Here is a 144179-nt window from a genome sequence, read left to right as displayed (position 1 = left end):
ACTGTACTAGTCCCATCCACATCCAACGGCTTCACGGCGGCAGGGTAGATGGCTTTAGTTCTTTGGGTCTGCCCCAGGGGAGTCCGTGGCGGCAGTCTGATGTCATGAGCTGTGACGTTAGTCACTGGGACAGCGATGCGTGACCAGGTTCCCTTCTGTAAACATACAATGTTTTCATCCACCTTCAGGCCCTCTGGCCACTTTGGGTTCACATTAGGCTCAAAGAGGACGTTCTGGTCTGCTTGGAGGGGCCCTGCTCTAACACCACACTTAACAGTCTTTGTCTGGCCCGCCGGAATAATCATGCTTTCTCGGCCCACTTTAACCATCCCCTCACCTTCCATATCATCTCGGCTCTTTATCAGCTTCACGAGGACTTCAGCCTTCTTGTAGTCAACCGCGAACGCAATGCTTAGTGCCTTTGTGATTACACTTGATGGCTGTCCAGCTCCAGACTCTAACAGGTGTTCAATTACATTGTAACCGATGATCGGTTCTTCTGCGGTGCCCTGGTGTGTGGTTACTAGTATTGGCACAGTGAGTTCCATTGGTGGGGTCTGAGTGGTGCTATTCGGTGCTAACTGGACAGTCACTTCCACCCATCCAGAGAAAGGAATGGTTGTCTGGTTTGCTGCTTTACCAGTAAGGGTGCCAGGGCCAAGGATCTCTTCTGTGCTTCTCACCTTGGTGTGTGGGAGATGTTTTCTCCTCCATTCTTCACTGATTAGGCAGACCTGCGACCCGGTATCCCACAATGCCTGTGTGGCTACACCATCAATGTAACAGTTTATCATGTATTTCTTTCCAATTAGGTTCAGCAGCTGTGACTGGCGTTTTGAGGAGATATGATTCACTGTGGGTGCTTGCTGTTCCCGCCCTGCCTCGTCTCGCTGTCGGGCAGACACTCTGGCTTCTAGTAGCTGAATACTGTCGTCGATGAGCTTGCTGGTGACAGTACAGCTAGATGTGTCTACCTGCTCCGATTTTTCAGGCCTCTGAGCTCTACACCCTCTTGAAAGATGGCCACTCTGTCCGCATTTGAAACAGTGGTTGCACTGGTCGCGCCTTTCACTGTCTTGACAGGCTTTGCATCCGCGCTTCCTCACAGGCTGCTGCTGACGAGAAGGTCTTTGGCCAGAGGAGTGGTTCATGGCTTTTCTCATCTGTTCCATTTCTCCTTTCAGCTGTTGGATTATCTCGTAGAACGCAGACTCCTTTTGGTTCCCTGCCTGTGTCTTAAGGGCTTTCACACTCGCGGATGTTGATGGCGACGACTCCTGACCCCCGACCACTGCAGCTTCCGCTCCTAGATACTGATGTGCCTCAGCTCGCACTTCCCGCACTCTGGTTTCCTTACTGTGGGAGCTCTTCTTGAATTTCCGCTGTCTCTCTGACTCGAAACTTGCGGCCTCTATCATCTTAACAATGAGAACATCATCAGTAGTTGCTTGATCATCGAGATAGCTCTTGAGCTGATATTTTACCTGGTCATTCACTAGCCCAGTTCCCACAGCTCTTAGGAACTTCTTCTGTATCAGTTCAGGGCTGTATTGTTCATCAGAGCCAGGCTCTCTCGCTGCTGCTAAGAGTCTCTCTTTACATGCTATGGCTCGGAACAGGAAGTTCTGTGGTGACTCCTGACTGTCCTGTGTGATGTTGATTAGTCGGTGATATAGGTCCACAGAGCTATCCTCTTTGAAATGGCCTTTCAGAATGGTCCTCAGCTGAGGGAGGGTGAGTTCGGTTTTGATCTCTAACAAGTCACGGAGAGTCAGCCCAGGGCTGATGGCTCGGATTACAGCCTCTATTATCTCCAACTCGCTGTGGCCTTTTCTCACCCCCATATCAATCTGATGCGTAAGATTTATATAAGACAACTTGTCTATCTGCCCCCGTTCTCCTATTTGGCCATTTATCTTAAAGTCTCTGCGTATGGTCACTTCAGGGGGTTGGATTACTGACGGGATTGGGTTTGAAGGTTGACTAGGTCTACTGGGTTCTTTAAGACTTAGTTTTTCACTGAGGCGTGATATCTCTTCCTCAAGCGCTTTTGTGGATGCAGTAAAGCTGGACTGTAAGGCCTGATATTGTTCATGTAAGCTTGCCAATTCAGCAACATCCTTGTTAGTACTGTCTGCACCTGCACCAGTATGTGACTCCGCCCCTCTCTGCTTCATTTCACTAGAGAGGTCCACTAGTCTGGACAGAAACTGACGTGCTACCTCTTCATCCTCCTTCTCAATTGCTTCATCCACAGTCTCACTAATAAGTCTGATCAGCGCATGCCTCTTAGTCTGGTTTTCAGTGGGGACTTTAGCAATAACACACACCTCTTTTAACTGGTCCAGCCCTAACTGCAGGAGGGTCTCACTCAGCCTGTCTTGCAGTTGCTCAAGCTCCAGTTCCATTGTTGGTCACGTGTTCTCACTCCGCTCCCTACTTCTTCTCCTGACAATGGTGGCAATGGCGCTGATCCCGGGTTTCGGCACCAATATTTGTAGCACACTTGGTGAGAATGACACTTACAAGGGCTGGTGTTTTTGTTGTTTTACTCCATCTGTCAAATAGACATTACAGAGGACACGTTTTCAGAGCATGGCTAACTATACGAACGGCAACACTCATCTGACGACTCTACCCGAATGCCCCAGAGTGCACCGCGGGAGCCAGCACTACGTCACACAGGCTAGAAGCAATTAACCTGCAGTGCCCTCCTGTGGCGAGAACCGGCTATCACAACAACACAGCAGACAATTCTCCTCTTTACTAGTAGAGAGTGGTCAATGAAGGTAAGTATATAAAATAAAAAATAGATGGGGGGCTACTAAATCCCAAGTACCCCACAAATGGAAGCAAGTCTCCCTGCCACATAGATGACTTTTAATTATTTGAGTCAATCCAAGAGGAAGTGCACGTATTATGGAATTATCCAGGAGGACCATCTCCTTTTCTTGCTCCCATGCTTTACTGCTAGCCCTTGGCAGCAGCCTGTGCCTCTTCCACAACTCTGCAGGCTGCAGCAGCCTGGGCAAACAGCTGTTTGCTGCAGCCTGGGCAAACAGTTGCAACCTGGGTAAACAGGTGCAGCTGTTTGCTCAGGCTCAGGGTTCTGTTCTGGTGAGAGCGGGTCACCTTCCTCTTTCCCATGCCGAGACAGTGGCCTCGGTTTGACATGAGGTGACTGGGCCGGGTTCCTCCTTGGAGTGGCTCCTCCTTGATATACCCTCAACTGAGGTGGTTGGTCCAGAGATGTCAGTTTGTCCTTCATTATCTAGCCTGCTCTGGAAGAAGTAGGCACTGTTGTTAAAGCCATTTTCCTTAGTCCAGAGGGCAGTTTTGCTGAGCAGAGGTCACCTTCCTCCTCCCCACGTCGGACATGAGGTCGTTGGGCTGGAGGTGACGGTTTGCCATTCAGTAGCCAGCCTCCTCTAGAAGAAGGAGGCGCTGATGTTAAAGCCATTTTCCTTGGTTTAGAAAACCTTTTTGGTGAGCAGAGATCATCCTCCCCCTCCCCACGTTGGACACGAGGTGGCTTTCCTCCTGCAAACACGTCCAATTGTGTCTATAGAGACACCCGACCAAGCCGGAGGTAATACCGGGATTCGAACCGGAGATCTCTGTGTTGGTAGGCAACGGAATAGACCGCTACACGACCCGGACGCCTTTTTAGCCTTTTATTTATTTATCCATCTATTTGTTTGTTTGTTTTTTCTCCTTCCTTCCTTCCTTCCTTCCTTCCCTCCCTTTTTCTCCCCAATTGCACTTTGCCCATTACCCTACTCTTCACATCCCGCTTCCCAACCACAGACACGGCCAATTGTGTCTGTAGAGAGGCCCGACCAAGCCGGAGGTAACACGGGGATTCGAACTGCCGAGCCCCGTGTTGGTAGGTAATGGAACAGACCGCTACGCTACCTGGGCGCCCTTTCTGACCTTTTATATTCCCCGGACGTTTCACACTGTGACATCACACACAGTGATGTCAAGACGTGCATGTAGGCAGCTGGCGTGGCGCAGTGAGATGTTTATTCCGGTTTTCATCACTAAATAGCGCTCTCCCGCATTGAAACAGATAGCGAGTCCGTCACGATCATAGATATAGAAACGTAGATACCTCATTGGCCTCTGCTGTATGTCGCTGCTATGTGTCTACCTGTCCACCCTATTGGAGTGGACAAGATCCGCTAGTAAACAAATACAACATGCATTGAGAGATGCAGACTTCACAACAAATTTGACTGCAACTCACTTAACTGAGTCGATTTTCATGAAATTTGGTTTGTTGTAATTCATTCATTTATCTTCAGCCGCTTCTCCTGGGTAGGGTCGCGGTGGCAGCAAGCTCAGTAGGGCACTCCAGATGTCCCTCTCCCCAGCAATGCCCTCCAACTCTTCCTGGGGGATCCCAATGCATTCCCAGGCCAGATTCGACATGCAGTCCCTCCAGCGAGTTCTAAGTCTACCCCGGGGTCTCCTCCCAGTTGGCCGTGCCCAGAAAACCTCCAAAGGAAGACCAAAGGAATTGAATCAAGTGCGACTGGACTTGGTTATATATCCGTGAAGACATTTCGCCTCTCATCCAAGAGGCTTCATCAGTTTGTGCCTTTCTGACTAGACCAAGCTAGTCAGAAAGGAAGGAAGGCACCCAGGAGGCATCCTAATCAGATACCCGAACCACCTCAACTGGCTCCTTTCGATGCGAAGGAGCAGCGGCTCTACTCCGAGCTCCCTCCGGATGCCCGAGCTCTTCACCCTATCTCTAAGGCTGAGCCCAGACATCCTACAGAGTAAACTCATTTCAGCCACTTGTATCTGCGATCTCTCCCTTTCGGTCACTACTCAAAGCTCATGACCATAGGAGAGGGTTAGAATGAAGATTGCCTGGTAAATTGAAAGCTTTGCCTTCCGGCTCAGCTCCCTCTTCACCACAACGTCCAGTACAGCGTCCGCATTACTGCTGATGCTGCACCAATCCACCTGTCATTCTCCCGCTCCATCCTACCCTCACTCGTGAACAAGACCCCGAGATACTTGAACTCCTTTACTTGAGGCAACAACTCATCCCCAACCCGGAGGGAGCAATCCACCGTTTTCCGGTAGAAAACCATGTTCTCAGACTTGGAGGTGCTGATTCTCATCCTGGCCATTTCACACTCAGCTACAAACCGCCCCAGTGCGCTCTGGAGGTCGCGTTCTGATTAAGCCAACAAATCCACATCATCTGCGAAGAACAGAGATGCAATTCTGACGTTCCCAAAATGGACACACTCCTCACCTTGGCTGCGCCTTGAGATCCTGCCCATGAATATCACAGACAGAATCGGAGACAAGGGACAACTCTGGAAGAGTCCTACACCCACCGAAAACGTGTTTGACTTTGTGCCAAGAATGCGGACACTGTCACGTATCAGGAAAGAAGCCAAAAGCAGACGGGACAACCAGGTAAGGGAGGAAATCAAGTCTTTATTGAAGTGACCGATCTCAGGGGTAGAGCAGAAGTTGGCTCAGTGGCAGGTAGACAGGCAGGCAGAAGTCCATGAATGGCGACGTTCCAGCGAAGACTGGTCCGCAGTGGAGGCTTTTTAAGGGGGATGGCGATCGCTTTGATGTCAAGGGAGAGCGGCGATTGCTTTAATGGCCAGCTGGTGTACCGGGGTGAAGGGGGGGGGTCAGCAGGTGTCAAGGGCGATCGCTTTGATGTCAAGGGCGAGAGGCTGATTGCTTTGATGTCAAGGGAGAGAGGGCGTGACCAGCTGGTGTACCGGGGTGAATGGGGGGGGGTCAGCAGGTGTCAAGGGCGATCGCTTTGATGTCAAGGGAGAGAGGCTGTGACAGTACCCCCCCTCCGAGGGGCGCCACCGGGCGACCTACCAGGCCCGTCAGGGTGCGTCCTGTGGAAGTCCCGGATGAGGTTCGCGTCCAGGACCAGGCGACGAGGGACCCAACACCTCTCCTCCGGGCCATATCCCTCCCAGTCCACGAGATATTGCAGGCCGCGACCGCGGCGACGAGAGTCCAGGAGACGACGAACGGTGTAAGCCGGATGATCGTTGATCATACGAGGAGGTGGGGGCGGGGGGGCCGGAGGAACTAGAGGGCTGGTAGAGACAGGTTTGAGGCAGGACACATGGAAGGAAGGGTGAACCCGGAGAGTGCGGGGCAGCTTCAGACGGACCACAGAGGGGTTAATGACTTTGACAATGGGAAAAGGACCAATATACCTGGGGAACAGTTTTTTAGCGTCCGATTTCAAGGGTAGATCCTTGGTAGAGAGCCATACCTGGATGACGATCCGCCAAGCGCTGGTAACGGCCTGAGGTCCTGAGCAGTGCAGCACGGGCTCGCCGCCAGGTCCGACGGCACCGACGGACATGGCCCTGGACAGACGGAACCGGAATGTCTACCTCTTGAGAAGGAAAAAGGGGAGGCTGATAGCCGTAAAGGCATTGAAAAGGGGACAACCCAGTAGCAGACGATGGCAAGGTGTTATGGGCATATTCTACCCAAGGAAGTTGTGAGGACCAAGAGGATGGGTTGGCAGACACCAGACAGCGGAGAACTGTCTCCAATGCCTGGTTGGCCCTCTCGGCCTGGCCGTTGGTCTGGGGATGGAACCCCGATGACAGGCTGACGGTGGCACCGATGGCAGAGCAGAAAGCCTTCCAGACAGCAGAAGTGAACTGGGGGCCACGGTCAGACACTATTTCACGGGGAAGACCGTGGACTCGGAAAACCTCCCTGACCAGCAGATCCGCAGTCTCTCGAGCCGAAGGCAGTTTAGACAAGGGCAAAAAATGAACAAATTTACTGAAGCGATCAACAACAGTCAGTACAACGTTGTTACCGTCGGAGGCGGGCAGACCAGAGACGAAATCCAAGGGCAGATGCGACGAGGGACGGTGTGGAACAGGCAGGGGGCGCAGCAGACCGGCACTGGCCCGAGTGGAGGGCTTATTCTGGGCACAAACAGGACAGGCAGAAACAAAAGACCCAGTACCCTCCGTCATGGAAGGCCACCAGAACCGCCTACGGAAGAAGGCTAAGGTACGGGTTACTCCAGGATGGCAGGTAAGTTTGGAAGAGTGAGCCCACTGCAACACACTAGATTTAACAGCATCTGGAACAAACAAGCGCCCAGGGGGACCGTTACCTGGGTCAGGCTGAGTCTGTTGTGTTGCCATGACCTCCCTTTCAATGTTCCAGGTGACAGCCGCAGCCGCAACCACACAGGTAGAGGGAACGATGGTGTCAGGTTGGAGCTTGGGCTCAGACTCCTCCCCATGCACACGAGACAGAGCATCGGGCTTGGCATTCCTGGAGCCAGGTCTGTACGTCAAAGAAAAATTAAAACGACCAAAAAAGAGCGCCCACCTGGCTCTTGGTCAGTCCAGACTATAAAAGGAAGCTCAGACCCCTCCAGAAAATGTCGCCATTCCTCCAGTGCCAAGTTCACCGCCAGGAGCTCACGATTCCCCACATCATAGTTCCTTTCAGCTGGGGAGAGACGGCGAGACAGGAAGGCACAGGGGTGTGTCTTGCCATCCTCACTGGAGCGCTGAGAAAGGACCGCCCCCAGCCCAATCTCAGAAGCGTCCACTTCTACAACGAACTGTTTGGTTGGGTCTGGCTGGATGAGGATCAGAGCTGTGGTGAAGCGGTGCTTGAGGGCTTGGAAAGCTGCCTCTGCTACTGGGGTCCAAAGGAACTGTCTGGAGGTGGAGGTAAGAGCGGTTAGTGGGGCCGCAACGCGGCTGTAATTGCGGATGAACCGTCTGTAGAAGTTGGCAAAACCGAGGAACCTCTGAAGCTGCTTACGGCTGTTCGGGCTTGGCCACTCAAGAACCGCTCTGACCTTGGCGAGGTCCATTCTCACCTGCCCATCGGCCATGATGTAGCCCAGGAAGGTGACTGAAGGGGCATGGAATTCGCACTTCTCCGCTTTTACGAAAAGGCGGTTCTCCGGTAGCCGTTGAAGGACTTGGCGGACGTGCATGACATGCTCTGACAGGTCTCTGGAAAAAATCAGGATATCATCCAGGTAAACAAAAACGAAACGATCCAACATGTCACGTAGGACGTCATTGACCAGATTCTAGAAGACAGCTGGGGCATTAGTGAGACCAAACGGCATCACCAGATATTCAAAATGTCCCAGGGGGGTGTTGAAGGCAGTCTTCCATTCATCTCCGTCTCGAACCCGGACCAGGTGGTAAGCATTGCGGAGGTCTAGTTTAGTGAACACTGTGGCTCCCTGGAGAGAATCAAAAGCAGAAGTCATGAGGGGAAGAGGGTACTTATTCTTGACTGTGATGTTATTGAGACCTCTATAGTCAATACACGGCCGGAGGGTTTTGTCCTTCTTGGCCACAAAAAAGAACCCCGCACCAAGGGGTGACGATGACGGGCGAATAAGGCCAGCCGCCAAGGAGTCCTTGATGTACCTCTCCATGGACTCCCGCAGCAGGTCAATAGCGCAATCATAGGGGCGATGAGGAGGCAGGGAGAGAGCTTGCTGCTTGTTGAACACGGCTTGGAGGTCATGGTACTCTGGAGGCACCAGTGACAGGTCAGAGGTCTCAGAGCTTGAGCCCTGACAGGGGACAGACTGAGGCAGAGCAGACTGGAGGCATATGGCATGACAGACGGGACTCCAACTTGAAATTCTGGCCGATGACCAATCAATATGGGGACTATGCTTAACCAGCCAGGGATGATCAAGTATAATGGGAACAAATGGAGAATTGATAACAAAAAAACTTAGCTCCTCTTGATGGTTTCCCGACAACAGGAGGCGCACAGGCTCGGTCTTAGAGGTTATCCGGTCCAGGAGACGTCCATCCAGGGCATTAGCTTCAAGAGGCTGGTCCAGACTCACAATGGCAAGACCTAACTGCTTTACAACACTTGCATCCAAAAAGCTTTCATCAGCTCCAGAGTCAATTAAAGCCATAAGTTTAGTGGACTGACCTTTAAAACTGATGGTAGCTTGCAACTGGGTACGTGGACGAGGAGACAGAGGGCAGACAGTTGGGCTCACGAGGATCCTCCCCCTCCCTCGTGAGCCTGCTAGTTTGACAGAACGGTGAGGGCAGGAGGCGAGAAAGTGACCAGGCTGACCATAATACAAGCAGCTGTTCTCGGTGATGCAGCGTTGACGCTCCTCCGGGTTGAGCCGGAAGCGGCAAAGTTGCATCGGCTCCGAAGCTGGGGAAGAGTCACGCCTAGGGCTTTCTCGGAGGACGTCAGCCTCAGTCGAGCGAGCTCGGCCCCCAGAGTTTGGAGGTGTGGCCCGTGGAAAGTTGTAGTGACCAGGAAAGCGGCGCGTCCTCTCTCTCCTCCGCTCCCGGAGACGGTTGTCCACACGAATGGCCAGGGTAACCAATTCCTCCAGCCCACCAGGCTCGGGGTAGGAAACCAATTCGTCCTTTATGGATTCGCTTAGACCGTTGGAAAACCCGGCCTGGAGGGACTCGTTGTTCCATCCGCTCTCCGCTGATAGCGTACGGAACTCAACTGAGTAGTCGGCGACGCTGCGGGAACCCTGGCGGAGAGAGATCAGTCTTTTTGAAGCATCCTTTCCCCGCACGGGATGATCAAAAACCGGACGAAAAGCAGTGGTGAACTCAGCGTAGGATGAGGAAGTGGAGGCCCGCATTTCCCACACCGCAGTAGCCCAATCCAGAGCGCTTCCCCGGAGAAGACCCATGATGTAAGCGACTTTGGCTCCATCCTTGGAATATGACTGGGGCTGCTGGTTAAACATAATCTCACACTGCATCAACAAAGGGCGACAAAGTCCAAAATCTCCATCATACTTAGCGGGCGGGGCAACCCATGGTTCCTTAGCCGAAGTTGATGGCGCTGGGGGTGGCGGAGCTGGAGGGGCGGATCCCGGGCTAGCGGAGGCACTAAGTTGGGTCTGGATTCCGGAGGTCTTTGAGCTGAGCCCACGGAGGGCGTCAGCCATCCCCTGTAGCACCTGGCTGTGCTGGCCAAGGACCGATTCCTGGTTGGCTACAGCCTGGCAGACCGTGGCCAGGTCTGTGGTGGAATGGTCTGCTGGGTCCATAGTGGCTGGAACGTACTGTCACGTATCAGGAAAGAACCCAAAAGCAGACGGGACAACCAGGTAAGGGAAGAAATCAAGTCTTTATTGAAGTGACCGATCTCAGGGGTAGAGCAGGAGTTGGCTCAGTGGCAGGTAGACTGGCAGGCAGAAGTCCATGAATGGCGACGTTCCAGCGAAGTCTGGTCCGCATTGGAGGCTTTCTAAGGGTGATGGCGATCGCTTTGATGTTAAGGGAGAGCGGCGATTGCTTTGATGGCCAGCTGGTGTACCAGGGTGAAGGGGGGGAGGTCAGCAGGTGTCAAGGGCGATCGCTTTGATGTCAAGGGCGAGAGGCTGACTGCTTTGATGTCAAGGGAGAGAGGGCGTGACTAGCTGGTGTACCGGGGTGAAGGGGGGGGTCAGCAGGTGTCAAGGGCGATCACTTTGATGTCAAGGGCGAGAGGCTGTGACAGACACAGCTCTCACTTTGGTTATACAAGGACAAGATGGCTTGAAGCAACTGCCCGGGTACCCCATACTCCCGCAGTACCCCCCCCCCCCCCGCTCCGACAGAGTGCCCCGGTGTACATGGTCGTAAGCCTTCTCCAAGTCCAAAAAACACATGTAGACTGGCTGGTCAAACTCCCATGCCTACCTCAGCACTTTGGCAAGGGTAAAGAGATGGTCCATTGTTCCATGGCCAGGACGGAATCTGCATTGTTCCTCCTGGATCCGAGGTTGACAATTGGTCGGAGCCTCCTTTCCACAACCCTAGAGTAGACTTTCCCAGGGAGGCTGAGTAATGTGATGCCCCGATAATTGGAGCACACCCTCCGGTCCCCCTTTTTAAATATGGGAACCACCACCCCAGTCTGCCACTCCACAGGTACTGTCCCCGACCTCCACGCGACACTGAAGAGGTGTGTCAACCAAGACAGCCCAACAATGTCCAGAGCCTTCAGCATCTCAGGGCGAATCTCATCCACACCCAGCGCCTTGCCACCGAGGAGCTTTTAACTACCTCAAAGACCTCTGCCAGGGATATGGGTGGAGCTTCCCCTCAGTATTCAGACTCTAATTCCTCCACTGAGGACGTGTTAGCCAGGTTCAGGAGCTCCCCAATGTGTTCTTTCCACCGCTCGACAACATCCCCAGTCTGGGTCAACAGTTCCTCTCCGCAGCTGAACACAGCCTGAGTCAAGCCCTGCTTTCCCTTTCTGAGTCACGGGATGGTTTGCCAGAACTTTCTTGAGGCCAACCGAAAGTCCTCCTCCATAGCCTCGCTGAACTCCTCCCACACCCGAGTTTTTGCTTCCACGACCGCGGAAGGCACAGCCCTTCTGACCTCCCGATATCTGTCTGCTGCTTCAAGAGAACCCAGGGCCAACCAAGCCCGAAAGGCCCCCTTCTTCAGCCTGACGGCTTCCCTCACCGCCGGTGTCCACCAGTGGGTTCTTGCCACCTTGACAGGCACCGATGACCTTATGACCACAGCTCCTGCCTTCCGCATCTGCAATAGAGGCTTTGAACATGGGCCACTCAGACTTCATGTCCCCAGCCTCCCGTAGGGTACATGATAACTTCTTCCAGAGGTGTATACCTCACAGACAGCAGCCTATGCCAGATGTTCCCAATTCACCCTCACTACACGTTTGTGTTTGCCAGGTCTGTCCGGCAGCCTTCCCTGCCATCTGATCCAACTCACCACCAGGTGGTGATCAGTTGACAGCTCTGCTCCTCTCTTCACCTGAGTGTCCAAAGCATATGGCCGCAGATCTAATGATATGACCACAAAGTCTATCATCAATCTTCGGCCTAGGGTGTTCTGGTGCCAAGTACACTTATGAACTACCTTATGTTCGAACATGGTGTTTGTTATGGCCACTCCATTGCTCGCACACAAGTCCTATAACAAGGCACCACTCGGGTTCAGATCGGGGAGGCCATTCTTCCCAATCACGCCCCTCAAGGTTTCTCCATCGTTGCCCATATGAGCGTTAAAGTCCCCCAGCAGAACTATAGAGTCCCGAGGTGGAGCCCTACCCAGGACACCACCCAGAGACTCCAAGAAGGCCGGATACTCCAAACTGCTATTCGGTGCATAAGTACACACAACAGTCAGAGCCTTCCCCCCAGTGACTCACAGTCGTATAAAGGCAAACTGTTATGGCTCGCTCACCCCGCGCCGTGGCCCGCCCACCCCGCGCCGGCAGCCAATCGGCTCGTCAGGGCCGAGCTTACGCATCAGGGCTGGGCTTAAGTTTGGTGGCCTCCAACGTGCCCGTTGTCAGTTCTTGTTGTAACCTCCCCGCTGTAGCGGCTACTCTCCTCCCACGGTCCTTTTCTCTACGAACTCATCCCAGCCCTTGGTTCATGTTTTTCCCTTGCAAAGTTTCCCCATGGAAGTGTCCTGCCGTGTTCCCGTTTGGATTACCCGCGAGTTTTTCCCCTTGGACTTTCCGTTTTTTCCTTGTCGCTCGTTGCTTTCCTATGTTTGACTATTTGTACGCGTAAGGAATAAAGTACGCCAGTTTTCGGCTAACCCCATCTCTGTCTGGTGTCGTGCGCTTGGGGTCTTCCACAAACCCTAACAGTACGAACTGACCATGACGACCCCAGCCGACACAGAGAGCGCACCGGCCAGCCCGCTTCGAGCGGCTCTCATCGAACAGATCCAACTGACTAACTCCCACACCCAGCAGCTAGAGGCGGCCTCCGCCGCGGTGAGAGATCTTCAGACTCGGGTCCCGCCCCTCCAGACCTGTGTGGGTAACCTAACGAGCAAGCAGAGATCCTGCGGCAGTTGCAAACCATCACAGCGGCTCTCACCATCCAGCCGCCGGGCCAGCCTGCCCCTGGAGTCGTGAGTAACCCGCCCCCTGGGCCCGCTGCCCCGGTTAATCCTGTGGGGCTCAACCCAGTACCCCGGGAGCCCTGCCTCTCCAGCCCACGACCGTTTGATGGCGACTTTGAGACCTGTGCCACGTTCATCATGCAGTGTGAGCTGGTCTTCCTGCACCAACCCAGCATGTTTACGTCTGATGCTGCCCAGGTCGCTTACGTGACCAACCTGCTCACAGGCCAAGCAGCTCAGTGGGCCACTGCTTCCTGGTCCATGAAGGCCAGTTTCTGCCTCACTTACGAGGCCTTTGAGGCGGAACTACGGAAGGTTTTCCACCATCCAGTCGGTGGCCAGGACCCTGGTGCTCGGCTGAGCAGTATCCAGCAGGGCAGTGGCAGTGTCACAGACTACTCGGTGGAGTTCAGGCTGGCTGCAGCTGAGAGCGGCTGGAATGACCGGTCACTTCGGGTCACCTTCCGGAGAGGTCTCAGCGAGGCTGTCAAGGACCAGCTAGCCACCCGGGAGGAGCCCACCTCCCTCGAGGACCTGATCAAGCTCGCCATCCGCATCGACGGACGCCTCCGGGAGAGGAGGCGCGAGCGAGCCCTGCGTGGATCCCCGTCCATTCCCCAGTCGTCCAGCACTCCTAACAGGATCCCTACTCCTGTTCGCCCCACTTTCCCTGTGGCCGTCTCTCCCACCGCGCCCCAGACCACGACGGGGGAGGAACCTATGCAACTGGGGTGCACGCGCCTTACTCCGGCCGAACGGGAGGCCCGGTTCAAGGCGGGTCAATGCCTCTACTGTGGCCAGAAGGGACATCTGATCAGCGGCTGCCCCACTCGGCCAAAAGACTAGGCTCACTGGGGCCCCGGGAGATCCTAGTGAGCCGACTTTCCTGTTCCCGCCGTCCTGCCCCACAGAACCATCTAGTTAGCGTTACCCTGGCCTGGGCTGACCAGCGGCTCACGGTGGGTGCACTCCTCGACTCGAGGGCTGATGAGTGTTTCCTGGACTCGGAGTTTGCTGCCCAGGCTAACATCCCGCTAGAGACGCTGGAGAAGCCCATAGAGGCCTTCGCGCTGGACGAGCGCTGCCTGGCCAGCGTCACCCAACGCACCCACCCTGTCTCTCTCACCATAGCAGGTAACCATGTGGAGAGACTTCGGTTCTACATCATCCAGTCCCCGTTAGTCCCGGTGATCCTAGGGCGCCCCTGGTTCGTGCAGCATGAGCCACACATCGCATGGGCCTCTGGTACCATCATGGAGTGGGGCTCCTCCTGTCATGCCAAATGTCTCCAGGCTGCTCCTGCCCCATCCCCCCGACGTGCCCCTAGTACCCCGCCTCCCGACCTCTCCTCTGTTCCCCCTGAGTACCACGAGTTAGGTGAGGTTTTCGGCAAGACCCGGGCCCAATCTCTTCCTCCTCATCGGCCTTATGACTGTGCTATCGACCTCCATTCTGGGGCACCCCTTCCCAGCAGTCGTCTGTAAGTCTGACCATCCCCGAGAAAGCTACGATGGACGAGTACATCTCCGAGTCCTTGGCAGCGGGGCTCATTCGGCCCTCGTCCTCCCAGGTGGCAGCTGGATTCTTTTTCGTGAAGAAGAAGGACGGGGGCCTCCGACCCTGCATTGACTATCGCCAACTCAATGAGATAACCGTCAAAAACAAGTACCCCCTTCCTCTCATGAGTTCCACCCTTGAGCCCCTCACCCAGGCTACAGTCTTCACTAAGCTGGGGCCAGATGGGGCCAGATGGGGCCAGATGATAGGCACACTAAGTGTGCCTATCATCTGGCCCGGATCCGGAAGGGGAACGAGTGGAAGACAGCCTTTAAGACGCCCCGGGGTCATTATGAGTACCTGGTCATGCCGTTCGGCCTCACCAACGCCCCGGCGGTATTCCAGGCTCTCATGAATGACATTCTCCGCGACATGCTCGACGAGTTTGTGGTGGTGTACCTCGATGACATCCTCATCTTCTCCAGGACCCTCGAGGAACATGTCCAGCATGTCCGCCGGGTACTCGAACGTCTCCTCCGGAACCGGCTCTTCGTCAAGGCAGAGAAGTGCCCGTTCCATTCCCCTTCCGTTGACTACCTGGGCTTCGTCGTTGAGAGGGGACAGACCCGGGCAAGATCCCCCCGCAAGATCCAGGCTGTGGTGGACTGGCCCGATCCCACATCACGGAAGGAATTACAGAGCTTCCTCGGGTTTGCGAACTTCTATCGGAGGTTCATCCGGAACTACAGCTGCGTGGCAGAACCTCTCACCAGGCTGACCTCCCCCTCCCAGCCGTTCACCTCAAGGAGAGGTTCACCAGCGCCCCGGTCCTGCTCCACCCCGACCCCAAGAGGCAGTTCATCGTAGAGGTGGATGCTTCGGACACCGGGTTGGGGGCTGTCCTCTCCCAGCGGTCAGCGTCTGACCAGAAGGTCCACCCATGCGCCTTCTTCTCTCGCCGGTTCCTCCCCGCCGAGGAGAACTACGATGTCGGGAACCGGGAGCTGCTGGCAGTGGTGGCTGCTCTGGAGGAGTGGCGCCATTGGCTGGAGGGGGCGGAACAGCCGTTCACCATCTGGACGGATCATAAGAACTTGACGTTCATCCGGGCAACCAAGCGCCTCAATGGTCGGCAGGCACGGTGGGCCAGCTTCCTCAGTCGGTTTGACTTCACGCTGACTTATCGCCCCGGGTCCCGCAACACGAAGGCAGACTCCCTGTCCCGACAACACCCGAGGAGGGAGCCAGCTACAGAGGAGCCGACTCCCATCCTTCCTGAGGCCAGGGTGGTTGGCGTGGTTACCTGGGGCATCGAGACCGTGGTCAGGCAGGCGTTGCGCTCCCATCCCGCCCCGAGCCACGTCCCTCCACGCCGCCTATTCGTCCCGGACGCAGTCCGGCCCCGGATTCTCCAGTGGGGCCATACCAGTCAGTTTGCTTGCCACCCGGGTGTCCACCGCACCTTCACCTTTCTGGCTCTGCGTTTCTGGTGGCCCACCATGAGGAACGACGTCAGGGACTTCGTAGGGGCCTGCTGTTGTGGATTTTTCTTATCCTTTTAATGGGCTCTTGCCCCAGCAACCCCTAGGAAGAATAATCATCGGACAAATATTGGAGCAAACAGAGAATCTTTAATGCATCTGCAAATGGAGAGTCATATAGTCACAGAAGTCAGTCTGTGAGGATATGCTCTAACTTGAGCTGGAGGTAGTGTTTTTTTATAGAGCAGTCCGTCGCGTCATACCCTATGTTCCTTGCATTAACCAAGGTATTGTCTTACAAAGGAATGCAGGAAAACATCTACGTTAATCATGTTCTGTGTCCGGTGTGTGTCTGTGGGTCCGTTGCACCTGTCTTTGCTGTACCAGGCAGTTCCTGGGATGTGGCAACGGGGAGGCAAGCATGATAACAGTTGGTATGTGGCCCCATCGGAGGCAAGCATGATAACAGTTGATATGTGTGTCTGCAGTGAGTGAGAAGTTTTATACACACAGAGAAGTGGAAAACTACAGAGTACATACGGGGTGCATATGGAGTACATTTTGTACTCCACACTGCTCCATCTGTGCTCGCAGCAAGGCCTCTCACCAGGCACCCGCGGGTCTGCTGCAGCCCCTCCCAACTCCAAGCCGGCCCTGGTCCCATGTGGCGTTGGATTTTGTCTCCGGACTGCCTCCCTCCCAGGGTAACACTGTGATCCTGACAGTGTTGGACCGCTTCAGTAAGGGAGTGCACCTGGTGGCCCTCCCCAGACTCCCATCGGCTTCTGAGACGGCGGACCTCCTGACGAGCCACGTGTTCCGTCTCCACGGCCTTCCCCTGGACGTCGTCTCGGACCGAGGGCCCCAGTTCGTCTCCCAGGTATGGCGGGCCTTTTGTAAGGGGTTGGGTGCCTCTGTTAGTCTCTCCTCTGGCTATCACCCACAGACTAACGGACAGACAGAGAGGATGAACCAGAGCGTGGAGTCTGCCCTCCGGTGCGTGGCCGCCAAGAAGCTCAGCTCCTGGAGCCGGTTCCTCCTCTGGGTCAAGTATGCCATCAACTCCCTGGTCAGCTCTGCCACCGGCCTCTCACCTTTTGCGGTGTCCCTGGGCTACCAGTCGCCTCTCTTTGCTGCGCAGGAGTCAGAAGTGGCGGTTCCCTCCGTGCAGGCGCAGGTGACCAGAGCTGCTCTGCTCCGGGCAGCTGAGCGCGCCAGTCGGGGAGCCAACCGACGCCGGTCCCCAGCACCTACGTACAAACCAGGCCAAAGGATGTGGCTGTCCTCGAAGGATCTCCCGCTTCAGTCATCCGCGAAGAAGCTGAACCCCCGGTTTGTCGGGCCCTTTGAGATCAGGAAGGTTCTCAGCCCCGCGGCAGTGAGTCTTAAGCTTCCAGCTTCCTTGAAGACCCTACCCGTGTTTCATGTGTCTCGGGTTAAGCCTGTCTCCCACAGTCCTCTGATGCCTCCAACCCCGGCTCTGCCTCCCCCTGAGATCGTGGATGGGCACCCCCAGTGGAAGGTCCGCCGGCTGCTGAACGTCCGGCGCCGAGGACGGGGGTTCCAGTATTTGGTGGACTGGGAGGGCTACCGTCCGGAGGAACGTAGCTGGGTCTCCCGCCAGCTCATCCTGGACCCTGGGCTGCTCACTGAGTTCCATCATTCCCATCCCGACAAGCCGGGCAAGTCGCCTGGTGGCTCCCGTGGAGGGGGGGGTACTGTTATGGCTCGCTCACCCCGCGCCGTGGCCCGCCCACCCCGCGCCGGCAGCCAATCGGCTCGTCAGGGCCGGGCTTAGGCATCAGGGCTGGGCTTAAGTTTGGTAGCCTCCCACGTGCCCGTTGTCAGTTCGTGTTGTAACCTCCCCGCAGTAGCGGCTACTCTCCTCCCACGGTCCTTTTCTCTACGAACTCATCCCAGCCCTTGGTTCATGTTTTTCCCTTGAAAAGTTTCCCCGTGGAAGTATCCTTCCGTGTTCCCGTTTGGATTACCCGCGAGTTTTTCCCCTTGGACTTTCCGTTTTTTCCTTGTCGCTCGGTGCCTTCCTATGTTTGACTATTTGTACGCGTAAGGAATAAAGTACGCCAGTTTTCGGCTAACCCCATCTCTGTCTGGTGTCGTGCGCTTGGGGTCTTCCACAAACCCTAACACAAACCTCTCATTCCCTGGGGAGAACTACAACATGGCAGTGCTCAACAGGGGACTTGTGAGTATCACCACACCCGCCCGGTGCCTGTCACCTTGGCAAAATCCGGAAAAGTAATGAGTCCAGCCCCTCTCCAGGAGTTTGGTACCAGAATCCATGTTATGTGTGGAGGTGAGCCCAACTATATCTAGTTGGTACCGCGCCACCTCCCACACCAGCTCAGGCTCCTTCCCTGCCAGAGGGGTGACATTCCACATCCCGAGGACCAATCTACGATGCTGGAAGTCGGCACGCTCCGGTCCCCGCCTTTGCCTGCTGCGCGGCCTGCATTGCATCTTAGCCCAATGCTTATCCCCACGTGTAATGGGTCCACAGGGTGGTAGCTCCATGTTGTTTTTTTGGGCTGGGCCCGACTGGGCCCCATGGGCCAAGGCCCGGCCATCAGACGTTTGCTGGTGAGCTCCCTTCCCAGGTGGCTACAGGAGGGGACCCCGGTTTTCCTTTTACGGGCGAGGTGCTGTAATTCTGCTGGTGTCATTTCATTGGGTTTCTTGGGATTCACTCTTAGTCTGACCCCTCCCCTGGGACCAGTTTGTCTTGGGAGACCCTACCAGGCACTGTTACCGCCCGACAACAGAGCTCCCAGGATCACTGGGGCACACAAACCCCTCCACCACTTTAAGGTGGCGATTCTCGGATGTGTTTGTTGTAAACGTGAGAAATTGAACATTTTACTGGTTACTGGGTGCCTCCAGAATTTCACAGTATCGCGATCGCTCTGCGCAACCTTGCAATTTTGTTCAATCACCGCAACTTTTCCGCAAATTTGACAATCATTCTAGTTTCCCAGTAGTTTCACCAACCATAGCAGTCCCCCGCGCAAAACCTTGAGCAGTACGTCACCAAATTCACTACCTTGGTTCTGATTGTGAAAATGTATTGTGGCGAACGTAGAAGCAACGACAAAGGTAACTTTGCAGCCCCTTTATTGAACTCACACAGAAACAAGAACCTACCGAAATGTGACACAATACATGGGGGTCATCAACTCGAACAACAAAGTTGTTCAGGGTTTCAGTTACAAGGTTACACAACACAACAGAACGACAACTACAATTACACCACAACAAATAGTAATCACATAAACACATAAAACCACATGAAACACTTACAAAACATTTAATAACAACTGACAATCTGCACGCAGTGCCTGATGGGTAAAACAGGACAATTGGCACAATTCTGACGTGGTAGCAACTTCGCTACATTACCCCCTCCAGCGTGTCGCCTGTCCTCAGCCGACAACAAAGTCCCTATAGCGAAGGGGAAGCCGTCTCCGCCGCCGCGGGGGCACGGGTCCCTGTTCCCCACTGTCTGTCCGGTTGGTAGGGCCTGTGGGTGTAGGAGGGACCGTCCCGGGTGGGCTAAACTGATCTACAGGTTCTTCAGCCAAGGGGCGGTAAGGTGCCAAACGGTCCCGGTGCAGAACTACCACCCGCCCCCGGACACACAGTTTCACCCGGTACACAACATCCGAAAGCTGCTCGAACACCTCACAGGGCCCCACCCACTGGCTGGCGAGCTTGGGGGAGACTCCTCTCTTCCGGGTTGGGTTGAAGACCCACACCTTTGCTCCTGGGGTGAAGGAGCGGCCCTGGCAACGAGTGTCATATGCCCGCTTTTGTTTTGCACCTGCCTGTTCCTGATGCTGCCAAGCAAACTCATGTGCCTCGGCCAGACGTTGTTGGAGGTCCCGCAGGTACTCGAAACCGGGTATCTTGGGAAGGTCAGTACTCGGGGGCGTGCCAAAGGCAAAGTCCACAGGGGTCCGCAGTTCTCTCCCGAACATGAGCGCGGCCGGTGTGCACCCAGTACTGTCTTGTACTGCCGACCGGTACGCCCACAGGACCAGGGGTAGATGACAGTCCCAGTCTCGCTGGTGCCGTGAGGTGACAATAGCGAGTTGTGTGGTGAGCGTTCGATTGAACCTCTCCACTAGTCCGTCGCTCTGGGGGTGGAGGGGCGTTGTCCTGGTCTTCTTCACCCCCATGCGTTGACACACCTCAGCGAATACCTGTGCCTCGAAGTTCCGCCCCTGATCGCTGTGTATTTCTTCGGGCGCACCGAACCGACAGAACATCTCACACACCAGCCGCTCGGCTGTAGTGGCAGCGCTCTGGTCTGGGACCGCATACGCCTCAGGCCATTTGGTAAAGTAGTCCATGGCCACAAGGACGTACCGGTTTCCGTTGTCTGTGGTGGGAAATGGGCCAAGAAAGTCCACACCGACCCGTTCCATGGGGGCCCCCACCTGATATTGTTGTAGAGGGGCATGGGAGCGTCTGGTTGGTCCTTTCTTGGCAGTGCAGGCATCACAACAGTGCCCAAAAAGTTCAGTGTCATGCCTGCATCCAGCCCAGTAGAACCGTTGGCGCAGTTTGTTCAGCGTCTTTGCCACCCCATAGTGACCTGCCCCCACCGAGCCGTGGGCTGCCCGTAACACTCGTTGGCGCCAGTCCTTGGGCACCAGTAACTGCCACACACTTCTTCCCCGGCCCAGCGCTTGCCAGACAGTCCATCACGCCGGGCCAAGGTGGCCCACTGGGAAAAGTAGGCCTTGGTCTCCACCGACATGGCAGAGACAGCTTGCCAGTGGGGGTGTGCCTTGCCGTCGACCCACTGTCCCACCCTGGCCAGGGTGGGATCACTATCATGCGCTGTTTGCCACTCCTGCTTGTCCATTGCCATCAGCCACGCCTCCTCTGGCTCAACCTGCCGCGTGGTGGACACTTGGAGGATTGCTCTGTCTCGCTCCTCTTGGCGCTCACAATGTCTACAATCCTTGCAGGGACGACGGGAGAGGGCATCTGCATTGCTGTGCAGGCGCCCAGCTCGGTGCTGGGTCTCGAAGTCGTAGCTCTGCAGCTCCTCAATCCACCTAGCCACCTGGCCTTCGGGCTCCTTAAAGCTGAGCAGCCAGATGAGGGCCGCATGATCCGTCCGCAGGAGAAAGGTCTGGCCATAGAGATAGGTGCGAAAATGATTGAACGCCGCGACCACCGCCAGGAGCTCGCGTCGCGTAACGCAGTAATTGCGTTCAGGGCGGCTCAAGACACGACTGTAGTAAGCCACCACTCTCTCTCCCCCAGCAACTTCCTGAGACAGGACGGCCCCCAGCCCCACATTGCTGGCGTCTGTGTCCACGATGAAGCGGCACTTAGGATCAGGAAGGGCCAGGATGGATGCAGTGATCAAGGCAGTGCGGAGCCGGGCAAAGGCGGCTGCACAGTTGTCGTCCCAGTGGAACTCCCGTCCCTTCTCGGTGAGACGGTGTAGGGGACTGGCAATGGAGGCAAAGTTGTGGACAAAACGTCGGTAGTAGGAGACGAGCCCCGTGAAGCTGCGCACCTCGCTGACGTTTCGCGGAACTGGCCATTTCTCGACCGCCTCCACCTTAGTAGGATCAGGGGCCACGCCCTCTGCCCCCACCCCATGGCCCAAAAACTTGGTCTCACGTCGAAGGAGGTTGAATTTCTTGGGGTGCAGGCGCAGGCCCGCCCCCCGAATGGCTTGGAAGACCTGACGGAGGTTCTCTTGGGCCAGCTCGAAGTCAGCGGCATGAACCAGAAGGTCATCGAGGTAAACCACGCACCGGTTGCGGGGAATGTGGGCCAGCACCCTCTCCATTAGTCTCTCGAACGTGGTGGGGGCATTGCAGAGACCAAAGGGCATCACACGAAACTGCTAGAGTCCCTGACCGATGGTGAAGGCCGTCTTGGGTCTGGCTTCTGGTGCCAGCTCCACCTGCCAGTAACCGCTCCGTAGGTCAAGTGAGCTGAACCATTGTGACCCTGCGATGTGGTCCAGAGCGTCGTCAATGTGGGGCAAGGGGTAGGAGTCCCTGCGAGTTGCATTGTTCAGCCGACGAGAGTCCATACAGAACCTCCAGGTGTCATCTTTCTTTTTGATCAGGATGGCAGGGGCGGCCCAAGGGCTATTGGATGGCTCTATCACCCCGGCCGCAGCCATCTCTAGAATAATCCGCTCTGCAGCTTCACGCTTGGCAAGCGCTAACCGGTAGGGTCGCAGTCTAATGGGTGGGGTTGTACCAGTGTCGATTGTGTGCTGCACCAGGTTGGTCTGGGTGCACTCCTCTTCACGTGCAGCGAAAATCTCGGTGAACTGTTGGAGCAGGTCTTTCAGCTGTTGACTCTGCTGAGGGTCCAGCCCTTCACTGCTCCGCTGATACAGATCCTGGATGGTGGCAACAGTGTCCGGCGAGGGTGTCTGAGGAATGGTAGCCTCAATGACGGTCGTCGTCATTGTTGGTGGGCTGGGCAGTGTCGTCATCCCCTCGGTTGGCAGTGGAGGTGGGGGCGGCGGCGGCGGCGGCATGGTGACAGGTGGAGTTGGCTGGATGTGGATACGTCCCACCTTCCTCTCTGGACGGCACCGGAGGGCCAGGGTCTCTGTGCCAAGGTGAATGGCATTACTCGACACATCGACCAGAGCCCCCCAGCGAGTCAGCAAATCTAGCCCGATGATGCAAGGGTCTTGTATTTCAGCCAGCCAAAACTCGTGGGTGGCTGCAACTTTCCCTGCCCGCACCTGCAGTGCTCTCTTCTCCAGCATGCTGGTTAGTTCCCCAGTCACAGTTCTGATTTTACAGGTGGTGGGCCTCCACTCTGTCTCTGGCAGCACCCCTGGACGCACAATGGAGATGGTGGACCCTGTGTTCACAAGGGCCCAGCAGCGGTGTCCACCAGTGGAGCAACAAAGATAGAGACCGTGTGCGTGGCCCACTCTGCCGATCTGGGAAGAGTTCTTAATGGGGGATATGGTCGGTTGGCTGGGTAGCAGTCTCCCCGCGGTGCCACCCCATTCTAGTTTTCCGACTGGGGAGTGCTACGGCGTCGTGGTGCAGGGGCAGGGCAGTCACGGGCCTTGTGCCCCGCTTCTCCACAGCGGTAGCATGGATCACGAGGCGACCAAGGTCTGAAGGGTGGTTGGCGTCGTCCTGGTTGCTTTCGGCGTGGTGACGGACAAGCCTGGCAGACGACCCCTCTTTCGACGTCTCCTTCATCTGCGTGGACCTCAGCCTGACGCACTCGGGGTCTTGGTTGGTTGTGGGGGGCCATCACAGCCTCCACCCTCTCTGCCTCTTCCAATGCAGTCTTGAAGGCTGTAGGTGCCATGATGCGGAGGTCCTCCTTCAACCTCTCTGGGGTGAGCCCCTGGATGAAGGCACTCAGGGCTAACTCGTCACGAGCTGCTGGATCAAAGGTGGGGTAGCCACGATGTGCAACGAAGTGCACGTCTGCTGCATAGGTTCCCAGGGTCTCGCCCTCTTGGCGGCGCCGGCGGGACAGTCGGTCTCGCATGCTGTCAGTAGAGACCCGTTGACCAAAGCGTCGGTCTAAAGCAGCGGCCAGTGTCCCGTAATCCTGCTGTTCTGAGGGCATAAGGTCGAGCAATACCTGCAGCGCATTCCCTTCGAGCGCCAGGGCAACATGAGCAGCAGTGTCTTGGGTGCTCCACTGGTTGTGACTTGCTACCAGTTTCACTTGAGCTAGGTATGGCTCCAGGGCTGTGATGCCCGCATACCGTGGGAGCTTGAAGATGCTTGGGGATGGCAGCATCACATTAGCAGGGGGTACTGGGGTTGTAGTGACGTTGGTCAGCGAAGTGGTGACGGTGACGTAATGGCGGCGGTCGGCGGCGACATGGCGGCTGTTGATAGTGGATGGGCCGTGGCCGGCACCGGCGATGAGACGGCGGTGGGGACGGCGGCGGCTGGCGATGACATGGTGGCGGCTGGCGGTGGCATGACGGCTGTTGAAATCAGAGTAGGCCGCGACTTCTCGGCGGCAGTTGCCGCCTCCGAATGGCTGAACCGGCCGGCCGGGTCGGGTCTTGAAGGACGGGGGGCGCTGGCTCCGTCCGCCCTTCCTCCGCGGGACATTTTCTTCCGAGCGGCGATGCTCTCTCCCCGGGAAAGCTCTTTTTCCAGACACTCGATGAAGTCCTCAATCTGCGGGAGTTCTACATCGAAACTTCCTCTTGACGTTGCCATCTTTGATTTGTGGGTATTGGCTGCAATCCCACTCCTGACACCAGTGTGGCGAACGTTGAAGCAACGACAAAGGTAACTTTGCAGCCCTTTTATTGAACTCACACAGAAACAAGAACTTACCGAAATGCGACACAATGCATGGCAGTCATCAACTCGAACAACAAAGTTGTTCAGGGTTTCAGTTACAAGGTTACACAACACAACAGAATGACAACTACAATTACACCACAACAAATAGTAATCACATAAACACATAAAACCACATGAAACACTTACAAAACATTTAATAACAACTGACAATCTGCACGCAGTGCCTGATGGGTAAAACAGGACAATTGGCACAATTCTGACATGGTAGCAACTTCGCTACAGTATGTAAAAAAAAATTGTGGAAATGGAGACCTGCGCCACGAATGTCTAACATTCACCAACTAAAAGTACTGTCACAGACCGTGCAACGGGAAACGAGAGATGGCATCGGAGTCGGAGAGCAAAGTTGGAAATGAAGCAGGGCATGAGAGGGTTTGAAAATAAGAAAAGGAAGAAACATACATCTTTCTTGTCTTATGAAAACTGTAAACCATATCACATGTGTATGTTCACCGTTGCTACTGGTGCAGAAGTCACTGACGATGTTAGTTGTAATATTACCGTTATAAGGTTAATGTAGCACAATAACTTGATTCTCTATTTCATGACATTGCGTTGTTTAGTCGATTTTAACTGTATTCATTGTACCGCTGTAATGTCAGAAAGGACTCGCTTCCGCAATTAGCCTGGTCCGAAATTAGCCGTGCTAAGTGCTAAGCTAATTGTCTAGCCTAGTTAGCTCGCCCTGTATACGCCCATTTCACGCCGCGGCCATCTTGGATTTTAAAAAACCAAGCGGTGGGAACTTAGCCACGCCCCCTTCTTCATTGAAAACACTGCCGGAAGCAACATGTCGTACTGCTGTGTACCATCCCGCAACTCCTATCAAAGAAGGGAAAGAGATAAATCTGTATATATGTGTGTGTATGTTAGAAGACTAGACTAATACTTTATGTCTATCTCTGCGCAGATGAAGTGGATTATTAAACCGTTATAAAGAATCGTACTGACTACCGAACTTCTGCTGGAGGGAAAAATGCAGCCTTCGTTTATTCGGTAGTTTGGGGAGAAGAAGAAAATGAACAGCGTCTCAGTGACGTAATCAATCCGCGCATGCAAGCGCAACACCGCCCACTTGTGGACAAACAAAGTCGTAAACAAAATAATAGTACAGTAACACATTAGTCATACAAATACACTGGTGTCATATCTCAACACTCCCACTTATGAATCATGAGCTTACTGTATACCTTTTCATATTCACAGAACAAAATTTGGAAAAAAAACTTGGTATAACCCATACCACTCACATTTCACACACCAAACATTGCTTTAGCAAATGTCTTCAGTTTTACCTTGGATGCGGGCTTCGTCATTACATCCATCTGGTGTAAAATCAAGTCATACTGAGCCGCCTTCTGTAGAAGCACTCGAACACTTGTTAGGTTGGCTGTCGGCGAAAATGTCTCCCCATAATCCACCCCAGCTCTCTGGCTATATCCATTTGCTACAAATCTAGCCTTGTACTTGTCGTGTCCGTCTATATCTGTCTTTATCGCATACACCCACCTTCCTCCCACTGTTTTCTTGCCCTCTGGCAATTTCGTAAGGTTGAATGTTTTGTTGTCTCTTAGAGACTCCATTTCCTCGTCCATTGCCCTGGACCACTTTTCTGATTCTGGCGATTCCATGGCCTCTTTAAAGGTCAGAGGGACACCGCACACTGCCCTGTATGCATAATCTATAGTAGTGAGTGAACTGTCATCACTGTCGCCCTGACTATAGTCAATCAGGTATCTCGGAGGGTTGCATTCCCTTTGGGGGTACCTCCCACTGGCTGAGGCTTGTGATGTCACCCTTGGGTGCTCCTCGTCATCATCCTCGGGTGCTGACTGTCTACCGTCAGTCTGTACATTTTTCTGTACTCTAGGCTGAGTTGCAGCTGTCTCAACAGACTTTCTCTCTCTTACCCAGTCTTCTGGGTGCAGACCTGGTGTCTGAGTCTCATTTTCACTAGTTGCCTTGTATACAAATTTAACTAGTCTGTGTTTCTGTACTTTCTCTTGGTCAGGGTAGTAGACTAGGTAGGCCGGGCTGTTCTTGTCATGTCCTACAAAACGCCCCCTCTCACATCTAGAATCTAACTTTCCCTTGTCCTGCTGGTAAGCATAGCATTCTGTCCCGAACTTTTGCATTCTAGCCATGTTGCACTTTTTTCCTGTCATTGCCGTGTATGGTGTAGTGCCTGTGTGCTTGTTGAAGCATCTGTTTCTGGTGTGGGCTGCCTCCTGTACAGCATAATGCCAGAGGCTCTTTGTTAGACCACTATCTATTAGCATACACCTTGCCATCTCGAATAGTGTGCGTCCTTCTCTCTCTGCAACGCCATTTTGATGGGGAGAGTATGGGCAGGACGTCTCATGTATTATTTTGTTCCGTCTCAACAGGGTTTGAAACTCCTTGCCTGTAAACTCAGTTCCATTATCTGACCTTGTGCATTTCACTGTCCCATAGGGAGCTACATCTGCCAGAAATTTCTCGGTCGCTTGCACTGTGTCACTCTTTGTTTTTAAGAAATAAACACACACTGCCCCTGTGCACACATCTGTAAATGATTGCATGTACCTGAAACCATTAATGGACTCGTTTGCCACAGGACCAGCTAAATCAGTGTTTACCAACTCCAGTGGTGTCTTGGCTTTGTCTGTAGATTTCCTGTTCCTGTTTTGGGTAAACTTCCCTTCTATGCATACTGCACACTCTTTGTCAGGTTTACACACTTTACCCTTTATATGCATACCATCAGTGATATCCTGTAGCTTTATGATATCATCATAGTTGCAGTGGCCCATTATCTCATGCCAAGTTTCTATATCATGGCTCACATGGCACTTTTCAACAACATATTCAGTTTTCAAATAGTAAATTTTCCCCTGTACAAAAATGTCAAACCTGGTACCATCCGGTAACATCAGGGCATCTCTGCCCTCTTTGAAGAACACACTGGCTCCGTGTGCTGTCGCAGACTTCACAGAGAAGAGCTCTTGGGGGTACAATGGAATATATAGTGCGTTCCGCAGTGTCACTCTACACCGTCGCCCCTCACTGTCGAGCAGACATACCGTAGCATCTCCCCTGCCCTGCACCACACCAAAGGTGTGCTTACGGTCCGCCAGCTCCATGCAGTGTTTCTCTGGCTCGAACGAGCTGTCAAAGCTCTTGAACTTCTTCTTATCATTGACAATTGTTGATTGATATTAAATATAATCCGAGTGTATTTTGTATTACTCAGTATGTAACCAATGTATGTAACCAGAACAGAGGGTGAAGAAGACACATTCATGTAGACCAATATATTACAGGTCTCCCACAAGAATGTGGGTAGGGGAGGGGGTTGCCCTCCCCTGGGGCCTTGGGAGAGACACCGTGTCTGGTACGAGGAGGACCCCCTGCTAAGGTCAGTAGGTTACCAGAGGTGTCGTAAAGGAGAAGCAGGGGGGGGGTCTATATAACCCACCAGGACACACAAAGAAGTCAGACACACACGACGGATTGGCAGTGTGTCTCCAGATCTGTACTCAATAAAATTATTTTAATCTCCTAAAACGTGGTGGCTGTTTTCTTCACATCAACGGACCCGGGGACGAGGACCACAAAGGTGATTCTCAACAAATTGGGGGCTCGTCCGGGATGTGAAGAAGCAGTCCTAATTGGACAGTGTGGCTGCCCGCCGACACCTCCCGAGCTTGGGGTCGACCCACAATACGAATAAGGTAAGCAGAACCTGTTTTAATGACATCTGCATATTGGACTGAATTACTAAATTGTACTAAGCTCGGGAAGGAGAAGGCGGCCAGTTTAACAAAAAAGGAGGGGTTGGAGTCCCCTACGGTAAGAGTAAAAAGGAGATAATCGGTAGAAGAGGTTGGAGTCCTCTGTCTAAGATCCTAGGTAGTGGCGCACCCACTCACTCTCTGACGAGGGGGTAAGGTTAAGGCTGGGAAAACTCTCCAGGGGAATTGAGGACCCCCAAAGGAGGGAAGCTTAGAGCTCAGTAAGGGTTGGAGTCCCTGAACAATAGGTTAAATAGAGTAAGGGTTGGAGTCCCTGAACAATTGGTTAAATAGAGTAAGGGTTGGAGTCCCTGAACAATTGGTTAAATAGAGTAAGGGTTGGAGTCCCTGAACAATAGGTTAAATAGAGTAAGGGTTGGAGTCCCTGAACAATTGGTTAAATAGAGTAAGGGTTGGAGTCCCTGAACAATAGGTTAAATAGAGTAAGGGTTGGAGTCCCTGAACAATAGGTTAAATAGAGTAAGGGTTGGAGTCCCTGAACAATTGGTTAAATAGAGTAAGGGTTGGAGTCCCTGAACAATAGGTTAAATAGAGTAAGGGTTGGAGTCCCTGAACAATAGGTTAAATAGAGTAAGGGTTGGAGTCCCTGAACAATAGGTTAAATAGAGTAATGGTTGGAGTCCCTGAACAATTGATTAAATAGAGTAAGGGTTGGAGTCCCTGAACAATTGGTTAAATAGAGTAAGGGTTGGAGTCCTTGAACAATAGGTTAAATAGAGTAAAGGGTTGGAGTCCCTGAACAATAGGTGAAATAGAGTAAGGGTTGGAGTCCCTGAACAATAGATTAAATAGAGTAAAGGGTTGGAGTCCCTAACAGATAGACAGGAGACGTAAAAGGTAGAATGGAAAAAGAAGAAGGAGAAAAAAGCGGGGGCGGACCGCAGTGGAAGTCCCTGCAGAAGCAGAGCAACATACTGATACAAATGATGACGAACCAAAAAAATGAGGGTCCCAAGGCAAAGGCGAGACGAAGGGAGGAAGAACAAAGGAGGTTAGAAGAAGCTATTATATTGGGAGAGAGAAAGGCGGAGGATGCCGTTCCGTTGGGAAGGTATTTGTGGCGGGTGAAAAGGGTGAAGAGAAGCCCCGGTGGAAGTCCTTACGGGAACAAATAGATGTACTGGTCGGAATAATGTTGAATACTCGGAAAAGAAAGAGTGTGAAAGTAGGGAAAGAAAAAGCTACAGAGGACTATGACACGAAACCGTTGGTACCAAACCGCACCTTGACTGACCCTGACTGACTTTTGTGTTTGACATGACTTGTCTGTGTGTGTGTTCATAGTTTGTTTTGTGGTGTTTGTCCGTCTGGCCATTTTGTGTTGTTTAGAAGTTGCAAGTCCTTGGGAGTGGCTTAAATGGGGATATAAAAGCTGGGGGATGTTTTGTTTTGGCTTTTCCAAACCTTTTGTTTTCCTGACAATTGGGGTGTGAGAAGAGTCTTCAGAGACCACCTCGTTTAGCATCCTTATCAGACCCAACCCGGCTTTTGTTCCTGTTTGACAAACAACTGGCTTTAGAAAGTCACCAACCTGAAGCATTAATTATTTAAATCCTTTCAAGAAATCTATTTATTTTTTTTCTGAGGTACCTCATATAAAATGTGATATATCCATTTGGTTTTTGTTTTTTGTTTTTGTTGCATTGAAAAGTTTTTGTGGTGTATTTTTCACATTAAATTGATCCTGTCCTCACTTCTTTTAGGATTCCCCGAAACCGAAGGATTTCCTGTCCCTGTTTCATTTTCTGAACTGTTAAGCAGAACTCTGTTATGTCCAACGCCACATTTGCATTATTTATAATTTTACTTGTTCTGTTTTTCTTTCTGTTACTGGGATTTTTTTTAAAGAATAACTGGTGGGAACCAACTGCCTACCCACTTCACACCTTGGGGGAATGGGGGGTTGCCTTGAGAGTAACAGGGACAGTGTAAACCACAGTTATGTTGTTTTAAGCTGTTGTTTTTCTTTCCATTAGAAGACACCCATTGGTTTATTTGTTTTTATGTTGACTTTCCTCTGTGTTAAATTGAACTTGTTTTGTTTTTCAACACTAAGGTGTGAATTTTATGATGTTGTTCTTTTTTTTAAAGAGGGTATTCATTTCTTTGACAATTTCTTGTGTGGAGGACGATTACATTTTATTTGAATATGAATGAAACATACTGTGTCCTGCGTTTTAAAGGTCTATGCTATGGCTATGTTTATGTTATTTTTTACCATGAGTTTAAACCTCCTCGTAAGACTAATTTTTGGTTTGATTTATTTGGTTTTAACTGATTACATCAATTTCTTTGTATTGTTAATTGAGCATTTCTTTTCTTTGAAACCCCACCTCCCTCTTTTTGGGGCCTTGAAAGGGGCTTCTTGTTGTTTCATTTGGTTAAGGTGGGGGGCATTTGTTTCTTGTCTTCAAACAGCGCATTGTTTCAATGATTTACAAGATACCTTATGGTTTTATTCATTTAGGTTTATTTGAACGTTCAGGATCTGAGACAACAACTATCTTTATTATCCCTCGTCTGTTTTCGTTTTGAAGACAATTTATTTCAGAGAAGTACAACATTACAGACTTCAGAACATTTGTAAACAGCTTGGATGAAATGAAAGTCCGATTCATTCGACTGCATGAAATTGTTTTTGGTTTACTAACAACTAACATACAAACTGATCATATCATACTTTCTTTTTTTTTCTCTTCTCCTTCATGGTTAAATGGGTTGACACAATGTGTTCTGTTCTTGTGTAAAAAGAGGGGTAGTGGGAATGAGGAATTGAAATTTAGAATGGTTGTGAGCCTTCTTCTGTACAGTTTTCTTTGATTTTTTACTTCATAAGAAACAAACGGATACAAACTTAGATCACAGCGGAAGTATCTGAAGAACACTGAATCAAGTTCACTACGAAGCTTCAGAATCCTAGAATGACAGTGTTTTCAGTGTTGTGCAGTTTCTCTCTGAAAGTTTTTCCCTCCAGATATTGTCACCACCTGCTCCTCCCCCTCCTCCAGACTGGCTGAGTAACACCCCCACTTCCGTGGTACCGGGTCCAGGGGCCCGGGGTATGCTCCACGGGAAGACAACCTCCCGGCTGGACAGAACTAAGAGCAACCCGCCACATAACGCGGCTGTAGGAGCTGTGTCTGTGTAAGGGTGGTCTCCATGGTGTCCCGGTTAGCTTCCGGGTGAGAGAGGAGGTGAGGGTGGTCTGCTCCTGGCCCAGCCAATCCCCCCACACATGAAGACCCCTCTGGTTGTCTAGATGAGACTAGCACCAACTAGCTAGCTCTGGAGACCATAGACTTGGGTTTGGCTTTGAGAGTCCGAAATCGCCTTGCCTCTGTGGAGTCTGTAACCAGTGACAACTTTGAACGTTTAACTGCAGCTGAGTCCACCATCAAAATGGTCCGAACCCAAAACCGGTCTCTGCAGGACCGAATTGACGACCTCGAGAACCGATCTCGGAGGGTCTATCTCCATGTACTGAACATTTTTGAAGGCAGTGAGGCCGGTAGAGATCCGGTGCAGTTCATGTCGGAGATGCTGATGCAAATAATGGGTCCTGATGTCTTTTACTCGCCTAGCCGAAGCAGCATCACTTTTCCTGGGTGTCCTGCTACTCCTCACCTGCTGCATTGTGCCCATAGTTCGGCGTTTGATACACGGCCTTATTGCTACTCAGCTCGTGTATTATCACCTCCTTGCCCAACAGGACGGGGACCTTGTTTCATCTTCCCCCTCTCCACCACTGATTTTCCTCGCCCCCCCCCCCCACAAGGACTTCGGTTCTGAATCCTCCTACACATCCTCCAATGACAGCGACTCCCCCGTCTGAATGATACTTTATGACGAACACTGGTTAACCCTTTCGATTCCGGTTGTTCTCATGGCTGTTTCTCATTTCTGTATATGCATTTATGTGTGCTGATTGGTATTATTTCTATGTTACCTTTGGGTGTTCAATGATGAACAAAAGGGGGGAATTGTGGAGTACAAATAGTACTCCATGTGCACTCCGTAGGTACTCTGTAGTTTTCCACTTCTCTGTGTGTATGAAACTTCTCATTCACTGCAGACGACAAATGGTCACTAACACATGAGGGCCTCCCCAGCCTTGGGCAGTAAAGATAACAACTAGGGGTCACTAAAACATGAGGGCCACTCCGGCCTGGGGCAGTAAAAGAATAAATCTACAGACACTCACCAGGCACAGAACATGACTGATGTTTTCCTGCATTCCTTTGTAAAACAACACCTTGGTTAATGCAGGAAACATAGGGTATGACACGACGGACTGTGCTATAAAAACCCCTATCTCCAGTATAGGGGCGGAGCATATCCTCACAGACTGACTTCTGTGATTATATGACTCTCCATCTGCAGATGCATTAGAGATTTTCTGTTTGCTCCAATATTTGTCCAATGATTGTTCGTCCTAGAGGTTGCTGGGGCAAGAGCCCATTAAGAGGATAAGAAAATCCACAATTTGGTGTCAGAAGTGGGATATCACGTCGCTCGCCAAACGGACAACCGGCGGACTGATCTTCTTGGGACAAGAACATAGCTACCGATCTCCCAATAACCTAAGAAAGGGAGAGGCGGGTGGTCCGTTTGGTCGGTGTCGCTGAGATTCCTCAGCAAAACCCTGGGAGATTCGTCGCACGTGTAAGATCATTTAAAAACGCGCATGAGGTCGTGCACTGACAATAATGCGGCTGTTTACCCTCGGTCTCGCACTAATAAGAGTGCTGGTAGGATTAAGTGGGAAAAAAAGAAAAAAAAAACAAGGAAAAAAAAGGGTAACCATATACTCAGACTCGGAATAGGGCATGTAGGGGCTGTTCAGATGAATCGAAATCTTTGCCATTGGTGGCATCCTTTTTTGACCGACATGACTAAATACCACGTCAAGAGTTGCCCCATTTGCACTCAGTATAATCCACGCCCCACCATAAAACCTGAGATGGGGGGATTTCCCCTGATCTCTTGTCCAGGACAAGAGGTGGTATTGGATTATATGGATATGGGGGAAGCCAAGAGGGTGAAAGGACACCAGTATTTGTTGGTGTGTGTGGATCAATTGACAGGGTGGCCGGAGGCATGGCCGGCAAAAAGGAAGATAGCGCCACTGTTATAAAATGCTTGATTAACCACTACATACCTCGACATGGATTCCCCTCCAAAATCCGCTCTGACAACGGATCTCATTTCAAGGGGGGCCGACCTTAGAAAGGTCGAGAGCCTATTAGGACTGAAACACGCCTTTGGGACCGTATACCATCCACAGTCCCAGGGCAAGGTAGAAAGAATGAATCACAACCTCAAACAAAAACTGACTAAAATTTGCGCTCAAACTAAAATGAATTGGGTTGAGGCCCTTCCCTTGGCACTAATGACGATTAGGTCATCAGTCAATCAGGGGACCGGGTTCACCCCATATGAATTAATGACGGGGCGACAGTTTCCGGGGCCAGGGGCGGCCTCAACGGAGGGACTAGAGTCAATGGGGGGAACTAAAAGCACATGTTTTAAAGAATTACAGGCTTTGGTTTCAGATTTCTCCCGACAGGTTGGCGAAAGACGCATGCCAGCACCGGAATCCACCCTCCCCCAGGCGCGGTGGATCCTGTTGCGACCCATTAAGTGGAAGTGGGCGGAGCCCCGGTGGACCGGACCCTACGAGGTGGTAGAGAGGACGTCTCACGCAGTCCGGCTGAAAGGGAAAGGAGAAGTCTGGTACCACTGGAGCCAGTGTGCTGTCGCGGAGGAGCCCGGACGGACCCTAGACACTATACTAGAGGGCCTACAGGAGGCAACATCTCCCCAGGAAGAGAGACCAGATTCCAGCGAAACACCAAAACACACTGTTAGCTTGGAACAGGGTGAAAGTGCTGTTAACCTCTCCCCTAGGTCATAGAGGAACCCGGCCGGACGATCACAAACCTGGCTAGAAGAAGCTGATTCGGGAGGAACGGTCCAGCAGATCGGCGACCCAGCAGCCTGCGCCATGACGGTCAAAAGAATTCACCATCATGTAGAAACTAGATTTGCGATTGGGGCTCTGGCCGTGGTGATGTGGCTGACCGTGTGCATCTGGGCTTTTGATTTAACCCAGAGCCGGGCAAAGAGGGAAGAGGTAAAAAGGGGGTGTTTGCTCTATGTTTGGGGACCAGTGTTGTACGTTCATTCCCAATAACACCGCCCCAGATGGATCTGTTACACGAGCCCTCGAGGGTCTGAGGGCATTATCACAAACCATGCATGAGTACTCTGGGATTGCCAACCCGTTTGAAAGATGGCTCTTTTCCCTATTTGGCAAGTGGAAGGGTGTTGTAATATCCTTCCTCCTTTCCCTCGCCATATTCCTGGCTATACTAGTAACTTGCGGTTGCTGCTTCATACCCTACCTGCGTTCCCTGGTAAACCGGCTCATCATCACGGCTATCGACCGTAAAGACGGGGACTACCGCCCCCTATGATGCCCCTGTTTGTCCTGAACCCCTTAGATCAGGAGTTAGAAGCCTTTTAGTGATCTCCTTAGAGGAGATCAAAAGGGGGAATTGTTGATTGATATTAAATATAATCCGAGTGTATTTTGTATTACTCAGTATGTAACCAATGTATGTAACCAGAACAGAGGGTGACGAAGACACATTCATGTAGACCAATATATTACAGGTCTCCCACAAGAATGTGGGTAGGGGAGGGGGTTGCCCTCCCCTGGGGCCTTGGGAGAGACACCGTGTCTGGTACGAGGAGGACCCCCTGCTAAGGTCAGTAGGTTACCAGAGGTGTCGTAAAGGAGAAGCAGGGGGGGGGTCTATATAACCCACCAGGACACCCAAAGAAGTCAGACACACACGACGGATTGGCAGTGTGTCTCCAGATCTGTACTCAATAAAATTATTTTAATCTCCTAAAATGTGGTGGCTGTTTTCTTCACATCAACGGACCCGGGGACGAGGACCACAAAGGTGATTCTCAACACTATGTGGGAAGAAGTCCCACAGTCCACAATCAATCCTGGTTTGAACTGTTGCCGTCGTCCTGGTCCTGCTGAGCTGGTCTCTCCAGCCTGCACTCTGAAGATGTAGTTCTCTTCTTCCGCAGCATTCCCCGGTCCCTTACCTCGACCTGCTCCGTGACCACCGCCGCCGCCGCCACCTTGCTCGCGTGCACATCTGGCTCCATCAGCGCGGTCCTTCTTCTTGCACACTTTGTCCGTGTGACCCTTGACCCGGCAGAAGCTGCACCACACGCTGCGTGAACAGTCCGTTTTCCGATGGCCTTTGTCACCGCATCGCCAGCACACCGTTTGATCATCTTCTCCCTCACAGCGTTTCACTGGCTTTTTCTTAGGCGCTGCGTGGGCCTTCATCACCCTCTCGGACGTCTCGTCCGATGCTGTAGCATTAGCTACATCTTCTGCCGCCTCAAAGTTTCTCAATTTGGCCTTAAATTGTCCCAATGTCAACTCACTGTCGCCATGTGTCACCATTAGAGTGAATGGCTTATATCTCTCAGGTAACCCCCTCATCACCATGGCCATCATTAGTCCCTCACTCGGTGCTTCTCCCGCCCCTTTGAGAGCCGTAATGATTTGTTCAGCTCGGATAATGTATTCGGTCATCGTCTCATTATCAGCTTTCTTTAGACCAGTTAATGTTACATACAGAGTGACAATCCGGGGTCTGCCCTTACCAATGTAATGTTCCCGCAACACCCGTAGACTCTCTCTACCTTTGTCCTTCGTTTCTCTGAAGATCAGTCCCAAGCTTGTGTTGTCCAATAAAGGCGCCAATGCGCAGTATGCGTCCGCGTTCTGCTCCTCGTCTAGGGCCTGCTCTTCCGCTGTCAAAGGTCCCACGTGTGGGGTACTTGGGATTTAGTAGCCCCCCATCTATTTTTTATTTTATATACTTACCTTCATTGACCACTCACTAATAGTAAAGAGGAGAATTGTCTGCTGTGTTGTTGTGATAGCCGGTTCTCGCCACAGGAGGGCACTGCAGGTTAATTGCTTCTAGCCTGTGTGACGTAGTGCTGGCTCTCGCCGTGCACTCTGGGACATAGAGTCGTCAGATGAGTGTTGCCGTTCGTATAGTGAGCCATGCTCTGAAAACGTGTCCTCTGTAATGTCTATTTGACAGGTAAGCAGACTAGTTAGACATATGGAATTAGGATGGTGATTAAATATGATGTGTAGGTGGGATATGGATGCCTATTAGAAATACCCACGAAGGGACTTTCATATTTATTTTGATAACGTCATATCACTGGCTAACGTTAGCTAGATTGCTAGCGAGTTGCTAACGTTAGCATAGCCATAGCTCCCGCGGTCTGAACCCATTGTTCTGTAGCTTGGCTTTGACATTGTCTGTAGGTGTGATTAGTCTGTCCCTTTACTATGTTTAGTGTCTCCACACTGTGTAAATATGAAGGTAGGCCTATGTGTGTTGCTATTTTGATCCCCCCATGTTCCGTAACGTTATATACTGTTTAGCTTTGCTCGCGGTAGGCTAGACTAATGTGAATTTATGGAAGAATATATTTGGTGCTCTTATTGTGTATAAATTGGAGATGAGTGTTGCCGTTCGTATAGTGAGCCATGCTCTGAAAACGTGTCCTCTGTAATGTCTATTTGACAGATGGAGTAAAACAACAAAAACACCAGCCCTTGTAAGTGTCATTCTTATCAAGTGTGCTACACACGGGCTCGGTAAGAATGGTGGTTTTCAGCCCCACACCATGCATGCAACAGAGCATTCGCTCTTCCCACAGTTCATACTCATCGGCCTGTCCGTTGAATGTGGGCCACCTGCTCTTCTTTCGCTCCATCTCCCTAGGTAGCGTTAGCTTAGTTTAGCGTTCCGTTAGCTTCCCGATAGCCTCTCTCGATGCTAACTAGCTTCACACTTGCAAACTTGCTACTCCGTGCTAACCTGCGCGCATCCCGCCATCCGCGGTTATCACACTTCGTGTACTTCTTTTATCAAACTACTAAATAATCCAACGTTATCTGGGCCCATAACCTGTTAGAAGACTAGACTAATACTTTATGTCTATCTCTGCGCAGATGAAGTGGATTATTAAACCGTTATAAAGAATCGTACTGACTACCGAACTTCTGCTGGAGGGAAAAATGCAGCCTTCGTTTATTCGGTAGTTTGGGGAGAAGAAGAAAATGAACAGCGTTTCAGTGACGTAATCAATCCGCGCATGCAAGCGCAACACCGCCCACTTGTGGACAAACAAAGTCGTAAACAAAATAATAGTACAGTAACACATTAGTCATACAAATACACTGGTGTCATATCTCAACAGTGTATATATATATATATATATATATATATATATATATATATATATATATATATATATATATATATATATATATATATTCACTAATCTTTCAATAGTGGATAGCTCTGTTCTGACACATCATCTTGATAACAGGAAAATGAGTGGATTTATATTGCTTCCCACATGTATGACATATCCTCCTGTGTCCAGTGAGGTTTGGGCTACTCTACCTGATCATGACTACGACGTGAGGCCCCTTTCTGTGGAAGACCAGCTTGACGCAGTAAAGAAACGCATCGCTTTCGTGGAGGACGGAAATAAAAAGCTGAAAAGTAAGCGTTTTGGTCTAGAACGCTTCCAGTGTGCGCCCAATCTGTTCAGGTTTTACACTGGTTTTAAGGATTACCACACCCTCAAAGCACTCTTCCTAGCTGTACAGCCTACTGCAGAGTCCATGGTGCGATGGACTCAAATGCAAAGGAACAGCCATAACCTAGAACACATTTCAGTGTCTGGCTTCCATGCAGAGCATTTATCGCTGATTGATCAGTTTTTCCTGTTCTTGTGCTGTGTCAGGCAGGGCTTTTTTGCTCTGGATTTATCTGTACGATTCAATGTGTCGCCGGCCACAGTCAGCAGGAACTATACGATGTGGGCCAACTATTTGCTCTTTATGTTAGGGACCCTCCCAATATGGCCTAGTAGAGCAGCAGTAGACGAGCTAATGCCACCAGTATTCAGGGAATTCTACCCAAACACAAGAGTGATACTAGACTGCACAGAGATCCGCACCGAGACAGCTAGTTCGAAGGTTTTGAACACCATGACATACTCCCATTATAAAAGTAACACTACACTGAAATCCCTAATTGGGATCACTCCCTCAGGGTCAGTTAGCCTGGTAAGTAATCTATACACAAGATGTATTTCTGATAAGGAGATAACTAAGAGGTCAGGTGTTCTGGACCTCTTAGAGTCAGGTGATGAGGTCATGGCTGATAAGGGCTTCCTTGTCAAAGACCTGCTCGCTGAAATAGATGTAAAACTTGTCATCCCTGCATTTTTAGGACCAAGTGGACAGTTTAGCTGTGATGAGCTCACAGACACACAGAGTATTGCTGGCTTGAGAATACACGTCGAACGGTCAATAAGACGCATAAAGCAGTACCACATTTTTGATGGAGTCATACCCCTTTCACTAAGTGGAACAGTCAACCAACTGTGGACTGTGTGTGCTCTCCTAACAAATTTTCAGGGACCACTGTTTTAAACCTTTGTTAAATTCAGCTGACAAGAAAATAGTGCACACAAACCTTAGATTGAAACATATTTAACTTAATTTCAGTACAGTCCCATTTTTTAGCCCACACCTTGAGATGAGCTATCACTATCTTAGTTTAGTAAACAATTGATGATTTGAGTTGGTAGCGAGTTCCAGTTTATTGCTACAACAGAATGACAGTTGACCTAACATATTTTAGTTTAAAATGAAACAACAGTTTTGTTAAAGTTAAAGGACAAAGACTGAGAATATTGTAGATGGGACAATCTAATGTATAAATATTGAATGTACAGTATAAAAATGAAATGTATCTTATTTTTTATTTTATCGTGGTTAAACAGCTTCTTTGAATACAGCCCTGTGTGTGTGTCTCTCCTCGCTGGCACAGGAGAGGCAGAAAGTACTCGAAAAAGAAAATGTCCAGCTTAGTTTTCATATTGTGGTAAATGACGGTAGGTACTCGAGGTTGGTAGTCCAAACCATGTTTGCTGCTGGCCCCGGCTGCATTGATTTCCGATTGAGTAAGAAGGGGGCGTGGCTAAGGTACCACCACTTGGGTTTTTTTTTAATCCAAAATGGCCACGGCGTGAAATGGGCGTATTACTGTGAACATGCAGTTAACGTGTTTTCAGTGTTTTATTATGACAATAGTGTTTTCCCCGTTTATTTAGAACGTTAAAAAAATGAAAATGTATAATTAAAGAAAACAAAAGGGAGAAAAAAACAAAACAAGCAAGCGATATCATCATCAAACATTTGTTTCAAATCTTGGCAGTTAAAAAAGGAGTAGGCAGAAGTTAAAAAAACTTTCTAGTCCTACATTCTTTTTCTATTTTCATATTTCCTTAAAACGTATTTCTGATTTTTCCCTTTTCTCCCAATTTAGTGGCCAATCGATCCCTATTTTAATTCAAACACCCGCCCTCGTACTGCATGCGTTCCCCAACTGCATCTCTCCGGCCGGCAGTCTCGAAGGAGACGCCTCGCCACTTTCGTGACAAGGCGAATCCAGGCCGAACCACTGCTTTTTCCGGCACACACAGAGATGCATTCATGTGACGAACACAAGCCGACTCCGCCCCCCTCCCGAAGACAGCGTTCGCTGCTTCATCGAGTTCGTCCATAGTCGCATCTGACAAGACCGAGGCGTGAACCCCGGTCCCCAGCGGGCAACTGCATCGACACAAAGCCTGTGCTTAGACCGCTACACCACCGCGGACTAATCTATTTTAATATTTCAACAGTGAACTGTGTGATTTAAATGAAAACTCAATCATCTACCACCAGTGATCATGATGTGTAGTAAATCAAACAAAGATAATTCATTCAATAGAACAAGAACAAAGCAAGTGCAGAGCACACATTAAAACAACTCAAGAACAACTCACACAAGATGTCACAGCTCTATCCCATATCTGTTCCAAATCTTTAAAGAGTCTTTTAAATTTGGTTATTGAGTCACATGTTTTCATTTCATCACTGAAGTTGTTCCATATCTTGACTCCTTTGGTTGTGACACAATGCTATTTTGCATTTGTCCTTACTAGGTTTTGTTTAAACGTACATATTCCTCGCAGGTCATAATTACTTTCCCTCAACTGGAACAACCCCTGGATACTGTTGGGTACTTTATGATTTAATACTTTGTACATGATTTGAGCAGTTTTAAAGTCCACCAGATCTTTAAATTTCAGTGTTTTTAGTTTGATAAAGAGTTGGTTTGTTGGTTCTCTGTAATTGGCTTTGTTTACTATCCTTATGTCTCTTTTTTTAATAATGAAGATTGAATCAGTGTTGGTTTTATATGTGTTCCCCCACACTTCCACACACTAGGTGATGTATGGAAGTATGAGGGAACAGTACAAGGTGTAAAGTGAAGCTTGATTTAGAAGAGCGTTGACTTTGAATAGTATTGCAATTGATTTGGATACTTTAGCCTTGGTATAATTTATATGTGGTTTCCAACATAATTTATTGTCCACTATTACCCCAAGAAATTTAATTTCAGTCACTCTTTCTATTTCTACATTGTTAATCATGAGTTTCTTGATTGCGTTAATTTTATGGTTACCAAAGATTATAAATTTTGTTTTACTTAAATTCAATGTCAGTTTGTTAGCATCAAACCACATCTTTAACTTAATCAGTTCCTTTTCCACTATATCCAGGAGTTGATCCAGATTATCCCCACAGCAACATAAATTTGTGTTGTCAGCTAATAAAATGTCTTTCAGAGATTCAGACACTTCCCAAATATTGTTTATATACAGAATAAACAGTAAGGGTCCAAACACTGAGCCCTGGGGGATCCCACATGTGACTTTCAGTAGGTGAGATTTGAAATTTTGTAATTCAGCATATTGATATCTGTCTTTTAGATAGCTGGTTAACCAGGAGAGTGCAGTTCCTCTAATTCCATATGATTGTAGTTTTTTAAGTAAAAATTCATGGTCTAGAGCAGGGGTGTCAAACTCCAGGCCTCGAGGGCCGCAGTGTCTGCAGGTATTTGTTGCAGCCATGCATTACACCACCTGATTAAACAAGTTCCTTTCCCTCCTTGATCCAGGAGGTGAGCTAATTAGTTAAATCAGGTGGTATAGTGCACAGTTGCAACAAATACCTGCAGACACTGCGGCCCTCGAGGCCTGGAGTTTGACACCCCTGGTCTAGAGTGTCAAATGCTTTTTTTAGATCCAGAAATACCCCTGTTGCATATTCTTTGTTTTCTATTGCCATTGTTATTTCATCTATAAATTCTATAAGTGCAAATGAAGATGTTCTGTTTGCTCTAAAACCATATTGCTGATCATACAGTACATTACGTTTTGTGATGAAGTCATGTATTCTTGAAAAGTATATTTCTTCTAGTATTTCTGAGAACTGTGGAAGCAAGGAAACAGGTCTGTAATTTGAAAGGAAGCGTCTATCACCAGACTTATAGATTGGTATAATGTTGCCTGTTTTCATTTTATTTGGAAAAACACTGGTTTGTAAGGATTGGTTACAGATGTGAGACAAAGGTTTTGCAATGCATTCGATGATATTTTTAACCATAAACACGTCTATTCCATTCCAGTCAGTGGACTTCTTCTTCTTGAAATTTTTAACTGTCAATAATTTATTTTTCATCTGTTTATTTATTTTCCTTGATTTAATTTCAGAAACTATATATAGAGATATACACTAACCCAGCCACTGAGGAAGCACAAGCCAGTGCATTCTTAGTGCCAGTTCCAAGCCCGGATAAATGGGGAGGGTTACATCAGGAAGGACATCTGGCGTAAAATCTTTGCCAAGTCAAATATGCGGATCATAAATAAGATTTCCATACTGGATCAGTCGAGGCCCGGGTTACCAACGACTGCCACTGGTACTGTTGACCATCAGGGTGCTGGTGGAAACTATGCTACTGTTGGGTGAAGGAGAAGGAGAGGGGGAAGGCATGTCCAGAGGCAGCGAGAAAGGAGGAAGGGCAGGAGTGTGGAGGTGAGAGTCGGAACTTTGAATGTTGGCTCTATGACTGGCAAAGGAAGAGAGCTGGCTGATATGATGGAAAGAAGAAAGGTAGGCATACTGTGTGTGCAAGAGACCAGGTGGAAGGGGAGTAAAGCCAAGAGTATCGGAGGTGGGTTCAAACTCTTCTACCATGGTGCGAATGGGAGGACAAATGGGGTAGGGGTAATTCTGAAGGAAGAGTGTCAAGAGTGTGCTGGAGGTGAAGAGAGTGTCAGAAAGAGTGATGAGTATGAAGCTGGAAATCGAAGGTGTATTGCTGAATGTTATCAGCGCATATGCCCCACAAGTTGGGTGTGAGATGGAAGAGAAAGAAGAATTCTGGAGTGAGTTGGATGAAGTGGTGGAGAGGGTACCCAAGGAGGAGATAGTGGTGATTGGAGCAGACTTCAATGGACATGTTGGTGAAGGGAACAGAAGTGATGAGGAGGTGATGGGTAGGTATGGTGTCAAGGAGAGAAATGTGGAAGGACAGATGGTGGTCGATTTTGCGAAAAGGTTGGAAATGGCTGTGGTGAATACATATTTCAAGAAGAGGGAGGAACACAGGGTGACATACAAGAGTGGAGGAAAGTGCACACAGGTGGACTATATCTTATGTAGAAGGTGCGATCTAAAAGGGATTGGAAACTGCAAGGTGGTGACGGGAGAACGTAGCTAGGCAGCATTGGATGGTGGTCTGTAGGATGACTTTGGAGACCAAAAAGAGGAAGCGAGTGAAGGCAGAGCCGAAGATAAAATGGTGGAAGTTGAAGAAGGAAGACTGTTGTGTGGAGTTCAGGCAGGAGGTGAGACAGGCACTGGGTGGTAGTGAAGAGTTGCCAGATGGCTGCAACCACTGCAGAAATAGTGAGGGAGACAGCTAGGAAGGTACTTGGTGTATCATCAGGACAGATGAAGGCAGACAAGGAGACTTGGTGGTGGAATGAGGAAGTGCAGCAAATTATACAGAGGAAGAGGTTGGCAAAGAAGAAGTGGGATAATCAGAGAGATGAAGAAAGTAGACATGAGTACAAGGAGATGCAGTGTAAAGAGAATAGAGTGGTGGCAAAGGCAAAGGAAAAGGCGTATGGTGAGTTCTATGACAGGTTAGACACTAAGGAAGGAGAAAAGGACTTGTACCGATTGGCTAGACAGAGAGACTGAGCTGCAAAGGATTACAACAAGTTAGGGCGATCAGGGATAGAGATGGAAAGGTGCTGACAAGTGAAGAGAGTGTGCTGAGAAGGTGGAAGGAGTAATTTGAAGGGCTGATGAATGAAGAAAATGAGAGAGAGAAGGTTGGATGATGTCGGGATAGAGAATCAGGAAGTGCAGTGGATTAGCAAGGAGGAAGTGAGGGCAGCTATGAAGAGGATGAAGCATGGAAAGGCAGTTGGTTCTGATGACATACATGTGGCGGTATGGAGATGTTTAGGAGAGATGGCAGTGGGGTTTTAACTAGATTGTTTAACACAATCTTGGAAAGTGAGAGGATACCCGAGGAGTGAAGAAGCATACTGGTACCGATTTTCAAAAACAAGGGCGATGTGCAGAACTGTAGTAACTACAGAGGTATAAAGTTGATCAGCCACGGCATAAAGATATGGGAAAGGGTAATAGAAGCTAGATTAAGAGAGGTGACGATTAGCGAGCAATAGTATGGTTTCATGCCACGAAAGAGCACCACAGATGCAATGTTTGCTTTGAGAATGTTCATCGAGAAGTATAGAGAAGGCTAGAAGGCGTTACATTGTGTCTTTGTAGATTTAGAGAACGTGTACAACAGGGTGCCGAGAGAGGAGGTGTGGTATTGTAAGAGGAAGTCGGGAGTTGCAGAGAAGTATGTAGGAAGGAAGTGTGTATGTATGAGGGAAGTGTGACAAAGGTGAGGTGTGCAGTTGGAATGACAGATAGGTTCAAGGTGGAGGTGGGATTACATCAAGGATCAGCTCTCAGCCCTTTCTTGTTTGCAACGGTGATGGACAGGTTGACAGACAAGATCAGGCAGGAGTCTCCATGGACGATGATGTTCACGGATGACATTGTGATCTGTAGGGAGAGTAGGGTGCAGGTTGAGGACAGCCTGGAGAGGTGGAGGTATGCACTGGAGAGAAGAGGAATGAAAGTCAGTAGGAGCAAGACGAAATACCTATGCATGAATGAGAGGGAGGACATTGGAATGGTCAGGATGCAAGGAGTGGAGGTGACGAAGGCAAATGAGTTTAAATACTTGGGGTCAACTTTCCAAAGTAACAGGGAGTGCAGGAGAGAGGTGAAGAAGAGAGTGCAGGCAGGGTGGAGTGGGTGGATAAGAGTGTCAGGGGTGATTTGCGACAGAAGGGTACCAGCAAGAGTTAAAGGGAATGTTTACGAGATGGTTGTGAGACCAGCTATGTTATATGGTTTGAAGACAGTGGCACTGATGAAAAGACAGGAGGCAGAGCTGGAGGTGGCAGAGTTGAAGATGCTAAGATTTTCGCTGGGAGTAACGAAGAAGGACAGGATTAGGAATGATTATATTAGAGGGACTGCTCAAGTTGGACAAGATTGAGATGGCTTGGACATGTGTGGAGGAGAGATGCTGGGTATATTGGGAGAAGGATGCTGAATATAGAGCTGCCAAGGAAGGGGAAAAGAGGAAGGCCAAAGAGGAGGTTTATGGATGTGGTGAGGGAAGACATGCAGGTGGCTGGTGTGACAGGAAGATGCAGAAGACAGGAAGAAATGGAAACGGATGATCCGCTGTGGCGACCCCTAACGGGAGCAGCTGAAAGTAGTAGTAGTAGTAGTAGTAGCAGATATAGAGCTATGCACCGTTATGCTGTACCTTTTGTACTGCTTGAAATATTACCAATCTGCAAGTAAAGGACTTAAATCAAACTGATGACTCTGTGCTCTCTGACTGGAGCTCTGTAGTGGTCAATCATCCAACCAACCAGTTTCAGGGGTCCAATACTTAACAAAAGGTCCTTCGAACCAGATTTAATTGGCTTCAGCAGAAGCTGTCATCAGAAGATAATTTCGTGTCTCTGCCCCATCCTGATGCTCAAGAGCACCATGCAAGATGTCCCCACATCCCCAGATATCTTGAAGATTACATTCTTGCCTACAATCCTCAGCAACCTGCCCTTTCCTCCTGCCCTACCGAGAGAGTGCCAGAGTAGAGGAGCAGCGGTCGCAGTAGACGGTAGCCAAGTGGATGCAGCCTCCCATCTGGACAGATGTGTAACCTTGTACAACCCCAGCTCAGGTGACCTGCTGAGCACTACTTCACTTAGAAAACTCATTGAATCCATTGCCAGAAGAGAGATCCTGAAGTAGCCCAGCTCACCAAAAAACTCGAATCAGTACGAAAACTGACAGTGTCACTGTCAGGAGCTGTTAGAACACATCACATCTTTCCTAATGGAAGAAGAGACAGGTGATGATCATCACAGCGGGAAAGGTGCTACACCCCCCCAACACGATCACCCTCGGTGCTTCGCCCTCTACATCTCTTGTCTCCCCATGTCATTCTCCTCCTTCACCAGTGAAGTAGAAACACAACATGGAGACCCAGGCTGGCAGACACACAACAGCATGTACGTCTTTAGTACCATAGAGTGAGGGGCAAAGATGACAGACTACACCCCTGTACCAGGAAGCGAAAGGGCATACTCTGCATTCACACCAGTACACACAGCCTCTTCAAAGTGTCCAAGCTCCCCTTTCTCTACCATCTGTCTGGTGTGGTGACGCCAACACCAGGATGGCAACCCCCCACCAAGCCGGACCCTCTGCAACAGCAGGCCACAGGGCTACCTCACCTCTGTGATGATTCTGGACAAGGCCTCCAGCCTCAACTAAAACAGCAGGTAACCACTACAGCCTCTGCCTGTAAGCCCATGGCTGTGTCTTACAGCTATCCTGCTGCACTGCACTATCCTCTACCACAAGTGATGCCTCAGGCCTTATCAAGCTATGGCCCACCTCATTATGCTCCTGTGCCTCCATCAATGGCGCCACCTCGGCATCTATCACCTGCTCCAATAGTGGGTGACTCACCTCCAACTGTTCAACCGCATCTGCCATTAAGCCAGACTATGGCCCCATTCAGCTTTGGCCTGCCACCTCGCTCAGCATATGGTGTGCTGAAACCCAAAATCCCAGACTTCTCCACAGATAGTGAAAAGGAGTTCGCTAACATGAAGCTGGCCTTAGACAATCAACTTGAACCTCACCCGGAGCTGACTGAGAAGTACAAATATAATTTGCTACTTGAACACCTCAAGCTGTCTGAGGCTCAAATGATTGGTCAGTCCTACCGCCACCACCCATACCAATACTCAGCAGCCATATAACCTTTGCAGCTCCAGTATGGGCAGCCACACCAACTGGCACAAAGCGAAATAGCAGTCATTCTAACCGCACCCAATGTGAAACCCAGTGATGCCTGTACCTTCCAGAGCTTTTCCCTACAGGTCCACCTGTTAGTGAGTATGCTGCTCTCTTTAGAGTGACCCCAGGGTATTGAGCTCAACTGCTGTTCCCATGTTGACCACTTACTCAGTAAGCTATCTAAGTATCACAGAGATGGGTTTATTGAATAGCTGCAGCTGCAGGGCAAGCTCAACAGCACAAGCCTCAACCCCTACAACCTATGTAGGACTCTAATGGATGGCTTCAAGTTAAAGCCCAGCAGCAGCACCTGTCCAGCAGATTGGTGCAGCATTACCAACTGGAGAAACATCAAAGTAATGGGAGGGAGAAGACTCTGCCTAAGGAAAAAGGTCAAAGTGTAGCTGTATAACACAATAACACAGAGCAGAGCCCACACAATAGACCGTCTCCAGTAATCCCACACCCTCCAAGACTAAGAAACTATTCAAAATACACTGCCTCTTCTGCGACAGCAGAGAGCACTACATCAGCCACTGTCGTGATATTAAAGAGCAGTCAGCAGCAAACCTGGAGAAGTGGATAGCAGAAGGAAGGTGCTGCTGGAAGTATGCATGTGCCCATGCGCCTGAGTCATGCAACCTCAAGAAACCCTGCGGTGAATGCAGTGGCATTCATCTCCAGGTCCTCCACGATGTTCAAGGGCCTCAGGAAGTCTAGTCAATCTGACACCCAGCCCTGCATCAAGCAAAGTTCTCCTGAAGGTGGTCCCGGTCCTGCTGCACAACAACTCTAAGTCAATGGAGACTTTTGCTGTCTTGGATGATGGTGCACAAAGGACTATGATTTTACCAATCGCTGCCCAGCAGCTCCAGTTGAATGGTGAGTGTGAGACTCTTGCCCTACGCACCATGCAAACAGAACTTACACACCTCCAGTGGTCGAAGGTCAGCTTTGAAATCTCCTCCAACGATAACCCACAGAAGCACTACAAAGCGCAGGGAGCATTCACCACTTCAGCTCTAGACCTGGTAGAGCAGACCTACCCAGTGCAGATGCTCCAAAGACAGTACCCTCACTTACACAGGATCCCGCTACAGCCATTCTTCAATGTGCAGCCACTGGTGTTGCTTGGGTTAGATCATGTACACCTTATCCCTGCCACTAAGCCAATTCACAGAGGAGCTAACAGTGGACCCATAGCAATCCACACTGCCCTTGGATGGGCTTTGCAAGGTGCCAACGGGTGTGCACCAGAACAGACCTCGGTGCAGCAGTGCCTCTTCTCCTCAGTTGTGAGCACGGATGACCTCCTGTACCGAAACATCGAAAGGTTATGGCAACTCAACGTTCTGCCCTTTCGAAATGAAAGAATGGTTGTTCGCTCTTGTGAAGATCAGGGGGCCACTTGACAAGCATGACAGGGTGCTCATGGGGAAGCAGTGGACTGGGTGCAAAGCCAATCCATTAGTCACCGAGATGTGGAGATCCTATTGTTGAGGGGGTGTCAAGCCCATAGCTTCCCAGAAGTTACTGCCCTCAAAGCGCAGAAACCTTTGCCAAACCATAGTCATTTGGCCAGCCTTGCTACTGAGTGGGACTCCTCAATTTGCATGGTCCAAGTGGGGGGGAGGCTGTGAAGACTGCAGAACCCAAGCATAGGAGAGAGCCATGCTATCGTGCTACCCAAGGCACCCAGCAACGAAGCTCCTCATCAAAGACATCAATGAACGTCTGCGGAATCCGGGCACAGAGCTGGTGTATGCAGAAATATGAAGGCAGTATTGGGTCCTGCAGGGACAGCAGGCCGTCACACACCACCAACACAACTGCCAGCGATGGAGAGCTCAGCCGAAGGTACCACAGATGGCGGACTTGCCACCACAGCACCTCAGACTTCTCTGTCCACCCTTCTATTCAACAGATGTTGACTGTTTTGGGCCTTACAAGATAGGCAGGAAGACTGACAAGCGCTGGGGTGCCATCTTCAAGTGCCTTACGACCCATGCCATTCACATCGAGCTCTTCAACTGCATGGATGTGGACGCCTTCCTCCTCACTCCTCATCAGTTCATCACGAGACGGGGCCGACCAAAGGAGATACTCTCAGATTGTGGTACCAACTTCTGTGGTGCAGAGCAGGAACTCCACGAGGCTTTTGCAGCCATGGAACCACACTTGAAAGAATGGCTGACAGAATATCAGATCAACTTCAACTTTAATCCACCGAACGCGCCCCACTTCGGTAGAGCATGGGAGAGGGAAGTTCGTTCCATCAAGGCCGTTCTTCAAGTCGCAGTGGGGAGCCAAGCAGTTTCTGAAGATGTCCTATGCACAACCTTAGTGGAGGTAGAGGGGATCTTAAATTCGAAACCACTAGGGTACGTGTCAGCTGACATTGCCGACCCTGACCCCATCACGCCTAACATCCTTCTCATGGGGCAGCGGGATGCGGTGCTGCCTCAAGTGACCTATGTCCCAGTGGGTATAGGGCAGTGGAGATGACACCACTGTCAGCTTCTTGTGGACCAGTTTTGGCTCCAGTTCACCCAGAACTACTTTACTCTTCAGACACGGCAGAGGCAGAAGTCATTAGGTAACATAGCTGTGGACTCAGCAGTCCTGGTCATTGACCCATTGCTCCCCAGAGCTCAATGGCCCATAGGGAGGGTTGTTAAGACAATCACTAGTCAGAACGGATGTATCAGAACCACAGAAGTCCTGGTGAAAGGTCAAGTCTACACAAGACCAGTTGCTCGCCTGATACAGCTCGCTGTCCTCAAGAACAATACCAAAGACACTTGGAGAATTGCTGCTCAAATGTGGGGGCAGCTGTTGTGAATTCTTTACATTCAGAGACTCCTATTTTGTAATCACGGGTTTGGCTTCGTTTCCTTCTCAGTCCGCTCGTTCTGTTATGTTTCCGCTGTTGCTACCAGTGCAGATGTCACTGACGATGTAAGTTGTAATATTACCGTTATAAGGTTAATGTAGCACAATAACTTGATTCTCTCTGTATTTCATGACATTGTGTTGTTTAGTCGATGTTAAGTGTATTTACTGAACGGCTGTAATGTCAGAAAGGACTCGTTTCAGTAATTAGCCTGGTCCGAAATTAGCAGTACTACGTGCTAAGCTAATTGTCTAGCCTAGTTAGCTCGCGCTGTATTACTGTAAACATACAGTTAACGTACTTTGTGTGTTATTATGACAATAGTGGTTACTGCTACACTGGGTGTTTAATATTAACCCAGAGAGGATGCAGATTTCATTGTCCATCAATCCATCCATTATCCAAACTGATCCTTAAATGCTTTGTTAATGCTCGCTACCAATAACAACTCACAGACATTCATGCATTTATTTTCCTTGTTTTTATCTCATAAACTATATAGAGATATGCACCGTTATGCTGTACCGTTTGTACTGCTTGAAATATTACCAAATCTGCAACTGATGACTCTGTGCCCTCTGACCGGAGCCCTGTAGTGGTCAATCATCCAACCAACCAGTTTCAGGGATCCAACACCCAACATTCTTAAGGCCTTTGCACACCAAAGCCCGTATTTTCGTATGCTTTTTTTTTAATCCGTCATCCGATATAAATCGTTACGCACAGAAACCTTGCACACTGAGTCCGATGCGTGTTATATTATTCTACTAGAAGAACCCCACTACAATGTAGCGGTTTGGTTATCCACCCGTCTAAATCTCCCTCCTCTTCATCCTGCCAGCTAACCGCCTTCCCCCTGCCCCTAAACCCACCCCCCACTCCAACTCCCTCCCCCAAATGCTCAGAATCATCTGAAATGCCGAGAAAAGTGGTTTTTAGCCATTTTTAGAAAAATGCAGATTTTGCATATTTATGCATAATTATACATAATTTTAATTTTCTGGGATTTTTCCCTTACTCTCTGAGACAATACCTACCACCTCCAAAACGAATTAGGATCATAAGTGCTTTAGTTTTCGGTCCCGCTATCTACACTAACTAACTAACACACACACACACACACACACACACACACACACACACACACACACACACACACACACACACACACACACACACACATTACGAAAATATGGGAGTTGATAGAAGAACCCCGCAACAATGTAGCGGTTTGGTTATCCACCCGTCTAAATCTCCCTCCTCTTCATCCTGCCAGCTAACTGCCTTCCCCCTGCCCCTAAACCCCCCCCCCCACTCCAACTCCCTCCCCCCAAATGCTCAGAATCATCTGAAATGCCGAGAAAAGTGGTTTCCCCCCCCACTCCAACTCCCTCCCCCCAAATGCTCGGAATCATCTGAAATGCCGAGAAAAGTAGTTTTTAGCCATTTTTAGAAAATGCATATTTTGCATAATTATGCATAATTATTTTAATTATTTTAATTTTCTGCTATTTTTCTGGTCCTCTCTGGAACAATACCTACCACCTCCAAAACAATTAGGATCATAAGTGCATTTTTGCAAAAATGCATTTATTTTGCATAAAATGCCAAAACATTTCTAAGTCCCAGAAAAAAAATGTTATATAGGTGAAAAAAATCAAAGATGCTCAGAATCATCTGAAATGCCGAGAAAAGTGGTTTTTAGCCATTTTTAGAAAAATGCATATTTTGCATATTTATGCATAATAATTATGCATAATTTCAATTTTCTGGGATTTTTCCCTTACTCTCTGAGACAATACCTACCACCTCCAAAAAGAATTAGGTGTAGTGGTTATTGAGCTAGTAGGAACGTTAGTTTACAGCTGCTGTTTTCTCGGTTCGGGTTTACAGTGGTGCACTTCCGCTGCGCTGGTTTTTTTGTTGTTGTATTGGTGGAAGGAATAAATGGTGCACGTTGTGTAGCCGAAAGAGAAAGTTGTCACGACTCCTGCTTGAGCTCCTCTACATAGGATCATAAATGCTTTAGTTTTCGGTCCCGCTATCTACACTAACTAACACACACAAACACACACACACACACACACACACACACACACACTAACACCACACACACACACGTTACGAAAATATAGGAGTAGATTCGTCGCACAGAAACCCTGCACACTGAGTCCGGTGAGTGTTATTAATCTATTCGTTGCGAAAATTCACTATACGAGACAAAATGGAGTCGTCAAGCAGTGAGGGTGATTTTGTGGTCGTATGTATCCCGCAGGTTACGGCGCATTTTCTTCACTGCTTCAACTAACGTAATACAAAACAAGGCAAATTAGCTTAGCTGCCTATAGCACAATCACTACTGTCACATATTTCGCACATCCTTTGTTTTGGGATCAGTACCTACCATCCCCAATGCCAAGCTGTTCTGCAATCACCTGCCTCAATCTGTCTTTAAATTTCACATCTCTATATTCTTTGCTTTCTTTGTCGTAAAGTGCTTTGTACTGGGAGAAGAACTGAGCGAGTTTCTCAGATGCGCAAGCGGCAAGATGGCGGAGGGAGCGGACGCGGAATAAACAGCTCACGTAACAAACCCTGAAACCGACAAACTTGGACAAAAAACTCTCAGGAAACTTTCTCTGTTTGCGTTGGAATTTATCGGAGTCGCTTTTAGAACTGAGTAGGTAATTTCGGTCACTTTCTAAACACACTCTAAACTAAAAATGGCTAAAGCTAACGCGAAGCTAAAGGCTCTGCAAATGCACGACTACTGCGATCCAGAGAACATGGAGACAAACGCCAAAGGCACAAAAAACACCCTTCCATCTCCTGCTAAGCCGCCAGGTCCTCAGAAAAAACAAAAAGGAGACGAAGCCACAACTGCGGGAGCCCATGCCGAGGATACCTCGAATGCTGCTATCTTAGCTGCCATCGGTACTCTCCGCAACATGATGGAGGATTTCAAGACGGAGTTGAAACAAAACATGCTGACCATTGCTGACATCGCAAAGGCGGTCGAGTTTAACTCGGCCGAAATCAAAGAGTGCAAGGATAAAAACAAAGAGTTGGATGAAGAAATAAAAACAACTCCGTGTGAAGAACGCAGAGCTGGACAAGAGAGCTACAGAGGTGGAAAAGAGAGCGGCAGAACTGGAGCGCTACAAGAGAAGATGGAACTTAAGACTTAACGGCCTGAAAGAAGAAAAGGAGGAGAATACACGACAGTTCGTCGCTGAAATCATCGGGAAGATTGTTCCACACTGGAAGGAGAAGATGGATTTCATCCTGGACTCTGTGCACCTTCTGGGGCCGAACAACAACAACAGCCGCCCTCGTCAGATCATCATGCAGTTCAATGGACGGCTCTACAGGGATGAACTCTGGCGAACCACCAAACTTCACCCAGTCTGCAAGAATCTCAACGTCCGCTTCGCAGAAGATCTCACCAAAGAAGACAGGGAGGCACGGCAAGCTGTTTGGCCGAAAGTTGAGCAAGCAAGGAGGGCAGGTCTGAAGACCTTTTTCCGTGGCCCATATGCGTTCATTAACGGACAGAGAGTCACACCATAGACCTAAATAAACTGGAATGTTGATTCCTAAAACAAGTGAGTTATAAATAGAAAAAATGCTTAGGGTTTTGTTACACAAAGTTCAGTAACTACTAGCAGATAAACAATTTTTCTTGTTCTTTAACAGTTCAGTTAATTATCTCTGTGTTTTTTGTGTTCTATGTTTAGTCTAAAAAATATATATCTCTCATTTCTGTTAATGCAAGGGGTCTAAGAGACATGACAAAAAGGAAAAGCTTCTACTTATTCTGTAAAGGGAAAAATGCAAATGTTGGTTTTCTACAAGAAACTCACTCCAAGACTGAGGATACTTTATTTTGGTCTAAACAATGGGGAGATGATGCTTTCTTCAGCCATGGCACTTCAAGATCAGCAGGGGTTGCCATCCTCCTAAAAAACTTCAGAGGTCAGGTTATATCCCACAAGGCAGATGAACATGGCCACTGGTTGATTCTTACCCTAAACATAGATGAATTGAAATTCATCCTGATTAATGTTTATGGCTACAACAATAGCACAGAAAACAGAAGACTATTTGATCAAATAAGCTTACAATTAGACAACTTAAAATTATCATACTCAACTGATGATATTATAGTTGGAGGGGATCTGAATTTAGTCCAGGATGATTTCTTTGATAAATATCCTCTTAGACATTCTGCAAGTCACCCTAATTCCATATTTTCTAACTTTTGCAATGAACAAAATCTGATTGATGCATGGCGATATTTAAATCCAGGAATCTTTAGATACTCATGGTTCAGCCCAAATTCAAATTTAAAATCTAGAATTGACTATTGGTTAATTGCAAGCCACTTGCTGTGCTATGATATCAACTCTGATATCTCGGCTGCTCCACTTACTGATCACAGCATTATTTCTCTACATGTTAAACCTAAAAACAGGGCTACTTATTCTCACAAATATTGGAAATTTAACTCCAGTCTAAATAAAAATTCTGATTACTGTAGAAGAATTAAACTATTGATTCAAGAGATCATAAACTCTGAAGAATTAACGTCTATCAAGAAATGGGAGTTCCTAAAATATAAAATACGCCAACTCACCATCTCATTCAGTAAAAAATTTTAAAAAGATCTTGAAAGAAAAGAACTAAAACAGCTTAATGTTTACTGCAATAAACCTAATCCCACTGAAGAAGATAAACAGAAAACATTAAACCTTCAACCCAATTTGGATGAAATCTACACTCAGAAAGCAAAAGGAGCCTTTATTAGGTCTAGAGCTAAATGGATAGAGGAGGGTGAAAAAAACTCAGCATATTTCTGTAACCTTGAAAAAAGAAGGAAGGAAAAAAATAACATCAAATCCTTGATAATTGATGATATAGAAACCACAGATGAAAATTAATCTCCTCGGAAATCCTTAAATTCTATAGCCAGCTTTACAGCTCTAAATTTTCTAATGAGGATTTTCATGCATTCTTAAAGGATATAGAGAGTTATATTCCCAAAATTGAAGATGGTTTCAAACAAACTTGCGATCATCAAATAACAATTGCAGAACTTGATACAGTTATTAGTCGCTTGTCTTTAAATAAAGCCCCTGGGTCAGACGGCCTCACAGGTGACTTCTACAGACATTTCTGGGAAGATATTAGAGAACTACTACATCAAGTTTTCATGGAAATATTTGAAACTTGCACACTCCCACCTACAATGAAACAAGGGATTATCATTTCAATTCCAAAACCTGGAAAAGACCCCAGAATTATAGATAATAGAAGGCCCATCACTCTTAGAAACTCAGACTACAAACTCCTAACCTACATTTTCACTACTCGTCTTCAAACAGGGATTTCGAATCTTATTGCAGAAACACAATCAGGTTTTCTAAAAGGAAGATCAATCCACAACAATATAAGGCTGGTAATGGACATTATTGAATACAGAAACCAAATTGAAGATGATGGGTTTCTCCTGTTTTTAGATTTTTATAAAGCGTTTGACTCTGTGGAGCATCCATTTATCATCTTGGTACTTGAACATTTTGGATTTGGAGTTAATTTTAGGAATTTTGTCAGTGGACTGTATCAGAATATTACCAGCTGTGCCATACTACCTGCTGGCACTACCCCCAGTTTTAAGGTTAATGTAGGGATTCCTCAGTGTTGTCCGGTTTCTCCATATTTATTCATACTAGTTACAGAAATGTTAGCAATTTACCTCAAAAATTGTGATGACATTAAACAACTAAATGTATTAGGTACAGATATTATCATCAGCCAACTAGCAGATGACACGACAATTTTCTTAAAAGATAGACACCAAATTCCAACAACTATTGAAACAGTTGAAAAATTCTCTAAAGCTTCAGGATTAACACTAAATTTAAAAAAATGTGAACTATTGGCTGTACATGACACCCCACTAAAAGAAATCTGTAATATTCCTATTAAATCAGAAATTAAATACCTGGGAATTTTCCTTTCAAAAGACCAAAAACGAAGTCAGTCTTTGAATGTAGAAAATAAGTTAAAGGACTGTAAATCAAAGCTAAACATCTGGCTCCAAAGAGACCTATCAATTCTTGGCAGAATTTATTTAACTAAGATGGAATGCTTATCAAGGTGTATTTACCCAGCCTATTCTCACGCCATTCCAAAAAAATTAATCAAATCAATCAATCAGATTAATTTAAATTTCATTTGGCGAAACAGACCACACTATATAAAGAAAAGCCATATGGTTAAATAAGTAAAGGATGGAGGACTAAAAGTTATTGATTTTGATTGCCTTAATGGAACTTTAAAAATAAATTGGCTAAAATCTTGGATCAAACATAGTAACTCCTTCTGGTACTGTATTCCAAATCACTTATTCAATAAAATTGGAGGATTGAAATTTCTACTCAGATCTGACTATAATATTGATAAACTTCCTGTTTCATTATCAGAGTTCCATAAACAGATACTGTTGTATTGGAGAATGTTATATGTACATAACTTTTTACCCCACACCACAGTACTTTGGAATAATAGATATATACACTGCTCAAAAAAATAAAGGGAACACCTAAAAACACAATATAGACCTCGATGAATGAAATATTTCAGCTGAAAATCTTTATTTATTAGACAGAGGAATGTGTTTAGAGCAAAATAACCTAAGAATGATCAATGGAAATCAAAATCATTAGCCCATTAAGGTCTGGATTCAGAATCATACTCAAAATCAAAGTGGAAAATGAGAACATAGGCTAATCCAACTTCTGTGGAAATTCTTCAAGACGATTCAAAATGAGGCTCAGTAGTGTGTGTGGCCTCCACGTGCCTGTATGCACTCCCTACAACGTCTGGGCATGCTCCTGATGAGATGACGGATGGTCTCCTGAGGGATCTCCTCCCAGACCTGGATCAGGGCATCAGTCAACTCCTGGACAGTCTGTGGTGCGACATCGCGTTGGCGGATGGTACGAGAAATGATGTCCCAGAGGTGCTCGATTGGATTCAGGTCTGGGGAACGTGCAGGCCAGTACATAGCATCAATGCCCTCGACATACAGGAACTGCTGACACACTCTGGCCACATGAGGACGAGCATTGCCATGCATGAGCAGGAACCCAGGGCCCACTGCACCAGCATATGGTCTGACAATGGGTCTGAGGATCTCATCCCGGTACCTAATGGCAGTCATGGTACCTCTGGCTAGCACGTAGAGAGGTCTGTGCGGCCCTCCAAGGATATGCCTCCCCAGACCATCACTGACCCACCGCCAAACCGGTCATGCTGGAGGATGTTGCAGGCAGCAGAACGTTCTCAACAGCGTCTCCAGACTCTCTCACGTCTGTCACATGTGTTCAGTGTGAACCTGCTCTCATCTGTGAAGAGCACAAGGCGCCAATGGCGAATCTGCCAACCAAGATGTTCTCTGGCAAAGGTCAATCGGGCTGCACGGTGTTGGGCTGTGAGCACAGGCCCCAATTGTGGACGTCGGGCCCTCATACCATCTTCATGCATTCTGTTTCTCACTGTTTGAGCAGAAACCTGCATATTAGTGGCCTGTTGAAGGTCGTTTTGTAGGGCTCCGGCAGTGCTCCTCCTGTTCCTCCTTGCACAAAGGACCAGATAGCGGTCCTGCTGCGGGGTTGTTGTCCTCCTGCAGCCCCCTCCACATCTCCTGGTGTACTGGCCTGTCTCCTGGTACCTCCTCCATGCTCTGGACACTGTGCTGGGAGACACATCAAATCTTCTTGCCCCAGCACGCATTGATGTGCCATCCTGGATGAGCTGCACTACCTGAGCAACTTCTGTAGGTTGCAGATACCGCCTCATGCCACCTCTAGTGGTGAGGGCACTAGCAAAATGAAAAACTAACCAAAGATCGGCCAGAAAAGATGAGGACAGACAAATGGTCTGTGGCCACCACCTGCAAATCCATTCCTGTTATAGGGATTGTCTTGCAAATTGTCTAATTTCCACTTGGTGGAAATTAGACAATTTACCAACAGGTGAAATTGATTCACAAATCAGTGTTGCTTCCTAACTGGACAGGTTGATATCTCAAAAGTGTGATTGACTTGGAGCTACATTGCATTGCTTATGTGTTCCCTTTATTTTTTTGAGCAGTGTATTATATCGGAACAAGTCTTTATTCTTTAAAGATTGGTATGAGGAAAATATATGGTCAATAGTTGATCTAATGGATCCTAGTGGTAATTTATTAAATTATGAACAATTCCAGACAAAACATACTTTCAAGCCTTCCAAATCAGACTTTACTAAATTACATAAAGCACTCCCCAAAGAATTTTTATTTCTGATAACAAATATAATGACTCACCAACCTATACAGCCACGATTGGCCCCACTGTCAATTCAAGGGTTTTTAATCTTGGACAAAAAATGTGATAATCATTTTATTAGAAACTGTCTCACTGAGGCTTATTCCCTGAAAGACAAAACAAAAAATGACATTTTACACAAATTTGATAAAAATTCAATTATTAAATTGAGAACAATGTATCTAACATTTCCTATCCCCCCCAACGCAAAGGAAACACACTTCAAAATTATGAATAACATATATCCCTCCAAAGAACTACTTAGATCACGGTTTGGTTTTGACGATAATATATGTTCATTTTGTGAAAATGACATAGAAACTACGGACCATGTATTTTTCTCATGTGGTGTGGTACTTGTGCTCTGGCTTGACGTTCACAAATGGATAAAGCAAAGGATTTTGTCCTTTCCAACTTCGATTTCTAAAGACAATAAAACATTTGGTATGATTTTGCAAAACAAAAACGATGAACTCTGTTGTAATGTAATCATCTGCTTAGCCAAATTCTTTATTCATAAAAATAGATACTTAAAGTCATCCCCCAAATTTGTTGTTTTTTTAAATGAATTTAGATTATACTTGAAATCTTTAAAACTAATGACCGATACAAAAGCTCTAAAGATTTATGAGGTGTTAAAACATTTTCCCACTGAATTAGAAGACTGATATCCTTATTAATTCCCCCTTGTATGATGGACTATGTTTTATTATTTTCAATTAGTGTATGTCATGTATTTAATTTATTATTGTTTGTACCCTTATTTTCATAATACATTACCGTATATTTGTCATGTGACATTCAACCACTATGTACTTCCTGATATACTGTATAGAAATGTTTGCATACTGTTCCCTTTGGCACTTTGGATATATCTATGTATTTTTGGATGGAATGTATATTTGCCATGTTTGTCTTATAATGAACTTTCTTCAAGAATCTGTACATGAATATGAACAATGTTCAATAAATATACACTCACCGGCCACTTTATTAGGCACACCTGTCCAACTGCTCGTTAACGCAAATTTCTAATCAGCCAATCACATGGCAGCAACTCAATGCATTTAGGCATGTAGACATGGTCAAGATGATCTGCTGCAGTTCAAACCGAGCATCAGAATGGGGAAGAAAGGTGATTTAAGTGACTTTGAACATGGCATGGTTGTTGGTGCCAGACGGGCTGGTCTGAGTATTTCAGAAACTGCTGATCTACTGGGATTTTCACGCACAACCATCTCCAGGGTTTACAGAGAATGGTCCGAAAAAGAGAAAATATCCAGTGAGCGGCAGTTCTGTGGGCAAAAATGCCTTGTTGATGCCAGAGGTCAGAGGAGAATGGCCAGACTGGTTCGAGCTGATAGAAAGGCAACAGTAACTCAAATAACCACTCATTACAACCGAGGTATGCAGAAGAGCATCTCTGAACGCACAACACGTCGAACCTTGAGGCAGATGGGCTACAGCAGCAGAGGACCACACCAGGTGCCTCTCCTGTCAGCTAAGAACAGGAAACTGAGGCTACAATTCGCACAGGCTCACCAAAATTGGGCAATAGAAGATTGGAAAAACGTTGCCTGGTCTGATGAGTCTCGATTTCTGCTGCGACATTCGGATGGTAGGGTCAGAATTTGGCGTCAACAACATGAAAGCATGGATCCATCCTGCCTTGTATCAACGGTTCAGGCTGGTGGTGGTGGTGTAATGGTGTGGGGCATATTTTCTTGGCACACTTTGGGCCCCTTAGTACCAATTGAGCATCGTGTCAACGCCACAGCCTACCTGAGTATTGTTGCTGACCATGTCCATCCCTTTATGACCACAGTGTTCCCATCTTCTGATGGCTACTTCCAGCAGGATAACGCGCCATGTCATAAAGCTCGAATCATCTCAGACTGGTTTCTTGAACATGACAATGAGTTCACTGTACTCAAATGGCCTCCACAGTCACCAGATCTCAATCCAATAGAGCACCTTTGGGATGTGGTGGACCGGGAGATTCGCATCATGGATGTGCAGCCGACAAATCAGCAGCAACTGCGTGATGCTATCATGTCAATATGGACCAAACTCTCTGAGGAATGTTTCCAGTACCTTGTTGAATCTATGCCACGTAGAATTAAGGCAGTTCTGAAGGCAAAAGGGGGTCCAACCCCGTACTAGCAAGGTGTACCTAATAAAGTGGCCAGTGAGTGTATATATATTGTGGTGGACACGTATTGGGGATAGAATTCACCCCAGGAACTAAGGGTTAAGTCAGGGTTGCCCTGGCAGGTTAACGCGGGGTTAAGTTATGGTTGTTCAGCCAGTTTTCTGGTTATTCTTGCCGCCTCCGCTCAGTCGAGCTGTGGTTTTGTTGTCTCTCTGATTTACCGTTGATTAAAGAAAGTTGCCTACACGGCTAAAATGTGAACCTACGGTCTTCTCCGTTCCTTCGGCTCTACACTGGTGACCCCGACGTCGGTTTTCGGATAAGTTTTCTGAAACCACACACAATATGGCTACGAACGCCGTTGCAATTAAACTGCCGGAGTTTTGGGAGTCTTCCGCGGCTACATGGTTCGCGCAGGCTGAGACACAGTTCGCGCTCAGAGACATAACAGCAGACGAGACCAGGTGCTACTACGTAGTGGCAGCGCTGGGGGGCGCTACGGCTTCCAGGATAAGCGGTTTCATAACCAACCCACCGGCCGATGGTAAATACGCCGCACTTAAAAATCTCCTCCTTGAAACTTTTGAACTGTCAACAACGGAGAGAGCACGTCGCCTCTTCGCAATTCAGGGCTTAGGAGATGGCAAACCATCGGAGCTAATGAGCAGGATGTTAAATCTACTGGGTCAAGAAAAGCCATGTTTCCTGTTTATGGAGCTGTTTCTGCGCAACATGCCGCCCCACGTCCAGACTGCGCTCGCTAACTCCACCATCACTGATCCCTGTGAGCTGGCAAAGGAGGCTGACCGATTCTTCGTCGCTACACAACGTTCTTCCCATGCCGGGGTGCTGGCTCCTACCTTCACTGGCCCCCCGCCGACATCGCGGGCGTGGCCCGACGGTGGCGCCACAGCGTCAGACCGCTACAAGCCCTCTGGACTCTGTATGTACCACGCTCGATTTGGTGTGAAAGCTAAACGGTGCCGTTCCCCCTGCAACTACAGGCCGACGGGAAACGAGAGGGCCAACACTCAGTAGTGGCCATGAGTGTAGGCGATACGAGCAGGCTACTCCTCATCCTCGACACCATCTCCGGTCGGCGATTTCTCTGTGACACGGGCGCACAGAGAAGCGTGCTCCCTGCTACTGACGTCGACATCATGGGCGGGGAGCGGGGCCCCCAGTTGGCGACGGCTGACGGCAGCCCTATCCACACCTACGGCGTGCGGTCTGTAGAACTGTGTTTTGGTGGACAACGTTTCACGTGGGAGTTCGTCATGGCCAATGTAACGCTTCCCCTCCTCGGAGCTGATTTTTTGTGCGCTTACGGTTTGCTAGTGGACATTCATAACAGCCGTCTGGTCGACGCCTTAACCTTCTCCTCCGCATGTACGCTGGGGGAAGCGGCCTATGCAGGTCTGGCCAACTCTCTCTCAGAGGCAGACAAGTTCAACCGCCTCCTCGCTGAGTTCCCTGACCTCACCCAGCCTACCTTCTCTGCACCCACCGCTAAGCATGTGGTGGAGCATCACATTGCTACGAAGGGGCCCCCGGTCTACGCCAGAGCCAGGCGTCTCGACCCCGCCAAACTCGCCGTTGCCGTTCGAGTTCGAGCACCTGGAACGCATGGGGATCATCCGCCGCTCTGACAGCCCGTGGGCGTCCCCACTCCACATCGTCGCTAAGCCTGATGGAGGTTGGCGCCCATGCGGGGACTACCGCCGACTAAATGACGCCACCACGCCCGACCGCTATCCTGTCCTGCATATCCAGGACTTTTCTGCAAACCTGTCTGGCAAACGCGTCTTCTCAAAAGTCGACCTGGTCCGTGGTTATCATCAAGTTCCCGTGCACCCCTCGGACATCCCCAAGACAGCGGTGACTACCCCATTCGGCCTATTTGAATTCCTACGAATGCCATTTGGACTCAAAAACGCGGCCCAGTCCTTTCAGTGGCTGATGGATTCAGTGCTCCGTGGCCTTCCTTTCATCTTCGTCTATTTGAACGACATACTCATCGCCAGCGCCTGTGAGGAAGAACACCTGTCCCATCTTCACGCCCTCTTCACACGCCTCAGCCAGCATGGGCTGATCGTCAACCCGGCGAAGTGCCGGTTCGGGCTGACGGCCATTGATTTCCTCGGGCACCGCATCACTGGGGATGGGGCGGTCCCCCTGCCCTCAAAGGTGGAAGCGGTGGCGGCCTTTCCACACCCCCAAACAGCTCGTGCGCTCAGGGAGTTCATCGGGATGGTGACATTCTACCACCGCTTCCTTCCCCGAGCCACCTTTATCATCCGGCCACTGTACAAGGCGCTGAAAGGCAAGTCCCCCAACCAGGCGGTCGACTGGACAGCAGAGCGGGACCGTGCGTTCACCGAGACTAAAGCTGCGCTCTCCCAGGCTACCCTGCTAGCGCATCCTTCACCAACAGCGCCTATTTCCATAACCACGGATGCATCGGACTATGCTGTTGGTGCGGTTCACGAGCAGTGGGTGGGGGGCGCTTGGCAGCCTTTGGCCTTTTTCAGTCGCCAGCTTACACCCCGAGAGCGCAAGTATAGTACTTTTGACAGGGAACTCCTCGGTCTCTGGCTCGCCGTCCGGCATTTCCAGTTCCTGCTAGAGGGCCGCGAGTTTACTGCGTACGTGGACCACAAGCCCCTCACGTTTACCATGTCCAAGACGGCTAAGCCATGGTCCGCTCGCCAGCAGCGACAACTCTCCTACATTTCGGAATTCACTACCGACATCCAGCACGTCGCTGGTAAGTCTAACCAGGTAGCTGACTGCCTCTCTAGGGCAGTGATTGGAGCGGTCCACCTAGGCCTGGACTATGCACAGATGGCCACTGACCAGGCCACGGACCCGAGCATCCTCCGTCTCCGGACCTCCGACACGGGGCTCCGCCTGCAGGACGTTCCTTTCAGCGACACAGGTGTCACCCTCCTGTGTGACGTCTCCACAGGACAGCCCAGGCCCATCGTCCCGGACAGCTGGAGACACCCCGTGTTTGAAGCTGTGCACGGCCTCTCTCATCCAGGCGGGAAGCCATCCGTGCGCCTGACCTCTGCTAAGTTTGTGTGGGAGGGACTTAAGAGAGACATGAAAGCGTGGGCCGACTCGTGTGTTGCCTGTCAGTGGGCTAAGATACACCGCCACATTAAGGCGCCCCTGGAACGCTTCGCAGTGCCGGAGAGACGATTTGACCATGTCCACGTCGACCTGGTTGGTCCCCTACCCCCCTCCCATGGGTTCACCTACCTCTTCACTGTGGTGGACAGGACTACGCGCTGGCCTGAAGCTGTTCCCCTGGCATCCACGACGTCTGCTGATGTGGCCCGGGCTTTTATTGGGTCGTGGGTCTCACGTTTCGGTACGCCTTCCGACCTTTCATCTGACCGCGGGCCACAGTTTACCTCAGAGCTATGGAATGCTGTGGGTGAGGCTCTGGGCGTCAAGCTTCACCGCACTACCGCCTACCACCCTCAGGCGAACGGCCTATGTGAGCGCTTCCACCGGTCCATGAAGGCTGCGCTTCGGGCTACTCAAGGACTGCAACTGGGTCGACAAGCTCCCATGGGTCATGCTGGGCCTGCGGACCGCCCCGAAGGAAGACCTACAAGCCTCCTCTGCGGAGCTGGTGTGTGGCACTGCGAGTCCCAGGCAATTTCATGCCCAACGCAACGCGTCCCTGGTCAGCTGTGGACCAACGAGCCTCCTTGCTGGACGGGGTCAAAGCGTTCACACCCGTCCCTACCGCCCAACACGGCGCTCCGGTGTCCCAGGTGCCCCCAGGTCTGCAGTCAGCGGACTACGTGTTCATCCGTCACGACGCACACCGCCCCCCTCTGCAACCCCCTTATGACAGCCCCTTCCACGTCCTGGAACGGGGAACTAAGCACCTGGTGGTGGATTTTGGGGGCACGGCCGAGCATGTTTCAGTGGACCGAGTTAAACCCGCACACCTGGACTTGACGCAGCCATTGGCGTTAGCCCAACCTCCTCGTCGCGGTCGTCCCCCGGCTCCGCCTCCTCCCCCCGTGGAGGCCCGCACTGCCGCTTCTACTCCTCAGGCCGACCCCCACAGGCCCGCGTCAATGCCTCCTAGAGACACTCCGGCCCCTGTTACCCGGAGCCGCCGCGGACGGCCTGTCGACCCCCGCGCCTGCCTGACTTCGATTACTAGGGCGAATTCTGGGGGGGCTCATGTGGTGGACACGTATTGGGGATAGAATTCACCCCAGGAACTAAGGGTTAAGTCATGGTTGCCCTGGCAGGTTAACGCAGGGTTAAGTTATGGTTGTTCAGCTAGTTTTCTGGTTATTCTTGCCGCCTCCGCGCAGTCGAGCTGTGGTTTTGTTGTCTCTCTGATTTTACCGTGGATTAAAGAAAGTTGCCTACACGGCTAAAGTGTGAACCTACGGTCTTCTCCGTTCCTTCGGCTCTACAATATATAAAAAAAAGAGCTTCTCAGATGCCATTTTGGATGACGACGTTTGCATGTACGGTGGCTCTGAGTGGTCAAACAACTCTCTAAAGACTTTTGATGGATGTGAAAAAACGCAGAAACCTGAAACTGTTCCGAAACATTTAATGTCGGACGAAACTTTCGGAGTCGGCGCATAAACGTGATTCACAGAACGTGACGTCGTAATTATTTTTAAACGTGCGACAATTCGGACGAAATACGGACTTGATGTGCAAAGGCCTTTAGTCTGTAGTGTTTTTGTGTATGTAACCCGCACTTTGCGTTCGGCCGTCGTCTCCCTACACGCCCTGGGACTCTGCGTTGTGTTTGTTGTAGTATGATGTTTGCGTGGAAAAGGAAGGAGGCGGAGGCTTGGGATCGTGGCTGAGACCTGGACACTTTACTGGCACTCGCTTACACTTCACCTCTCATCAATCAGCTGGCCGCTGGCCTCATCATACTCACAGCTTCCGGCAGACAAACAAAAAAACATTTCATCAACGTAGCCTTTTGCCCGGGACAAGAACTAGGGGTACGGTGTTGCAAGAGGGACAAACATCGCCATTTGCGGCATTCCCAGGGGAACATACAGCGTAACAGTGCCACCCTGTGGCGGATTTGCATTACTACCTTACATCTACCCCTTCTTTAATTGATGGCGTCCCAGCCATCAGACCAAACAAAACAAAACAAATAAAACTTATGAGCATAAACATTAAAACAGATCACACTGAAAGTGACGTATTAATACCATGAGTTGCATATGAAATGTAGATGTGTAAATGCAATCAAAGTAAATAAACCATTAATAAAACTTGTTTGTTTTGGGGGGGGTTTTCCGTGGATTATACGTGCCTTGCTACTCTCTCTGCTATGGCCCTCTGCCACAATGTCCAGCCCCTCTCTATCTTCTGCTGTTCCTCTTTTGATCTCACCACCTGTGACTCGTAAGACAGTTTCTTTGGGGCACGTCGAGTTCTCTGTGGGTTCCTCCTCAGGCTGGGGCCATCAAGTGCGTTGGTGTCACTGACATTTAAGTCCTCTTCTCCCCCTTGACTCACTTTTTCGGCTTCCTCCCCCATTACCTCCATGCCATCCACCTCCCAGTCCCCCATGTCAGACTCAACTCCTGCACTTGTTGCTGCACCAGCCCGCTCCACCGGAAGAAACATACACTGTGTAAGAAGGTTGCAGTGAACCACACTCTCTTTTTCACCATCCTCTGTTCGGACCACATACACAGGTATACTGGGTTGTTTCTTCACCACAATGTATGGGCGTGACTCCCATCTGTCTCCCAGTTTCTGCCGTCCCTCCACATGACATATTTTGACCAAGACTCTGTCCCCTGGGCTGAAACCTTGACTCTTTGCCTTTTGATCATAGTACCTTTTCTGCTGCTCTTTTGCATGTCGTGAGGCCTGGTTAGCCTGAGTATAAGCTTCCGACAGACAGTCATGCAGTGTCTGGACATATTCACTATACTCACATGGCTCTTTGGTGGTAGAAAGCCCAAAAATCAGGTCGACTGGGAGTCGTGGATGTCTACCAAACATTAGGTAATACGGTGTGTACCCAGTAGAGTCATGTTTGGTGCAGTTATACGCATGTGTCATTGCATCCACATACTCATGCCAGTGGGGTTTCAGGTGAGGCTCTAGTGTCCCCAGCATGTCCATGAGAGTCCAGTTGAACCTTTCGGTGGTGCCGTTACCCTGGGGGTGATAGGGGGTTGTGTGTGTCTTAGTGACACCAGTACACTGACACAACTCTTTCACCACAGCACTTTCAAAATTACGCCCCTGGTCTGCATGTAGTTTTGCTGGGAATCCAAACCGACAGAAAAAGTTCTTCCACAGTACCTTCGCCACTGTACAGGCTTTTTGGTCTTTAGTGGGATAGGCCTGGGCATACCGGGAGAAGTGGTCAGTGACAATAAGCACATTTTCTATGCCTCCCTTTGATTTCTCCAGAGTCAGAAAGTCTACACACACAAGTTCCATAGGAGCGCTGCTGTGAATACTGACCAGGGGAGCCCTGAGGCCTGCAGTCGGAGTCTTTCTGAGGCAGCACCTTTCACACTGCTCACACCAAGCCTTGATTTCCTGGAACATCTTAGGCCAGTAAAATCTCTCCCTTATCATCTGCAGCGTTCTCTCAAACCCTAAATGCCCTGAGTCATCATGAAGTGCAGTCTTGACGGATGTGTAAAATCTCTCTGGTAGTACCAGCTGCTCTACTACTCCCCTTTGACAGTCTTGGACCTGACGATACATTATTCCATCCCTTACTAATAACCTCCGCCACTCTTTTAAGAGAAGGCAAACCTGCCTGCCACCACCAATCCTCTCGCTGCGGCTCGGTTTTTGGTTCACACTTTTAAAGTGCAAAACGGGACCGATTACAGCATCCTCTTTTTGCCCTGCACGAATCTCCTGTTTTGTCAATGCAGGTAGAGAGTCCATCCCCACATCTTGATAGAATTCACCGAGCGTGTGTGACAGAGGTTCTTGATGCTCAGGTCCCTCTGAAGCGGAGCTTTCCAGTTGTTGGGGAGATTGTTCCTCTACACACCTTTGTACTTTGGCTGATACAAGCTGAGGGCAGGTTTGCAGGACTTGGGTGACCTCCTGGTTAGACAGCCGGGAGAGGGCATCAGCGTTCGCATTATTCTGTCCCCTTCGATACTGCACATCAAAATCAAATGCTGACAGCCGAGACACCCACCGCTGACCTGTAACATCCAATTTTGCAGACGACATGACATACTTGAGGGGGTTATTGTCTGTCTGGACTGAGAACTTGCGCCCATATAGATGGTCATAGAACTTGTCGGTCACTGCCCATTTCAGAGCGAGGAACTCTAGTTTGTGTGCAGGATACCTCGTCTCTGCTGGGCTCAAGCCTCTGCTGCCATAAGCTATGACTCTCTCGACTCCGTCCTGAACTTGGGCTAATACAGCACCAAGCCCCTCCCCCGAGGCGTCACTCTGGAGCAGAAAGGGTAGGCTGTAGTCTGGATAGCCTAACACTGGAGCAGTTGTCAATCTTTCTCTCAGTGACTGAAAAGCCTCCTCACACTCATCAGTCCAGACAAAGGGCGGGTCAGGCACTAACCTCTTCTTCCCCCCTCTCCGTTTCTTTCTAGGGTCACCAGCGGTAAGGCGGTACAGGGGCGCGGCCAAGGTAGAGTAACTGCACACAAACCGCCTGTAATATCCGGTGAATCCCAGGAACTGAAGCACCTCTTTACGATTCGTGGGCCTCGCCCAGTCCTTGACTCTGCTGATCTTCTCTGGGTCTGTCCTGATGCCCTCCGCAGACACCAGGTGACCCAAGTAGTGCACCTCCTTTCTCACAAGCTGACATTTGGAAGGCTTCAACTTCAAGCCATGCTCCTTCAGTCGATCGAACACCAGCTGCAGCCTCTCCAGATGCTCATCAAAGGTTTTAGAGAATATGATCAGATCATCAAGGTAGATCAGGAGATGGGTGAAGTTCAGATCGCCAAAACAGCAGGTCATGAGTCTCTGGAAGGTGGGCGGAGCGTTTTGAAGGCCGAAAGGCATTCTGTTGGCTTCAAACAGCCCCATGGGAGTACTGAATGCTGTTTTGTGTTTGTCCTGCTCCGCCACCTCTACCTGCCAGTATCCAGATGTGAGATCAAGTGTTGAGAAATACTTTGCTTGACCCAGAGCCTCCAGGGCCTCCTCTATTCTGGGCAGTGGAAATGCATCTCTTGTGCTGCAGGCGTTAAGCCTTCGGTAATCGATGCATAATCTTAGTGATCCGTCTTTCTTGGTAACAATCACTACTGGCGAAGCATATGGACTCTTACTAGGCCTGATAACCCCTGCTGTTTCCATTTCTGTCAGCAACTTCCTCACATCCTGCCTCTGTGAAGGGGGAATCTTGCGGTACGGGAGTCGAAAGGGCTTTGAGTCGACCAGGGGGATTTCGTGCTGCACTGTTTTTGTGTGGCCGTAGTCCATTGAGTGCTGTGAGAACACCCCCATATTCCTCTCCACAAGCTCTTTTAGGAGGGCGCGCTGGCGCTCATTCTCCACTGCTGCCTCACTTATGTCCACCCCACCACTGCTCACAACTTGGTGCAGACACCGGTATGTCTCTTTGTTCTCCTCATTTTGATGACAACCCTGATCCGTGGCTGAAAAATCCACAACACTGTCCACCAGGAAGGCGCTGGCCAGCTGTGTGTGTGGTTTGATTGTGACAGTTTGTTGGGACAGGTTCATCACTCTGACAGGAGCACAGCCTTTCTTCACATCTGCAAGAACTTTGGCGACCATAAGGTCCTGAGGAAGCCGAATGGAGGCGTGGCCTTCAATTAGCGCTGTGTATGTCTTTCTTTGTGGGCCAGTTTTGATTTTGCACATTAAGTCCATCTCTTTCCCTCCCGGGATGCGTATTTTACGGCCAGTGTACACAGCAGGGCCCACCATGTCGTCTGCTCCTGTATATTCAGTGTCGCCAGTTTCCAGTAAAGCTGTGTACCACTCTGGATGGCTTTCCTTCACCCGCTGAAGATATTGCTCCCCATAGGTTGCTTGGAGGTGACTCCTGGCGGCACGGACGACATTAGTTCCCACAAGCAGTGGGACGGAGGAGCGATACTCGGAGTCAGGGACAACAAAAGCCGGCACTCTCTGGAACTCTTTCCCCAGCACTTTCAACTTAATACGCAGGACACCAGAGTAAGGCACATCCTGACCTGCTGCACCTGCTATGGGTATTTTAGAGGGCCGTAGTTTCTGTCCATGGAGGTCAGGGTGGTTGCACCAGTATCCGTGAGTAATACTGGTTACCTGAGAGCCAGAATCGATAAGAGCCCTGCACTTTAATCCATTGACTTCCACCTCACCCTCATTCCTGGGACCCACAATAGGAATGTCCTCTACTCCATCATCAGTATCGCTCACCTGCAGTGGGGGGTCTTGCTGCTTGCCCATGGTTGCCCCAGTTACCACAGGCTCTAGGCGTTTAAATGCTGCGTTGAGTGGGGCGTGGTGCTCTCTGCGGAGGTCGCAGGCTGGGGTCGGTGAGTCCAGGGCAGACTGGGATCTGGGAGCACCGCTCGACATACTCGGGCTATATGCCCTTGCTTCCCACACCGGTAGCAAACAACACTGGAGCCCTGAGTAACTGTTCTGGGAGATGGTTGGGGCCTTAGTGGGGGTGCAGGGGCTGGTGCAGGGGTAGGTGCAGCAATTCTCAACTCAAGGTGAGCCAACTTGGTCACCTGTTCTTCTTGGCTAAGAGCTAATTTCTTGACCATATCTTTAAGCTCTGTCAACTCTGAAGTGTGTTTTGACCTCTCTGACCTCATATTGGTATCACATTCTGATGTGACCTGCACCTGGGTGAGCGCTTTCTTTGTCTTGTGTTGTGACTGGAACTTCTGAGTCTCTTTTGCAAGGTTTCTAAGCTCTGCTTGCAGCTCCCGGAAACTCCAAAGCCTGGGCTTCATTGGTGCGATCCTTGCATACACCATCTCATCCATAAGCCCTCTTAGAAACTGTCGAGTGAGTTTACTATCACGATCAGGAAATTGCCTGCCCCCTCTCTGACTTTCCTCTACCGCTCTCAGTGTTGCCTCCAGAGCAATAGCATAAGAGCAGGCAGACTCTCCGGACCTCTGGCTGCGCTCATAGAAGTCGGCTAGTGGATCAAGTGAGCCTTGTGTGTCGCTGTATTCAGCCCTGAGCTCCTCATACGCCTTCTCTGGAGTCTGGTCGTGGGGGGGTAGGTTCAGGACTAGCTTCCTGGCCTCACCGCTCAGGTGTCGCACAACAGTCGAAAAGCGGAGGTGTGTGGGGAGCTCGATTGCCTCCAGAAGGTACTGCATATCACGAACCCAGTCTTCTACAAGTATTTTGCTGTCTGGATTGCCAGTGAAGATTTGGACATTTTTTACCTGATGAGTTTGCCTGAACCCACCATATGCAGCTGGTGGAAGGGTTGTGTTGGCTGCGGCTCTGACGGCAGCATTCATTGGGGGCTCATACGGACGTGGGTGCATGTGCGGGGTGGTGGATGGGTGTTGTGGGAGTGTGTTGTGGTCCATGACAGCTCGAGGGTCTGAGGCAGGGGCTGTGTGGTTAGGGGCTACATGTTGCACTGCTAGTGGGGTGGTCACCTCTTGGGGGTAGAGGGCAGCAGGCTGTGACATATGCAGCTGGGGGATTGATCCATGCTGCAAACTTTGAAGGGTCTGGCCAGTAGAAGAGAGGTAGCTCATAATGTTCATCATTGGTGGCATTTGAAAGCTTGGCATGAGGGCCTGGGGCACAGGGGGATTATATGCAGGACCAGTGTAGACCTGGGGTTTAGGCTCGGCAGCAGGGCTTTGGTAAGGAGGGGTGTCTGGGTGAGTCATGGTCGGCCGCTGTACAGTTTGCATTTCCGTGGAGGTGGGGCACGAGAGGCTGTGAATGGGCAAAGGGTGTGTGTGCTGGTTCACACTGGCTTGGGCCGGGGGATTAGGTTCCACTAATATCTGTACAGCTGGAAGGGATGCACTGGGCAGGCTGTAGTCTGGCCTGCTGTTTCGGTGGATTGGTTTGGCAGCTGGGCTGCTGTCAAAACATAGTGAGGGTGCTTGCATTGGAGCTCTAGAGGCTGGCAAGGTGGGTGCATGAGCTGGAGTGGAGTAGTGAATAGGGTAAGGTGACAGTATTGGGGGTGGTGGAGTGAGTGGTGCACTTAGTCCTGGGTATGGGGGCTGCTGACTGCTGTGGTGGTCTTGAGGGAGGATCAGCTGTTGGGTGGTGGTGGGGCTAGTGAAGTAGTTGTTAAGCTTTGGTCTCACTGATTGCTGTTGATTTGCAGCACTGGTGGTTGTTACGCCCTTGCTTGAAAGGTGGGGTTGTGTCTGGGCTGGAGTGTCACAGTTGTGGCTGGCTGTGGGCATCGGGGGCAGTTGGGAACCCGGTGTGGCAGCAGAGGCACCTTCTTGCTTTGACTGATAATCTGCATAGTCACTGAACATTTTGATATATTTTTTTCTAAATCACTATGACTGGTGTAACTGTTGGTGTCAAAACAGATGACTATTAATGATTCACTGTGTTCACAGAATAAGTTTAGCTGTGTATGCAAAATCTCCCCTTTTTTCCAGTAAATATATCAAAAAACAATAATCACTATCAACTCAAAACTCACATTAAACTTGAGTCAAAATCAGATGGTCAATACACAACCCTTAACCAAAACCAAAAAATTATGAATGATATATATCAGCATAATGTTAAACACAGTGTTCCTATAGCAGGATCTCACATAGCACACTTTTACACAACTCAAATAACAGTTAAGTTTATCGAAATATCATAAAAAGTCTTCAAATGGATATAGCAAGCTTTCAACAGTCTTTAAAGGATATTTGAAGAGGTGAGTATCTTGCCAATGCTGCAACGCCGATGACAGTAGTTCAGTCCACCACACTGTCCAGTCACTGAAGGTCACGCAGTTCAATGCAGCAGCAAAGGCGAGGACGCGAGTCTCTGTATCTCCTTGGATCTCGAAGCACCACGATCCGAGTCACGGCACCATGAGGTAACCCACACTTTGCGTTCGGCCGTCGTCTCCCTACACGCCCTGGGACTCTGCGTTGTGTTTGTTGTAGTATGATGTTTGCGTGGAAAAGGAAGGAGGCGGAGGCTTGGGATCGTGGCTGAGACCTGGACACTTTACTGGCACTCGCTTACACTTCACCTCTCATCAATCAGCTGGCCGCTGGCCTCATCATACTCACAGCTTCCGGCAGACAAACAAAAAAACATTTCATCAACGTAGCCTTTGGCCCGGGACAAGAACTAGGGGTACGGTGTTGCAAGAGGGACAAACATCGCCATTTGCGGCATTCCCAGGGGAACATACAGCGTAACAGTGCCACCCTGTGGCGGATTTGAATTACTACCTTACATGTACTTGCATGTGTAATGAATGAGTGTTCTTGATGTGCGGATGAAGCACAATTGGCTATGTATACACAGGCACTGTAGCGAGCAATTGTGGGCAATGTCTCAGTGGACCATGGGACTTATATGTAAATGATATGGACTGTGTGTGTGTGTGTGTGTGTGTGTGTGTGTGTGTGTGTGTGTGTGTGTGTGTGTGTGTGTGTGTGTGTGTGTGTGTGTGTGTGTGTGACTAAAGAAACCAAACCAAACTGCTCAAGCGATTTTAGTCAGTCGCTGGGAACAGAGGAGACGTATCTTTTTGGGATGATAGCCGTGATAAGAGAAAACGGGATTTTCAAGGACCCACATGAGGTCGGAAAGTTTGTAGGGGAAAACTTGGAGATGTACGATGGATCAGGATAACGAAGTGGGATGTTTATCATTGATTATATATCAAAGCATCAGAGGGATAGAGCCCTTGTTAAGATCAAGGTATTTTAGAAGTTATCTCTGTGTGACTTGCTTCCCACTCGGATTAAAAGCAAAGCAGAAGGAAGTGATAAGTGGCGTCAATACAGGCTGCGTCATTTCGGGATTTTGCAGTCGTGTGTGAGGCAACAAGAATGAAAAGGGGAGAAGGGGGACAGTAATTCTGTGTTTAACTTTTGAAGGGGAATTGCCGGAAAGCGTTCACCTTGATTATGTGAGTTCTAGGCTGAGGCCATGTGACAGAGCTCCTCTCAGATGTTTTTTGTTGTCAAGAATATTGTAACGTGCATGGATAAGTAGACACGTCGGCCGCTGGCCGACGGATCTGGCCCTTTAGTCGAGCGGTTAACGATGTCTCCCGCGGTGCGGGCGATGCGGGTTCGCGTCTCGGCCGCGGCAGTACCTGTGGTTGCCCTCCGAATTCGCTACATTGGTGTCAGAAGTGGGGTGGTGAGACCGTAAGGCCATCGGAAGCGTATGCGCCCTGAGGCGTGAAGAAAAAGATTGTAAAATTGATAATAAATAATAAAAATCCCGGGCACGTCCCACTAGGAAGAGACCCCGGGGTAGACCCAGAACTCGCTGTAGAAATTACATGTCCAATCTGGCCTGGGAGGAGCTGGAGGGCATTGCTGGGGAGAGGGACATCTGGGGTGCGCTACTTAGCTTGCTGCCACCGCAACCCAACCCTGGAGAAGTGGCTGATGATGAATGAATGAATGAATAATAATTAATAATAATCATAATAATAATAATAATGTCCCAGAAACCCCACCAACAGAAAATGAGGCAACTACCATCTATGCCAAATGAGTGAAGCAGAAGGTAAAACACCATGGCCAGTGGCAACTGCAAAAAACCTGGGAGGACAAGGCAATGCACGGGAAGTACCCAAAAAGAATGAAAGACACAGACGTGGACCAACAAAAGACACACCAGTGGCTGGGGAGCACCGGGCTGAAAGCAGAGTTCACAAAGGGCCTGGTAATCGCTGCACAAGACCAGAGCCTGGCAACCAGATCCTATCACCATCGCATCATCAAAGATGGAATAGACCCAAAATGCAGAATCTGTGCAATGTACGAAGAAACCATCGACCACATTGTTTCAGGCTGCCCAGAACTGGCAAAGACCGAGTACATGTACAAGCACAACAAGGCAGCAGCATACCTGCACTGGAAGATCTGCAGGAGTTACAAGCTCAAGATGACTGAGAAGTGGTACAAACATAAGCCAGAAACGGTCACTGTAAACAATGATGTCACCATTCTCTGGGACATACCCATCCACAATGACAGAGAGGTAAAAGCCAACAAATCGGACATCGTTACCAGGGACAGGAAGGAAAATCACAGAGAAGCTGACCAAGTACAAAAAGCTGGAGATTGAAATCAACAGGACGTGGGAAATGAAGACGGAAACAACACCAGTGGTCGTCGGAGCTCTAGGACTCATGAAGAAGGGAATGAAAAAGTTCACCAGCCATATCCCAGGCAACATCAACATCTGTGCAGTCCAGAAGATCGCCCTACTCGGAACAGCCCATATATTACAACCAGTACTATCAGTCAACTGACATCTGTCCTATAGTGCCTCAGGTCCATAGTTTGGACCCGGCTCTACAGGATGTCAAACAGGAAACATGAAAGAAATGATAATAATAATAATAATAATAATAATAATAATAATAATAATAATAATAATAATAATAACTGGCAGCCTGTCCAGGGTGTCTCCCCGCCTGCCACCCAATGACTGCTGGGATAGGCTCCAGCATCCCTGCAATCTTGAGAGCAGGATAAGCGGTTTGGATAATGGATGGATGGATGGATGGATGGATGGATGGATGGATGGATGGATGGATGGATGGATGGATGGATGGATGGATGGATAATATTAATAATTACATTCATATAGTGCTTTTCTAGACACCCAAAGTGCTTCACATTGATGGGGGTAACTCACTTCAGCCACCACCAATGTGTAGCACCCATCTGGGTGATAATCCTACTTGATAATCCTAATCCTAATACCTGTTCTTCCACCCACATTTTTACTTTGATATTTGAAGATTTCTAATTAGGAATTTCCCCAAAATATAACTGGGGACAGGTACCACTTGTTCTTTGTACTGATAAAGAAAAGGTTTGAAATAACCAGATTTAGATTAAATCAAATTCAGCTGACTTCAAGTTTACTGAGCAGCAAGCAAATTGGCATGTGCTTTGAATTTGTCTTGGTGGGATTTTCAACATAAGAGACAGAGGACATGAGCACATTTGTTTATTTAAAAAAAAAGAATACTGACATTGAACAAAAAAAAGGATAATGTGGAAACAGTTACCTTTCTGAACATAGTGCAAAATAGAAAAGTAATGATATCTGTATATACTGTGACACTACAATAAACGTTTGGCATTGCACTTGGAGGCAACAATTTGTACTGGTAAGAAAATGTCCTTATATGAACATATTCAATGTGGAATATGACTTGAAGGGGAGGGAAGAGAAACCATAGTTAGAGAAACAGTGGTTGAAAATGAAATACAATACCTGGAATAATAGCTACTAACTTTGTAAGAATTCTGGTTGATGCAACAGTAAGGAGTCTTTTAATGTCCATTTATGCCCATGCTAGTGCAAAGGAGCTGTTGTGAGAGACAAATGTTGGGGGGGGGGTGAAGGAGAGTGGGGGTGGTGGGGGGATAATCTAGTACTGATAAAGACCATTAGTTTGGTGAAGAAGCTGTGCTTGTGCCCAGTTGTTTTTGATCTGATTGTCATGACTTTACCTGGAAGGAAGCAAATCAAATATGTAATGGCTTGGATAGGAGGGGTCAGCAATCATGTTGTCACACTTGGACCTGGAGTTGTACATGTCCTGGAGAGAGTTTGCCACGGACCGCACAATACACTGATGTCTGTCTCTGTTCATTGAGGTGGATGACCCAAACCTGACAGATATGGAGCCTTTGAGGATGTACTTAGTGATAAGAAACTATAAGTTCAAGTTCAACTTTATTGTCATGTATATTTAAATTTAAATACAATGAAATCATTGTGCTCTGGCTCTCTCTGTCTTAACACAAAGGACACAAGGACAAAGAAATCAAGGACCCCCCCCCCCAAAAAAATGCACTACAGACCTACATAGACTATGTACACAGAGTCATACATTATAGAAAAGTAAATGATAACACAACAATGTAAGGTGCATATGGGTGCATAAGCTGTTCAGAAACCTGACTGCCTGTGGAAAGAAACTATTACTGAGATGGGTGGTGTGTGATTTGATGCTTTGGTAGTGCTTTTTTAGATGGAAGGAGCGAGAACAGAACATGAGCGGGGTGGCTGGTGTCCTTAATGGTGTTTTGGGCTTTCCTTTTGTAGTGAGTGGTGTAAATATTATGAAGCTGTGGTAGTTCTATGCCAGTGATTTTTGCTGCTGTCTTTACAGTCCTTTGAAGCACTCTGCAGTCCTGAGCAGTCAGGTTGCCAAACCAAACTGTGATACAGCTTGTCAAGACACTCTCCATGGTACTGTGATAAAAGTTCATTAGAGTTTGAGACACCTTAGAAAACACAGTCTCTGCTGTGCCTTCTTGAGGATGCAATTGGTGTTGAGAGACCATGTGAGGGTGTCTGTGATGTGTAAAGCGAGACATCTAAAACTATCCACAATTTCAAATGATGACCCATTGATGGAAAGAGAAATGTGATTTCCTTTGCTCTTTCTAAAGTCAACATAGATTTGTTTTGTCTTATTGATATTTAGAGAGAGATTGTTTTGGTTAAATATTTCACTTCCCTCCTCCCTCATCACTGTCACTTATTAATCCAATCACTGTAGTGTCATCTGCAAATGTTGTCATTTTTGGCAACATAGTCGTGTGTAAACAGACTGTGCAATAGGGGACTGAGCCAGCAGCCCTGATGTGTGCCGGTCCTAAGAACTAATACTAATGAGTATGTTTTACCTATTCTCACAGTCTGGGGCCTGCCTGTCAGGAAATCAAATAGCCAATTACAGATAGAGATGCCCAGACCAAGACCTCCGTGTTTCAACACAAGCTCGGGTGGTACAATTGTATTAAAGCAGAGCTGTAATCAATAAACAACATTTTGACGTATGTATTTTTCTTTTCAAGGAGTACTAAAATAGTATGCAAAGCAAGTGAGATAGTGTCTGTGATGTTCAGTATTAGGGGAATACACCTTTAAGGACACAGGGAGTTATGGGTTAGTAAACAGAGCAGCCACGGGAGCGGGAAGGTAGACGAGAGTCAGTCGGATTATGTGCACGTTATGCATGGAGCGAAATAAACATGCCGAAGTTCCACGGCTAATTCAGAAACGGTGTTATCGTTTGTGAGAGTGAAAAGAAGGTCATTACAATGGCGACGAGGACTTTGTGGATTGACGAAACCTGCACTGCGGAATTGAATTATGTACTCTAATCAGTAGTAACCAAAGGGTAGTAACGTTCAGCTAACTGCATTAGCTGAGCTAGCTAGCACGAATCAACAAGTTCACCTAGTCCATGGGCCAGAGCCCAAAATTTCCTATTTCGGTACACTCAAGGTGGCAAAACTTACTTATAATTTTTGAAAGGATCCATGTCTGTAGATGATATTTTGGTATGATAACCATTCCTGAGTGGCAGCTGTATCACAGTTATCAGCTCATGAAGTTAACCACCCCCTAAAGTAAATTGCATTTTAGACGCTGGTGCATATCCTGGTTTAGCCTCATGGTCAGGATATTTTTCAATGTTCTATAATATTGTCTTTGGTATCATTTTAAAGGGGACCTTCTTAGCTTTCATTCAAGCCCTGTTGTGGATATTTCTCACAAATATAGAGGTCACTTGAGCTCTTCAACCCGTCAATAACACACATCTTTCTGCAATGTTCGCCTAAACTATATACTTTCTTTTAGCCCTGTGGCATCTAGGAATATCAGGGACACAAAACACAAAAACTGGAATACTCACAGGACTGTAAAGATTCAGGAAATGTATAATATACCCATACTATTTCATTGTGTGAGGTGATTGTGAACCTTAAATTAGAAGGGCATTATTACTAAGAAACTAACTAGACCAAAGCCAGTTAGTCCATGGGTCAGACCAGATATCGATATCAGCCAAGGTGACACAACTTCACTGGTGCCATTTTATTTGGTACACTGTAGCCCGTGGAATTAGATACCACACAGGACACAATTACTTCCGGGGTTCTTGTAGCTTTAATTTTATTGTTTGAACCTTCGAAAGCAGATCGTTTTACTGAGTGCATAAATTCCTGTGTCTTTCGAGCAAACAGCTCATAAATGTTCACAGATGTGGCAAGTTTAACAGAAAAAATGTAAAAGGAAAATAAATACAACATACGGTGCAAAATACGGCAGTGGACTATGTACGTTAAACAGGGTTTAACAAAGACATGTGGAACTTCCTGAAGATCGCGCAACTTCTCACTCTGTCAGTTACCTTTAAACAGAATTAAAATGCATATAAAACCTTTACATCCCAAATACAATGGCATGGTGTGGCTTTATTCACGCCAACATTACCTTGTCATGCCTGCAATGGCGAACAGTGGTCGACGGCTCGCGCCCAAAATCACCGAACATCAACTCCAGTAGCGTCAAACCATCTTGTCAAATTACCGACATACAATATTGTTTGGAATAATGTTACAGGTATATTTCACAAGATATTTACCCTTACTTACTGCGGAGTCAGAGCACCGTCACACCGCAATCTTCAGGTGCTCCACACAAGAAAAAAAGAAAGAATACCCAAGATGCACTTGGATAACTTGCACGGAGTTACAATAAAAGTCCGCAACACTGCCACTTACTGGTCAAAACATGCAATGACAACCAAAACTATAAAAATACACTCACAATCTGCTTCACAATTTAACTACATCAAATGACATTTTACATGGCTTGACAGTGTAACAATTACATATATTAACAGTTAAACTAGACTAAATTTAAGTGGAAAATCATTTAACATATTTAACAGATTTACCACCCGGCTACATACTCCCCTGCAAATATAGTCAACGTCCTCGGTGACTACGAAACATGAACTGACTCAAATACTCCCTGCAAGGCCTTTTCAAAGAGAGCAGCACCCAGGCTTGTCAAAACCTTAGAGACCATGTCTGTGCTGACTGAAACTGCATTACAGGCTGACTTTGGCAGATGAAATGGGTTTGAATGAGATCCAGCCATTTCCCGCTAGCTTTTCCTAATGGCAGGTTTAGGTGCATAGGTTCTACGTCCTGCTCCACCAGCATCCTCTGTTAGTGCGGGCCTGTCCCTGTTTTCAATAATGGGCAAGTCACTGTCGCTAACGTCTGGATGCACATCATTAACACATTCTGTTTCTGTGCCACAATTTCTCATATCTGAATAACCTTCCTCAGGTCCTTCACCGTCACTCTCATCTGTGGGTGCTGTCACAGGTACACTAACACTTTCTGCTGCAAGAGGCAGGTTAGGTACTTGCACAAGCCGGCGAGGGATGACTTCCTCAACAATAACAAAATCAGCCTCAGGTGACTCAGGCTCATCCTCAGCTACAGGCTGTGTAGTGGTCTGTAACCTAGTTCTAGTTCTTGGTTTGGGAACTGGTTTCGCACAAGGTCGCAACTCTGACCTATGAACTCTTTTAATAGGACCTCCCTCAAAAGGTTCAACAGTGTGTGTGGTACCCTGGATGTCAACTACCTTGTAGACTGTTGAGGTCCATGTGTCCTGAATCTTATGTCTACCTGGGGGTCTGTGACGTAGGAAAACCAACTGACCAATGTCCACAGGAGGACAATACACCTTCTCATTTTGCAGTGAGATCCTCTCAGCTGCCTTCTGCTCTGAGTACTCTCTGGCTCTCTCATGTGCCTGTCGGAGTCTCTCCTGATGAACAGACAACCAATCCTGTTTCCTGTCTGACACACACTCACGCCCTAATAAAGCATCTACTGGGAGATGTGGCTGTACCCCGAAAAGCAAATAATAAGGCGAGTACCCTGTGGTGGAATGAGGAGTGACATTATAGGCATATACTACTTCAGACAGATGCTCTGGCCAACGCTTTTTTTTCTCTGGTGGGAGTGTCCTTAACAAGTCATGGAGTGTGCGATTGTATCTTTCACACTGACCGTTTCCCTGTGGCCTGTAGGGAGTTGTCCGTGTCTTTTTAACCCCATAGAGTTTGCACAGCTCTGCTATAATTTCACTCTCGAAATTTCGACCTTGGTCTGAGTGCAGTCTCTCTGGGACCCCATATTTCATGAACCACTCCCTGAGCAAAACTTTAGCTGTAGTGTCAGCCTTCTGGTCTTTGGTAGCATACGCTTGTGTGAACTTTGTAAACACATCGGTCACAACAAGGACATTTTCACGGCCATCTGAAGCTGCCTCCAACACTGTAAAATCAACAGCCACCACTTCTAGAGGTCGGGAGGCCAGGAATGCCTGAACTGGAGCATGGATTTTTGGCTGAGGCATCTTGGTCAAAATGCACCGCTCGCAGTTTATAACCCAGCTTTCAACATCCTCGCATAGCCCTACCCAAAAACACCTCCCTCTTAGCAAGTTTACAGTGCGCTCTATGCCCTGATGTCCCATGTTGTTATGTACATTTTCTAGAACTTGGTCCCTCAAACAATTAGGCACGAGTAACTGCCACACTTCTCCATGACGTGGGTCTGTGATAACCCTGTACAACAACCCTTCTCGTTGTTGTATGCATCTCCATTGTTTCAACAATCTTTTCACTTGACTAGACAGGGCTGCTCTCTCTCTGGGACATGGCCTCCTCCCCCGATCCCAAAATGCCCTAAACTCTTTTAGGGTGGGGTCACCGGCCTGAAAACCTACCAGCTCCTCTCTGGTATAACCTGGCAGTGTGGGGGTGTTGCCCTTTTTAGTACCTGTCTCACCAGACCTCGACTCCCCAGCATGGATCTGTCTCACTTTGTAACACTCCAGACCTCTAGAGACAAGACCAGGATCCAGAACTGTTCCTCGCTCAATCAGGTTACACACAGTGATACAGTCGTCAAAATCCGAGTCAGGGTCTGTTTCAGGCTCCCCTGCAAACTCCTGCCTAGAGAGAGCATCTGCGGCGGCATTACTGCAACCAGGACGGTACTTAACCTCGAAATCAAAAACATACAGTTGCGCTACCCACCTCTGCTCTATAGCACCCAACTTGGCTGTCTTGAGGTGGCAGAGTGGATTGTTATCAGTCAGGACAACAAACTTTGAACCAAGCAAGTAACCCCTGAATTTTTCAGCAACTGCCCATTTTAAGGCAAGCAACTCCAACTTCATGCTACTATAATTTCGGTCATTCTTCTCAGCCTGGCGTAGTCTGCGGCTAGCATATGCTAGGACACGTCTGGTGTCCCCTTGCTGCTGACACAATACAGCGCCTAATCCATGCTGACTAGCATCTGTCTCAACTACAAATGGTTGTGTGAAGTCGGCAAAACCCAAAATGGGAGCAGAGGTAAGTTTTTCCTTTAACTGCTCAAAGGAAGAGTCACACTCTGGTGTCCACATATTACAAATCTGGTGACCTACTTTCCCTGTTTTTTTCACACCTGAACATTTGTTGACTAGGTCATGCAGTGGCCCGGCAATCTGTGAGAAGCCTTGAAGGAATCTCCTGTAGTAACTACAGAAACCCAAGAACGACTGCAGCTCTTTGGCAGTGGTTGGGACCTTCCAGTTCTTAACAGCAGAGACCTTGGAGGGGTCAGTTCCTATTACCTTCTGCTGACACCTGATGACCCAAAAACTTTACTGACTGTTGTAGAAAAGCACACTTCTGCAACTTCACCTTAAGGCCCGTCTCTGCCAGTCTCTTAAACACAGTCTCAAGTCTCTCCAAATGCTGCTCAAATGTCTCTGAAAAAACCAAGATGTCATCTAGGTAGACCAGGAGTATCTGAAAAATGAGATCATTCATAGTAACTTGCATAAGTCTCTGAAATGTAGCTGGACCGTTACAAACACCAAAAGGCATTCTCACGTACTCATACAGACCAAACGGTGTAGTAAATGCAGTCTTAGTCCGATCTCTCTCATGCATAGCTACCTGGTGGTATCCGCTCGCCAGATCTATGGTCGAAAAGAACTTTGCCCCTCTCAGCGCATCAAAACTCTCATCAATTCTCGGGAGCGGGAATGCATCACGTCTTGTCTTTGAGTTGAGTTTCCTGTAATCGACACATAGCCTCAGACTACCATCTGCCTTTCTCACTAGTACTATGGGCGAAGCATAAGCACTAGAGCTTTCTTGAATGACCCCTTTTTTAAGCAGCTTGCCAATATGTTTCCTGACTTCACTGTACTGTGTGGGTGGGATTCGTCTGTATGGCTGTGTTACAGGTATGTCATCTGTCAGATGGATCTCATGTTGTACTTTGTCAGTGTGGCCTAGATCTTCATCTTCTGTTGCAAACACAAAAGAGTACTTCTCCAGTAACAAAGTCAGCTGTGCTTGCTGTTCTGGGCTACCACAAAAATTGAGCTTGCCGAGAATTTCCTGCACATCTGTCGGTGTTTCGGGGTGTTCACTGATACTCACTTGTTCAGTGTCTGCTAAGATTCTCTGGAACTGTACCTCACAAAGCTCATCACTTTTCACACAGTCTACCTGAGTCAAAACCCCTAGCCTAGTCCGTGGCCCTAGCCAGATATCTTCATCAGACATGTTCATGACTCGGACTGGAAAAATGTGATTGCCCGATGAAACCAAAGTAGGCACAACAACCAAACCTCCAGAAACGGGGACACCCACAGACTCCAGCAACAAAAAAGAACCATCCTCACTCACGGTCCTGAGTCCCCTTGCCATAACTGTAGCAGCAGATGAAGCAGGTATATGGACTACATCCTTACCAGCTACCCTAGCGAAAGAGAGTCTGTCTGTTGCATGTACTGCATGAAGATGATTAAAAGCCTCTCTCCAGGCAGAGTAAAACCTCTCCTGCAGTGTGGTGTCAAACTCAGTGTGTACTAGCTCTCTGCATTTTTTGACAATGTTCATCCCTATTAGACCTGGAACAGAGGAAGAGTGTTCAGAATCTTTAACTATCAGAAAACCTCGCTCTGGGATAGTCAGACCCATGGCTTCTACATCAAGCTCCACATAGCCCATATAGGGTATGTCTAATCCATTAGCTGCAGTGATCTTTAACCACTCAAATGCCGGGTGAATGTCTTCGCCTTTCACTGACAGGTGTTCCCTGAAAAAACTCTCAGAAATTGTACTGACCTGGCTACCAGTGTCAAGTAAGCAGGACACTGTAACACCTCGTAGTTTCACCTCAACAGTTTTACATTCTCCGACTGCACGCTCTAAGATCCTGCTTCTTTCTGGAGTCTCTTTTGGTGAGCCAGCTTCCTCCCCTCGAGTTGTGTGGCTCATGACAACTGAGGGTGCGAGTTTTCCTGCACTACATAAGAACTAGGTGTTGCGTCCCCTTGACCCCCTCTGGCCTGTGAGCATTTTCTTGCAATGTGACCTATGCCTCTACACTTGAAACAGATAGGCTGACCATCTGGTGTGAACTTTGGCTGGGGTCTAGGTCGTGGCTTGGGCTCTAGGAATGTCTGTTGAGTGCTGCGCTTACTCAGTTCACCTACAGCAAAGGCTAGATCAGCAAGTGTTTTGCCTAACTCTGCTAGCTGTTTTTCCTGATGGGCTACTGCTCTCCGAACATCATTTAATGCCGTACCTTGGGCATTGATTGTTTTAATAATGGAGCACTGGGTTTCTGGAACCTCTGATGTAACTTGGTTGCTCTTTATGACCCTGGGACGATGAGACCTGCTGTCCTCCATCTCCCACAGGAGGGCCTCGTTCCTCACATCTAGAAGGCTGCTCTCTGGTTTGTCCCTAACCATTTTCCTGAGTTCACGCCTGAGTGCTGCTTCTCTTAAACCCTCAATAAACCGGTCTCTGAGCACAGTTTTCTCATTAGGTATTACATCTGTGGACTGTTTCACTACAGAGCTCAAAATCTGGGATAGTGCATGGGAGTAGCCACGGAGGTCTTCTCCATCAGTTTGGTTACGGTTGTAAAAGGTCTGCAAAAGCTGTGTGGAACTGCGCTTTTCCCCAAATGCATTGCTCAGGTAAGAGTATAAATCACTGGGCCCCACTGACTGACCCCTCATGCATAGTCGCACCAGGGCCACGCAATAGAGATAGTATATAGTCACATTGTTCTTCTGTTGTTTGCTCTCTGTATCTTAAAACCCTTTCAACCTCTTCAATAAACTCTTCGACAGATCTCCTGTCTGTACCACACTCCCCACTAAATGCTTGGATCTGGCGTTCTCTTGGAACGTAGATGTATGAACGTGTGGGTGCACTGTTATCACTTGCTCTCTGAGCCCTTGCTTCACCATTTAACCTGGTGAGCTCATCTCGCAGTCTGGCGAGCTCTTGCATGGTGGTCTGCATTTCTTCTGTAGCACCTTCACCTATACCCGTTATGCCACCTGAGGTGTGGCCATTATCATTACGTGAACTCCCTTCATCACCAGAATCACTAGACATAATGATATATTAATCTTTACTCAGTCCAGTATAAATGAGGATATTTAGTTCAAAACCTGGTTCAAGGATACTACAAGGACAGTCTTTAACTTGGAGCCTTGCTGGATCTTGGTCTTTGTAGCTGAAGTTAGCGCTGGAGTCCTCTGCGCTGGTACGGCTGAGTCGTGTGAAACAGGAAGCACCAGAACCTCGTAGAGCCCCTCACGTCGTCTCTCGCTGGTCACCACCTCCACAGCAGGATGGCTTCAGACTCAACACCAACGGACGTCACCAGCAATCTTCACCACTGCCGTATTTATTATTTTTTTTAAGTAAAAATAAGCCACTCTGTTGCCAATTTAAAAAAAATGTTTTAGCTACGCCCCACTCCTGGTACCAAAATTATGTAGCCCGTGGAATTAGATACCACACAGAACACAATTACTTCCGGGGTTCTTGTAGCTTTAATTGTATTGTTTGAACCTTCGAATGCAGATCGTTTTACTGAGTGCATAAATTCCTGTGTCTTTCGAGCAAACAGCTCATAAATGTTCACAGATGTGGCAAGTTTAACAGAAAAGATTTTAAAAGGAAAATAAATACAACATACAACATACGGTGCAAAATACGGCAGTGGACTATGTACTTTAAACAGGGTTTAACAAAGACATGTGGAACTTCCTGAAGATCGCGCAACTTCTCACTCTGTCAGTTACCTTTAAACAGAATTAAAATGCATATAAAACCTTTACATCCCAAATACAATGGCATGGTGTGGCTTTATTCACGCCAACATTACCTTGTCATGCCTGCAATGGCGAACAGTGGTCGACGGCTCGCGCCCAAAATCACCGAACATCAACTCCAGTAGCGTCTAAATCAAACCATCTTGTCAAATTACCGACATACAATATTGTTTGGAATAATGTTACAGGTATATTTCACAAGATATTTACCCTTACTTACTGCGGAGACAGAACACCGTCACACCGCAATCTTCAGGTGCTCCACACAAGAAAAAAAGAAAGAATACCCAAGATGCACTTGGATAACTTGCACGGAGTTACAATAAAAGTCCGCAACACTGCCACTGACTGGTCAAAACATGCAATGACAACCAAAACTATAAAAATACACTCACAATCTGCTTCACAATTTAACTACATCAAATGACATTTTACATGGCTTGACAGTGTAACAATTACATATATTAACAGTTAAACTAGACTAAATTTAAGTGGAAAATCATTTAACATATTTAACAGATTTACCACCCGGCTACACACTAACAGAAGTAAAATAATACATGATAACCTTTCCAAATGAGCAGCTATTTCATTTTTCTTTCAGGAAACCTGTTTCTGTGCCTCTCACGATTGTGTATTTGCCCAGATTTTTACAAATATAGCATTTCAACACCCCTGGTACTGATTAGCCTAGCTTAAACTCGGGGACAGTTCTTAGTTGGCCAACAACCAAGGATAACCAGTACTGTGTACTTCCATTCATTGTGCTAAGCTAGGCTAACGTGCAGCCAGATAGCTTTCTACTAAACACATATAGAGGAAACTGGTATCTATCTTCTTGTCTCACTCTGGAGAAGATTGTAAGCTAATTTCCCATAATGTTAGCATGTTCTTTTAATGTATATGTTAATATGATTAGTTAAAGTGGCTACGAGGAACTTTCATCTTGTGTTGATTTTAGCGGCCTCATGTGGACAAAATACAGCTGTTGCATAGCAACTAGGTAATGTATCTATTTGTGGCTATGTAAGATAAATAATGGTAATATGACGCTGGTGAAGCAAAGTAAACTTTGTTTTAGTAGTGTTCATACACCTAAGTTACATGTATTTGTTTGTATGTGGCAGGTGAAAACTGACTGAATATGGCCACTGGTGAACAAGCAAGTTTTTACCCAATACCAAAGCGCCCACGGGTGGAGTGCATTATCCACTGTTCTGATGATACAGGTAAGCTGGTTTCACTACAAAGTGTCGACTCATGGAGAACTCTGCTCAGGGCAGCTCAGATACCAAATCATGCACCAGTTTTGAAACTGGCAAAAGACATTCCTGAGGGACAGATTCCAGCAATCTACTACCACAGAAAGTGTCGCAGTATCTTCACTATGAAGCAAATTCTTGATGGCCTCCTTGCAAAAGAAAAGAAAAGTTGTGTCTCTGCTGAAGAGAAACAATCTAAGAGAGTAGCTCGACATGCTCCAAGTACATCTAGGACTTATGATGCAGAGTGCATATTTTGTCAGAAAAACAGCAAATATTCCAAGAGACAGAATACGAGAGAAGTACTGGTGCAGTGTCAAGAACTGCGAGCTGATGCAAAGATCAGGAGTGCAGCCACAAAGAAAAGGGACAGCAGAATCCTTGCCATTGTGAGTAGAGACCTTGTAGCAGCTGAAGGGCACTACCACAGGTCATGCTATAGACTTTACACCAAAGAAGAGGTTTCCAAAGGAGAGGTTGCCAGCAATGAAGATGATGATGCTGCAGCCCAGTATGAAGCTGCTGTGAATAAGGCATACAATGAGCTGTTCCTCTTCATCAGGATGGAGCTTTTTGGCAATCCTCAAGTGATGACAATGACTGATCTCTCTTCTAGTCTGGTAGCTTCAATGAACTCCCAAGGCATTGCCCAAGTCAAGGAATCAACCAAGAAGCACATAAGGCGAAACCTGGAGAGTGAGTTTGCTGGAGCCTTGCAGATATTCCCTGATGAGAAAGGAAAATTCCTCCTCTATCCCGATAACTTGTCCATGAGGGAACTTGCCAAAGAAAATCAATCTCTCAAAAGGGAGCTGCAGATCCTGAAAAGTGTCAGTGCACACGATGTTATAACCAAAGCAGCCATCAAATTGAGAGCAGACATTAAAAGTCAAGATGTTCCTCAAACCTGGCCGCCTGAAGTCAAACCAGAAGCAGAATGTCCTACCATTCCAGAGTCGCTCATTATCTTCCTGTACTCTCTACTCACAGGCTCAAATGATCCTGATCATGCATCCCAGAGAGTGCAGTGCCTTCTGCAGTCATTTGGCCATGACATAGTATATGCAGTGACATGTGGAAATACCAAGCCTTCCAAGCACATTGTTCTGCCATTCAGTGTCAAATCGTTGACAGGAAATGTAGAGTTGATAAACATCCTCAACCGACTTGGTCAGAGTGTGTCCTATTCACAGATGGAAGAGATCAACACTGCCCTGTGTCTCCAGAAACTCTCATCATCAGGGAGTGGCATTGCCCTTCCAGCTAACATCCATCCTGGCATATTCACAACTTTAGCCTGGGACAATATCGACCGTCTTGAAGAAACTGTCAGTGGTGAGGGAACATCTCACAGAGTCAATGGGATTGCTGTGCAAGCAAAGCCAGTCAACCCACTTCCTGTCCAACCCATGCCCACTGTTCCCAAAACAAAGAAGAGAAGCATTGATGGACCCCCACCAATGTTACCAACTTACAATGAAGCAGATGTCCAGTCTCTCATGGACCTTATGGAGAATAACTGGCTCAATCCTATGTCCCCTGATGAGATTGATTTGGTTAGCCTCTCCACTGGCAACATGGCTCCACCTGATGTGACCATAGATCTCTTGAGAGCTCTTGAGAAAGGAGAAGAGGCCTACCAAGCATTCCAGCAAACAAGGTTAGATGCAGACCCACCACCTGTGAAATTCCACGACAAGATGACCAAGCAAAGTCTGAAAACATTCTCCAATGTCAGCACAAAACAAGCTCATGGAAAGAAAGCACAGGATGTGGTTCTGAAGGCAGATAGAAACCTTTTCAGTCACATGATCCTGGTGGCTGAAAGCAGGAAGGTGAATCTGAAGGATGTCCTTGCCTACCCATTGGGCCCACTACCATGGGCACTGGCAAATGCTGATGGGTCCTTACGAAAAACAAACAAGGCTGCACTTGCCAGAGAGCTTGAAAAGAATGTATCTCCTGCAGAAGACATCCCAATCCCATCTACTTCCATCATTGATGGGATGAGCCTGGTCCAAAAAATGAATGGCAACAACAAAACCTTTGCACAGGTGGCAGAGTCAGCCTTGACCCAGGTCCTCCATGAGGGAGCACAGAGTGGGAGGATTGATGTTGTTTTTGATGTCTATCACCAGACTTCGATCAAAGATGCTGAACGACTGAACTGGGGTGGAGACATCACTCTCCAGTACAAGAATCTTGCAGGGGGACACCACGTCCAGCAGTGGAGAAAATTTCTGTGCAGTTCCTCCAACAAGACCAGTCTCATCAAGTTTCTGGTGGAAGAGTGGAAACTCCCACGATACAGAGCTATGCTGCATGGCAAGGTGTTGTACATGACCTGTGAGGAAACCTGCTACAAGTCGACAGAAGATGGGTGTGAGGAAGCAGCAGAACTGCACTCCACACATGAAGAAGCTGACACCCGTCTGCTCCTGCATGCATTGCATGCAGCAAATGCGGGCTCAAAGTCAGTTATCATCACAGCTGAGGACACTGATGTCATGGTGCTTTGTCTTGGCTTCCAGAAGGACATCACCTGTCCCATCTACCAGAAGTGTGGGACTCAGAACCGCACACGGTTTGTCGACATCACCAAACTGGCAAGTTCACTTGGAGACAGCATCTGTGACAGCCTAATTGGCTTACATGCCTTCACAGGCTGCGACACTGTCAGTGCATTCGCTGGTCGAGGGAAGCTGAATGCCCTGAAGATAGTGAGAAAGCACACTTCCTGCCAAGAGACTTTTAGTCAACTGGGACAGACATGGAATGTGAGTGATGAGCTGTTCCAGAAAATTGAGCAGTTCACCTGTTGGATGTATGTTGCTAATAGCAGCACTGCTGAGGTGAACAAACTGCATTACCAGCTCTTCTGCACCAAAAGGGGAGAGGTTGAGTCCAGCCAGCTGCCACCATGTAGAGACTGTCTCTTTATGCATGTTCAACGAGCCAACTATCAGGCAGCAATATGGAAGTGCTGTCTGCAGGCTAACCCTGTGGTGCCAAGCCCTACTGAGTATGGATGGACAGACGATGAAGGCAAGCTGGCCATTTACTGGATGCGCTCCCCACCTGCACCAGATGTGGTCTTGGAAATGCTAACATGCAAGTGTGTGCATTCATGCAAAATGCCAAGCTGCATGTGCCTGTCAAATGGACTTCCATGCACAGACATGTGCAGGTTACAGACCTGCAGTAACCAAAAACAGCAGGATGGTCCAGAACTGGACTTTGAACTTGGGGAGTTCGATGATGAGAGAAACGAGCAGTTTGATGAATGACAGTGTGATGATTCTGATGGTATTACTGTGGTAGTAGTCTATTGATGCACAGGATGTTGATTCTGGACTTGGTTACCCAGAGCTTGATAACAATAATGTAACCATATTCACATATACCCATTACCCTACCCATTACCATTACATATACCCACTAATGATATGGGATTACATGTATCATTGACTAAGTATATGTAAATGTCAATGTTGTTTAAAATATTAAAATAGTTCATTACCTCACTATGGTATTCCTTTTTATCATGTATTTTGATTGTGTATTTAAACAAATGTATAGAGACCAGTTTGTGACCTAACTGGCTTTGGTCTAGTTCTCATTTAAGGTTCACAATCACCTCACACAATGAAATAGTATGGGTATATTATACATTTTCTGAATCTTTACAGTCCTGTGAGTATTCCAGTTTTTGTGTTTTGTGTCCCTGATATTCCTAGATGCCACAGGGCTAAAAGAAAGTATATAGTTTAGGCGAAAATTGCAGAAAGATGTGTGTTATTGACGGGTTGAAGAGCTCAAGTGACCTCTATATTTGTGAGAAATATCCACAACAGGGCTTGAATGAAAGCTAAGAAGGTCCCCTTTAAAATGATACCAAAGACAATATTATAGAACATTGAAAAATGTCCTGACCATGAGGCTAAACCAGGATATGCACCAGCGTCTAAAATGCAATTTAGTTTAGCGGGTGGTTAACTTCATGAGCTGATAACTGTGATACAGCTGCCACTCAGGAATGGTTATCATACCAAAATATCATCTACAGACATGGATCCTTTCAAAAATTATAAGTAAGTTTTGCCACCTTGAGTGTACCGAAATATCGTCTGGCCCATGGACTAACCCAAGTCATCCGCCATCTCATCATGGCAAAGTTTTTCGCGTCGAGCGACGCATTCCCGGCGTTTGATATCAATGGAGGTGCCCCGGGGACGTTGGGACCTAGATGGGAGAAATGGACGGCTCGTTTCGAAAATGTCTTGTTGGCCATGGACATCAAAGACAATACTAGGAAACGTGCCATGCTGCTTCATTATGCGGGCGAACAGGTATATGTCATTTTTGTGACGCTGCCTGATAAGGGAGACGCTAAAAACTTTGATAAAGCCGTTAAGGCACTTGAGACTTATTTTTCACCAAAGAGGAATGTGGATTTTGAGGTGTACAATTTTAGGCAATCTACACAGTCTGAAAATGAAACCGTTGGGGAATACTATGTCCGCTTATGCACACTTGCAGTATCCTGTGAGTTCTCTGATGTTGACGCAGAAATAAGACGCCACATTGTGCAAACCTGCATATCGCACAAGCTTAGGAGAAAAGCTCTCACTGATCCCACGGTGAATCTGACAAAACTCCTGGAACTAGCCAGGCTGGAAGAAGCGTCTGAACAACAAGCACGTGAAATGGAGAAACGATCAGACGCCGTTTCGGATGGTATTTTGGCTCTGCGCCACCGAGAGCGCAGGAATCAGCGGGCTAGGCAACCTGCTCATTCTGCCCGGCAGCCTGCGCATACGGCCCCAGGCGCGCACGGACGTGAGTGCTTCAACTGCGGTGGTTCATTCCCTCATCAAGGTGACTGCCCAGCACGTGGGCTTGCATGTCGCAATTGTGGCAAACAAAATCATTTCTTAAAAATGTGCCGGTCGCGCCCAAGACAAAGTATGAACTATGTACAATGTCAACAGTCAGATGACACCTCAAAATCACATGCCCACTCACCGCGTCCCAATGAAGACAGCACAGACCACTCCCCCAGATATCTTTTTACACTGAAAGACCCAGCTATCACAGCGCCAAAACAGACCATTCAGATAAATGGGTCGCCTCTCGAAGTGCTGGTAGCTACAGGAGCCTCAGTCAATGTAACGGACTATTGCACATTTCAATCACTCCCAGCCCACCCAGTACTGCAGAACACATCAGTCCAGATTTTTTGCTTATGGCTCCCGCACGCCTCTGCCAATGCACAGGCAATTCTGCTCACAACTCAGCTTCCGAGACAGAATTGTCAGAGAAACATTCTTTGTGGTCGACAAGCCAGCGATTCCTGTAGTAAGCTGCCAGACAGCAGTTGCCCTCAACCTAGTCCGCCTGGTCAACAATGTACGTGTGCCGCTCATGCTCCAAAAAAAATTCCCCACCGTTTTTCAAGGCATTGGAAAGCTCAAGGATCACCAAGTGAAAATCCACATTGACACTACAGTGCAACCAGTCGCTCAACAACACAGGCGCATCCCCTTCCACATGAGACAGCTAGTGGAACAGGAGCTGAAGAAACTAGAGGCACTAAACATCATCGAATGTGATGAAGGCCCCACGCCATGGGTCTCTCCAGTGGTAGTAGCTCCAAAGCCTAAACAACCAGGAAAAATCAGACTGTGTGTTGACATGAGACGCCCAAACAAAGCCATCAAGCGTGAGAGGCACCTCACTCCCACAGTGGACGACATTCTAGCAGACCTCAATGGGGCAAAAGTGTTTTCCACACTTGATCTGACAGCTGGCTACCACCAGATTGAACTCCATGACTCCCGCTACATAACAACCTTCACAACACATGTGGGCCTGAGGCGCTACAAACGACTCAACTTTGGGATATCTTCAGCGGCAGAGATTTTCCAAAACACCATTAGAGAGACAATGTCTGACATCCCGGGTGTTCTGAATGTCAGTGATGACATGCTGGTGTATGGCACTAGCCAAGAAGAACATGACAAGAGCCTAGAGGCGGTCCGTACGCGTCTCAGTGAATGTAACCTCACACTCAATGCTGACAAATGTGACAAGACCAAGGTGGAGTTTTTTGGATATGTATTCTCAGATCAAGGCATCTCAGTGGACCCCAAGAAGGTGGCTGCAGTCAAGGAGACCCCAGCCCCACGGAACCTGGGAGAGGTCAGAAGTTTCCTTGGCCTTGTCACATGCTGTGGTCGTTTCATTCCAGGTCTAGCCACCCTGACACAGCCTCTCAGAGAGCTCACAAAGAAAGACTAGCTGTGGGACTGGTCCCCAACCCACCAGACAGCTTTTGACAAACTCAAAAATGCACTGAGCAGTGACACAGTCATGGCCTATTTTGACCAATCGAAACACACAGAAGTTGTTGTGGACGCAAGCCCTGTAGGCCTAGGGGCTGCGCTTACCCAAACCGACTCTGATGGTACACTGCACACACTTGCCTATGCCAGCAAAACACTGTCACCTGTAGAACAGCGATACTCACAGACTGAGAGGGAGGCTTTAGCTATAATCTGGGGCTGCCTTCATTTCCAGTTATATCTACTCAGATGCCCATTCACAGTGGTTACTGACCACAAGCCGCTGGTGCCCATGTTAAACAAGCCATCTTCCTCTCCCCCTCCCAGAATTGAACGCTGGCTACTAAAGCTACAGCACTTCAACTTCTCTGTGACCTACAAGGCAGGTGTTGGTAACCCAGCAAACTACTTCTCCAGACACCCAGTCCCCACACACGAGTCGAATAGCACACGTGCCACCGAGCTGGCTGAAGCACACGTACGTTTCATCATTGACCATGATGTTCCCCGCGCTATGTCGCTGCAGGAGATCCACACTGCCACACAGTCTGACCCATGCTTCCAGCGGGTCATAGCTGCAGCCAGAGTACCTTAATGATTTTGTGCCATAACATAACACCTTGGACTGTGTTGTAGTGGAGCATTAGTTTGGTTTTTGTATGCCGTTAATTCAACAACAAAAAAAATGTTTATGTTGTGATACCTCTAGTGGGATTTGTTACAAAGAAACTTCAACCCCTATCCTATAACAGGAATGTAATGTTTACTTTCTTGGGAATGTTGGAGGGATGTGATGTTCAGTAGTAGGGGCATACACCTTTAAGGACACAGGGAGTTATGGGATAGTAAACAGAGCAGCCACGGGAGCGGGAAGGTAGACGAGAGTCAATCGGATTATGTGCACGTTATGCATGGAGCGAAATAAACATGCCGAAGTTCCACGGCTAATTCAGAAACGGTTTTATCGTCTGTGAGAGTGAAAAGAAGGTCATTACAGTGTCATCTATAAATCTGTTGGTACAGTAGGCAAACTGTAATGGATCAAAGGTTGCAGGAATGTTACATTTTATATATGAAATAACCAATCTTTCCAGGCACTTCATAATAACAGAGATCAAAGCAACAGGCACAACAGTGGTTTTCGTAAAACACAGTGAGACCACACACAATGACAGGGACAAATGGACTATCATTACTATTAGCAGTTTTAATTTTTCGAGTGAGAACATTAAATCCTGCTCTGTGTTTTCTGATGACAATGTTTATGTTTTCTTCACATTTCAGATCATAGGAGATTTTGGTTACCTCCCCCAGTCCTCACTTTACAATGCGGATTGCTGATTCATCTCCATCTGTTGTATGTCTTTTTAGAGAGATTTGGCTTTTAATTGGTGAAGGCAGTATGGAACAAATATTGCTTCCCCTGGTTGAGACCGCAATCAAAGAGGACTCCACATTTTTGAAAACTTATTTAATGCTAAGATAGATATTTGTGAGATTCAAAAGATGTGCTTGGGAGGTCAGCTCAAACAGACTCAAATGAAAAATCAGAAAGTTGACACAGATTTTGAGTTATTCAACATTTAGTCAAATGTTTGCTATGGTTTAATGGCTCAAGGCTAAAACATGTACAGTCTTCTTTAAATCATCTACACAGAAATAGAAAGAAATGTGTGTTAATGTGTGTGCGTGTCTGTGTGACCAAGTTTTACACTACAGTAATGGAAAGAACAGATACTTTATATTGAAAAAGAAGTGGAATTACTCAGTGCAAAACAAAACTGCTAGTCTAAGATGATATAATGTTGGTAAGTAGTATCTGTAATCTCCAGAAAATCAGAGACCATTGGTAATCAAGATGTTTGAAAAAGTAGTTTCAAAAACAGCTCTATAGTTAGGTAGAACTTGAAATGAATGTAATTACTATGTGATGATAAAATAATTTGTAATTGTTATAGTGAAACAGCCTTTGCATTGTTTAGAAAATATATGGGCTCTTTTCAACTGAATTATCGCCATATTATTTATTAAACTATGTCTCTAATAAATCATTCCAATTTTTATTCAAATGTTGATCAATAACTTTCTATTTGTACCTATTGCTTTAAACTAGAGTTTTCCAGTTTATTGGAGTTCATAATTGTTAGTGGCTATATCACAATAAAGACGATTTCATATAATTTAATTGTACTGATTTTATATCTAGCAATTTAGCATACGAAGAGATTTTGCCTTCTCATTTTATTATTTGTAGTAATTTCTGTATCTCATTACTTTATACGCGTCATAAGATAGCCGCTATCTTTTCTTCACTGCTGATAAGTTATATTGTATGTCAATCAATTAAAGTGTGTGTGTGTGTGTGTGGGGGGGGGGGCACGTTTGTTCAATAACACCTCTCATTGGGCAATACGTATTTCAGGAAACGCCTTTGAAAGAAACGTTCCTTTTTGTGATTCGCCAAGACGGACATGGCAACAAACTACGTGACGAATGCATATTATGGTTTTTGTGCACCTACAAAGCAGAAAGCCTTTTCTGCCAGTCACTAGCAAGCTGCGAGCAAGAAGGCTGGGAGGGGTTAGCGTGTCTTCAAGTCGCTGCTTACAAATCCGTTGGTTTCTTTCGCAAAAACGCGTTTTCTTTAACAGTTATTTTTTTCTCCGTTGTTAGTTATATAACATTACAAAACTGAAGTTGCCTTTGTGAAGGTAAGGCCGTTTTTTCCCTGACACACTATTACCGGTTTTTTTTCCCAAAATGGCTGCGCCAAGCTAGCCAGCACTTAGCATCAGCTAACAGATTCTACGCTAGCTAGAGGTGGCATATTAGCTTAATAGCTAGATAGAGATGCTACCCGCAGCTCGACTGATTTAGATTCGAGCAGAAAATGGCGTCGTCAAAAGCGCTAGTTGATGTAAATTGATAACTTACAATGATGTCGAACTGTCAAATGCTAACTCAGTTTAATGTGAAATTAGCTCGTATTTGACGCTGACTACAATTTTGTTTGACTCGGTAGGATGCTAGCAGTTGCCGATGAGTATGCTGTTTGCGGCTAGGGTCAGTCAAACCATGCTGCCGTGCCCTATTTCTCCAACCAGCGGTTACATCACGGTGAAGCTGGGTAGCCTTTTGTAACAGGACTAAGAGCTACCTTAATTAGACAACGTCTCCGTTTGGCGTTGACATGACACTGTGTTCTTGTGACAAAACTTTTATTTTGTCAGTTTGCCCTAAACCTTTAGTGGACCGTGAAACTGATCAACGGGGCTCATCTAAGCTGTGACGTAAGCCTTAGCAACAAAGCTAAGGCGTTCTAATTAGCCAGTGGGTAACGTTAGCACGATAGCAAGCCAACCTTTGCTATGTTGTGGAGTTTACAGAGCTAAAGCAACATTTTCCTCTGTGTGACAAAATTTCGCAATACTTTACCCTCCACAATGAACCAGGGGGTAATAAATTTGTTGGTCTGGTGGGGGGAAAATAGAGTGCTTCGCTACAGTAAGATCTGTGTAACTCGAGTCGTTGTAACAAAGACCTGCTAATAATCAAAATGAGGGGTTGGCTAGCTGTGCTGGCCGGCTAACATTAACGCGAGATATACTTTGACAGTCAGTGTGGTCTTTTCTTGGATTGAGTGAATTAGTCAGTCAAAAAATGTTTTTTTTTCTTGTTTGTCACAGAACTTAACGTAAACGCTCTTTGATAATTTTTTTCTCCCTCTAGAACCGTTTTCCCCACCCCTCCCTATTATTCTTATTCTTTTGAGGATTCTTCGTTGTCAAGCCGCCAAAGTGGAGAGTGTGATTGCAGAAGGGGGTGCTTCTCGTTTCAGGTAAAGATTTCAAAGGAAATCAATATTGGAATTTTTTTTTAGGCTAGCACTTGTTAGCATTTGTGAGGCAGGAATTTCCGGTCCATTAAGGAACGCAGGATGTTAGGAGGCTCAAAATGGCTGTCAGTCACGCTCTTTGTTGAACCTTCAAAAAGGAGGGTGGGAGTAAACGGTGTCTCTTGGGCGGCTTTGCCGTTCAGATTGTAGTTTAGAGGGCTCACCAACATTAACATATGTTAAGTATTAGGTTGCTGCTGTTTCAAAAAAGCCTTTAAATATCCAGATTTACATAGAAAAGTTAAATCATGTACAGTTGCCATGTATTTGGCAACGAGAGGGTGGTTCAGACATCATCTGCTATTGTGTGACCCAGAAAAGTCTTCACAGTAGATCAGATTTGCATATACTTGAATTAAACAAGTACTTCATCAGTCAGAACTATCCAAGTCCTTGACAGATTGACTTGCTTTTCCATCAACTAATATGAATATTTATGAGGGTATTGGTAGATGGTTGGGAGTAGGGGTTGTAAGTAATCAAATCAATCAAGAATCGGACTACCCATCTGGCTCTGCATCCATATCTTGAACATTAATCAACCATTAAATCTTGCCTCTGTATCATTAATGAAAAACATAGACACTGTTTTTCTGTGCCACACACAGCTTCCCTGACTTTGTAGGACATTTTAACCAGTTGTAGCATTTAAGTTTCTGTGGTGAAATTACATGGTTACAGCAATAGATAATAGCCAAAAGCCAGTAAAACAGCTGAATGCAAATATAACCATATATAACTGCTGTATCCTGGCCGATACAGTATTGTTGAGTCGGCATGGAAGGAGTCGAGAGGCAGAGATCTCTTTAATGGCAGCTCCCATGTCCCCACCACATTACCCCAGGAGTGTTCTTTTATTTGCACACCAAAAATTGTTGCTGAACAACCCCCCCCCCCCCCCCGGTCACTTCTGGAAACATTAGTCTTAGTCACGGTCCTACAGCCAGTAAAATAGTCGTATACTTAGTCAGAGTCGAACCCCAAACCAACAACACAACCACAACATTAAGAGAACATTTGAACACACAAAAAGACAACATAAGTCACAACAGTTTCCCACCCCCATAATCTTTAGCCCCCCCCAGCGGCAGAACCGCAAACAGAGCAACCACCTCCTCCAGTCGGTACAGTATGTTTTAAGAGCAGGTTACATAATGAGAGGTCACAAATTTTGGTGTAACACTGAATACTCTTCAAATTGGTATGTCAAAATGTTAGTAATTAGAAATAATTGGTCAAGCTATAGGTCAATCGAAGTGGCCATGTGGATATTCACTTGGGAGGGACAAATCCTCTCAAACAGGCCATGGGTTAAGCAACTGCGGCTGAATTGATGAGAGTCCCCCATTTTAGGGAACATTTCTCCAACCACTGGAGCATTGTTCACATAAAATGGCACAATTATCTTTTCAAAGTAGAGGTCAACCAATATAGGTTTTTCAAAGGTTGATGTCATTTTGTTGTTTGGGGGTTGGCTGATGTGATGCTGATTTTTTTTTTTTAATTTTTTTTTTTAAATAAGTCTTGTTTCCCATCCCAGACCCCAAGTACCTCCCATCTTTCAGATTCTAATTGTAGTCCTTCATAGGTGGGTCTGCTTGTAATAAACAAGTCAGCACTTAATTGTGTCAGATTTGACACACCTGGGTCTAACGATTATTGCTTTATAATGATTTATAACAAGGCTATGATATAATTGGTTAAGTGTCTGCAAGCAGTCCTACCTATTTATGGTTACAAATGTACTTGAATTCTGGGCTGGGAAAGACTGCTTTAGATTTTATTAATCAATTTGCTGTTGTTGAATTGTCATGTTCAGTTACGCAAGCGCCTACGCGCATGCCCACATGACACAAATGAGCAGTAGTTACTCTTCGCTGCATTCTTAAACAAGTGTTAAACAATGTCAGATGAATGTGTTTAACGATATGTCTGTAAATGGATGTGTGTGGCACACTATGTATTTTGGCCATTTCAGAAACTAAAGAGGTAACAAACCCTCATCGAAAGGGTTGTATGTCAAAATGAATAAGGATTTCTGCAATTTGATAATGATTGAGCTAGTTCACACATCACACCTACCAATACGAACACTTTTCTAAAATGGCATCTGCAGAAGACAATTTAATATGAGATGTAATGTTGTTTTTGAATATATAAGTATAAACATAAGATATCTCGTTGTCTACTATCAAGCCATTGAGTGGTTTCTTGCGCTAGCATGCCAACTAATAATGAAGTGGCTGACCCTGAGCCAGTCTACTGAATGAACTAACCGTAGCTTAGCAATTGTGTGTCTTTTTCAACTAGCACTTTTTCAGCATGAACCACTATTGTAAAACTCTGGAGATGCAAAACACAGTACCATATATATGTATGACGTATTTTAAATGTGACTTGCCTAACTTGATTGTTAGTCCATTCTTCTGTTGGCCATTTCACTGTCTCCTAGTGTGTTTTTTTTTTCAAGCTTTTTATATACTGACTCGCGCATCATTTTATATTTATTTGTGATATGTCGTTCATGATAAATGAATTAACTGTAACCTTCAAGGTGAGTTTCATTCCATTAGATAAAAGGCTCCCTTTCAACTTGTACTGGCCTTCTAAAAGTGGCAGTCTTGATTGAAGATTCTCATTTAAATGTCCATTAAGTTACTATCTTTAACTGAATGAAGTGACACAATGATGATTCAGCCTTTTGGCCGCTGGTGTTGCCACTTGCATTTTGTAGTAATACGGATAAATAAGTGTATTGGTGGTGACATTCACACCAAAACTTCCAAGCGTAGTGACATGTTTTCAGTCATCCAGCAGTGGTTGGTCCAATGGAGACAATACCAGAACACTCTTGTGTTCTGGTATTGTGGCACACAAGCTAGTAAGTGGTTTCCAAATGATTCATGGGAAATGTATTACAAAAAAAAAAAAAACTTAACTGGGATCTTCAAGATTGCCACTATGACAGCATCATTGGTCAATGGAGATATTCATAGAAATGCTGATTTCAGCCGGTATGTCTGCTAGGGTCTATCATCAGTGGCCCTCTAGTTTGAACAGTTGGTCATAGGTTGATCGAGAGTAGGCCGAGTACAGAACATCTTGACTTTTGCAATTATTTTTGCATGCTTGGCTAATTGCATGGTGACGTGGCATCAAATAGGCAGCCCTTATTATGTGTCCCTGGGGTTTTTGATTCTTTCACAGCATGACAGCACAACTTAGCCCGCTGTCTTTGAGGCAATGACACTCCTTTTTGTGGGGATTTAACGTGGCAGGATCTACATGTTGTGCTGTATTTCGTGTACTGATTGTTCCCTTATTATTTTTCTTCTTTACCCTGAATAGTGCTTCTTCGGGGGGAGGAGGTGGTAGGGGTGCACCTCAGCACTATCCCAAGACTGTCGGCAACAGGTATGTAGACGAGCCTTTCTGCAAAGTACACTTGCTATATATTAAGTTTTGTCCAATACTCGTGTGAGTGTTTAGCGTGGAATATTTAAGTTAACTTGCCTGGATAGTCAGCTGAGTAGACCTCAACTGAGCCTTCAATTTTTCCTGGTCCACTAAAGATTAGAACTACCCAAAGATTACAAGGTTTTGGGAATAGGCCTCCTCAGTGTACCAATGGAAGACCAAGTGTCCAAAGGTAAAATCTTGCTGGTGCCATTGTATTGGGCAATCGTTTTTGTAAGTCCCTCTCAGTAGCTTGTTGCTTGTCTTGTCCCTTGTTTCTCTAAATTGTCTTTGAGGACCAGCTGACCATAGCTTGAGATGCTTGTTGTAATAGGATTGCCCTGTCACATAAAAAATGACACCAAAGTGGAAGAAAGCCAAATGCAGCTGTCCTCCAACAACAGCATAGCTTTATGGAGTTGGGTCTCATTAGGGATGTAACCAAATACATTTCCAATATTTGGAAAGAGAGATAATGCTTTTTCAGCGGATATGAATGTCAGCAGAATAATAGAATTGACACTTTTTTTAATCACACGTACTTACAGTTTTGTTCGGATTAATTATTGGCAAAAGATAATTGTAAAGGAAAACCTGTGATACAGCAATATTTTTTTCTCATGACTTTTTGACAACTTAGAGCCACTTCAGTCTGATCTATAAAAGACACCACAAACTCCGCTCGTCTGTCACTTGTCAGCATTTTTATCGCTATCCTGCTCAATATAACACACCAAAATTCCAAAATAATCCAAGATGGTTCGACCCAAACTGGACCAAAATTTATGCAAAGTGTACATCTGGTGAAGAATCTTCTGCAATCTACATCATCTTTGGCCTAAAACGATTGAACTTATAAATTTGAATGTCGATTTTCACAAATGCAAAATGGCTTTGCTAGCTCAATATAATTACAGATAGTGCTTTTTCCACTGCCGATACCCATTTCGAGTAGGAATCTTTTAAGTATTGGCCAATACCGAGTTCCAGTCCATTACTTTTGCTGAACAGTGTGGACTCCAATCATTAGTATGGAGTCAGTGGGCAAAATAATTGAGATGAGGGGGAAAAACTGATCTTACCACTCAAAAAATACAGGCTTCCATGTGGCAAAATTAAGTAATTCAAAGCCATTTTGCTTTCAATTATGACATGGTTTTTATATCAGATTTTAGTCTTCGGTAAAATCACTGATACTCCTATTTTAGCCTGGTATCGGTCCAACTTTAGTGTTGGTGCATCCCTAATTGTTTTTAAAAAGTTTGCTGAAAGTAATATGACTCTTTGCATTGATTTGTTGGCTACGATACAACTTTCATTTCCTGGTTAAAACCAAGCCAGTGACTTATGGCATTCGGGGAATGGAGTTCAAATGCTAAATTTATCATTCGACTAAATGAAGCTGGTTCATACATAAACATACATTCATACATTTGTTATAGTTAGTTAGAAATACTCCCGAAATCTCACAATCAACTGGAGACTTTCATAGAACATCTAACAAGTTTTTCAAACATATCCGGTTCAGACCACACCCACTTACAGTACAAATCTAAATATGGACCCGAATAAAGATATTTTGTAGACCAAATGGATACAGATGCCACCATTCGAATTTTGACCGACTTTCAGTTTCTGTCAATATGTCGGTGCAAAGCGATGGTCATGCAGCATTACATGGAGACACTCTGGACGAAAGTGTCATTACCCTTATTGAACCAAAAGCCCATTTGAAATTTCAAACGACTAGCCCAACAATGTTGGGTTTTTTTTTTTGTTTTTTTTTTTACAATTTTGCATTGTCGGCAATGTCAAATAGTAGTTTCAGCCATACTCTGAAATGACCTGGTTGATCAGGGCTTCTTGCAGTGGCATTGTGTGGTGCCGCACCTAATCTCCTCTCTGTGATTTTTGCAGCGAGTTCCTGGGGAAAACCCCAGGGCAAAGCGTTCAGAGATGGGTTCCTTCACGAAGCACTAGACGAGATGTCAACTCCAGCAACGAAAAAGAGCGACACGATGCAATCTTCAGGAAAGTGAGGGGGTAAGCCTTGTGGAGAAAAGTTCAGAAACATCAAATCTAGTTTAGGAGTGAAATATAAACTTACCATTCATTGGGTCCATATTGTAGACAGTACAGGCTATTTTGCCAACCGAAAACTGAATTTACGTCATATTTTAAAGTAGCATTAATATTTAATCAGTTTGTTCAAGTATTGTGGAATAATGGCTGGGAAAAAAACCCAAAATGTGGGGTTTAAGTACTTGAATTCTTACTGTGACATTTTTTACACTTGGAGTACCTTGCTCCACAACCAGAATTTTTTTTTTTTAAATGTTGAATAAAACATTGTGCTTTGCCAAAAAAAAACCAAACCAAACCAAAAAACACATGCATTCCAATTCCTTTTCTGTCAGATGGTGTTTACAAGTCCAAAAATAAATGAAGAAAAGAATATTCACAGTTTTGCCAAGGAAGCGAGTTAAATAAACAAAACTTTCACGAATATGCTGACATCCTCTCTACCTGCCCCTCCCTTCTCCCTCTCATCCTATCCTGCCTGTCTTGATGCAGCATACTCAACAAGCTCACGCCTGAGAAGTTTGACAAGCTATGCCTTGAGCTCCTGAACGTGGGCGTAGATTCAAAACTCGTCCTTAAAGGAATCATCTTGCTGGTGAGGGTTGTTTTGGCTCATTCTCTAGTTGATATTGGGTTTTCTGTTCATTGGAAATGTGTTCTTCACTTCCTGGCAGGCCACTCTGAATGACTCATACATGCTTTAATCCCTTCTGTGGTCTCACTAATCCCTCTCTTCTCCTCCCCCTGGCTAGATTGTAGACAAAGCCCTAGAAGAGCCGAAATATAGCTCGCTCTATGCTCAGCTATGTCTGCGCTTGGCAGAGGACGCACCAAACTTTGATGGCCCTTCACCGGAGATCCAAACAGCCCAAAAGCAGAGCACAGTAAGTCTGGCTGTAATCCGAGTGCTGGATGACTGACCTTTCTGTCAGGTCTCAAGTGATGTTTGTCTCATAATACTGTTCTGTAGTGGAGTGCTATCTCTTCTCTGCTCTGAGTTGGCCATAATGGAGTTAGCCATTCAAGCCCTCTATTGATTATAGCTGGTGGTTAGATAATGAGCCATTTTTATTTTACTGCACATTGTACCATTGGTAGCACATAAGTGCCATGGCCGAATATAGTATTTTTGGGTGGTTTGTGCTCTTGTCAAAAAAATGTCTTAGGAAACTGACTCATGTTAATTACATCTCTTGTTTTGCAGACTTTCAGAAGACTGCTGATTTCCAAGCTTCAAGATGAATTTGAAAACCGCACCAGAAATGTTGAAAGTGAATACTACCCTTCAGCTGTTGCTAACTCGTAAAATTCTTATTCTGCTGTTGTCTGTACTGATGACCACTCCCCCTCTGTCTCTCTCTAGTCTATGACAAACATGACAACCCTCTTACTTCTGAAGAGGAGGAGCAGCGTGCTATTGCCAAGATCAAGATGCTTGGCAACATTAAATTCATCGGGGAACTTGGCAAACTTGACCTCATCCATGAATCTATCCTTCATAAGTGCATCAAAACAGTATGTATGGCTTGTGTTCAGTTTTGTAATGGTGATCGTGTATGAGGAATTTTTTTTTTTTATTCTATAATACCAAAGTGCTTTAATGCAGATATTGCACAAGAATTTGTAATTGGATTCAGTTTTGTTTTTTTTTGTTTGTTTTTTTTTTGCTAATGCTCCCAGTTTACCGTGTCATTTTGAAAGAGAAGCATTTGAACCCAACTGTCTTATCTAGGAATGCAGTTTGTTACTTCCATCATACTTGGCAATCTCCGGAAGACCTTCAGTGAGCAATGACAGTAGTTGCCAGATTTTTTTTAAATTTTATTTTATTTTTTTGTAACAGCTGGGTCTTATTTTTGTAGTGTTGGCCATTATTCATATCGCTTATTTTATCATTTGACTCGCCCAATTTATGGTGTGCCTCTGTCCAAAATCTCTACCACTAGACACGGCTTTACCAATGGTGTATTGGGTGGGCCACAAAACATGTGTGCCAGACATGTCTCAGTAACTAGCCCTGATCAAAGTAGTACCTCAAATTACCTGGTCAGAGAAATTGAGAAGTCATAGATGATAGAAAATCATGGTCAAAAGCTGAAGCTTTTTTTTTTTTTTTTTTTGTTAAAAGGAATAGTTCAGAGTTTGGAATTCTATTCCTGTTTTATACTCACAGCTAATGTAGTACATAATAATAATTAAAAATTGAGTTTGTATAGTGCTTCACATCTGTGGAGACAGATCTGAAAGTGCTTCACAGGTAAAATACTATAGTAGAAATAATATATAAGATAAAAGAGGGCGAATAAAATGAGGCTGGGGCACTATAAAAAAAATAAATAAAAAGAATAGACTAAAATGGTAAAAGGCGATTAAAACAAGGGTGGGCTGCTACATAAGGCTTAAAATCTTGCAGATGTGTTTGATATGGGCTTGGAAGGAGAGTGTAGATTCAAACTTAACACCAAGATTGGTGACAACAGAGGAGAAGGGAAAAGATTGGTGATAACAGAAGAGAAGGGAATTAGTTGGCCATTGAGGCAGGGACAAATGCCAGCATTGGCGAGTTGTTTTGCAGTGCCAATCGGGATTGCCTCTGTCTTGCTGCTATTGAGCTGGAGGACGTTGTTGTTCATCCTGGAGCGTATGTCCTCCAGGCAGATGTTGAGGGTAGAGCTTGTGTTGGTGGGATTGGGTTGTGTTTTAATGTAGATCTGGGTGTCGTCAGCATAGCAGTGGAAGTTGTTGTGTCGTCTGATGATCCGTCCAAATGGGAGTAAGTAGATTAAAAACAGGATGGGAGGCGTCCAGGCAGCGGTATATTCCATTGCCTACCAAAACGGGGCTCGCCAGATCAAATCTCTGTGTTACCTCTGGCTTGGTCTGGTGTCCCTAAGGACACAATTGGCCGTGTCTGTGGGTGGGAAGCTGGATGTGGGTATGTGTCCTGGTCGCTGTTCTAGCGCCTCCTCTGGTCGGTCGGGGCGCCTGTTCGGTGGGGAACTGGGGGAATAGCGTGATCCTCCCATGTGCTATGTCCCCCTGGCAAAACTCCTCACTGTCAGCTGAAAAGAAGCATCCGGTGACTCCACATGTATCAGAGGAAGCATGTCTGCAGCCCTCCCTGGATTGGCAGAGTGGGTGGAACAGCAACCTGGACAGCTCGGAAGAATGGGGTAATTGGCAGGATACAATTGGGGAGAAAAGGGGAGAAACTTCCAATCCAAAAAAACAAAGGGTGGGCCCAAGCACCGACCCCTGTAGGAGACCACATATCACTGCAGTGTCATCGCACCTGGAACCCCCCCCCCCCCATTGACACATGCTATCTCCAGCTGGTGAGGTAGGAGGTGAACCACTTAGGGCTGCTGCCATCAACAGGTCGTTGACGATCTTTATCAGGGCCGTTTCCCTGCTGTGTGCAGGCTGGAAACTGGATTCGAGGGCTTCATAAAGTTGATTTTCGCGAAGTAACGGGCTGAGGCCATGACCAACTTGAGTTGGTCCCCAGGCACTGTACATCGGCTGCGTACTGCTCCTCACTACACTGTTTAGGATGGGTTAAATGCAGAGGATGAATTTCCCTACGGGGACAAATGAAGCAATATTTCTTTGTCTTCTTCACCTTGGCGAGGGAGGTTGGAGATTGGTGTGTAGTTGGACAGGTTGGAGCCATTGAAGACAGGAGGACAGTTGGGTGAGTGTTAAGAAAATAGAAAAACTGTTGCACAGTTCTGGAGAGGCAGCCGAAGGGCCTGAGTTGGTTGCATTGAAAGGCTGTTGATGGTGGAGAGTACGGTTCTGGGATTGTCTTTGCCATTGTCAATTATTGTAGCGTAGGAAAATGAGCAAGCACGTTTTAGGACTTGGTGTTCTCTGAAGGCCAGTAGATGGATAGTGAGAGCATCTTTCCCCCATAACTTTTCCAACTGGGGGCTGCAGGTCTTCATGTGACACAGATGATCAGTGAACCAGGGCGAGGAGCACTGGAAGGCAGCTTTATTTATTTGTTAAGGGGTGAGGGTGTTGAAGGGAGGTGGTCAGGGTAGTATTGTAATTAGTGGTTGATCATTTCATCGGCAGAAAGTGAGCTGAAATCAGCTGAGAGGGTGGACATTATGGATTCAAGATAAAGGGCAATATATTTAAAGATTTAATTTTCAGTCATCCATCCTTTTCTTCATACTGGGCCTTGTTATGTTCAGTTCAATGCATGGGGGACAAAGTTGCGCTGAATGGTGACTGTGGATTTGTACCCCATGATTTGCATTGAACTATAGACGGCAAGCTTAAGCTGCATGTCCAGTATGAAGAAAAGAATGGATTGCTTTGAAAATTGAACATACCTTTTGTATTGTGAGTATGAAATGGGGGATACATGATAAGTTCTGAACTATTCCTTTAAGGCTCATATTCTCTAGCACAGTATCATGCCATGGTTAAAGCTATGTCTAGCAGTGCCCCCACGTTCAGTCCACACAATGTAAACGATATCATTAATATGAACAATAGCAAAAACAATGGGGGAAAAACTTGGGTTGTTGAAAAAAAAATAATCCTTAAACGATGTACCATTGAAGGCCAAAACTGCAAGTTTAATGAGTTAATGAAATTTTTGGTTAGAAAAAAAAACATTCTTGCCTTCCGTGGCATAGGGTTAAGAACTATTGCACAAATGTATAATTTGTCCTACCATGCTCTCTCCTTTCTTTCCTTAAGCTTCTGGAAAAGAAGAAGAGGGTCCAGCTCAAGGATATGGGGGAAGATCTGGAGTGCCTCTGTCAGATAATGAGAACAGTGGGGCCGAGACTCGACCATGAGAAAGCCAAGGTAGAGTTGTTGTCTGTTCCTGTTCCGCCCCTTAAGAAAATCGAGGCTTTTGTTTTTTTTGGCATTATTTAAAATTTATGCTAAGCAATATTTTTTGTCCCAACACTTGGTGTAAACAAAAACATTTCATTCTTGCCTAAATCTGACACTGACAGAATCTCAAATGATCATTTGAAGGTCCTATAGTTAGCCTGATGTTGAACTAAGCTAAATTTTGAGAAACAGGAGTCACGGGAAATCTCTGCCTTTGAAGTTAATGTAATTAAATAAACACCAGTGAACCATCTAATTAATCAGATTGTTGTTTAAGTTGCATTAGATGGAAATTGGTGTATTTGGAAAGACATCACTTGGGGCCATCTTACCATTTGGAACGATCGGGATTTCACTCCTACCTAAAACGACCATGGACGGTCATATTGACCGCCGGTTTTGAAACTCTATATTCTGTCAAGGTACATACCCAATTGAGATATTAATGCATTGTATATGGTTAGTATGTCTGTTAGGAAACGACTGACACCAACATTAACCTTTTAACAACTATAATACTATTATTTAACGATTTAAACTTCAGAGAGACATGGTCGAACTTGAATGGCAAAGTTGAACAAGTGAAAGTATTACCTGGAAAACACATATTACTAATCTAACAAACATAACAAGGCCTATAAAGCATGAAATGTAAAAAAGAACTGAAAATAAATATTGAAATGGTCCCAAACAACAACCGGAAATTAAAACGGCTAGAATGACCATGACTGCCCATGGTTTTCAAACTCTATATTCTGTCAAGATAAATACCCAGTTGAGATATTAATGCATTACATATGTTCGTTTGTCTGTTAAGAAACGACTGACACCAAAATTAACATTTTAACAACTTTAATACTATTTTTCAAACAATTTAAAATCGCCGCTGTCCCAACGCCTGTAAATACTGCCACGCCACTGTGTCTGAAACGGCGTTTGTAACCAGACATGTTGGCAATAATCAGAAATCAAGTTTAGACTATTACTCCGCACTGGAGAATGCTAGTTTGTTTCTAGGAGAGAGAACTGAACTTTGCAAAGGAAATGATGCGACCAACACATGTCATAAATGGTAACATGACGCACACGATCAGGCGTAAATTACAGACATTTTGACCACTCGTTTTAGGTCTTATAACTTTTTTTTGTGCAGCTGATCTAAAACTCATTTTAATGTAAATATTTGCAAATTTAGGAGCATTCATGGAGCAGCAGGTCTGTATTTTTTTTTTTTTTTCATAAAGTTATTAAACTTTGAAAATCCAAAACGGTCATAATGACCGTCTTGGTCATTCTAGTGTTAAGGACTCTCAGCTAGACTTGGGTCAGTTTCCTGTTTTGCCAGTCCGGTCCAGTGTGCAAGATTAAACTGGTTTAATTTTATGCAAACCGACTGAACCAGCATTTGTCATGAGATGTTCTAACAAATTAAAAAGTAGCCTACGTCAGCAAGCTGTGCCTACGGTGTAACGGTGCTAAATCCAACTTGTATTGCTAGACAAGTGCATTTTCTGAGGAAACTGCATGGGCAACCTGGAAATCATACGCCAAGCATTACTGAAAAGGCTGAAATGCATTGCATTGCTTTACTCAAAATCCTGCAAGCTAAAGTGTAATAGTGGCAGACTTGGAACCTGAAGTTGGTACCTAAAGAAGCTGAAAATGCTAAAATCATAACTGCGTTCACTGAAAAAATGAAATGCATTGCATTACTGGAAAAAAATTGGAAGCTGAAACAGAATTGCCTACTGGCAGAATTGGGAGCTGAAATGTATTAAAAGAAAAACACTTTGGAACCTAGAGTTGAGAACTTAGAGGTACTAAACACTTAAAACATGTTATTTCAGTTGTAAACTGAATGATATGACTGTACAGTGATGTAACACATCAATGCTGGTGTTAATATTGACATTTCTTAGCGAATTTATAAAAATCAGCATTTCATGGATTGAAAATGGCTCAACACGCCATCTGTTGTTTTAAATCAGCCCTAAACCTTGCAAGGCCAATGCTTCCATAGAGTCGACCCATTTGGACTTGAAATTTAAAAGAGAGAGAGAGAGAAGAAAAAAAAAAAGAATGTTAAGACCCTCAAGTCAAAGTTGGGTGACCCACCTCCCTCAGCAACCACCCTTGAGTGTGAGTCTGTGAAACCGTGCTCATTTTCAAATATATGCTGATTGAGACTTATCATTCACAGGAGTTTATGCTGTAACCTTGCACCTTTATTACACTTTGTACCAACCTTTTGAATTTCTCTCAATTTATAGTTATATTATTTCATCATTTTCAAATTTGGCGGAGTGGTTCAAATTTGTGCTTTTGATGGCTGTAGAAGCACCACCGGAGAACTGGGTTGGTTGGGCTGTGCTCGAGCCATGGCTGTGGGAGCAGTTGCCCTGTTGTCCGCTTCTCTCTGCCGCCAGAAAGCCGCAGCCCATCTCGCGGGGCCCTCTTCTGTCTGCGGCACATCCATGTTGCAGCGGTCGGGGCGCTGTCCGACACTAGGCTGGTGGAGGGGACTGGATATGGCGGTGTGCGACAGTGAGCTGGCGACTTGTGCCGGGCCCTTCTTGCAGATCTCCTCAGCTGCTCTTGCCTCACACATTCCCCTCCCCTCCAGCCCCTTGCCCACTTTTTAGCATTTTTCAAAATTATGCAGTGGGTGGAGTTAGGCTTAGAGCTGGGGGAGAAGGTATACTTAAAATGTTTTTGCCTGAGCTTGGAGCTAAATGGCATTGCCTGAAGAAGCTGAAAGGTTAAATGACCTGAACAAGAATGTTCCGATGAAAAATAGGATAAATACATGAAAGAAGAAACAAAAACACAAGTTAAATTTCAAGAAGTTGATTTGAAAATTTGTATGTGACCTGTAATTCACTGCAAGCTGTTGGTAAGGTGTTTTACATTGGGTAAGTGCAACATGAATTATAAGAAAGGAAATCAAAAACATGGTTTTTCCATTGTTTATTCCAATTTTCAGAAAAGCTGATCTTGGCTGCAGATAACGGTGAAAATAGCTGACACTAGTTAAGTGCCAGGTAAGGATTTTGGTAAAGAGTAAACACAGGAGTTAGAAAATAGTTTCACTGTAACCAAATTTCTTAACAATAGAACAACCAAGAAAGTCATTTTGACTGTTTTGGATTTTCGGTTTAGGTTTTTTTTCCACGGTAGGGCCGAATGGTTACCGGGGCTTCTTTGTTCCGTTCCGCGTTGCTACGGACTCCTGGGAACGGTTACCGCTTCTGTTTCCAATTGTCGGGCTGCTAAGGAAGTAGCTAGCGAGGACAGCAGGTGACGCAGTGGATCAGCGACGGCATAATAAATTTGCGCCAGTTGTCACCATAGAAACATAACAGTCACTCCCCATTTTGTTTTTTGTTCTGTTTCGTTGGCTGACTATGGACGACGATTCTGTGTATTTTGCTTTGTTTTTGGTTTTTCTTTTTGTGTGTGCGTGTAAGCACACAACGTGTCTTTTCTTTTTATAAATTAATTTCTGATTTTTCCCTTTTTTTTCTAATTTAGTGGCCAATCGCTCTTTATCCTAGTTCAAACACCCACCCTCGTACTGTATGCGTTCGCCAACTGCATCTCTCCGGCTGGCAGTCTCGAAGGAGATGCTTCGCCACTTCCGTGACGAGGTGAACCCAGGCTGAACCGCTGCTTTTTCTGACACAGACGCATTCATGTGACGAACACAAGCCGACTCCGCCCCCCTCCCGAAGACAGCGTTGCAAATTATTGCTGCTTCATCAAATCCGACCATAGTTGGGTCTGATGAGACCGAGGCGCGAACCCCGGTCCCCAGTGGGCAACTGCATCGACACAAAGCCGATGCTTAGACCCCTCTACACCACCGCAGACCCCAGCACACAGCGTGTCTGACGATGACACAGCTTCAGTCATTTTTATTTAGCTTCTCTATGGAAGAGGACATGAATGGACCGGATGTTGAGTCACAAAATTGACGTAAATGTGAAACCAATCAGTGAATACAATACCTATGTCTGAAGCATGCCCACCTGAACGGTTCTGCTGCACTGAACACGGTTGTCTAACCGTGCTGAAAAGTCGTGCTGGGCATGGTTTGTAAGTGTTCCGTGCCAAACCGTTTCCAGGTGGAAGCACTATTGGAACCATTCCTCTCCGTGTTCAGAACCGTTCGGCCCTACTGTGGAAAAGCCCCTTTTGATAACTTTGCCAAAAAAAGAGATAGAGACCTGCCACTCCCTTAATGCTCATAAAATTGCATATATTTGCATTAAAATTAGTTTAAGATCAATTGCACAACCAAAAAAAAAAAAGTTGTATAAGCTCTACCTAAAACGACCATGACTGGTCAAAATTTGCGCATGATTGTGCATGTCATGTCACTATGGCGTGTGTTGGTCGCATCTTTTCCTTCGCGAAGTTCATTGTTCTGTCCTAGAAACAAACTAGCATTCTCCAGTGCAGAGGAATAGTCTAAACTTGATTTTTGATTATTGCGAATGTCTGGTTACAGACGTCATTTCAGACACACCATGACTACCACCGCGGCATTGCAGTATTTACAGACGTTGGGAAAGCGGCGATTTTAAATTGTTTGAAAAATAGTATATTAAAGTTGTTAAAATGTTAATTTTGGTGTCAGTCGTTTCTTGACAGACATACTAACATGTAATGCATTAATATCTCAATTCGGTATTTATCTTGACAGAAAATAGATTTTAAAAACTGTAAGCAGTCATTTTGAATGCCCATGGTCATTCTAGTAGTTTTTAAAGAGAGACTGACATGCCCTTTCTGAACACATTTTAACATTGGGAGTTTGAATCGTAACCGAAAATAAATGTGGTTTTATGAATTCAAAGCTATTGGCTACTGTCTTCCTGGGTGGGTGGGGCTCGGTACCGCTCATCACTTGTTATTTACCAAAAATATCGGGATAGCGAGAGGGAGATCCTCTGCGAGGATTACAGTTTCGAGGAGGAGGATTCGGTGATACAAATAACTGTTGGATAGATAGATGATAGATATTTAGATAAATACTAGATAGATAGACAGATATTTAGCTAGATAGCAATACGTCGTAGCAAGATCGATAAAGTCTCAGCAAAATAGCACAAACTTGAGCCAAGTAGCTAGCAGGAGGGGGTGAAAGAACGGTTCTCCGTGGTTTTATAGCATCTCACTATGGACACACCCTATATGCAAATTGACTGGTGTCTACATATCCACCGGCACAATTTGTAACTGGACACCATCTACAGTCAATCACAGATCTTTCTCGAGTGGCAGCAGACGCGCTGTTTTGGCCACTGAATTTCTCCGTGGTCACATTCCAACTCGGAACATAGCCTATCAATAGGAATTTTCAGATTTTGATGTCAGTATTACTTTAAGTTTCGGTCGTTGTTTTGGACCTTTTCAATATTTATTTTCAGTTCTTTTTTTACATTTCACATTTTATAGGCCTTTGTTATGTTTGTTAGGTTAGCAATATGTGTTTTCCATTTTGTTTTTCAGGTAATATTTTCACTTCAATTTTGCTATTCAAGTTCGACCATGTCTCTGAAGTTTAAATTGTTTAAAAATGTTATCATACTTGGTGTCAGTCATTTCCGAACAGACAAACTAACATATGCAATGCATTAATATCTCAATTGGGTATTTATCTTTAAAATAAATTTATTTCTGATTTTTCCCATTTTGTCCCATTTAGTGGCCAATCGCTCCCTATTTTAATTCAAACACCCACCCTCGTACTGTATGCATTCGCCAACTGCATCTCTCCGGCCGGCAGTCTCGAAGGAGACGCCTCGCCACTTCCGTGACAAGGCGAATACAGGCTGAACCACTGCTTTTTCCGACACACCCAGAGACGCATTCATGTGACAAACAAAAGCCGACTCCGCCCCCCTCCCGAAGACAGCATTGCCCATTATTGCCGCTTCATCAAGTCCGGCCATAGTCAGATCTGACGAGACCGGGGCACGAACCCCGGCCCCATGTGGGCAACTGCATCGAGACAAAGCGTGTGTTTAGACCACTACACCACCGCGGACTTCAATTGGGTATTTATCTTGACAGAATATAGAGTTTAAAAACTGGCTGTCATTTTGACTACCCATGGTCGTTTTAGGTAGGAGTGAAATAGGGGGTGTCCGGGTAGTGTAGTAGTCTATTCCGTTGCCTACTAACACAGTGATCGCCGGCTCGAATCCCTGTTACCTCCGGCTTGGTCAGGCGTTCCTACAGAGACAATTGGCTGTGTCTTCAGGTGGGATGCCAGATGTGGGTATGTGTCCCGGTCACTGCACTAGCACCTCCTCTGGTCGGTTGGGGCGCCTGGTTGGGGAGGAGGGGGAACTGGGAGGAATAGTCTGATCCTCCCATGCGCTATGTCCCCCTGGTGAAACTCCTCACTGTCAGGTGAAAAGAAGCAGCTGGTGACTTCACATGTATCGGAGCAGGCATGTGGCTCTGCAGCTCTCCCCGGGTCGGCGGAGGGGGTGGAGCAATAACCGGGGCGGCTTAGAAGAATGGGGTAATTGGCCAGATACAATTAGGGAGAAAAAAGGGGGGGTACCAAAAAAGAAAAAATAGGAGTGAAATCCCGGTCGTGCTAATGAATAAATGTTGTAGCTTAAAGTATGCGGAAGTAGTTGAAGTTCAAAGTGGAGTATGTTTGAATAGTAATTGAACATTCCCTCATTGACCCCCATTATTTAAAAAAATTGCTGAAAAAAGCAAAGTTGACTGTAAGCACACATGTCCTTAAAGAACTGAAAATTTTGTTATTTGAATGGTTTCCGTAGCTGAACTTATGCAGAAGTAGTTGGTACAAAAAATGGAGAATTAAGATAATAAATAATGGGAAGAACATAAGTGTGCTAGTTTCCAGCTAGCCCACATGTGAGGTGGGGGGGACTTTATATTTGTTTGCGGGTGATGACAGAGATGAGACATGGTGTCAAAGAAAACTAAAACTGCACTAATATGGAAACATTTTTGGATATGAAGCCTGACGAAAGAGGTGAGCGAAAAAACACTAGGCAACGTGCCAACTGGACTGACTGGAGTCGCTACACTCTCATTCAGTATCATTATGTTCCATGACACCTGGTGGTAAAATTCAATATACTGGTCCGGTGTTTGACTTGATATCAAACCGGTTTGAACATTTTTACATTGGCCCAACCCTACTCCCAGCCTGTGAACCTATTGTGGAGGTTTCAGCTCAGCTCCTGGCATAGTTTGCCATCTGGCTGGTCTCAACTGATACACTTGGACCAAAGCCAGCCTCTGATGTAAACCCTATACTGTATATGTCAGTGAGCCCCTGACTTGGCTGTCTCTTCTATTTCCCAGTCTTTAATGGATCAGTACTTTGGCCGTATGCGATCCTTAATGAACAACAAGGAGTTGCCTGCAAGGATCCGCTTCCTACTGCAGGACACTGTGGAGCTGCGTGAAAACAACTGGGTCCCCCGCAAGGCTTTCATCGACAATGGACCAAAGACCATCAACCAGATACGTCAGGATGCAGTGAAAGTAAGTTGAAACAAAAGGGTGTTAATTAAAAGCTGCCGGCTGTCAACCCCTGATTGCAAATTAATAAACAGACTACAGGGGTTTTCCCTGTATTTTTTTTTAAGGCAAAGGCATACCATATATGCTCTGTGTGTGTAGTCAGCATGATGAGCAGCTTCAGTAAGACACAACCTTTGTTATTAAAGAGGTAAAATCAGAACTCATTAATCTAGTCAAAAATGGAAAAAAATACAGAATATTGCAATTGGAGTAGCATCTTTTTACTGAAATGACAATATCAATTCTTTTTCACTGGTGTTTTAGTGAACATTGACAGATAGCAAGGGATTGAACACATTAACAGAGCCCCCCTCCCACAAAACACGATTAATTGGTGTCTTGTATTCAATTTTATTCACTAAAATTATGACTAGCATGCTACCTAGCTTGAGTTAGCAAGATGAAGGAAGTACCACAAGTTAGTTCAGGCTGCTAGATTTTAAATTTGTGTTGGACAATGTGTTGGGGCTCAAACATTCTCTAGAGGCCGTGAGAAGTGCGCTGCTAAAAACTGCACATCTACACACACACACACCTCTATCAAATGCAAATTGTCAATTCAGCGATCCATGCTTTCACTCTCAGCAGTAGTGATTTGCTACATTGTTAAATTTAAGAGCTGTCCAGCAGAATGGTGTGGAAACAAAGCTTATAAAGTCCTTAAATATTAGTAAACATCAGACAAGAGGAGGACAGTTGGTCATTGCTTATGTCACTCCTCCCAACATGGTGGCCTGTCTCTTGTAACTCATGTTAACCATAACCTCATTGCTACAGTCTGAACCACAACACTTGTCAAAAATAGTCACTTATTATTAAAAACTGCTTTGGAAATCATGTGTCTTAGGGTAATAATTTAAGATGAACATGTAAATTGGATTCAACAATTTGTAATTCTAGTTCAGTTGATCTCTTAAGACTTAGAGCTGCTGTGAATTTGATCTGGATGTCTGGTGGTGTTGGTTCTTCAAATGACTCTTCTGTTCTTGGCATTTTTGTAGGATTTGGGTGTTTTCATTCCAGCGCCCATGTCTCAGGGGATGAGGATGGACTTCTTTTTGGAAGGCCCCTTCATGCCCAACCGATTGAAACTGGACAGGGAGGCTCTTGGGGGATTGGCTGATATGTTTGGACAGATGCCAGGTATATTGTGTTCTCTACAGCCACATTGCTGTACACAGGGCTACTGTAGTCTACAGGTAGTCTGAGCATGACTATGATACTGATTTATGGCATTATTTGGCTAATTGGTATTTTTATTCTCCTGTTATTTGTGTCACTATCGGTGATAGACCTGTTGTGCACCAACAATGCATTTAATGTTTTTTTGTAATTTGCTGTTCCAGGCAGTGGGATTGGGACAGGCCCGGGGGTCATTCAGGACAGGTATTCTCCCACCATGGGACGTCATCGTACCAACCCGCTCTTCAATGGCCACGGAGGCCACATCGCCCCACCACCGCAGTCGCAGTTTGACTTGGGGGCCAAGTCTTTTGTCAAGTCCAACCAGGTAATGTATATTTTGTGATTACACGAAATAACCCATTTAGATTCTTGTTTTCTTTCCCTGTGGGATAATTTGAAAGTGCTTACTCGCCTGTTTTGCTTAGTGGCACAAATGGCATAATCCTTACTGCATATATGATTCTTCACAGGTTCAGAACCAGCATTTCCTCAACCAGAACCAGAACCATATGACCCAGCAGCAGGTCCAGTCCAAGGACATGCCTCCACGATTCAGCAAGAAAGGACAACTCAATGCAGATGAGGTAATTAATGGTGGCTACCAATTTCTGATAAATGGTTGGCTAATGTTTACTGAGAGTAAAATTGATGCCCAGTGATTATAAAAAGACGCGTTATTCTGAGGAATGTAACCTGCTGCTAGCTTTCCCCTCCCTTTTTCAATCCATCTATTTTTCTCCAAACTTTCCTTTCTTCTCCACTCCTCCTCTTTTCAAAACTAGCAGCTGGTCCACTGACTGCGATTATGAGAGATGAGGGCAAGAAAATTGTACATAATTTAATATCCATTTGTATGGCAAAATTTGTTTAATTCTCTACATTGCTATTATGATACCCCGTGTCCCTATAGATCAGTCTCAGGCCAGCCCAGTCATTTCTCCTCAATAAGAACCAGGTGCCCAAGCTCCAGCCCCAGATTCCCACCATGATCCCTCCCAGTGCTCAGCCCCCACGTACCCAAACCCCCCCACTGGGACAGGTAAGGGAACAGATCCAAGTTGCAGTGCTCCATTGGTTTAATATGCATGGTGGGTGAGTGCAGAAATGGTCAATCAAAGTGTTAAGATAATACAAATTTGAAGAAAAAAAAATAAGCTTTTAAGGCACCCTCAAAAATTGCTTTGTTTGTATTAACACTTTATTGGGAGTGGGATGTTAAATGTCCTGTTAACTTTCATGAAATGATACTACAAATAGGCCAAATAGACAACCTGCTAAGATATTGTTGCAACTGTAATGTTACTTAACTGTATTCATTTCATAATTATATGACTTTACTTCAGCCTCCACAGCTTGGCCTGAAGACCAACCCCCCACCCATCCAGGAAAAACCTCAGAAAACAAACAAGAAACCACCACCATCCAAGGAGGAGCTTCTCAAGATGACGGTGACAAACCACTATCATTAAAAGCAACTGCTTTTTTTCCAATGTTTTGTAACCAACCACACTCGCTATATTGGCAATTTTCTCTACTTTGAGCTTTATTTACTGACCAGAAAAAATCTAGAAGCACACAAGAACTGAACAAATTATGATATTGGTATTGACTGCAAGGTGCAATGAAAGATTGCCTACGATTTTAAAATGCTAAATTCTCAGACACAAAAGGCTACTTTTTTTTATGTAAAATAATTACAGAATTTCAGCGTATAAAGATGCAGTGGATAATTGTATCTACCCAAACTCCCCCCGCCGCTTTGCTCACAATATGCTGAATAAGGTGACGTAAAAGCAGTTCATTCATTATCCCAATTTTTCCCTTCTTGTCCCACCTCAGGAGGGAATCATGACGGAGTACCTGAACAGCAAGACCCTGACTGAGGCTGTGAGTGGTGTGCGAGAGATGAAGGCTCCCAAGCACTTCCTGCCAGAGATGCTGAGTAAGATCGTTGTTTGTTCCCTGGACCGGCCTGATGGGGACAAGGAGCACGCCAGCACCCTCATCCACACGCTCCGAGCTGAAGGTCTTATCACCGCAGAGAACTTCATGCAGGTACACTTGTCAGACAAGCAACTTAAAGGAACATGGAGTAGGATTCTCCCACTTGTGGTTTCCTCCAGGTGCTCTTGTTTCCATCACATCGAAAGAGATTAATACTGCCTGCCATTGCCCTTGACCCAAGGTACTGACCTTAGCACTGAAGCAGGTCTCCTGGCACTGCCCTGAGGCTGCCCACTGTGTCAGATGCAGAGGACTAATATCCCCACAGGGATAAATAAAATTGAATAATGAACCTTACGATGCCAGCAGTTGAAAATTTGGCATTACTCCTTGCTTTCTCTTCCTCGTACTGCAGACAGTGTGCGTGGTGATATGTTTCCAGAAAGTATTATCTTTTCCTCCCTTTACCTCCTCAAACTTGAAATGCAATGAAGGGGGGGGGGGGGGGGGTTGAGAAATTCCAATGTCATTGTCCTGATCAAAATTGAAGTGTGAATGCACAAAGTTGCGAAGTTGCATAATAGCCTATGCATGCTTCTAGGCCCTGCACACGTCAGGGCGGTCGGTGCCTGGGAATTGCAACATGGAAATTATAGGAATACTGTGAGAGGCCTACACAGGGCAATTTTCTCTGGTCCTATGGGTTGAATTGTAAATATTTCAGTAGGCTTGTAATGACCACCAACAATTGAAATGCACATTAACAGCGGGGGTATTCTTCTTTTAAATCACTTGACTGTATCTTTAAAAACAGGTTCAAAACGTCCCTCTTCTCTCAGGCTTTTCATTAGTCAATACCAAAAACCCGTGTGTGATAGGATGGATGTTAAATCTTAAAATGTAAAGCTCCTTGTGTCTACTTTGTGTAAAATATGTACTATATAAATAAAATTGATTTGGTAATACAGTTAACTTGACCTGGGTCTGATTGATTCATCATTACAAGGTTGTATCACTACTTGCCAATTTTCACTGATACCTGATGGTTTGTGTCACCGGCTCTCCCCTCCCTGTAGGCCTTCCTCAATGTGCTGGACCAATGCCCCAAGATTGAGGTGGATGTCCCCTTGGTGAAGTCTTACCTTGCCCAGTTTGCAGCCCGTGCAGTCATTGCTGAGCTGGTGAGCGTGGCAGAGCTTGCCCACCCATTGGAGAATGGTACCCACTTTCCCCTATTCCTGCTCTGCCTGCAGCAAACGGCCAAGCTGAAGGACCGCGAGTGGCTCACAGATCTCTTTCAGCAGAGCAAAGTCAACATGCAGAAAATGCTTCCTGGTACGTCTCTCAGAATTTAAGAGAGGGCAAAAAAATTAAACTAACCAGATTTGGATTAGCCAAAGTATACAAACTGCATAAAGCTAGAATCCACAGCATTTTGCTCATAACCAGTGTTAATGCAAAGTTTCACTGAGCATGTTCAAACATCAGTTGTTTTGGCTCTGTGACAGTATAGTTGTGAGGAAATACACATTAGGTTTGTTGATGGTCAGGATTTTATAACATTGCACATGTTAGAACATAAGTACCTGACATCCAGGTTATTTCAGCTAGTTGACTAGGGATATAGAGCAGATGTAATTGTCTACCTGAAAACATGGAACAGATTCTAGATCGGCAATAATGATGTTCCTTCTATTGCAGTCATTGCTGAAGTTTCCGTAGGCAAGACATCTCATCCCAGCCTGCTGTAGGGTCACTAAGCTGTAGCTATCCTCTATCTCATTGTGGGTGGTGGGCTGGGCAAAGCGGTTTAGTCTTAACCCTCATTGATCATTCACCCAAAAAGTGGCTGACTGAGCAAATGATTTGGCAATAAATGGGTCTCAAATGATTACGTATGATTTTTTTTTTTTAAATAGAAATCGACCAGAACAAGGATCGCATGTTGGAGATCCTGGAGGGGAAGGGCCTGAGCTTCCTGTTCCCCCTGCTGAAGCTGGAGAAGGAGCTGCTGAAACAGATCAAAGCAGACCCCTCTCCTCAGTCCATCTATAAGTGGATCAAAGACAACATCTCCCCCAAGCTTCACACTGACAAAGGCTTCGTGAACATCCTCATGACCAGGTTAAAAAGATGTTGAAAATGGTTTTATGGCATGTCAGAAATTTTGGTCAGCTGTCTTGCAGTTTGAGCAGTTTGATCCGATTTGCCACAATTCAGTGCAAAGCTACCCGAGTGCACCTATGTGAGCTAACAAAAACATGGTGCAGACGAGAGCGCGAACAGTGGACTGATAGAGACCAGATGGATCAAGCTCTGGCAACAGTAGCCTTTTATATTAGCTTAAATTAGGCTTTTATCGTGGTCAAATTTGGTCTTAACTGCAACCTGCACCTTTTTCACAAACATGTCTAAACCAACATGTTCTTAAAATGTAAAATAAAACTCACTGGCATTTTGGAGGATGCGGCCATATTGTTTGAATAAAATGTTATTGGAATCGTCAATAGACAATTGTGTAAACCATTCAGTGTGCACACCCGTGGTGTGTCGATTGAACTGTACAGTGTGAGCATAGTAGGCTTTGGCCATGCAGAATGGGTGATTTTTAAACATGTAGTGTGAGTTAACGTAATGTACAAGATTGAGTCGTACAGTGTATGCCAAGCTTTAGTCCTCGCATCGGGTTTGGCCTCAAAAGGGCTTTCACCTTGAAAGTACCAGAACAGTGATCAGGGGGCCTTCTCATAGAAATGTTGACTAGCCAATGGCACAGTCATTTAAATGTTCTACAAGAATGAAAATTTACTATGTATACAGTGTATGTTTTGTGTCTCATAGGGCCAGTACCTTACATTTAATAGGTTATTTTTTGCCAATTCCATTTAAAATCATAAAGTATCAATGCGTAGGGGTCATTCTATTTCCATATTTAATGACATGTTTCACCAAAATGTGCATGTAACCATGGAATTTCTGAATATAGTCATAGTTTATATGTTAATAAAGGGACACCTCTAGCGTTCCTACATTAGTGCTGGCAGTCTATTGGATCAGATGGCTTTAACTGAATGTCAATCCCATCCTCACCCAGCTTCCTCCAGTACATCTCCCAGGAGCTGTGTATTGCTGAGGGGGACGAACAGCTGGCAGCCCCCTCCAAAGAACAACTGGAGCAGGAGAAGCAGCTGCTGCTGGCCTTTAAGCCTGTCATGCAAAAGTTCCTGCACGACCACACCCAGCTGCAGGTCAGCGCTCTCTATGCCCTGCAGGTGCACTGCAACGCCAGTGGTTTCCCCAAAGGTAAGGTACTCTACACCTGCCTTCACCTCTGGTTTTGGGTAGGGAGTTTTGAGGACCAGGATTAGGAACCACAAAGTTAAAATGTGCGCTTTGCAAATTACCACCAGCAACTCTGCTGGTAAACTTTAGAAGTGGCTGAACATTTCAGTTTATTTCCAGGCATGCTGCTGCGTTACTTTGTCAACTTTTACGACATGGAGATCATTGAAGAAGAAGCCTTCCTTGCATGGAAAGAAGACATTACCCAAGAATTCCCTGGAAAAGGAAAAGCTTTATTCCAGGTAACTGCAACTTGTTTTTGTCACCCTTATTCTGGAGTATAAAGATGCTGGCTATTAATAGGGCTTCCACCTACTAATAGGAATGAGTTTATGTGATACAATGTGGCATTCTTGAAAATCTCTTGATGCATATTTAATAATCCAGGTAAGGAAATCCCATAAAGTTGAAATTAGTTCATCTGGACCCAGCGTTTAGTGGGAACATTGAGTCCAGTGAACCGATTCAACTTTCTGGGAATCCTGAAAATCGTTTTCATTAATTTACTGACACCAGCGGTAAAGTTGGTACTTAGTCTTTGAGCAAGTAGTCACCAGTCCCCACTGCCAAAAAAACAAAACAAAACAATACTTGATGCTGAACCTTTTGTATTAGCTATCGATGCTGTAGTATCTCTTTGCAAAGGTCTTCTGTGATCTTAGTCTGCCATATCTGCTTGTAAACCACTATAACCTCTTCTTCAAAGTCACTGCTACCTGCCTTTGTACTTGGTCGCCATGTTGAAGGCAAAGTGCTATGTGCTGTATAATTTTTCCTGAAACACCTCTTTAAAATTAGCATCTATTAAAGCTTTCATGGTTTGATTATTTGAGTATAAGCTATTGTCTTAATGCAAGAAAGTATTAAACTATATCACAATGTTTTTAATGTTGTAATCTAATGATGGCTAAAATGTTTGGCATTTGAAAATGCTGTATCTCAGTAACTTGGGGTCATAGAATGATCAAGAGGATCCTGTTTTTCAGACATGAGCCTCAGAATAGTTTAAAGGGAAATTTTGCCTTGTGAATGTCATCAATCTTGATATTTCATCTTGCAGTCAAGTTCTAACTAGATTCAGTCATTCTTGCTTAACTGGAGTTCATTGTGAATGCTCGATTTCACCCAGTTCCTCTTTTGTGTACTTTGGCCCATACAAGCACAGCAGACTCTACCAACATATGTAATATGTCTTCATCTATCACGGCTGGGCTTTGTAATTTACTTGTTATAATTATAAAAATCTAAACAAAGCATCCAATTTCCTAGTTGGAGTCCTGTCTGTTGTGTCTTGTTCCCTCCCCCTGGAGATGTGAACAAGAATCAAGGAAGATAAAGAGATTGTATTTGTCATGAGATTGAAATCCCCGATGATGATGAAGTCATTGGCAGGACTTAACCACAGTATTTCCAAGGGACACGGAGCAAGTAGACAGAAATGCTGCCGTCGCATAGAGAGTATTGTTGAGGATGGATGTATGGAGATATCAATCACAGTGGCCTTTTCACAAATTCACACTTGAAAATGCATTTTGATTTTCTTACTCCCATCAGGTAAACCAGTGGCTAACCTGGCTTGAGACCGCAGAGGAGGAGGAGTCTGAGGATGAGGCAGATTGAGAAGCCAATCAGAAACAGGCATTGTAGAGTAGAAGATTCATCTTGTCTACATATTTTTACAGTCGCCTTTCCCCCATTAAACTCCACTCTATCTAACCACTACCATGTGGCACTCAGCTGCTTATGTTGTGCAAATATTAAAAGTATGTACTTAACAAGGCGTAGTGTTTACCATCCATACCTATGCCTTCTATATAATAGGCTGAGAAGCAGCATTTTAATCTATTGCTTAATGGATAATTGAATTGGGTCATTGTCCTAATTTGGCTATATGAATTCTGAAGCCTGGACCGGCTCAACCGTTTTTTTTTGTTTTTTTTTTCTCGCTGACTGTAATTGTTTTTTTGTTTTTGTTTTTTTCTTTTGTATTGCATGTGTTGCAATCCTACTCTCTAATTTGTTACAGATTTGACTTCACTAATAAGAAACAATGCCTTTAATGAAAAATGTGTGTAGGATTTGAACATTGATAAATCACTGTCAAATAAATTCTTTTAGGTGGGAGGGGGGAGAAGCATTATGAAGCATTACCCCACTGATCTCTGCTCTCTTCTCGGGTGTGTTTTAGGCTGCAACCATGGAATGAATACCTTAGACCCCTTACACCAGACTCGCTGGTGATGTTTCAAAGCAGTCAAACACGAATTGAAATCCCAAGCGAAACCTAATGCAGATGTGTCCTTTGACAAGTTGGGACAAATTTAGTGAAAAATCCTATAAAGTGTTTGACATCCCGATAAAACCATTTGGATTCTGAAAAACTGAAATAAGGTTAGCTTGGGTGGGATACAAGCATAATATGGTAAAACATTTTATAATGAATTCAGGTGCATTTATTTGGTCAACCCGTGCTTTACTAAAGCCTTTTCATTTCCTAATATCTTGTAAGCAAAAGTTGTCTTCATAATAACTGATACAAATGAAGAGAAGCTTCCATAACTTTTTACACCCTCAACTCTCCCAAGTTAATCATGGCAGAGATTCTCCCTTATTAAAAAAAAAAAATGCGAGTAGTTGCAATATTTACATCTGCAAATGTTACAATATCTTAGAAACTGTAATAATTGGTGTGCCGCTGTAATGTTTCAAAGTTGCCTGTGTTTCTACCTCTTAGTTAGATGGGCTTTTTTTTTTTTTTTTTTTTTTTGCTGGGATAACAGAATCTAACGAAAATCTATAGCCCAGACACATGCAAAGTATTTGATTCAGTCCTGGCCTAATTGCACAATAAATTGATTGAAGCCGACTTTCCTGTGAAGCTTCATGTGGTTTACAAGTGTTGATTTTTAAAAACTAAAAACAATGGCATGTTTTGGACTGCTCTGAAGATGTCTTGCCCGTAACTTTTGAGTGACAGTTTGAATGTGGGCTGTTTATTTTGAATGCTCCACTAAAACAATTTTATCTAAAATTGGCAAAAGCAAACGTTTACGGAGATGTATTGGACCACCCCATCATCGAAACAAAAATGCTTTTCAACAGCTTGATAAAGAATTACAAAAAATCATATTAACTTTGCCCAAGAATTATTTAGCCTAGTGTGCTCACAAGCCATGTTTATGTATAAGGCAATGATTTTGGATCACGTTTTAAGGTAGACAAATATTGTGCACGTCTATTGCTTTAATGTCAATAAAGTCCAGTACATGAGCACTGAAACTTATTTTTAATGCTTTATCCAGCGAAAGTCAACCATACCAGCAGCACTGGTCTTTTTCAGCAGTGCTGCTTTACATTTAGCTGTGTACATTCACACAAATGCATCCAATGAATATTAATTTGCCTTGCTCAAGGGGGCACCTAAGTTGTCATGTTTGGGGGAGTGGAGGATGGTTTCCACTGACAAAAAAATTTCACCCTCCAGTTTGAATTAACACTTCCTAGTTGTAAACTCACTTATCATTGCTTGCTTTCTGTTGCTACTTCTGTTCATTTTAGAAAAAACTTCAGGTGGATAGCTGCCCTCCAACAATTGTGTCGAGTACAAATACTCATTCATCGTGAAGCAACAACACGTTCTCGGAGCAGAAATGTTGGTTTTGGAAAATGACTGATAAGGAATTTTAGCGCATGGCGGAGACATCTGCATAAATTCTTGACCAACTTTTCAGCACAGGCTAGCTCTGTCAGAGCCTGTGTACTAGTAGATGAGTCTATGACTTATGGCTTGAGAGCAACAGCCAGTTATTCCTCATCTGTGGGAATCCAGAAGTATTCCACCACCTTCCTGCTTCTGCGTAGAGAGGCAGAGTCGGGTCGCTCTCCCCCCGTGAAGGGCAGATCTTCAAAGTGAGATGGACCCAAATCCTTACTTGAGTGTGGTGCACATACCCTGAACATCATCCTGAAACAAACGGTTTCATATAAGAGCAATTACTTTAAAATGCAACTTTTGGAATGACTTTGGAAGAAATAAACTCTCCACCATCAATGTGATGAATCCAAATAGAGACACAGATTCACAGACAACCCTACCCTCGCCACACACACACACACACACACACAACCAGAATCTACACAGATGGTGCAGCTAAACATGAGTAGGTTTGCGAGTTAGAAGCCAGGTACGCTAGCATGTATGAATTCATCAAATAAGTATTTGATGAATTTGCAACATGGTGCATGGATGGCACCCAACATTAATGATACATGTCCATTTTAATTAGTAAGGGTATGTGTCATTTTTGAGGCATTTCATGTATTGGGTGAAAATGTTGCTTTGACGTAAACTTCAGTACGCTGAGCCAACTTCATGCTAACCACCTGCTCACCTGGATGAGCCGTCTGCTTCCTCAGGGCTGAGCTCAGGGGTCGAGATGTATACAGGGTCTCCTTCCTGAGAACCCATCAGGGGACGGTAGATATGCATGAAATGTGACATGAAAACACTGATGGTGTCAGTTGATAGTTTTTGATGTTTTTTAAGATAAGTTGTCATGAATTTTTGACGATTTTATATTAACAATCATGCATTTTTGAAGGTTCAGTTCTGAATGGGCTTCAAAGGTACTAGGGACTTGTTCTTAGGTCTTACTGTTTTTACATCATGTCATGTGACAGTTTTGTCTAAAATTACCTCAAGTTTCTCCCAAAATGAGGCCTGAAATATTTGAATGGAGTAGTATTTGAACCAATCAGTTCAATGTGACAAACCTCAGCTGGATTCTTAAACAGGATATTTTTGCAGAGGTAAGCTGACAAATCGATTGGGCAAAATTATTTTGAATACTGTGATTATATTTTCCATATCGCCCAGCACTACTTGCTCCACCCGTACATGACAATTGACTCGTTCCAAAACTGCGCTTACCCCTTTTTTCCTCAGGCAGCATAAATATTTTACTTAAATTCAATCTCAAGTGCAGCATTGAATTAAATTTGTGTAATTTTGACAAACTCACCGTAAAATTTCTTGGTGCGCCATTTGGTTTCTTGAGAATCTTGACCCTGTGATCACTTTCTGTCATGCACAGGAAGTAGCTCTTGATGTTAGCTTGGCACTGGAGAAAGGGACACGACATAAAAGTGATTTGAGACAACTGCTGGTTAGAGGTCGGAAATTGAGTGTCCAATAGGGTGCTGAGATGCTGATGAACAAGCTTCAAGTGGACAGAAACCACACAACTTTCTCCTCACTGCTTTGTTCTTTCTCTGAGCCTTTAGGTCCTCCTGGGCCCTCAACACGCCTGCGAGGATCTGGTGCTTCTCCCTCCAGCTGAGGCTCTCTGCTGTGCGCTCCTGTTTCTCCTTCTCCGCCAAACGCCTCTCTAGCTCGGCCTCCTGCTGTGCCTGGCTGGCCTTTTCCCTCTGTTCCTCTGCTACCATGGCCCTTCGCCGGGAGTTCACCTCCCTGTGCGAAAGGAGGAGAAGAGCAGAGCCGTGTTCAAAGTCACCTTTTATTGCAGCTGGACACCGTAAAATTAGATTTACCTTTCATTTGCCACATATAATGAGATGGAATAATAGAGGTGTGGTGAAGCGTGTTAAATTTAGCCCAGTAAATTGCTTTTGAGCATCAAACGTTCCTGTTCCTCTCGTTTCAGCTTCATTTTCTCAGCTATGCACTCCTTCTCCTACCTCCTTTCTAACTTTAATCTCTTCTGTCTTTTTCTTCCCATTCCATTTCTTCTAATTTTGCTCTCCTTTCTATTGTCTTCTTGTCCCTACCAACCATCTCCTCGCTCCTTCCTTTCTCTCTTATTCTACTACTCATCATAACTTTTCCCTTTCTCTCCTCTCCTCAGTCTTCCTGTCTTCTCTTTTACTTTATTTCCTTTATTGCTCTCCTCTGAAGTCCACTTAACTTTTCTTCTTCTACTCTCATTAATGAAGCAATTCTCCTACCTCTTGTCCAGCAACTCTTCCGGTTTGTGAGCGTCCAGCATCTTGCTAAAAAAAAAAAACCCCACTTCAACTGGACACACATTGACTGTTGCAAGGGACTGAACCTTGGACCTTTCTTTGACCTCATGTCAGAACAATGCTTCCCTAAACATGAGACGGTGACTGCTGCCATTTTGCTCCTTCACGTAATGTTGAACAAATTCCACAGTGCCTACTTTATGTTAGATCTCTGTTCAACTGTATACTCACTTCTCTTTAATTTGGACATTTTCTTCAGTGAGTTGCCTCAACTTGTGTGTTAGGTCGTCTCTCTCGCTCTCCAAGGTCCGGTTCTCCTCCAGCAGTACACGTTTATCCCCGGACACCCTGTCGAGTTTCAGCTTGCTTTCAAAATAGTTCTTCTCTGTCTGTGCCAGTAGAAGCTGCACATCTGTGTGCTGAAAGAAGGTGAAGATTAAAAAAAGGTCATCTGTTTAATCTTATTACATCCCACCTATGTTCTATCTCGCTGGAAACTGACAGTACTAGAAAGAGGGAACTTTGAATTCAATGCAAAACTTACAAAACTATATACATCTTCAATGAGTTGTTCTATACCTATTGTAATAGTTTGTTCTCTGTCGTTAGTCCGTGTCAGGGTTGCAGGAGCCCATCCCAACAGACATTGGTGCAAGATTGGCAGATATTTTAGACAAGGTGTTAGTCTATTTCAGGACACAGGCACAATTTAATTTGCTATCAAAACTGGGCAATTTAGTCTCCAACAAAATCAAAGAAGGTTGACTCAGTTCATGTAACGTATCTGTCAATAAACGTTGTGTCCAGATGCACTGATTGAACTTTCTTTGATTGTCTTCCCTGGATTATGGCGCATGCATAAAGACAATGTAGACCATAAAGACACTCCTACAAAATTTACATGTCTGAGCACCTTTGTCAGAAACTCTCTACCTTGAAAACTTATCCACTGTGGATTTATACCTTGATCAAGCCCACGGTAAATAGGAACTACAGCTAAAAGCTGGTGACAGGTGAAGTTTGGCTGACTAGTTATCTACTCCTTCAGCTACAATTTTAAGTAAACAGCCTTCATTTGGAGGTGCTGTTCTATTACAAATCATAATCCTGAAATACGACTTGTTGGTAAAGCGGTGAAGCAAAGCCGGTGAATTTTTAGAATGGATCGGCCTTTGTGGTTTGTGGATAGAATGGTCCTCGTCCTGCCAGATTCAGTTGAGATGGAGTTTAGAGGTTGGATATGCCCTTAAATGCTGCACTATGGTTATCCTACAACTCTGCCTTCAAATTAACTGTTTCACAGCTAAAAATACACAAATAGATATGGATGTTTTAGTGTGAAACTCTGGTTTCATGAACTTTGTTTCTGTCTGTCTGTCTGCCTATTCTTTTTTGAAGGTGGACCTTGTAAGATTTCCACCTTCCTCACACCTACAATCTTCTCAGTAAGTCAAAAGATACAATATGTTGGATAGAGAAACTATTGATTTAAATCCGTTAATTTTCAATTTGGTTTGTTGTCAAAGCTTTTCCTTCTTTTTTTCCTGGCCCCCACAAGGGTTCCCTCTAGCTTACATCTGAAGCCTTTACAAACATTGCTGCTCAACAACACATCTCAGTGAGAGTCTTGTTTTTAGATCTGCCGGTCTAGCCAGGTAAAAGTGTAACTGTAAGGGTGGCAGTCAATAAGCGTGGCTATGGTGGACAGCACTGGCTGTAGAAGATAGGTAGGGAAACGCTATGCGACTGTTATTATAATTACAGGCCTCGCATCACTCTTAACATCAGTTGTTGATGCTAAACATGTCAATTTGCTGTTGGCAGTCTAATCTGAAAGTGTGTGGGTCCATTTGATGGCAGTCTGCTGCCCATCTTGGGACATAGTAGAACAGCTGGCCAGTATGGACACCGGACACCACCATGTCACATCCTCGAGGGAAAACATGTTTGCATTGCCTGATCCTTGCTGATGAAAAGCCATAGTCATCACTGTTTGTTCTGCTCTACTTCCTCCTCCCTCATTTTGGGTATGAGTCACATCCATCAGTGATTGTTAATTACAATGACTCCCGCCCTTGCTGTTACTTCGGTTGTGCCACATTACACAATGATCCAGAGAGGTTCAGTTTTCACTTTTCATTTAGGATCCTTATTGTCAACAGTGGTGAAGAGGAGCTGTGCGTCCGTGTGTGTGTGTATGTTCAGCTATATGAGCAATTTAAGTTTTTAACCATGAGAGTGAGGATATTATTGCAAAGGGAGTTCATTTCGGCTAGTCCTCACTTCTGCGAGGATCTAATTTAGGGTTAAGGACTTGGACTTGGGGTTAAGGTTAGGTTTATGACTAGGTTAAGGTTAGGGTTAGGGTTAAAGTTAGTAATTTAGTTTTGATGAGGGCGGCATGGTGGTGCAGTGGTTAGCGTGGTTGCCTCACAGCAAGAAGGTCCTGGGTTCGTGCCCCGGGGTAGTCCAGCCTTGAGGGTCGTCCCGGGTTGTCCTCTGTGTGGAGTTTCCATGTTCTCCCCGCGTTTGTGTAGGTTTCTTCTGGGGGCTCCGGTTTCTTCCCACAGTCCAAAGACATGTAAGTCAGGTGGATCAGCTGTACTAAATGTCCCTAGGTGTGAATATGTGTGTGTGTGTGTGTGTGTGTGTGTGTGTGTGTGTGTGTGTGTGTGTGTGTGTGTGTGTGTGTGTGTGTTGGCCCTGTGATGCCCTGGCAGGGCCTGTCCAGGGTGTCTCCTTGCTTGCCACCCAATGACTGCTGGGATAGGCTCCAGCATCCCTGCGACCCTGAGAGCAGGATAAGCAGTTTGGATGGATGGGTGGATTTAGTTCTGATGGTTAAGTTTAGCATTATGGGCTAGGGAATAAATGTAGTCAATGAGGAGTCGACATCTACAGAAGTACCAATGCGTGTGTGTGTGTGTGTGTGTGTGTATGAGGTGCCATTTAGGCCATATATCAAGAAAGCTTGCATATATACAAAAAGCTTGCACATACACTATTTTTACCTCGAACGTGCACATAAAAAGCTCACACACATACCAATTTTACATTGCACATACACTACTTTTGCCTTCACATGCACATAAAAAGCTCGCACATACACTACTTTTTCTTGCATGCTTTTTTTTTTTTTTTTTTTGGGATTTCCCCCCCCTTTTTCTCTCCAGTTGTACTTGGCCAATTACCCTGTTCCGAGCCGTTCCAGGCTGGTCGCTGCTCCACCCCCTCTGCCGATCCGGGGAGGGCTCCAGACGACCATATGCCTCCTCCAATACATGTGGGGTCGCCAGCTGCTTCTTTTCACCTGACAGTGAGGAGTTTCACCAGGGGATGTAGCGCGTGGGAGGATCACACTATTCTCCCCAGTTCCCCCTCCCCCTGGAACAGGTGCCCCGACCGACCAGAGGAGGCGCTACTGCAGCGACCAGGACACATCCGGCTTCCCATCCGCAGACACGGCCAATTGTGTCTGTAGGGACGCTCGACCAAGCCGGAGATAACATGGAGATTTGAATCGCCTTCCCCGTGTTGGAAGGCAACAGATTAGACCGCTACGCTACCCGACGCCCTTCTCGCAAGCTTTTAAGGTGATGTGAATGAAGGGAGGTGTGTGTGTGTGTGTGTGTGTGTGTGTGTGTGTGTGTGTGTGTGTGTGTGTGTGTGTGTGTGTGTGTGTGTGTGTGTGAGGTAAAAAGTAGTTTGTGTGCGAGCTAACATTCAAATGAAGATCCAGCAGAACAATGCTATTGGCTGAGTAATTTTCTGATAGGCCCACCACCTCAGTTACCATCCTCTTTTCGTAGATAGCAGGTAGGTCGCACACCCAGTCCCGCCAAGCCCTAACTTTTTCCTCACACATACATATATGATCACGCATGAACTACCTTTATCTCACATTTTTGTATGTGAGATAGTACATGAGCCATGTATCATTAATGTTGGGTGCCAAACTCATGGCCCACTGCCCAAAACAAAAAAAAGATGTAAGATGTTACAGTGTCAGTAAATTCATCCACGTCTGTAGATCTACTACTACTACTACTACTTTCGGCTGCTCCCGTTAGGGGTCGCCACAGCGGATCATCCGTTTCCATTTCTTCCTGTCTTCTGCGTCTTCCTCTGTCACACCAGCCACCTGCATGTCTTCCCTCACCACATCCATAAACCTCCTCTTTGGCCTTCCTCTTCTCCTCTTCCCTGGCAGCTCCATATTCAGCATCCTTCTCCCAATATACTCAGCATCTCTCCTCCACACATGTCCAAGCCATCTCAATCTTGCCTCTCTTGCTTTGTCTCCAAACCGTCCAACCTGAGCGGTCCCTCTAATATAATCGTTCCTAATCCTGTCCTCCTTCGTTACTCCCAGTGAAAATCTTAGCATCTTCAACTCTGCCACCTCCAGCTCCGCCTCCTGTCTTTTCGTCAGTGCCACTGTCTCCAAACCATATAACATAGCTGGTCTCACAACCATCTTGTAAACTTTCCCTTTAACTCTTGCTGATACCCTTCTGTCGCAAATCACTCCTGACACACTTCTCCACCCACTCCAACCTGCCTGCACTCTCTTTTTCACCTCTCTACTGCACTCCCCGTTACTTTGGACAGTTGACCCCAAGTATTTAAACTCAAATGCCTTTGTCACCTCCACTCCTTGCATCCTGACCATTCCACTGTCCTCTCTCTCATTCACGCATAGGTATTCTGTCTTGCTCCTACTGACTTTCATTCCTCTTCTCTCCAGTGCATACCTCCACCTCTCCAGGCTCTCCTCAACCTGCACCCTACTCTCGCTACAGATCACAATGTCATCCGCGAACATAATTGTCCATGGAGACTCCTGCCTGATCTTGTCCGTCAACCTGTCCATCGCCATTGCAAACAAGAAAGGGCTCAGAGCCGATCCTTGATGTAATCCCACCTCCACCTTGAACCCATCTGTCATTCCAACCGCACACCTCACCATTGTCACACTTCCCTCATACGTATCCTGCACCACTCCTACATACTTCTCTGCAACTCCTGACTTCCTCATACAATACCACACCTCCTCTCTCAGCACTCTGTCATAAGCTTTCTCTAAATCTACAAAGACACAATGTAACTCTTTCTGGCCTTCTCTATACTTCTCAATCAACATTCTCAAAGCAAACATCGCATCTGTGGTGCTCTTTCGTGGCATGAAACCATACTGCTGCTCGCTGATCGTCACCTCTCCTCTTAACCTAGCTTCTATTACTCTTTCCCAAATCTTCATGCTGTGGCTGATCAACTTTATACCTCTGTAGTTGTTACAGTTCTGCACATCGCCCTTGTTCTTGAAAATCGGTACCAGTATGCTTCTTCTCCACTCCTCAGGCATCCTCTCACTTTCCAGGATTGTGTTAAACAATCTAGTTAAAAACTCCACTGCCATCTCTCCTAAACATCTCCATGCCTCCACAGGTATGTCATCAGGACCAACTGCCTTTCCATTCTTCATCCTCTTCATAGCTGCCCTCACTTCCTCCTTGCTAATCCGCTGAACTTCCTGATTCACTATCCCTACATCATCCAACCTTCTCTCTCTCTCATTTTCTTCATTCATCAGCCCCTCAAAGTATTCCTTCCACCTTCTTAGCACACTCTCCTCGCTTGTCAGCACATTTCCATCTCTATCCTTGATCGCCCTAACTTGCTGCACATCCTTTGCAGCTTGGTCCCTCTGTCTAGCCAATCGGTACAAGTCCTTTTCTCCTTCCTTAGTGTCTAATCTGTCATACAACTCACCATACGCCTTTTCCTTTGCCTTTGCCACCTCTCTCTTTGCTTTACGCTGCATCTCCTTGTACTCCTGTCTACTTTCTTCATCTCTCTTACTATCCACGTCTGTAGATGCAGTCTCAAAAACACTCCAGTCAGTGTAGTCAAGGCAGGCCTGGAGCTCCAGTTTTGATTCATTGGTCCATTTCCTCAGTTTTAACCACAGGCTTTGCAGACTTTACTTTCTGCCTGTAGGTTGGGATAAGATGAATCAGACAGTGATCAGAGTCCCAGGGCTGCACAGGGGACCGACCAATGGGCGTCCTTTAATATTGTGTAGCAATGATCCAGACTTTTTGTCTCTGGTGGGACATTTAACGTGCTGTCTGTATTTTGGCAGTTTGTGGCTGAGGTTTGCTCTGTTAAAGTCCCCAAGGATAATTAGAAGGGAGTCTCGATATTTGCGCTCCATGTTTGAAATTTGATCAGCCAGGTGTTTTAACGTCTCTTTAACAAAGGCCTGGGGTGGGACACAGAAGACACTGACCAGAATAAATGATGAAAATTCCCACGGTGAATAGAATGGTTTACCGTCGATGAAAAATGTGTCTAAGTGAGGGCTGCATGATTTCTTCAACAGTGACATCCGTACACCAACCTTCATTTATGTATGTAGAAACACATGCCGCCGCCCTGTTTTTTCCCCCAATAGGTCCATTTCACGGTCAGCTCGGAGGAGTTGGAACTGCGGCAGATGAAGTGTACTGTCTGGTATATGCTCACGAAGCCAGGCTTCAGTGAGGCACAGGGCGGCAGAATTTTTTCTTTTTGTGAGTAGCAGTTCGTCCATCTTGTTGGCCAGAGCGGACACTCGCCAGGTGAATTGACGGTAGCAAAGTTCTAAATCCCCGCTGTCGCAGTTTAACGAGCATCCAGCTCACTTACCCCCCTTAGGTGTCTTAGTCGGAGTCCGCACAGGGCTGCACCAGACAAAAGCTCGGCAAGACTTTAATTAAAATATTCAGTTAAAAGTCGGTAAAAAAGTGTTCAGTTTGTCCAGTGGACAGTTGGAGGCTGAACAGTTCTTCCCTGCAATATGTGATCAGTGAGTGGGCGCTGAAAACTAAACAAACAGAAAAAGTACAAGAGAGCACAGAACTGAGGCCACCATGTAAGATATATACACTTGTGGTGGACACGTATTGGGGATAGAATTCACCCCAGGAACTAAGGGTTAAGTCAGGGTTGCCCTGGCAGGTTAACGCAGGGTTAAGTTATGGTTGTTCAGCCAGTTTTCTGGTTATTCTTGCCGCCTCCGCTCAGTCGAGCTGTGGTTTTGTTGTCTCTCTGATTTACCGTTGATTAAAGAAAGTTGCTTACACGGCTAAAGTGTGAACCTACGGTCTTCTCCGTTCCTTCGGCTCTACACTGGTGACCCCGACGTCGGTTTTCGGATAAGTTTTCTGAAACCACACACATTATGGCTACGAACGCCGTTGCAATTAAACTGCCGGAGTTTTGGGAGTCTTCCGCGGCTACATGGTTCGCGCAGGCTGAGGCACAGTTCGCGCTCAGAGACATAACAGCAGACGAGACCAGGTACTACTACGTAGTGGCAGCGCTGGGGTGCGATACGGCTTCCAGGATAAGCGGTTTCATAACCAACCCACCGGCCGATGGTAAATACGCCGCACTTAAACATCTCCTCCTTGAAACTTTTGAACTGTCAACAACGGAGAGAGCACGTCGCCTCTTCGCAATTCAGGGCTTGGGAGATGGCAAACAATCGGAGCTAATGAGCAGGATGTTAAACCTACTGGGTCAAGAAAAGCCATGTTTCCTGTTTATGGAGCTGTTTCTGCGCAACATGCCGCCCCACGTCCAGACTGCGCTCGCTAACTCCACCATCACTGATCCCCGTGATCTGGCAAAGGAAGCTGACCGATTCTTCGTCACTACACAACGTTCCTCCCATGCCGGGGTGCTGGCTCCTACCTTCACTGGCCCCCCGCCGACATCGCGGGCGTGGCCCGACGGTGGCGCCACAGCGTCAGACCGCTACAAGCCCTCTGGACTCTGTATGTACCACGCTCGATTTGGTGCGAAAGCTAAACGGTGCCGTTCCCCCTGCAACTACAGGCCGACGGGAAACGAGAGGGCCAACACTCCGTAGTGGCCATGAGTGTTGGCGATACGAGCAGGCTACTCTTCATCCTCGACACCATCTCCCGTCGGCGATTTCTCTGTGACACGGGCGCACAGAGAAGCGTGCTCCCTGCTACTGACGTCGACATCATGGGCGGGGAGCGGGGCCCCCAGTTGGCGACGGCTGACGGCAGCCCTATCCACACCTACGGCGTGCGGTCTGTAGAACTGTGTTTTGGTGGACAACGTTTCACGTGGGAGTTCGTCATGGCCAATGTAACGCTTCCCCTCCTCGGAGCTGATTTTTTTGTGCGCTTACGGTTTGCTAGTGGACATTCAGAACAGCCGTCTGGTCGACGCCTTAACCTTCTCCTCCGCATGTACGCGGGGGGAAGCGGCCTATGCAGGTCTAGCCAACTCTCTCTCAGAGGCAGACAAGTTCAACCGCCTCCTCGCTGAGTTCCCTGACCTCACCCAGCCTACCTTCTCTGCACCCACCGCTAAGCATGGGGTGGAGCATCACATTGCTACGAAGGGGCCCCCGGTCTACGCCAGAGCCAGGCGTCTCGACCCTGCCAAACTCGCCGTTGCCAAGTCTGAGTTCGAGCACCTGGAACGCATGGGGATCATCCGCCGCTCTGACAGCCCGTGGGCGTCCCCACTCCACATCGTCGCTAAGCCTGATGGAGGTTGGCGCCCATGCGGGGACTACCGCCGACTAAATGACGCCACCACGCCTGAGCGCTATCCTGTCCTGCATATCCAGGACTTTTCTGCAAACCTGTCTGGCAAACGCGTCTTCTCAAAAGTCGACCTGGTCCGTGGTTATCATCAAGTTCCCGTGCACCCCTCGGACATCCCCAAGACAGCGGTGACTACCCCATTCGGCCTATTTGAATTCCTACGAATGCCATTTGGACTCAAAAACGCGGCCCAGTCCTTTCAGCGGCTGATGGATTCAGTGCTCCGTGGCCTTCCTTTCATCTTCGTCTATTTGGACGACATACTCATCGCCAGCGCCTCCGAGGAAGAACACCTGTCCCATCTTCATGCCCTCTTCACACGCCTCAGCCAGCATGGGCTGATCGTCAACCCGGTGAAGTGCCGGTTCGGGCTGACGGCCATTGATTTCCTCGGGCACCGCATCACTGGGGACGGGGCGGTCCCCCTGCCCTCAAAGGTGGAAGCGGTGGCGGCCTTTCCGCGCCCCAAAACAGCTCGTGCGCTCAGGGAGTTCATCGGGATGGTGACATCTACCACCGCTTCATTCTCCGAGCCGCCTTTATCATCCGGCCACTACGAGGCGCTGAAAGGCAAGTCCCCCAACCAGGCGGTCGACTGGACAGCAGAGCGGGACCGTGCGTTCACCGAGACTAAAGCTGCGCTCTCCCAGGCTACCCTGCTAGCGCATCCTTCACCTACAGCGCCTATTTCCATAACCACGGATGCATCGGACTATGCTGTTGGTGCGGTTCACGAGCAGTGGGTGGGGGGGGGGCTTGGCAGCCTTTGGCCTTTTTCAGTCGCCAGCTTACACCCCGAGAGCGCAAGTATAGTACTTTTGACAGAGAACTCCTCGGTCTCTGGCTCGCCGTCCGGCATTTCCGGTTCCTGCTAGAGGGCCGCGAGTTTACTGCGTACGTGGACCACAAGCCCCTCACGTTTGCCATGTCCAAGACGGCCGAGCCATGGTCCGCTCGCCAGCAGCGACAACTCTCCTACATTTCGGAATTCACTACCGACATCCAGCACGTCGCTGGTAAGTCTAACCAGGTAGCTGACTGCCTCTCTAGGGCAGTGATTGGAGCGGTCCACCTAGGCCTGGACTATGCACGGATGGCCGCTGACCAGGCCACGGACCCGAGCATCCTCCATCTCCGGACCTCCGACATAGGGCTCCGCCTGCAGGACGTTCCTTTCAGCGACACAGGTGTCACCCTCCTGTGTAACGTCTCCACAGGACAGCCCAGGCCCATCGTCCCGGACAGCTGGAGACGCCCCGTATTTGAAGCTGTGCACGGCCTCTCTCATCCAGGCGGGAAGCCATCCGTGCGCCTGACCTCTGCTAAGTTTGTGTGGGAGGGACTTAAGAGAGACGTGAAAGCGTGGGCCGACCAGTGTGTTGCCTGTCAGCGGGCTAAGATACACCGCCACATTAAGGCGCCCCTGGAACGCTTCGCAGTGCCGGAGAGACGATTTGACCATGTCCACGTCGACCTGGTTGGTCCCCTACCCCCCTCCCATGGGTTCACCTACCTCTTCACTGTGGTGGACAGGACTACGCGCTGGCCTGAAGCTGTTCCCCTGGCATCCACGACGTCTGCTGATGTGGCCCGGGCTTTTATTGGGTCGTGGGTCTCACGTTTCGGTACGCCTTCCGACCTTTCATCCGACCGCGGGCCACAGTTTACCTCAGAGCTATGGAATGCTGTGGGTGAGGCTCTGGGCGTCAAGCTTCACCGCACTACCGCCTACCACCCTCAGGCGAACGGCCTATGTGAGCGCTTCCACCGGTCCATGAAGGCTGCGCTTCGGGCTACTCAAGGACTGCAACTGGGTCGACAAGCTCCCATGGGTCATGCTGGGCCTGCGGACCGCCCCGAAGGAAGACCTACAAGCCTCCTCTGCGGAGCTGGTGTACGGCACGCCGCTGCGAGTCCCAGGCAATTTCATGCCCAACGCAACGCGTCCCTGGTCAGCTGTGGACCAACGAGCCTCCTTGCTGGACGGGGTCAGAGCTTTCACACCCGTCCCTACCGCCCAACACGGCGCTCCGGTGTCCCAGGTGCCCCCAGGTCTGCAGTCAGCGGACTACGTGTTCATCCGTCACGACGCACACCGCCCCCCTCTGCAACCCCCTTATGACAGCCCCTTCCGCGTCCTGGAACGGGGAACTAGGCACCTGGTGGTGGATTTTGGGGGCACGGCCGAGCATGTTTCAGTGGACCGAGTTAAACCCGCACACCTGGACTTGACGCAGCCGTTGGAGTTAGCCCAACCTCCTTGTCGCGGTCGTCCCCCGGCTCCGCCTCCTCCCCCCGTGGAGGCCCGCGCTGCCGCTTCTGCTCCTCAGGACGACCTCCACAGGCCCGCGTCAATGCCTCCCAGAGACACTCCGGCCCCTGTTACCCGGAGCCGCCGCGGACGGCCTGTCGTCCCCCCGCACCTGCCTGACTTCGATTACTAGGGTGAATTCTAGGGGGGCTCATGTGGTGGACACGTATTGGGGATAGAATTCACCCCAGGAACTAAGGGTTAAGTCAGGGTTGCCCTGGCAGGTTAACGCAGGGTTAAGTTATGGTTGTTCAGCCAGTTTTCTGATTATTCTTGCCGCCTCCACTCAGTCGAGCTGGGTTTTGTTGTCTCTCTGATTTACCGTTGATTAAAGAAAGTTGCCTACACGGCTAAAGTGTGAACCTACGGTCTTCTCCGTTCCTTCGGCTCTACACACTATACATTAAAGTTAATTTTCTAATCCAATCCACCTTTGCTGTCGAGAGCTAGGTTTTGCATGCTCTACACACCTTCGAAAATGGGGTGACCGCACTAGTGACTCCATAAATAATCTCAAAAATTCCCACCTTGGTCCAACCAAGTGAGCAGCTCCCTCATACGTCCCATGATCCATCCATTATCCAAACGGCTTATCCTACCCAGGGTCGCAGGGATGATGGAGCGTATCTCAGCAGTCAACTGGGCAGCAGGCAGGGAGACACCCTGGACAGGCCGCCAGTCTATCACAGGGCCAACACACACATTCACACCTAGGGACAATTTAGCATGGCCGATTCACCTGACCTACATGTCTTTGGACTGTGGGAGGAAACCGAAGCACATCCACGCAGACACGGGGAGAACATACAAAATCCACACAGAGGACGGCCTGCGACAACCCCCAAGGTTGGACTACCCCAGGGCTCGAACCCAGGACCTTCTTGCTGTGAGGCAACCGCGCTAACCACTGCATCACCGTGCCGCCCCTCATACGTCCCATTACATGCAAACCTCGGTATTCAGGCAAAGGATGCAGCCTTGCGCTGATCTATCGCGATAGTATAAAACTAACACCACTATCTCTACCTGATCAATCTTCCTTTGAACTGCTGGCTTTTAAACTCTACGGATTATGAGAGTCATGTCATTGAGGAAGTGTCTTTTTCTGGATCCAATGGGAGAGTCCCAGGTGAACATGAAAAGGTGCCTGCACACACGATGACAAAGAATTAAAGAAAGCAATCAAAGATATTTACAATGGTTTAGAAAGTTGTAAATTTGAAGAAAGTTGAAAGTTATTAAAAATCTAAATATTGTTCCTTACGGGCATTCATACAGAAGAGAGGATGTAATGTGTCAAGATGGGCATGTAGCAGTCACCACATGAACTACAGAGAGACAGCACAACATACGGGATCTTTGCCTTGAAAGTGAGTGTAACTGGTTGTTATTACATCAAATTCTTTAACCGTGAATTAATTAAGAAAGCCTCCAGGATCATTACACAGTAAAACTGGTTTCAAAATACATATTCTGTGATGAGTCTTTAATTTTCTTCATGAGTGTTGTAATGATCTGTGCCCTCTGGCTATGTTAACTTATAACATTAATAAAGCAAGGACGACTTCTCTCGTGCTGGGTGTTTATTCATCGACCGGATTCCGACTGACGTTGTTACGTACATCACGTGACTTTGTTGTGGCGCTACGGAAAGCCGTAAGGGACATTAGCAAATCAAATATTACTAGCAAATATTACATCTCCCTTTTTCTGAAAAGTGCTGCTTTCTCTGCAGAGATACAGACCACGTTGAGCATGTTTATAAGCGAATACAATCTTAATAAGAAAGAATATGAAAGTGGAACTCTTATATAACTGGACTGCAACAAAGTAGTGTAAAACATTTCCTTCACTGTCTAAATGTGACACCGTAATAACATTTCATCTTTTTTTTTTTTCATTTCATTACTGGTAACTGCAAACAGCAGGTAGGTACACAAGGTAAGTGAACGCTGTAAATATTTCTTTTGAAAACATAGCAGGTATAGTACAGGTTGGTGTAAAATTCTCTTTTTTAACATTCATAAGTCAAGGATTTGTCTTGGTTTGATCGTGCGACCTGACCTCGTGGTGTAACCAGGCTGTGTGTCTGGTTGTCGCTGATTGTTCGTGTCTGGAGGTTCAGCATGCTCTTGCTGATGGGCTTGTGTGTTGTTGTTAGCGCTGGTAACAGTCTGCTGTGAAGTGTGTGTGTGTGTAGTGTGAGTGTTCACTCTGCTTTGTCGCAGGTGTTGACGGTTGCGTTGGTAGATCTGACCTTCTTTGGTTTGGATGTGGTAGCTCCTGTCTGTGTTCGCTGGTCTTTCCACAGTTGCAGGTCTCCAGGATCCATCCTCCTGCCGGAAGCGGATTGGTGTGCCTGCGGGCAGGTGGGGCAGAGGTTTGGCTGTTCGGTTGTAGTATGCCTGCTGGCGCTGTTGACATACCTCTCTCCTTTTGTGAACATCCTCCTGACTGGCGATCTGTGGCTGCAGGTGTTTTGCTGTTGATGGGAGAATGGACCGCAGCCTCCGACTCATCAGTAGCTGTGCCGGTGATTTCAGGTTGTCCACCGGTGTGTTGCGATACTCCAGTAAGCTCATGTAGGGGTCTTTGTTCTCAGCTTTGGCTTTGTCCAGGATGCGTTTGGCTGTCTGGACAGTCTTCTCGGAGAGGCCGTTGCTCTGTGGGTAGTGGGGGCTTGTGGTGGTGTGTGAGAAACCCCATGTCTGTGAGAAGTTGCGGAACTCACCAGAGCTGTAGCACGGACCGTTGTCGCTGATGATAGTCTCGGGGATTCCGTGTCGAGCCATTGCTGCTTTCAGCTTCATGATGACGGCAGATGAGGTGCAGCTGTAAAGTCTTTCTAGCTCGAAGAATCTGGAGTAGTAGTCCACAGTGACTATGAAGTCCTGTGAGTTCCATGTGAATAGGTCTGTGCCTATCACTTGCCACGGCCGCTCGGGTATGGCGTGTGACATCATTGGTTCCTTTGCATTTGCGCTGCGCCGTTCTTGGCATATGCTGCAGTCTGCTACCGCATCCTCGATCTGTTTCCCCATGCCAGGCCAGAACAGTAAGTCTCTTGCTCGGCATTTGCTTTTTTCCACGCCAAGGTGGCTGGCATGGATGCGCTGTATCATGTCCTTGCGAAGCTTTTGGGGGACAATGATTCTCTCACCTTTGAACAGGATACCGTCCATTTCTGAGATTTCTGCTCTGTGGTTCCAGTATTCCTGGATGCTGGGCGGGCACTTTTTCTTTGTGTCTGGCCAGCCAGTGAGTGTGGCTCGTCTGAGTGCGGTGAGCTGTGGATCTTGCGCTGTTTCCTGCTTGATTTCTGTGAGTCTTGTGTCGCTCACAGGGATGTTGCTGAGGACTGTGTGCACTTGGGCCTCCATCCCTTCCTGTAGGTCACTGTCGTGGTGTTCTATTGACTTGCGTGACAGTGTGTCGGCCACCGGTATGTCCTTACCGGGGCGGTGGATGATTTGGATGTCGTATTTTTGGAGCGCCAGGATCATCCGTTGCAGCCGGGGTGGTGCTGCTGCCAGTGGCTTTTTTAGTATTGCCTCCAGAGGCTTGTGGTCTGACTCCACAATCACTTTTCGTCCATACATGTACTCGTGGAACCTCTTGCAGCCGAAGACCACAGCGTAGAGCTCCTTCTCTATCTGTGCGTAGTTTTCTTCAGTGCTGTTGAGTGACTTGGACGCATAGGCAATTGGTTTGCCATCTTGGAGCATGACAGCCCCAAGGCCACTTTTGGATGCATCCACTTGGAGTCGCAGCTCTTTCTGCGGGTCGAAATATGAGAGTACTGGACCTGGGTGCTGTGTAATGAGATTCTTCATCTCTTGGAACGCCTTGTCGTGGACTGCATCCCACACAAACTCACTGTCCTGTTTCAGAAGCTGTCTGAGGGGTGAGTTTATCTGTGAGAGGTGTGGAGCAAATCTGGCGAGGTAGTTGATCATGCCGAGGACTGTCTCCAGCTCTGCTTTGTTCTGTGGGGGTTGCATGTCCTTGACCGCCTTCACCTTGTGTGGGTCTGGTTTGATGCCTTCGTGTGAGAGCGTGTGGCCGAAGTAGCTTACCTCGGACACGCATATGTGACACTTGTCGGGGTTGAGCCTCACCCCTCGCTCCCTTGTGCGCTTCAGCATCGCTCTGAGACGCTGGTCATGTTCCTCTTTAGTCTTGCCGAACACTAGTATATCGTCCACTATGGCCGTCACACCGTCCAATCCTTCATATGTTTCATCCACGCGTCTCTGGAACTCGTCTTGAGCGGACACGATTCCGAATGGCAGTCTGAGGAAACGATACCTGCCAAACACTGTGTTAAATGTCGTCAACATTGAGGATTCAGTGCTCAGTTTGATGGCCCAATAGCCTGACCGCGCGTCTAACACGCTAAAGTACTCAGCTCCAGCAAGCTTTGTGGTGGCGTCCTCCAGCGTGGGGAGGGGGTAGTGAGGTCGTTGTATCACTTTGTTAAGAGCTCTGGGGTCTAAACACACTCTAAGTTTGCCTGTCTTTGGCTTCTCAACAATGACGAGTGCGTTCACCCATTCTGTGGGTTCTGTTACCTTACAGATTATGCCGCCTTTCTCCATGCTGTCAAGCTCGTCCCTCAGTTTGCTGCGTAGGGCGATGGGGATTCTGCGTGGCGGGCAGACGACCGGCGTTGCATCTGGTGTGACGCGGAAGGTGCACTCGCCTGGGAACTCTCCTATTCCCTGGAAAACATCTGCATACTCATCCATTATGCTCTGTGATGTGACATTGTTTTCCTCGCTCACAGGCATCACTATTTTTACCAAGTTTAGGTCACGGCATGTTTTCATTGCCATGACTGGTGGGGCGTTTGTGTCAATGACGTAAAAGTCCAGCATCATTGCATTGTCTCTGTACTTACATTTGAGTTTGCATGTGCCTTTCACGCTCAGCGCGCCTCCTCCATATTCAGTGAGTCTGTGTATTGCTGGTTTCAGTGTCACATTTTTGAACAGCGCCTGGAACAGGTTGGTGGGAATAGTATTGGCCTGTGCCCCAGTGTCTAGTTTAAACTTTACCTTCTGTGGAGGTGTGCCAATTCCAACCTCTACGTAAGCCTGCTCGTTGCTTTTTCCGTTGTTCTCTATTGAGATGCAGTCTATGTACAGCTCTGTCTGTTCTCCCACAGCGGTGCTCTCCACTGTAATGTTGTCGAAGTACAGTTCTTCCTGCTCTCTGTCAGTGGTGTACTCTTCTGGGTTCTCTCCGACGGCATGTACTGTGCCGCGGTAGTACTTTGTCTGTCCCTGGGAGCTAGACTTGCATACTTTAGCAAAATGATTGAGCTTCTTGCATTTAATGCATTGTTTACCCTTAGCTGGGCAAGTGGCTTTAGCGCCGTGTAGCCCTCCACAATAGCTACACGCCCTAGCGGCGGTGCTAACGTTACCCTCCCTTTGTCTGAAGTTAGCGTTAGCTGCTTTGGGTGCGTTCGGTTTGTAAGTCTTTCTGCCTATTGCGTGCACCGTTTCATGTGTGCTGCCCTGGCCCATAGACTTTAGCTGTTGCTTTGCTAGCTCGTGTGAGCGGGCTACATCTATGGCCTTTTCTAGCGTTAGCTCAGCTCCCTGGCTAAGTAGCTTTTCTCTCACTCTGGGTGAGTTGGTGGCAAACACGATGCGGTCCCTGACCATCTCGTCGGCATTTGGGTAGCCACAGTCTTTGACTAGGAGCTTTAGCTCAGTTACAAATCGTTCGAAGGATTCACTCTCTCCCTGCATCTTTTCATGAAATTTATATCTGGCATAAATCGGGTTTGCTTTGGGGGTGATGTACTCAGTGTACTTATCGTAGTACGTTTCTAGCTTCTTGGCTTGTTCTCCGCTGAGTGTCCAAGTGTTGTGCACATCTCGCCCTTTTTCCCCTATCCAGAGCAGGAGGTAGCTGCATTTCTCCTCTTCGTTCTTCCCGCGCAGGGGGCCCGTGAACATTAGCTCCGTTGTTTGTCGAAATCGTCTCCATGCTTCAGGTAAGTTCGCCGATTCCCAGTCCATCCGTGGAGCTGGAACGCCGTACGAATCCATATTGGGTATTTAAACTCCGCTACTCTGACACCATGTAATGATCTGTGCCCTCTGGCTATGTTAACTTATAACATTAATAAAGCAAGGACGACTTCTCTCGTGCTGGGTGTTTATTCATCGACCGGA

At 46.8% G+C, this 144179-nt stretch overlaps 1 protein-coding gene, 1 long non-coding RNA gene and 1 other non-coding gene across 3 annotated transcripts; all 3 read left to right on the top strand.

Moving 5' to 3' along the window:
- The first annotated feature begins 37550 nt into the window (after positions 1-37550).
- Positions 37551-94866, top strand: LOC130114439 (uncharacterized). The gene is made up of 3 exons (XR_008810399.1): positions 37551-37675; positions 86242-86343; positions 94005-94866. It is a non-coding gene; the product is annotated as an uncharacterized LOC130114439 (long non-coding RNA).
- Positions 94867-95759: 893 nt separating this feature from the next.
- eif4g2b (eukaryotic translation initiation factor 4, gamma 2b) lies at positions 95760-124344 on the top strand. The gene is made up of 21 exons (XM_056282385.1): positions 95760-95847; positions 96450-96558; positions 99964-100029; positions 101989-102114; positions 102646-102748; positions 102906-103037; positions 103358-103424; positions 103517-103668; positions 106870-106980; positions 114373-114555; positions 115596-115737; positions 115941-116104; positions 116250-116363; positions 116690-116818; positions 117123-117227; positions 117619-117834; positions 118800-119058; positions 119643-119847; positions 120818-121026; positions 121186-121307; positions 122620-124344. Exons 1-21 carry the CDS (start codon positions 95760-95762, stop codon positions 122683-122685), a joined length of 2868 nt encoding a protein of 955 aa, XP_056138360.1. The 3' UTR covers positions 122686-124344.
- LOC130114886 (small nucleolar RNA SNORD97) lies at positions 116428-116601 on the top strand. The gene has a single exon (XR_008810478.1). It is a non-coding gene; the product is annotated as a small nucleolar RNA SNORD97 (small nucleolar RNA).
- Positions 124345-144179: the final 19835 nt, after the last annotated feature.

The sequence above is a fragment of the Lampris incognitus genome, chromosome 6 (assembly GCF_029633865.1).
Source record: "Lampris incognitus isolate fLamInc1 chromosome 6, fLamInc1.hap2, whole genome shotgun sequence".
NCBI lineage: Eukaryota > Metazoa > Chordata > Actinopteri > Lampriformes > Lampridae > Lampris > Lampris incognitus.
This window is presented reverse-complemented; position numbering and strand designations above follow the sequence as displayed.

Coding starts and splice junctions, on each gene's coding strand:
- eif4g2b (XM_056282385.1), top strand. CDS start 95,760: ATGAGTATGCTGTTTGCGGCTAGGGTCAGTCAAACCATGCTGCCGTGC. Junction 114,556..115,595: donor TACGTCAGGATGCAGTGAAA/GTAAGTTGAAAC, acceptor GCATTTTTGTAG/GATTTGGGTGTTTTCATTCC. Junction 116,819..117,122: donor AAACCCCCCCACTGGGACAG/GTAAGGGAACAG, acceptor ACTTTACTTCAG/CCTCCACAGCTTGGCCTGAA.